The 144179-nt window shown below is 43.9% G+C and overlaps 2 protein-coding genes and 2 pseudogenes across 2 annotated transcripts; all 4 read left to right on the top strand.

The window, feature by feature from the left end:
• Positions 1-20968: 20968 nt before the first annotated feature.
• LOC132223023 (zinc finger protein 135-like) lies at positions 20969-67369 on the top strand (the record flags this gene model as incomplete). Its single annotated transcript, XM_059678416.1, has 4 exons — positions 20969-20973; positions 21810-21899; positions 65869-66373; positions 66707-67369. Coding segments are annotated over exons 1-4 (1263 nt in total), but the record flags the coding sequence as incomplete, so codon positions are not given.
• Positions 67370-72125: 4756 nt separating this feature from the next.
• Positions 72126-74447, top strand: LOC132223024 (ADP/ATP translocase 3-like; annotated as a pseudogene).
• A 6751-nt stretch (positions 74448-81198) lies between these two features.
• On the top strand, positions 81199-106041 carry LOC132223025 (zinc finger protein 420-like; the record flags this gene model as incomplete). The annotated part of the gene is made up of 4 exons (XM_059678417.1): positions 81199-81218; positions 83852-84241; positions 104664-105061; positions 105296-106041. Coding segments are annotated over exons 1-4 (1554 nt in total), but the record flags the coding sequence as incomplete, so codon positions are not given.
• Positions 106042-111761: 5720 nt separating this feature from the next.
• LOC132223026 (ADP/ATP translocase 3-like) lies at positions 111762-113152 on the top strand (annotated as a pseudogene).
• Positions 113153-144179: the final 31027 nt, after the last annotated feature.

Genomic DNA, 144179 nt, shown 5'->3' on the forward strand with positions numbered 1-144179 from the left:
ACCCAACGTGGGATTTCTTCTGCAAGATGCCTGGGTGAATATCGGGGAGGCTGACCAAATGACCCCATACATTGAACCAGCCTGCACTGACATCGACCCCCAGGTCACTGAAATCATGCGGACACTTGGGTATGAGCAGGAAGAGATAGAGTCATCCCTCACGGAGAAGAAGTTTAATAGTGTGATGGGCACGTACAGGATATTAAACATGCAACTTAACACCAGCATCCAAACAGTAAAAGTAAGCCCCAGGTCCTCCTGTGACTCCAACATAACAGTTTGTACATCCGAGGGGACGTGGAGATCAGAGACGGAAGGCAGCGACCCTCGGAATACACCAACGAGCCCAGAGTTCAGTGTGCCCACCACCACACCACCGGGGGGCCTGGACTGGGGTATTGCCACCCCTCCAATTAGAGTGGAGGTGAAGAGGGTCATCCGGTCATGCAGTGCGCACTTGCAGAACATCAGCCAGCCTGGCAGTGCGCACCTGCAGAACATCAGCCAGGCTGGCAGTGCGCACCTGCAGAACATCAGCCAGGCTGGCAGTGGGCACCTGCAGAACATCAGCCAGGCTGGCAGTGCGCACCTGCAGAACATCAGCCAGGCTGGCAGTGCGCACCTGCAGAACATCAGCCAGGCTGGCAGTGCGCACCTGCAGAACATCAGCCAGGCTGGCAGTGCGCACCTGCAGAACATCAGCCAGGCTGGCAGTGCGCACCTGCAGAACATCAGCCAGGCTGGCAGAGAACACATGCAGAACACCAGCCAGCATGCCAGCGAACAATTGAAGAGTACTTCCCAGCCAGACACCAGGGGGGAATTAAGGAAACAGAAACTGAAGCCAGAACTCCAAGGTGACAGTAACGTGTTGCCTGTCACCCAGAACAGTAGCAGCCCCAGAAGCTGCAGTGGAGGCACAGAGAGAACCACCAACAAAGGCGAAGCTAGGCCATTGTGTCAGGAGACCCGAGCCTCCTCACCTGACCATAGCCAGCGCAGAAAAGGGATGGTGAGGAGGCTTTTAGGGTTTTTAAAAAGATGCTGCTGCTGCACAGGAGAAAATAAAAAACCACGCGTAAAAATTACGCGGGTGGTACCGATTTAACATTCAAACATGGAGTGTCGGTGGCCACGCTTCACACACCAAGACCAAGAGGAAAAGAGGGTTAAATTGGCCACAGACTAAAGAGAAGACAATGAACTGAGTGAGACCATGACCGGACAGTACACCACAGCACACTAGACCAAAAGCGAGGGGAGGTCAGTTCACCACCGCTCACATGCCAGAACCTGAGGGGAGGACGGCTAACGACAGCTCACTCGGCCAAGACGTGGGTAGGTCTGTTCACCTGCTACAATACAAAGAAACCTTGAGAAAATTATCCTAAGTGAAATATGTCAGACACAAAAACACAGATACTGTATGATTCCACTTATATGAGGTACCTAGTCAACCTCAGAAAATAGATTTGGTGGTTGTCATGGGTTGGTGGTAGGAGGAATGGGCAGTTCAAGGTATAGTTTCAGTTTTGCAAGGAAAAAATTCTGGGGCTTGGTTACACAAAAGTGTGAATATAGTTAATAATACTGAACTGCAACCTTTTAAAAATAGTTAAGGTAATAAATTGTATGTCATGTGTACTTGACCACAATTAAAAGTTTAAAAAAAATTTTTTTAGAAGCAGAAGCAATAGAATCTCAATTTCCTGTTTTGGCAATATATGATATATAGGTAGGGTATTACCATTGGGGGCACTGGGTGATGGGTACAGAAACTTCCTGTGCTATTTTGCAATTTCTTGTGAGTTTATAATTATTTCTAGATAAAAATGCTTTTTAAACAATACTCAAAAATCATCATTTCCTAATTATTTTACTACGATTTGCAATGAACTGTATTCTTGAGATTTTTTTAAGTCTCTTGTACTTCTCTAGTGTTGCACATCACCCCTCAAAAATCTACATTCAGTTGGAAGCTGGAAATCAGTGGGAGTATTTATACCACGAAAATTAGTGAATGCTACAAGCAAGGGCGCCACACTAACAACCCCCAGCCGGTTGTTAAGCTTTTGCCAGGAGCCTGTGGTCCAGGTGTCCTCAGGATTAAAATTAGGTTAGCTCTGAATCCTATGCTTGTGAGAGGATGAGACAAATAAGTGGCGACTAGCTGACCATAGCAGTAACTTAGAAACTTCAAAGCTGGGGATTACACCCCTAGGGGTGTTTCTCCCTAGAGAGCTGTGATAGTTAATGTTTGTGTTCACTTGGCTGAGCTGAGGGAGGCCCAGATAGCTGGTAAAACATTATTTCTGGGTGAATTCTGGAGGCTGTTGCCAGAAGAGAGTAGCATTTAAATTGTGTATTAGACTGAGTAAAGAGGATCTACCCTCACCAATGTGGACAGGTATCACCCAATGCATTTTGAGGGCCCGAATAGAACAGAAGGTGGAGGGGAAAATTCTGTTTCTCTTCTGGAGCTGGGATGTCCACTTTCTCTTGTCTTTCTCTGAGTATCAGACATCGGAGCTCCTGGTTCTCCAGCCTTCAGACTCTGGGACTTATACTAGCAGCCCTGGTTCTCAGGCCTTCACATTGGGCTGAATTATACAACCGCTTTCCTGGTTCTCTAAGCTTGCAGACGGCAGATCATGGGACTTCTCGGCCTCCATACCACGGTGAGTCAATTCCTATAATAAATGTCCTCTTACATATGTGTATCTATTTATCTATAGTTTCTCCACTGGCTCTGTTCCCCTGGAGAACTCTGACTCATACAGAGGTAAAGGGGACAGACCTGACCTGCAGGGTTGTTTTGAGAGGCGAGGGTCGACTGAGTGTGTGTTTTCTTGACAGCGGGTTTTCTCATGCTTGGAGCTCTCTCTCCCCCAGGGCTCACCTGCTCTCCATCTCCTGAATTCATTGGAAGTGAAGCAGAGTGGGGGGCGGCGGGGAGGGGGTCTGGCTTTCCTCCATTTCCTGCTCTTGTGGTGGAGACATCTCTTTTCTTTTCATTCCCATTGAAGATTTTATTACACCTGTGTGGCTCTTAGATAAAGTGAGGTAAGAGTCCACGAGGGTTGAGGATCTCAGGGCAAGGCGTTCCACCAGCTAAAGCAGTGGTTCTCAACCTTCCTAATGCCGCGACCCTTTAATACAGTTCCTCATGTTGTGGTGACCCCCAACCATAAAATCATTTTCGTTGCTACTTCATCACTGTAATTTTGCTACTGTAAACAATATGTAATTATAGATGTGTTTTCCGATGGTCTTAGGCGACCCCTGTGAAAGGGTCATTCGACCCCCAAAGGGGTCGCGACCCACAGGTTGAGAACCGCTGGTCTAGAGGCAGTTCTCCCTGCAGTTCACTCCAGTGATGGGAAGGAGTCAGTTGCCCTAGGCTGAGCCCTTTTCTCCTTGATTGTGTCTCACGGAAGTTGGGAAACATTCCTTCCTGGGTGGTGCTCTTGGATGGCTGAATGTGGGAAAGAAACTCAGAATAACTGTTGGATAAGCCAGGTCAGATGCTTGAGTGAGTTTGTATCCGCATTGCTCAAAAGTTCCTATCGCTGCTCTTTTGAAGTTGCAGTTTTGACTGACAACTTGGGCCTTGGGTCTGCAGGCCTTGTCCATCCTGCTGGTAGAAAATCCTTATCCTCTTGCTTTGCGATGTGACTGCTCATAGTTGGGATGAGTTGGTTGAGCGGCTGGTCCGGTTCCTTCTCTTTCCCGCGGCGCCGCCTACCCTTCTCTTCCCCCCCGGGGAAACCAACGTGCCCACGAGCAATGCGGCGCCCGGTGCCTACCTGGTCGTCCTCAAAAATGATTTTGGCGGGGATTTCCTTGCGAATGATCTTCCCGAAGATCGTGTCGCCACCAGGCCGAGCGGCCTCAGCCTTGGCGATCTCATCTGCCTTAGTGGCCTCGATTCCGCCAGGCTACCAGGGGCGCAGCGCGGGCGGAGGGAGGAGCTGGGAGCCGGCCCAAGACCCAGCCTGGGGGAGGTCCTCCATCCCGGGCTTCAGGAGCCGGGGGAGACCGTTTTCTTTATTCTTTTTTTAAATTTATTTATTTATTTTTTAATATGTTTTTATTGACGTCTTACAGAGAGGAAGGGAGAGGGAGAGGGATAGAGAGAAACATCGATGAGAGAGAAACATCCATCAGTTGCCTCCTGCACACCCCCTCCTGGGGATGTGCCCGCAACCAAGGTGCATGCCCTTGGCCGGAATCGAACCTGGGACCCTTGAGTCCAAAGGCCGAGGCTCTATCCACTGAGCCAAACCGGTCAGGGCTTCTTTATTCTTTTCCTGTCTCTCAGAGTGGAGTTGCTAGTGTAAGCCGGCTCTCGCTGGCTTTAAGGACCCTTGCGGGGAACACTGGAGGCTGTGCCTGGGAAGATCCGCTAATCCAGGCAGGGTTTGCGGGGTGAGGCGCCCTGGCCCTTTCATTTCTCACCTACGGGAGGTCTTGGCTCCAGGACGTAAGCCCTCCTTGCATCATTTTTATTTTTCTCCCTCCAACAGTGATTCTCAACCTGAACTGTGCGTTAAAATCACTTGGAGAGTTTTTAACAAAAACCTGGCTGCAACCCAGGTCAACTCAAACAGACTCTGGGGTAAGACCCAGGCATCGGCGGTAAGGTAAGCCTCCCCACCCTGATGTACAAAGACTCTTTCCCAGCAGTCACCCACTTGATGTCAAATGCCCGACCTTAAAGTACCTAAACCTGCCCTAACCCCACATCCTCCTCCGCATTTTTGCTCCTTTTTAAGATATATATATATATTTCTCATCTTTTTGGAGCCCATTTCCCTCTTGTTGAAACCATTGAGGACCGCTGCTTACAAAATCCTATAGGTAATTGCAGTTATCATACTGGACCTCTTGGCGTCATTGGCCACTGTTGGCCATTACCTCTCCCCACCCTCTCTGGGTGCTGTTTCTCCTTCACAGGGAGCCTCCTGTTCCAGCCTCTCGTGCACTCTGTTCTTGGCCCTCTTCTCTAGCTAGCAGTCTCCAAGTGTCCTTATTAAGAAGAATTAACCACACCTCCCGGACGACCCTCAATTATTGTATTTTACCACTCTGTCTTGGCAGAATGACTGATAGCGGCCCCCTTTCATATCAGCAGTTCCCCATTGGTTATTTTTGCTGTCAAAATTAATAGGGCAATTGGTAAAATCTAAATAATGCCTGTAAATTATATAATAGTTTTGAAAATCATCCTAATTTCTTCACATATCCACAGCAAAATTATCAAAATCAGTTGATATATGCTGGGGCTCTATAACTTAAGTTTCTAAAATGTTTCCCAGTGATGCAGTTGCTGTTGGGCCTGAAACCATACTTTGAGAACCACTGATGTAAGAGAGTGGCCTTTTTTATAGGAAACAACCCACTAAAATATTTAGGAGTATAGGGGTTTCATGTTTGCATGAAAGAGATTTTTTAAAAACCCACATCCGTATATAGATTAAAAAACTAAAGCAATTGTGGTAAAATATTAACATTTGGGGAACATGAGTGAAAGGTATATGCAAATTCTATTGCAATTTCCTGTAAGTCTGAAATTGTCAAAAAGTAAAAAGAAAACTATGTACTGGTTGAGATAATAAATGATATGGTCACCTTTCATTAAGTCTGAGGGCTGAGACTTACTGACTCTCCAGTATTTATCATCTAACCTATTCTTCACTTAATTCCAATTTGGTCTATGGTATATATTACTGCCCACTCACCACCTCCATTTGGGTGTCTATTAGGCACTTCAAATTTATTTTTGCTTTCAATTGTTTGTGTCACAATAAACAATCCAACAAAAAGCCCCTCCTGCAGAATTCCATATCTATTGTAATGCCATTCATGGAATTGCTCAAGCCAAAAGCCTTGAAATCAGCCTTAACTCTTCTGTCTGTACTTTCAGCACATTTCATGCGTGTAATCATTTCTCACCTCTACTCCACCACCTTAACCCAAGCTACTATCATATAGATGGCCATGTCCTAATCTCAGGAGCCTATGAGTATGTTACTTTATATGGTAATGGGGTTTTGCTTGTGTAATTAAGTTAAGGATCTTGAAGTAAGGAGATTCCTGGATTTTTTTTTTCAAAACTTGAATATAATATACTATTGTCTTCTCACACTGACCTGAGAAGTCAGGTGCCATTCTGATCACATGCCAGTGTATGTGAACTGTTTTTTTCTCTCCGATTTTTCCTTTTATCAGCATTGTGCTGACCTTACATCATGAGCCATAGTATGGGTTTTGTGTTGGGCACTTGGTGGAGCCCTTTCAATCTAGTAACTCAAGTACCTCACTTGGTGAAATTTCCTTAATTTATTCTCCCTTTTAATTTCTGTTTTCTCTGTTCTCTCTTGTTGGAGCCATCTAGATCACTCCCTTAATTATCTTTTCTCTCCTCAATTTTTATTTGTCAACTTAATCTCTGCTTTTACTAATTTGACATCCGTAAGCTTTTGGGAGTTACTGAACATTCCTTTTTAAAAAATCCTCATCTGAGGATATGTTTACTGATTTTTTAGAGAGGGAGGAGAGAAAGAGAGAAACGTCAACGTGAAAGATAGACGTCAATCGGGCTGCCTCCCACACTCTCCCTGACCGGGGATCAAATCCAAAACCAAGCATCTGCTCCAACGGGAAATAGAACCTGAAGCTTTCTGGTGTGCAGGATGATGCTTCAACCAACTGAGCCGCCCGGCCAGGGCCTAAAGGCTCCTTTTTAAATTTTTCTTTTTGTTTTTAGTGCATGTTTGCAATAACTTGGGAGTTAAGTGTAGTTGTCTCTATGTTTTCTGCTCCTTGTTTCCTGTTTCTGTTTTGCTGTATGCCTTTGAAGTTAGAGGAGTTCAAAAATATATAAAATATTTAAAACAGTACCTAGCACACATGATATACTCAGTAAATGTTAGATATTGTCTGGTGAATGGACTGGAGAAAAGGAGGAATGGTGACAGAGTAACAAACCTTTTTAAGTAGTCTAAGAAACGGATGGGGCCCTAACCGGTTTGGCTCAGTGGATAGAGCGTCAGCCTGCGGACTGGAAGGTCCCAGGTTCTATTCTGGTCAAGGGCATGTACCTGGGTTGCGGGCACATCCCCAGTAGGGGGCGTGCAGGAGGCAGCTGATCTATGTTTCTCTCTCATCCATGTTTCTAACTCTCTATCCCTCTCCCTTCCTCTCTGTAAAAGTTCAATGAAATATATTTTTAAAAAAGAAAGAAAGAAACAGATGGGGAGCATCTGAACTTAAATTGTTTGGGGCTATGGTGGATATACAAAAATTAGACATCCTAAAGTTCCCACATGAAGTGTAAGGTAGATTTAGAGATGATTTTAAAATTTCTGGCTTGAGAAAGACTGTGTCTTCCATTACTGAAATTGAGAAGACAGGAGAAAAAGCAGTATTGGGGGAATAACATTGAGTATTCTTTTGGACTTGAGAAGTATGAGGTGGCTTTTGTCTAGGCTCCGCCCTTCAGTCCTGACTGGCTATGCGGGACTAGGTTGGGTCTTAGAGTCTAGGCTGGGCACTTCGGAACTAGTGTCAGCCCTTAGGCCTTAGCTGGGCTAGTCCGGGCTAGGGCCATGACAATCATATTGATCTGGGCCTTGGGGAACCCCGGTCTCCACCAGAGTGCCTTACAGGGAAGGACCCATCAGGGAGCATCCTGGCCTAGGAGCCAGAGGTTGAAAGGGCTGCTGACTCTCAAGGAGAGGTGCCTGTGGAAATCACTGACACAGGCTGGGTTCCTTGGGCCTGCGGGAAGAACAGGTATTGCTTAGGGGCTGGGTCTTTGGGGCGAGGTTCCGCCCCCAGACAGGGTTTGGCTGTTCCTGGCTGGGCTCTTTAGGGCTGGGCTCCCCAGTCAGGACTGGCTACAGCTGTTGGGGTTAGGGATCAGCTGGGCTCTGCCAGGCTCCGCTCCGCCTTTCGGGACTAGTTTGTGTGTTTTTTAAAGAAGTGCGAGGTGGCCTCAGTCTATCGCTAAATCTGACTCCTACCAAAGTGCCAGGCTCTTTTCTCTCCATTTTTTTAACATAATCTTGTAAAAATCGGGTGTCAGCATTCTACTTATTTTTTGAGAAATCACAATTGAACTTGCCTGAATTACCCAAAACATCTTCCTTCTGAGCTCTCTTAAGATTTAATAAGCTCATGAAGTTGGGTATACTAGTATGTGCCTCACTTTAAGAACAGAAGAAGGCCTCCATATCTTAAGAAAAATGATAAAACATACCAGACAGGTAAAGTTGTTTACCTTGGCAGACTGGTTTTGCAGGGGAATTACTAACTTTTTAACTATCTTTATATTGTTTTGTTTCAAAGACCTGGGTATTATTTTTGTAAATAAAGGTTTTTAATTTAAAGATAAATAATCAATGTAAAGGTATTTCCAGAAACCCTGGTTTTCATCAGCTACTTTGAAAAATAGTCAATGAAACGATCAGAACAGAATTACTACTTATGTAATTATGTAATTACATACTTGTAATTATGTAAAATGTGATTTTTTTTTTCTTTTGCTGTCTGACTTCTTATTTTCTTGATAGGTTTTACAGCTCTTTAAAAGATTGCACAGGACCAGACAACCAGTTTTTGAAAATGATACCAGAGCATTAGAAGGTAAGCTTACTTATTTTCCTTTGGAACAAGTCTATTCTTCAGATGGCTGCTCATATATCCAAGAGACCCTGTATAGTCAAGCCTCATCTTATGGAATGGCCTTCACTACCTCTTCCCTGATGTTGTTATGTGTTATAAAGTTTAGTTTACAATTACACTTTTTTGAGGAGTATACACTTAAAGAAAATTAAAGTCCTTTCTCTATTTTATTATCACAATTTCACACACTCTAGACTAGATACTACCATATTGTTAATGCCTTGTGTCATTCTAGAAGTGACAGCACCTAAGAAAGAGAATCTATTCCAAGCAATTCCACATTTAGCATTTCACTGTTTTAAGTGATTTCTATCTTACCTGGTTCTGTGTTGGTCATGTTCACTTCCAATCCTCATACATTTCTAAACCTCTTTACCTAGGTTAAGTGTCGCCACTGTCCCAGGAAATTCTAGTTTTTGTAATTCACCAAAAAGAATTTCTTGAATATTAAAATATATGCCTTATATTGTACTTTACACAAATTCCTCATTTAATTATTATAACAACCCTGTGATATAGTTGCTATTTACAGTAAACCCTTGATTTTGTGGAGATTGATTTAACAGAATTAGGATTTAATGGAAAAATTTCTAGCCTGGCCAAAACCGGTTTGGCTCAGTGAATGGAACGTTGGCCTGCGGACTGAAGGGTCCCAGGTTCGGTTCCGGTCAAGGGCATGTATCTGGGTTGCGGGCACATCCCCAGTAGGAGATGTGCAGGGGGCAGCTGATAGATGTTTCTCTCTCATCGATGTTTCTGACTCTCTATCTCTCTCCCTTCCTCTCTGTAAAAAATCAGTAAAATATATTTAAAAAAAAAATTTCTAGCCTGTATCTCATGTGAAATTAATTTAACACCCTATTAATTTTAAAATGCTTTAAACCAAGATTTGTTTATAATTAAATTGATAAATTTATTGTTTTGTTTATTTGTTATTAAAAAATTTATTTTTAACAAATTTTAGTGAATAAGCCATATGTTTGAAAAATACTAGTAATTTCACCAACATAAATAAATGTTACATATCTACAACCATAGTCTGCATATTTAAGTCCAAGAGTGATTGCTCGTGAACAATGTTCATCAAATGATTAGCATTTGATCACAGATACCAAAGCATTAGAAGTTAAGTTTTTGTTTGTTTTTCCTTTGTAACATCCTACGGGGTAATTGGTTCTATTGTTGCATGGCGTGACTTTCTGCAGCAGTTTTAACGCATGCCACCCATCTTCCGACATGAGCTAAGCCATGCCTGCCCCAGACGTGTGCATTTGTTTATTCACAGTGACTGGTGAATGCACACATTTACTAGACCTATTTAGTATAAATTTAAAATTACAGTCATACATGTAGAAAAGTTTTCTGTGAAATTAAACTTTCATACATAATTTTAATTACACAAATGCATCTACATTGGTCAATTTTTTAACATAGACATTTGGAAAACCTGTCTACTACATATCCTATCTAATAAAAGAGAAAAATGGTAATTGGCGTACGACAATACCCTTTTCATTGGCTAATCAGGGCTATATCCAAATTAACTGCCAACTATGATTGGCAGTTAACTGCCAACTAAGATTGGCAGTTAACTGCCAAGAAGATGGTGGTTAATTTGCATATGTAGGCACAATGCAGGGAGGCGAAAGGGAAAGCAGGAAGAAGCCCCCTGGCCAGTGATAGCAGGAAGTAGGTGTAGAGCCAGCGATGGGAGCTGGGCACGGTCGAAGCTGGCAGTCCCAGGAGCTAGGGGTCCCTTGCCTGGGCCTAAAGCGGAGCCCACGATCGCGGGGCCACTGCAGCTGCGGGTCCCCGGTGCCCGGGCCGGACGCCTCAGCCAGAGGCCTCAGGCCTGGTCAAGGGGCCGATCCGGTGATTGGTGATCGGAGGGTGATGAGGGTCAACTCCTCTGGCCGAGGCATCAGGCCTGGGTGGGGGGTGGAGCCGGGGGTTGGGGGGATATGCTGGTCCCCTTGCCCAGGCCTGAAGCCTGGGTCAGAGGCTTCAGGCTTGGGCGGGGGGTGGAGCAAGCGATCAGAGGGAGATGGGGGTCCCCTGCTCAGGCATGATTCCTGGGCCAGAGGCCTCAGGCCTGGGCGGGAGCCAGAGCCATTGATCAGGGGGAGATGGGGTCCCCTGTCCAAGCCTGACACCTCTGGCAGAGGCGTCAGGCCTGGGCAAGGGGCCGATCAGGCGATCGGAGGGTGATGGGGGTCTATGCCTCTGGCCGAGGCATCAGGCCTGGGCAAGGGGCCGATCCTGCGATTGGAGCGTGATGGGGGTCAACGCCTGAGGGCTCCCAGTATGTGAGAGGGGGAAGGCTGGGCTGAGGGACACTCCCCTCCCCACACACACCCAGTGCAGGAATTTCGTGCACCAGGCCCCTAGTATATAATATATATATATATATATATATGCATAGTGTCCCCTCGGGAGTTCGATCACTCACTATGTTGTGCACTGACCACCAGGAGGCAGCACAGAACAAAGGAAGGCCCCGGCCAGCAGCCAGAAGGCCCCAATCGGCTCTGATCACCAGCCAGATCTAGGGTCCCTACCTGTGCACCAATTTCGTGCACCAGACCTCTAGTTTTATTATAAAATGGACTGTCAGCTTTAACAGACACCCTGCCTCACCTGAATTAGTCCATTATATCGAGGTTTTACTGTATGATTTCTGTTAAGATAAGAAACTAAAAAATGTGAAAGAATTTGCCCCACATTTACTTAGCAAGAGGTAGAGCTAGGATTCAGCCTAAGCAGTCTGGTTCCAATGCCCAAACTCTGAACCACCTTGCATATTGAAATTCTGAAGCATAAAAGGAAGGTTTTATGACTATTCTCCCATCAAAATAGCATATTTTTGTTGCTTTAAATGTTTTTAAGTGAAGTAATTATAAGAACAGGTAACACTGTATGTTTACTACGCACTTTATATGGATCATTCCATTAAATGCTTACAGCAATACAGTAAGGCAGTTTGCTGTAATGATGCTGACGTCTCTGTGGTGTACATAAACAAAAGTTTTATTTATCATTTACTTTACATGTCAGCCACGGTGCTCAGAGCTGCTATATATTTATCTTAATTTGTGTATGTATGTCTGGGTTAATGTGCTTGTAAGTATTGAGTTTTGCCATCTTAAAAACATTTTAAGTTAAATTCTTAGATTTATAGAAACAAAGAATTACATTGGATTTATTGAATCTAATATCTTGAAGTACACCAATGAAATTGGAAGTGAAAATCAGGAAACAAAAGTATTAGAGTGCTGAAGGTTTATATTAGATTTAATTACAAACTTGCCCGCCTGTCATAAGTTCTCCAAGAGACTGCTTTAATAAATTTCTGATTTTTATACTTTGTTTTACATGGAGCAAATATATTTCCTCTACTAGAGAAGTAGTCATTCATAATGAATAACATGTAAATTATTGGGGAAGGAATTATAAATTAGAAAAGCAAATAACTTTATGTATTTTTCTTTCTGTAGCAGCCAGAATAAAAATAAATGCAGAATTCAAAAATAATAAAAATGAAGCTTCTTCTAAGAAAATAGAAGAGGTACAGTAATTGAATTTTTCAATTTTACAATAAAATGCTTGTAAATTGTATTAGCAACTAGAGCAGTGGTTCTCAACCTTCTGGCCCTTTCAATACAGTTCCTCATGTTGTGACCCAACCATAACATTATTTTTGTTGCTACTTCATAACTGTAATGTTGCTACTGTTATGAATCGTCATGTAAATATCTGATATGCAGGATGGTCTTAGGCCACCCCTGTGAAAGGGTCGTTCAACGCCAAAGGGGTCGCGACCCACAGGTTGAGAACCGCTGAACTAGAGGAAATGATGAAAATAGAGGGGTTATGTGAAATAAAAACCCGATAGTTAAAGCAACTGTAGATAACCTTCACTTGTTTGGTATGGCTCACCTCCTCTGGGTCATCTGCCTACAGCCATAAAAAAACAAGTTGCCTGGTAAAAAGAACAAGAATGGTAGCCCTGTTCAAAACAAGAGCAGCTGAATCAACTCAGACACCCACAGAAGTGCTATCTTCACTTAAGGCAACTGACTGAAACTGAAAAGAATGAGTGCTGTGGTACCTCAGAACTATAGAGGAAACACCTACTCATTTAGCTCAACTAGACAGATTTTATTTTTTTTTTAATTCCTGTCTTGGCAATAGAAGTTAACCAGTCACAGTTCATGAACACTCTTGAAACCAATGACTAATATTGGCATTTTAGTCAATTGTTTCAGACAGTCTACTGAAATTAGCCCGTGAGCTCCCTGGTACTCCCAATGCATATTCATTGAAAAAATTCACAATGATTTGTTTCCTGTATAAAATCATGCTGCGTATATACACTATCTCAGTTTTGAGCTTCCTAAATATTCCTGTTTCTAACCTTGGATAAATATAGGGAAAGGACCCGTAGGAAGCAAAAGAAAAATGGAAAACTATTTGCAGGGGTAGTTATGATTCCAAGAATTGGTTTGATAAAAAGGAAAGTATAAATTAGACAAATTCTTCTGTGTTTAAATAAAATTTCCGAATGATAAGTTTTTTTTATGAAAATCATTTATATTTTGAAAAATGTATTTTTGAAATAGATATTTACTATAATAAGCCAACGAGACAAAATGAAATAGCTTAAGAATTTCTATTCCTGTAATATAAACAAAAAAGGGAAAGATTTCCCTTAAGCATATGATAGGGCAAACAGGGACTATGAAATTTTTACTCATGTAGAAGTTAAGATGACATTAGAGTAAAGTTATGAATTGCACAATGTTAAAAGGTATATATGGAGGTTTGTCCTATTTGTTATTTAGTAAACTGATAACAATTTGGCCATTTCTAAATTTTTAAATCATGATTTAAACTTCTAAAATTTTTTACGTTTTAAATTGTTTATATCAACTAAACTGAGAAAATGAACTACAACCTCCCAAGTTCATTTTACTTTTAGAGTACTAATTTAACATTAAGCAATCTAGAAATTAGATATTTGTTATATATAAATACATATGGTACTTTCTACAACTCTTCATATGTTAAATATTTAGTAGCTTTTGGATAATTACATTGTCATAGATTAGAGGGTTTGTTAGACTTGGCACCAAAAGGAAACTTAAGCATCCTCTATACCAGCAGTTTTCCAACTTTTTGGTCTCAAGACCCCTTCACCTTCTTAAAAATTGAGTACCCTAAAAAGTGCTGTTTATGTGTTATACTTATCAGTATTTACTATATTAGAATTTAAAGCTGAAAAATTTAAAATAGATATTGATTGAATCATTTGAAAACAATAGACCCATTACATGTTAAAAAAAATACATTATTTATGAAAAATACTACATTTTCAAAATAATTTATTTAGAAGAATGGCATGCTTTACATTTTTAAAATCTCTTTCATGTCTGGCTTAATAGAAGTCAGCTATATCCTATCTGCTTCCTCATTCAACATGTTTTTTAGGTTGAAGTATATGAAGAAAATTCAGTCTCACACAAGTAGTTGGAAAGGTAAAGGAGTATATAATAGCCTTTTCCAAAAATTGTGAATATTCTTTGAAACTATACATCACCAAGTGATAAATTGCCTTAAAGGTTAGTTTCAATGTAGAACTCTATTCCTATTAGTCCAATGGAAGTTACATATTTAAAAAATATATATTCTTTTGGCTCTAGAATTCATACACACCACCTCTTGGTCTCCTCTAATCCCTTGCTCCTCCTTTATCCTTGTTCCCAGCCTTAGACCTAGGACTCCACTCAGCTTCTGCACCTCCAAGGAGGAGGCCCTTTTTCCCCTTTCTCTGCCTTGCCAAGAAGCTTCTCAAGTCTGTCAGCGTGTGAGGTTTTGGTCACCCACAGGCTTTCATGTCAATTAATGGCAGCTCCCTCCTCTTGATGTTCAGACCAATATCCTTTGTGCTGTCTTGACTGCTTTCCTTCTCTCACACTTTAATCTGGCAGCAGATCCTATTGGCTTAACCTTCAAAATATACGTAGAATTCAACCACTTCTCCCCCTCCTCATCATTATCTCCAGGTTCAAGTTACCATCATTTCTCACTGAGTTGTTACAACAGCCTCCTCCTGGGTCTTTCTTCTTTTGCCCTAAATTCCTACAGCCTGGTCTCAATACTTTTAAAGGCAGAGTGAACTTTTTTTTTTTTTTTAAGGCATATTCTATCCTTCCTCTGCTCACAACCTCCATGACTCCTCATCCCATGACCTATAAGAGCATATCATCTGACCTCTGTTACCTTCCCTCCTCACTTCACTCATTTTCAAGAAAAAAATCTAGCAAATACCCAAGTCTGAATAATCATAGTTTGTCTGCCTATCAGTGGTTCATTCAAGGACAAATGGTATTTCATAGAGAAAACTCTACTTCTCACAAGTCAAACAGTGTAGAAGGGTCTAGGCCAGTGGTCAGCAAACTGCGGCTCGCGAGCCACATGCGGCTCTTTGGCCCCTTGAGTGTGGCGCTTCCACCAAATACCACATGTGGGTGCACACGTACAGTGCGATTGAAACTTTGTGGCCCATGCGCAGAAGTCGGTATTTTGTGGAAGAGCCACACTCAAGGGGCCAAAGAGCTGCATGTGGCTTGCAAGCCGCAGTTTGCCAACCATTGGTCTAGGCTCTAGTATCATGAAAATAAATTTGACATCATGGATCCTCTGAAAGGGTGTTAAGGTGCCTCAAGGGGTCCACAGTGTTGAGAATTGCTGTTCTAGTCCATTTCTTCATTTTGCAAATAATGAGGTCTGAAAATCAGAGTAGGTTATTAAACCAAGGCCATACACTTAATGACAGAACCAGAATTGGAATCCAAGTATTCTGACTCCTAATCCAACACTCTTTCTAGTGTTCAGAACATCCACGTCTATAAAAGAAAGATTCACTACCACCACCCCAAAAAAACTATGTGTTTTAAACACATTGTAAAATATATATGTACAACAGGAAAATACTCTAAACCTGTTTTGGATCAAAATATAAACGGGTGGATAAAAGTTAAAAGTATATGCCTGTCTGAGCTTTCTGCACACTTAGAATGGTTATAAAATTTAAAGGCAGATTATTACATAAAAACTTTGTAGTAAACCTATACTTTTCAAAAACAGTACATTCATATGAACCATTGAAAAACACCTGAAGGATTTATTCTGTGTTTGGTTTACTTAACAGCTAATAAAAATAGGTTCTGATGTGGAATTGTTGCTCAGAACATCTGTTGTACAAGGTATTCACACAGACCACAATACACTGAGTAAGTAAAGTAAAAGAAAAATGTTTTCTGATTGCAATGTGTTTTAAAATATTGAGCAATTACAGTGCTTTTAATGCTGATTGGTAAAAGAGCTTGATTTTGCCAATGTGGCATATATTATACATATTTGTAAGGCTACCATTTAAAAATACTCAAGTATGAAACTTTGTTTAACCAAATTTTTTCTTTTTAAATTTTTTTTAAAAAACTTTACTGATTATATTACAAAACTACAGTTACAAAGACAGTATGACTATTTTTATCATATTTATTTGGGGTTCTTAATATTTCTAGTACCATTTACCACTTACCTAGACTAAGTCTGTTTCTCTATCTTTTATCCTATGACTAGAGGCCTGGTGCACAAAAATTTGTGCACTGGCGGGGTGGGGGATGGAGGATAGAGGGGTGTCCCTCAGCCCCACTTGTGCCCTCTCACAGTCTGGGACCCCTTGGGAGATAACCACCTGCTGGCTTAAGCCCGCTCCCCAGGTGGCAGATGGCAGGCCGATACCTAGGTACCTGCCCTGCCTCCCCAGGTCGCGCTCAGGGCCGGGCTGATCGGGGGTTGGGGCACCGCCCTGGGTGGCACACTCGGCAGGGCCGATCCAGGGTTTGGGGCCCTGCTCCCAGTCACACACAGGGCAGGGCGGATCCGGGGGTTGGGGTGCGGCCCCTGTCGGGCATAGGGCAGGGCGGATCCGGGGGTTGGGGCTCCTCCCTGGGTCGCACATGGGACCCCCCCCCACCCCCCGCCCAGGATCGCAGATAGCAGGCCCGGATGCAGGCAGGGCAGGCGGGATGGCGCTGTCCCGCCCTGCCTGCAGTATGCAAATTAGCCGCCATCTTTGTTGGTGGTTAATTTGCATATCACGCTGATTAGCCCATGGGAGGTGTAGCGAAGGTACAGTCAATGACTGTTTTTGACTATTATTAGATAGGATTAGAGTTATTTTAATTCAGAACAATTGGGATTATAAGAAATAAAAATAGAGTATAGGATCCATCATTAGACCTCAAGACGCCTGGTGGGGCTCCGGCAGAATCTCATTTTATATTTTACTAGAGGCCCGGTGCATGAAAATCCGTGAAATCAAAGGGGTCCCTCAGCCTGGCTTGCGCCCTCTCACAGTCCGGGAGCCCTCAGGGGATTCCAACATGCAGGAAGTGGGCTTAAGCCGCAGTCTGGCCTCCCTCTGCAGGAGGTGACCAGCAGGCCGATCTGTGGACAGCAAGTGGCCGGCCCCGCCCCGGATCACCCCGCCCCCATCACCGATGGCCTCCCTCTGTGGGAGGCAACCCTGGCAGGCCAATCTGGGGATGTTGAGTGGCCGGCCCCTCCCTGAATCACCCTGCCACTATGCTGCCACCCACCACCTCCCTCTGAGGGAGGTGACTGGTCGGGCGATCAGGGGATGGGATTTGTTTTTATTCCCTAAAGTTTCTGTGGGGACAACAATAACAATAAAGAAGATGACATTAGCATTGTTTGAAAGGCTTTTTTCTTTAAAGTATAACATGCAAACAGAAAAGTGCCCAATGTATAACTGTATAGCCCACTGAATTTTCACAAAGTGAAATACTCATGTAACCAACATCCATATCAAGCTATACAGTACTACCATACCTCAAAATCCCCCACATGACCTTATGCCCCTCCCGATCATTCCCACCCCACAAGCATGACCACTGTCCTGACTTTTAACACTATCAATTTTTAACTTAATAAATATTTTAACTTTATATAAATTACATCATACAGCATTACTGTTTGTTTGTTTTTTAATTAAGTCTTTATTGTTCAGATTATTACATTTGTTCCTCTTTTTTTCCCCATTACTCCCCTCCTCCCAGTTCCTGCCCCACCCTCCGCCCTCACTCCCCACCCACTGTCCTCTTCCATAGGTGCACGATTTTTGTCCAGTCTTTTTCTGCATCTCCCACACCCCTTTCCCCCCGCAAGAATAGTCAGTCCATTCCCTTTCTATGTCCCTGATTCTATTATGATCACCAGATTATTTATTCACTTGATTCTTAGATTCACTTGTTGATAGATGCATATTTGGTCATAATTTGTATCTTTACCTTTTTCTTCCTCTTCCTCTTCCTTTCAGCATTTCATATAATACTGGTTTGGTGGTGATGAACTCCTTTAGCTTTTCCTTATCTGTGAAGCTCTTTATCTGACCTTCAATTCTGAATGATAGCTTTGCTGGATAAAGTAATCTTGGTTGTAGGTTCTTGGTATTCATCACTTTGAATATTTCTTGCCATTCCCTTCTGGCCTGCAAAGTTTCTGTTGAGAAATCAGCTGACAGTCGTATGGGTATTCCCTTGTAGGTAACTGAGTTTCTTTCTCTTGCTGCTTTTAAGATTCTCTCTTTGTCTTTTTCTCTTGGCATTTTAATTATGATGTGTCTTGGTGTGGTCCTCTTTGGATTCCTTTTGTTTGGGTTTCTCTGCACTTCCTGGACCTGTAAGTCTATTTCTTTCACCAGGTGGGGGAAGTTTTCTGTCATTATTTCTTCAAATAGGTTTTCAATATCTTGCTCTCTCTCATCTTCTGGCACCCCTATAATTCTGATGTTGGTACGCTTGAAGCTGTCCCAGAGGCTCCTTACACTATCTTCGTATTTACGGATTCTTTTTTCATTTTGCTTTTCCAGTTGGGTGTTTTTTGCTTCTTCGCGTTTTGAATCTTTGACTTGATTCTTGCGCTCCCCTGGTCTGCTGTTGGGTGTCTGTATAATATTCTTTATTTCAGTCAGTGTATGCTTAATTTCTAGTTGGTTCTTTATCACAACATCAAGGGTCTCATTAGATTTCTTGAGGATCTCACTACATTTATCGGCAGTCTCACCAGTCTTTTCGAGGGCCTTACTAAGTTTATCGGCAGCTTCTAGACAGTTCTTGAGAGACCTTAAAAGTGTGGTTTTTAGCTCTATATCTTCCATTTCTGACATTTGCGTCCTGTTTCTTTGTCTCCGCATTTTTTTATCTTTTCTTGGTGCACCCCCTAGTGGTCTTTGTGCACAGTCTTGTAGTTAAGCCTTGATTGTTGTCGGGAATACCAGGGGTGATTTGACCTCCAGGCTAACTGGCTATGAGAGTCAGCTGTGTCTGCAGTGGGAGAGCTTCTGTGCTGGATCTCTAGGGTGGGCTAATCTAGCCTTTGCCTGAGGCTATCCAGCAAATGGTTCTGCGCAGGGCTTGGGCATGGCGGGTCCCCGGGGATCTACAGGGCTGCTCTCAGTTCTGTCCCTAGGGGCTCTGCCTCTCAGAGTCCCAGCAACTGCTGCAAACCTCAGAGAGAAAGCTGCCTTCGAGTTCCGACTGAAGCCAGACAGTCCCGCTTCTCCCGTTTGAGTCTGTGTCCCCAGAGACTCACCGGGATCTGGAGCTCAGAGTCTGAAACTCCCTCCCGATTGAAAACAACAACCTCGCCCTCTGCCGCCAGCCCGCTCCGCGCGCGCACTCCGCACCTGAGTATTTCACTTCAGCACTGTGCCTCCTCTGAGTCTGGGTATGATATTCTCTTTCCTCCTAGTTGTAGAATTTCCACTCAGCCAGCCTTCCTGTGGTTCTGGATGATGTCTGTTTTGTCCTTTAGTTATATCTCTGAAGTGGTTGTTCGAGGCAACAATCTCCGGCATTAACCTATGCCGCCATCTTCGTTTCTCCAGCATTACTGTTTTATCTGGCTTCTTTCAATATGATATTTGTGAGAATCATCTATATTGTTGTGTATAGCAACATTTCTATAAACATTGCTTGAATATACTATAGTTTATTCATTCTACTATTGTTTGGGTTGTTTCTGATTATGGACTATAATAAATAATGATTCTGTGAATATTTTATATGTGCCTTCTGGTTTAAAAAATATGTATGTGCATGGATATATATATATATATATATATATATATATATATATATATATACACACACACACACACACACAGACACACACACACACAAATACAAATATAATGCATTTCTTGGAGATATCAGTGAATTGTCCAGGTCAAAGGGATTATGTGTTTACTACACGCACAGTGCACGACAATGTGCACTGGCGGAGTGGGGGGGGGCGTTTAGAGAAGGGAGGGTGGTGGCCCCTCAGCGGGACTGCGCCATCTCAAAGTCTGCGACCCCTCAGGGGATGTTCACCTGCTGGCTAGGGCTCCAGTTGCTTTATATCCTAATACAAGAGTCTGGAACCAGGGACAGGCATTCTCTCTGTTCATTGAAACTAACACCTAGCAGGTACCTACATGGTGCCTGCACCTTTATCCTGGTCCCTGGAGAACCAGGGAGGACATGTGGCATAAACATGAAAGAGACCTTCTTTAGTATAAGCTACTGAAGCTTTGGGCCTGTTTGATACTCACCATAACATCTAGCCCAGTGGTTCTCAACCTGTGGGTCGAGACCCCTTTTGGAGGTCGAACGACACGACCCTTTCACAGGGGTTGCCTAAGACCATCGGGAAACACATATGTAATTACATATTGTTTTTGTGATGAATCACTATGCTTTCATTATGTTCAATTTATAACAATGAAAATACATCCTGCATATCAGATATTTACATTACGATTCATAAAAGGAGTAAAACTACAAAAATGAGGTAGCATCAAAAATAATTTTATGATTGGGGGTCACCACAACATGAAGAACTCTATTAAAGGGTCGCAGCATTAGGAAGGTTGAGAACCACTGATCTAGCTGGTCCTAATGGGTGTGTATTAACAATTCTGCCCTCCAGGAGACAGCAGAGCCTAATGATATAAGTCAGAGCTCTCTTGTCAAAAAACTTGGGTTTGCCTTCCAGCCCTGCCTTTATGTAACTCTACTATCAGGCAATTTACATAAAGCCTCAGCCTCAATTTGCTGTACATAAAATCTCAGGTTGCAGAGAGGAATAAATGACGTAATACTGCATGTAAAGCACTGAATTAATTCCAGGCCTGGCACATGTAGTAAACATGCGGTAGCTATTAGCTCCATAGTTCCACAATGTGTACTGAATACAAACATTCTAACAATTTACGAAGTGTTAACTTTTTGTTCTTTGTAGCATTTCAAATGTTGTTTATAAACAAATGAAATTGGATTGTATATATTCTCTCATAGCCTGATTTGTCTCTTAATAATGTGATATGTTTATATGAAATATAAAAAATCTGACAGCTGGAATAGCTCAGATGTTTGAGCATCTTCCTGTGCTGGGAAGGTGTCTGGTTAAGTTGTTTATGAGGCAGAAGCCTGGTGTTCTGGCTGGATTCCCGGTGGGAAGGTGAGGGGTTGACATGAGGCAGCTGATGCATGTTTCTCTCTTTCCTGTCCTATCCTACCTCCCAAAAATCAACCTAACCAAAATATCAGTTGGAGAATAAACCCCAGAATCTACCACCAGCCACATGATCCTAATGTTGTCATTTCCCAGCAACATTCTGGCTTCCAAACACCAATATTCACAATGTTCAGTGAGTGATTGGGATCCTGTTTACATCTGGGAGGCCTATAAAGGTATATTGCCTAAAGGGCTATGCCCATAATGATGGCTGGATTTAGCCAATGAAAAACCAGGAGAGGCATATTATCCAGGTGTACATGGGTTAGGGTGGGACTTCCTGCATCTACCTGGTGCTCATGTTGACCTCTTTGGTCTGTTCACAGAGACTGAGGCTTCCCAGCGCCATGTCTCCAGTAGGACAAGGCATCAGAGGCAGTATCTCCCTATGCAGTGGTGTGTCTGAGGTTTGCTGAGCCCCAACACGCCAGAATTTGGGCTCTTGTGACTCCGGGATTTCTCCCTGCTTACAGATGTCGAAGCAGCCTCACTAAATTTAACCCTTCAGCCTGGGGTGTGGACACCTCTGGGATCCTGCAGTCCAGGTTGCTCTGCCAGGAACAGTGAGTAGCTCATGTGTGACAAAAGGTGTGATGGGGGAAAGAGGGTAATAGGCGGCAATACCTCCATGTGAGGACGTGATGGTGTTACCAAACCAGGAGAATTCGGGAAACCCAGGACTTGTTTTGTGTCTAAAGGAACAAAGAAGATGCGGCAAAGTTTTGCATGAGGAGTTTCACTTTCATTCTCAGGAAACTGGGGACATGAATGGTCCTGAACAAAAGAGGGACATTGTGTGAGGTAGTTCTTTAAAGTTTTCCCAAAGCAGCTCAGAAGAGGAAGAGACTATAAGATAGATGATAGCAGTTGAAGACAGGAGGCAAAAGTCGTATAAGAGATAAGCTAACTGGCAAGAGTGTGCACTGAGGACTGAGTCTTGAAGTAATGTTATCATCTACAGGACACATGGGCCTATTGACTGGGAGACGGTTCTGAGCAGTCTGAGCCCATGGGTCCTGGGGTTGTTGGCCAGAGTCTCAACAGATCTTTCTCTGAACACAGATTGCTGCCCATGCAGAGTGGTTTAAGGGTGCCGTTTTGTGGAACTGATATCAGGGCCTCACAGTCTTACAACTTCTGAGACAGTGGTATCTTGGGATTGTCTTGCCTTTCTTCTAGCCCCTATATCTGGGGACCTCAATAAGACACCAAGCCCAGAATTCTAAGTACATGTCTAAGGTTGTATGAAATGGTCCCTGTTTTTGGCCAACAGTGGAATCAGATGTGAGAAGACCTTCCAGTCAGAGGTTCCTATATGTGCAATGGCTTAGAGTGAAGACTGAGCTCATTCAGGAACCAACTGGTGTCCTTTTTAAAAAATATATGTTTTTATTGATTCCAGAGAGGAAGGGAGAAGGAGAGAGAAATAGAAACATCAATTATCAGAGAGAGCCCTAACCAGTTTGGCTCAGTGGAGAGTGTCAGCCTGCAGACTCAAAGGTCCCAGGTTCAATTCAGGTCAAGAGCATGTACCTTGGCTGTGGGCACATACCCAGTAGGGAGTGTGCTGGAGGCAGCTGATTTATGTTTCTCTCTCAGCGATGTTTCTAACTCTATCCCTCGCCCTCCCTCTTTGTAAAAAAATTTATAAAATGTATTTTAAGAAAATGATCAGAGAGAATCATTGGTGGGCTGACTGCTGCAAACCCCCCACTAGGGATCAAGCCCAAAACACTGGCATGTGCCCTGATCGGAATAAAAACTCGGGACCCTTCAGTTCATGGGCTGGCTCTCTATCCACTGAGCCAAACAAGCTGGGACTTGTGTCCATTTTTTTAAATAGGAACTGGTAACAATGGAACAGGCGTGAGGTCTAGAGGAGCTTGTGATACCTTTGGAGTCTGGTCTGCAGGTGATGGGAGTAATGGGAGATTTGGAGCAGCAGAGGCAGGTGATCTGAGAAGAGATGGCAGCTCTTGCATCTTTACTTGTGAATCGCACTCCAGGATAGTGTTGAGAGCCTCGGTGGGGTCAGTAGTCTGACTGATATACAAACGGGAATGAGTGGTCATATGTGAGACACACTGGACATGGGAGAGAGGGCCATAGGTGATGGGACTTGACTGGTGAAGGCTGTGACTGGTGAAGGGATATCAAGTGCAGCACCAGAGAGGTGGGCTCTGGATATCTGAGATTTAATGTTTTTCTCAATAGGTGAGGTTAAAGGAGAAAAACAATCAGGGAGGGAGGTTATCATTGATGGACTGAAGGCGCCTCATTGAGTGTGGACAGTGAGAGTGGGTGTAGAATTTAATTCCTTTTGAATTTTGCAGGCATTAAGAAAACAACACTTACTGAGCAATGATTAGGAAGTCAGGGAGATGACTATGGGTGCTGGGATTGTGGGAATGTAGGTTTGAGAGAGTTATGGTAGAAAGAGTGATGTGTACTTGGAGAGAGCATGTGCATTCATTTATGCAGGGCCACTGAAATCAACATAAGAGGTAATGAAGGTGAAGTTCATTTCTGGTGATATCTAGATAATGTGATATGGTGAAATTCAGATTAATTCCTGTAAAGAGGGTCTATTCCAGTGTTACTTTCTTGGTCAAGAGATTAGGTGAAATATATGTGCAACCTGCCTTTTGTTATGGAGGGCAGTTACAGTGATCAATAGGAATGAGAGAGCATATATCAGAGTCTTTTTGGCTGGCGTTGGGTAGGGTGAAGGGTAAGAGAGAAATACACTACTGTAGGGGTGAATTGAAGTATTGAAAAAAAAGATGATTAAGATAAACTGGGCAAGTCACGATGTATTTGTCATACCTTTGGCATTATGCCTCTGCGAATGAAGATGTGCGGTGCGATGATTTATGTGCGGCAGGAAGTGCAAAATGATGGCTCAGCACCCTAGGCTTGGTGTCAAAAGGGTAAAGTCTGATGCCAAAATGTTCATGGCCTTGGAATGAGAACCTAGGGAACAACAAGGTTATTCCCTGACAAGAACAGTGTCTGATCACTCACACTGGCATTATTGACAACATCTACCCATATCCTATGTTCATGACACCCACTGTATTAAAAAGGCCCAGTGTGGAAATCATGATTGTACTACGGAGCAAATATGATCTATATGCTCATTGCCCTTATTGTCGTGGGAAGACACTGCATCAGTAGGAATATAAGGAGTGAGTGTCTTTGATGAAACAAAGGCCTGATATCTTCTTTGTAGTCAGAAGTGTAGGGAGCAGATGGATATGAAAGTGGGGGTGTATGATGAATGTAAAATCCTAGGAGACAATGTGATAATGGACTAAACTGTCCCCATTATGACAGGATATGAACATTGAGGATGTGGCCATTGCCTTCTCTCCAGAGGAGTGGGAAATCCTTGATGAGGCTCAGAGACTTCTGTACTGCAAAGTGATGCTGGAAGTATTTGCTCTTGTATCATTTGTAGGTAAGACCCTCACATCTCTCCTTATGGACTGAGATGATCGCATCTCTTCCTTTATATTCCACCTGTAGCTTTCTCTCTCCTACATCCAGACCATGGACTCAGAAAACTTTCTTCACTCTCATGGGAAATGTGCTATGGATACCAGTGCTGAGCTATGTGGAGAGCCCTGAGAAATAAACTCCACAAAATTATTTAACACTGTTTTCCTCAGAAAGTGCAGGATGTGTCTGGGAGCCAGGCATATTACAGACAGCTTAATGGGTCCTACTTGCTGTTTCTCTCCCTGGGAGGGTGACTTGTCTAGATACATGGATTCCACTTCTGCACCTTTCCTCTGTATTAAGGTTCTGGGTGACTGCCTGTGCCAGGTTATGTTTTTTACTTACATGAACTATGGGCTGTTCTTGTAAGACCCTCCTTTAATTTGGTGTTTGTCATATTACCTTCCGTGAATACTATTCCAAGTAGATTTCCTCTGGACCAGGACTGGATGGTCACCTCTGTCATCTTTCATTAATACTTGGCATATTTCCGTTTTATGTATTTGTAAAGAAGGTGGTACAAGGAGAACCTAGTTTTTTTTTTTTTCCACAGGGTGAACCTGCAGGATGGTTTTAGAGGAGGCCTGGCCCAGCTGAGTGGAAACTAGGAGAATGTATGTCACAAGGGCTTTTTTCAAATGATACCAGGAACGAGATCGATTCCATCACTGCTCAGATGCAGGTGCCACTGCCCACACCTCATTCTTACCTTTCCCTTTAACTACTTTACACTTTATGACATGTCATTTCACTTGTGATTTCCTAGCACTCCACCATGTTTACCTTTGTGGTATTTTTACATTACCTGCTCCTCTGCACTGCTGCCTCCACAGTCATCTTCAACATTGACCTGCACCTATGTTATGAGGTGCACATCCATACTAAAGTAGTCCTGAAAAACAGCTACTCGTTTATTGAATTTTTCTTCGAATAAGACATAAACAAAATTCTGCAGAGCTTGCCTATGTCACCAGCAGACAAGTCCTACTGAACACTGTTAGCCTGAGGAAGGGCTGGAAGTCTTACCTCGCTTCCATGTGGTGCTTGCCATTTCTGTGTGATATTCCTGGTGTGGTCTTCCTTCCTTTATGATTTTCAGAGGCCCAGAACTTCACAGAAGCCTCTTATTAATCCTTCCTGCATATGTCTTCTTTTCAGATAATTTCATGGAGCCACGGTGTCATGGGCAACACAATTTTGTAATGCAAAATCCCTCTGTCACGACAATCAATATTCATTTCCTGACCTTTTTTCTGTTTTCAGGTTGTTGGCATAAAAAGGATGATGATGAGCCCTGTTTTAATCAGAGCGTATCTATAGAAGGAGAGTCACAAGTCAGAGCTTCTAAGACAGCTCCAGCACCCCAGAAGAACCATCCTTGTAAGCAGAGTTTCTCGGTGTTAAAAGATATTTTGCACCTGAATGACTTACAAGCAGCACACTTGGAGCACAAAGATTTCTTCAGTAAGGCATGTGTGAGAGACTTCTGTTTCAGTGCAAATCCTCACCAGCAACAGAGGGATGCCAGGGGAAAGACGATCTGTAATGAAGCTATGGACAAGGCCTCATTTGTGACCAGGTGCAGCTTCAACTTATCAAAGGTGCCTTCAAACAGTAGGGTGGTTGGGGAAGATTCCCAAACTCCCTCAGAGCTTCTCCAGCAACAGGCAACTCATAACAATAAGGTGCAACACTGTGGCAGTGAGAATTCACAGGAATTTCTCAGTGGAAAAAGTCCTCACCTGTGGGGAGATGTGAAAACGCTGCCAGCCACAGCCTCAACGTTGTTGAATGTCAGGGTGTGTGCTCTGGAGAGTGTGGAAAATGTAGTAAAAATTATAGACGAATCTTTAACCTCGTTCGACATAAAAGAGTTCACACTGGAGAAAAGCGGTATGAGTGTACAGATTGTGGGAAGTCCTTCAGTGAGAGTTCCACCCTCATTCGACATCAGAGAGTTCACCATGGAGAAAAGCCATATGAATGTACAGTTTGTGGGAAGTCCTTCAGTCGGCGTTCCACACTCATTCAACACCACAGAGTTCACAGCAGAGAAAAGCCTTATGAGTGTAGTGAATGTAGGAAATCTTTTACCTGCAATAGTCAGCTCTTTATCCACAAGAGAGTTCACAGCGGAGAAAAGCCTTATGAATGTGGTGAATGTGGGAAATCTTTTACCGGCAATAGTCAGCTCCGTATCCACAAGAGAGTTCACACTGGAGAAAAACTTTATGGATGTGGTGAATGTGGGAAGTACTTTAGGGATAATAGTCAGCTCTGTATCCACAATAGAGTTCACACTGGAGAAAAGCCATATGTGTGTAGTGAATGTGGAAAGTCTTTTAGGCAAAATAGACATCTCATTATCCACAAGCTTGTTCACACTGGGGAAAAGCCTTATGAGTATACGAATTGTGGGAAATATTTTAGTCACAGATATGGCCTTATGAGACACCTGCGAGTTCACACAGCAGAAAAGCCTTAAATGTGAAGGGAATGTTTCCTTAATCTTACTCAGAATAACAACCATGAAGGAGACTCTATGATTCACAGTTGCGGAAATATGATCCCTTTTTATCAGCACAGACACTCTACTAGATTCCTCATAAGTTTCAGGTACAAGTGAGGCTTTAAGGAGCTACTTGAACTTTCCATTCTGTCCAGGCCTCCTATTCGATTGATGTCACTATGAGTGATTGTGGCTGAAGTGATTTCACCGCTACCACCTGTTCACCTGAAGAGTGTGGATCAGTCACAATCCCTGTGTGCTCTCTTGTGCTTTAATAAATTCTAAATACTCTTAACTCTTGGCAGGATCTTCATTCCTTTCTGTCTGACTAAGGTGTGGGCCTGGTCCAGAGTTTGTCCAGAACAGCCATCCTCAGAAAAGTAGTGGTATCTCTCTCAGGGAGGTCGTGGTTCTCACATGATGATGGGATGATTGGCTTATGTTCCATTTCACCAATTTGAACACTGCTGACTATGGTTTATGTTATTTTGGTAAAGACGTTTTTCCTGTTGTACCTTTAATTGTGATGGTTCTATTCACTGCCTGCAATGTTTTGAAAACACTGTTGAGATTTGTCAGCATGTAGATATGAACCAATATTGTGGGGATGTCAAACCTTCAGTGCTTTGGAAAGGAGAACATGATGGCAGAAAATCATTCTTCATCCAAAACTGGCTTATTTTGCATTGCTGCCCAAGGTGATGAATGAATGATTGCATACATTTGTGGTCTTAATTTATAACCTGGTACCTTGGTTATGTGTGAGGTCAATGATCACCCAGAAGAATAGGCCTTTGCTGTCTTTCTGTGAAGAATATGAATTATTTTCTTTGTTCACAATATGTATTATTAATTCTTATCAATGTTTAGGGGAACTCCTCCCCACATACTGCAAAGAAGCCAATTGCCATGAAGTACGAAATTTCATAGTCTTGTGACATTTGTTGTAAGACACTGAGGTTAACCTACCATTGAGACAGAAACACTGTATTCATAGTGATGAGAGAGACTGCAGTAAATTATATGGAAAGTGTCTCTTTTGAACATAAATCCACAAATGTTCCTGGCCTGTGGCTTGTGTGACCTTTATGTACAGACTTTCTCATTACCTTCAAAAATGCTTCCTGTAGCTGCAGTCATTGGCAGAGAAAATAATTTAATGGGTTTGTGGATTCCCCTGGTCTCTGTAAGGTGTTCACCACAAAGTCATTTCTCAATATGTAAGAACTCAAAGCTAAAAGAAGGATAATCCTGTAATCATTCCCAGGATGTGTCTTTTGTAACCAGTCAGCATTCCTGTTGATTCCATGGCAGTAGTCTTCACTGCTTGCCAACATTTGCTGCCACTGAGGCAAATATGTTCCTCCCGGGAAATGAGCCCTGACATGCAAGAAAGAGCACTTTTCTAATGTGTGTTATTTTGTGAGCCTTGATCTATAGATAAAGCTTTGAAACATCACAGGTGAAATAAATTGATCTGTCACTATATTCAAGGTGTGGCATAAGTGGACTTTGAGTTATGAGAACATAAACCACAGCACTTGTTCTTTAAAAAATACCTTTATGTTATTTTTTTAGGAAAAGAGGAGGGAAGGGGGAGAGAGATAGATAAATATACATGAGCTGCCTCTTGCACCCTCCCTACTGGGGCCACAGGTGGGTCTGTGCACCGACCTGGAATTGAACCAGGACGTTTCAGTGCACTGGGTGATACCCACCCAGCTGAGGTACACGGTGAAAGCAGAGTTTATTCCGCTTTTTTTATGTATTATTTTCCATACCAACAACTCTAAACCTACATTTCCCACTCTCTACATTTTATAATTCCTCTTTCCCTTTTATAATTCCTCTTTCTGATTTTTCCCAGTCTTCCATGCAATCATTCATTTTCCATTCTTTACATTAGATTAGTTCATATTTTTCATAATTTTATAGGCACTATAAGGAGTGTACTTTTAAACAAATAATGGTTCCTTAATGCTACAGATATTTTGAGATTCAATACAAATGCTTATGTGAATATTGAATTTTTTATTGCTGACTAGTATTGTATTCTACGGATAAGAACTTCACAAACCTACTACTCGGATGGTGTCACAGCGAGTATTTCTGGCTGAAGAGATTTCACCTCTAACACCTGGCTCACCTGAAGAGTGTGCATCAGTCACAACCCCTGTGTGATCAGGGGAAATGTATTCTGTATTCTCACTTGTGCTTCAGAAAATTGTGATAACTCTGAGCTCTTGGCAGTATCTTCATTTCTTTATCTCTGACGAGGTAATACACCTGATACAGGCTTCATCCAGGGCACTCATCCTCAGCTAAAAAGTGCTACCTCTGTCAGGGACATTGTGGTTTGCACATTATGCTGTGATGAATTGTTTCAGGTTCTAATTCACCAACCTGCAAACTGCTTGCTGTCCTCTGTTCTGGGTTATGATCATTCAGTAAAGGTGTTTTTTTTGCTTTGCACCTTTAATTTTGGGGATTATATTCACTGCCTGGGATGACTAGAAAGGAAAGTTGGAGAGGTGAACAGATATGAGGGGGTCCCAAATATTCTGTGGTTTGGAAGGCACATAGTAATGGCAGAAAATCAGTTTGTCCAATTTTGGCTTTTTTTTTTAAACTTCTGCCCAAGGCCTTGTAAAATTATCTGCATGACTCTGTGGTTCTAATTTGCAGCCTGGTGCCTCTATTATTGGTGAGGTCAATGTTCACACTGGAAAGGAGGCCTTTGTTGTGTTTCTGTGCACAGTATTAATTATAGTCTCTGGTCACAATAAGTATTACATAATTCTCAACAATGTTTAGGGGAATTGTTCCCCACATACACTAAAGGAGCCATGTCCTGTGATGTATGAAATTTCATACACTGGTGTCATTCTTTATATCTATATTTTAATTGATTTCAGAGAGGAAGGGACAGGGAAAGAGAGATAGAAACATTAATGATGAGAGAGAATCATTGTTTGGCTGCCTCCTGCATGCCCCCTACTGGGGATCAAGCCTGCAATCTGAGAGTATGCCCCTGACCAGAATTGAACCTGGGACCCTTCAGTCTGCAGGTTGATGCTCTATCAGCTGGGACCTGGTGTCATTTTTGTATGACTCTGAGGTTTAAGTATAACCACCAGTATGACAGAAACACTGCACTCATAGTGAGTGTGAAAGATTGTAGTGAATTAGATGAAAAGTGCCTCTTCTCTTTGGTGTTATTGAATCAAATCAATCTTAACACTATTCTTTTTAAAATGTTTTATTGCTTTTTTAGAGAGAGAGGGAAATGGAGAAATATCAATGATGAGAGAGAATCATTGATCAGTTGCCTCCTGCACGCCCCCTGCGGGGATGAGCTCTCCAACCTGGGCATGTGCCTGATCTGGAATCAAACCAGTGATCTCATGGTTCATGGGTCCACGTCCAAGCACTGAACCATGTCATGTGGCAACCTATTCTTTTTATTATTGATTATTGACTCTATTACAGATGTTCCCAATTTCCCCCGTCTCCATCCCCCTTTGCCTCCCTCTACCCTGCCCCCACTGCTTCTAGGCCCTCACCACATTATTGTCTCTGTCCTTGGGCTGTGCATATGTGATTACACTTTAAAAATATAGTTTTATTGAAGTACACCCGGCGAGGGGCGGGCGCAGGCGGTGTGGAGCAGAGCCCCACCCAGACAAGGGAGGAGGGCAGTGGTGCCATTGGTGGGGAGGAGTCCGGGACAGAGTTTAGGACGGGTCTGAGGCCTTCTGGGTGGAGGCGCTCCTGCTTTTTGGCAGCAGCACCCGGGCCTTGCGTGCCTCTGCCACCCTTGCTGGGCCAGGCATCCCGGGCAGGGAATGGGAGCAGGACAGCAACAGGGAGGATGGGGAAGGGGCGGGGGTGGGGGTGTTGGTGAACACCTGGCTGGGGCTGAGCCCTGGGCTGGGGGTTAACGCCCCTTCCCTTTATAAAGGAGTCAGTAGAGAGCAGAGTTAAAGAAGGAAAGGGGATGTGTGAGTGAACTGTAGGACCTATAATGAAAATCAGTTATAATTGTGTACTGGGGGCAGATTTTAAAAGGAGTCAGAAAAGAAAAAAGATAAATGATATTGAATAATTAGGCAGGTAGATAGATATTACAACAGTGGAAGTAAGTAGAGAAGGATGTGGAAGAGGGAGGGAAGAAAAGTTTTAAAGGGGAGCCAGTAGAACTTAAAAGGAGAATGGGAAGAAGGAAGAAATGGGGGAGGGACCAAAGCAGGTCTGAGGAAGTGAAGAAAAAATTAAGGTGGGAAGGAAGGAAAAGGACAGGGAGGGTAAAGATAAAGGAAAGAAGGAATGTGGGGAGGGAGGGTAGGAGCAAGATGGGAAGGATGATGGGACAGAAGTAGGAAATGAGGAAAGAAACGTTTATAAATGATGAGTCAGTAGGAAAAAGTGTTACACAGAGAGAAAAATTGTGACAGGGAGAAGCCAATAAGGAAGTCAAATACAATTGTGTGTGAAGGGGTTAAGAATAAAAAAAAAGTTAATAGGGGCGACCAGGCCGGCAGGGGAGGGCACTTAGGGGGATCAAGCAGACAGGCAGAGTGGTTAGGACAGGCAGGCAGGTGAGCGGTTAGGAGCCAGAGGTCCCAGATTCCAAGGGCTCCCATATTGGAAAGGGTGCAAGTCGGGCTGAGGGCCCCTCCCCACCCCCCGTGCACCGGGCCTCTAGTGTTACTATAATGTTTAGGATTCGTTTCACCCATCCCATTCATATTAAAATTACTAGAGGCTTGATGCATGAAATTCGTTTAACAGTAGGCCGGCCTTCCCCTGGCTGCCGGGCACTGGCTTCCCTCTGGCACCCAGGACCTGGGCTTCCCTCACAGCCCTGGTTTCATCTGGAAGGTAGTCTGGAAGGACATCTGGTCTAATTAGCATATTATGCTTTTATTATTATAGACTTTACTTGAAATAACCAATCCATGCCAATGTAATCTTCATAAAATACTTAAATCGTTGGCAATTTTAGGAGTTGGAGATATTGAAATAAAAATTAGCATAAAAGCTGATCAAGGAGGCCTGCTCCACAGAAGATGTTTCTTTGAAGTAACAAATTAGTGTTAGATCCAACCACAAAGAGCAAAAGGAATGTACAATGCACATAGAAAAACAAGGTATTTACTGTGACAACTATATATTTCTAAAATAATACCTCTAAAATCACTCAATTATTGAAATCTATATGAAAACAGAAGGATGTTAATCGCGACAAAGTGCATAAAACCAAACATCAAATTTTGAGCAAATTAACATACTAGGCAATTTTGCTAACAAAGCATGATTTTGTTTTTGTTTGTACACAATCTGCTCAAAACATCTTTATACCAACAGGGTGGGCAGAACATTTAGGTTTAATATCAATTACACAATATTAGCATAAATTTCCACAACTACAGATAGGGTATTACTGTTTTTTTTTATTGAGCTGGCAAAGTGACTATACAAACATCAAATTCATTTCTCTGAATTGAGAATTTTATCCAAATAAATGCCACCTACCTTCCAGATATATGTATCTTTCTATATCATGTAAATGGCTTTACCCATTTAATAATAAACCATACAAGCATTTAAGAATCATTATATGATTAACAATGTCATGTTCCAGGTTTAACAATTTCATAGGCCAAAAACAAGTTCTTCTTAAAAACTAGTTTTATAAATGCAGTATATATTGCATGAGTAACTGCTGGTATTTTTAAGAAAATATATTGTGCAATTGAGGCTACCATGTACTGCTGGCAAATCACTATTGTTTATGTAAATGTGAAAAACTGAGTAAAAATTTTTCAAGCTGATCATGAAGAAAGGTTACCGCCTTCTTAAAAGATTAAATTGGCATCTTATTGTAAATAATTTGATAAGGGCCAAACTAGGTCCCTAGCCCAAAATAAATAAATAAAAAGGTGCATTTTAAAAATGATGCTACTGCAATGCAATGGACTGTGAAAATGTGCTGTAAAAAAAAAATTATACATATATATATATATATATATATATATATATATATATATATATATATAATTTTATTGATTTTAGAGAAAGGGAGGGAGGAGAGATAAAACATCAATGATGAGAGAGAATCACTGATTAGCTGCTGCCTGCACTTACCTCTCCCCTATCTGAGAATTGAACCTACAGCCCATGTATGTTCCCTGACCAGGAATAGAACCATGACATCCTGGTTCATAGGGTGCCGCTCAACCATTGAGTCACAGCAGCTGCGCTATATTATTTAAAAATTGAAAAAACAATGTATTTATTGTTGCTAGTATTACAGATGTCTCCCATTCTCCCCTGTGCATATATTCTTTGGGGGATCTCTCCCAGTCCTCCCCACGCCCCGCTCCTGGGAGATCTGCCCATCTGTTCCAGTTAACCAGGCCTCTGGCCCCATCTTGTCCTTCCCCAGGACCACTTGCTGAACCACATCACCTTTATTCACTACTGTCATTGGTCTGGATGCTAGCCCTCCCCTTGGCCTTTTGAGAAAACTACATTACCCAGAAAGGAATGGGCGCACGTGGGCGGAGCTAACGGGTGTTTTTGGTGTCAGTGCATCCTGTTAGGGCGGGACTTCCACCTTCCTCCTCCTGGCGGGCATTTTGACCTCTTCAGTTCAAGGACTCACAGGCCTCAGCCCACTGGTCCTGAGTAGGAGGAGGCCTGGGAGGCAGCGTCCTTGCTGTGCGGGTGTGTGTGAGGCTGGTTGAGCACCAACAGGCAGGGAGTGGGGCCTCCGTCCCCCCGGGACTCCTCTCTGCCCACAGCGTTCCCGCAGCCTGACCCCGTTTAACCCCCCAGCCTTGGGGACCGGCGCCTCTCAGGTCCCGCCGCCCAGGAAGCCGCATCCAGAACAGTGAGTCTCTCCTGGGTGACACAGGGTGTGATGGGGGATGAGGGCTACAGGCTGCAGTGCCACCTTCTAAGGACACGGTGGTGGGGCTGAGGCAGGAGGATTAGGAAAACCCGGGCCTGTTTTGTGTCTAAAGGCAACAAAGAGATGAGGTGTGGGTTTTGCACGAGGAGTTTTACTTTCGCTCTCAGAACGCTGGGAGCATAGATGGTTGTGAAAAAAGGAGGGACATTTTGTGGGGTAAGATTCTAACTTTTCCTGACATTGCTCAGAGGAAGGACAGACTAGAAGACAGAGGACAGGAAGGTGAAGTCCTGTAAATGGTCAGGTGAGCACTGAGGACTGAGCTCTGAGATAACACCGGCATCTGGAGGGCACCTGGCCTGTGGACTGGACAAGGGCACTGAGCAGCCTGAGCTCATAGATCCTGGCGGTGTTTGCCAGGCTCTCAACAGACCATTTTCTTTACATGAATTCCTACGAATGCAGAACAAGTTGGTGTACCGGACGGTGAAAATAATTTCAGGGCTTCACACTCTTGTGGCCTCTGAGATAGTTGTGTCCTGGGGCTGTCCCGCTGCTCTTGTATCCCTTGGACCTGGGGACTTTGAACAGACACTAAGCCCAGACTCCTAAGGTCATGACTAGGGCTTCCTGTAGTGGACCTTGTATTTAGCAACCAGTGTACTGAGTGGTAGGTCCTGCAGGGCATTGGGTACAGATTGTGCAAAGGCTTATAGTGAAGGGTGAGCTGATTTAGGAACCTGAAGTTACTTAAATAAACATATATATATATATATATATATATATATATATATATATATATATATGTAAATTTTAGATATAGAAAGGAAGGGAGAGGGAGAGGGACAGAGAAACACGGATAAGCAAGAAACAAGGATTGGTTACAGCCTGCACAATCCCTATTGTGGATCTAGCCTACAACCAAGGCATGTGACTTCACCATTGCATGGGTCTATACCAGTGATGGCGAACCTTTTGAGCTCAGCGTGTCAGCATTTTGAAAACCCTAATTTATCTCTGCTGCCGTGTCACATATAGAAATATGTCACATATAGAAATATTTTGGTCTTTGCAACCATAGTAAAACAAAGATTTATATTTTTGATATTTATTTTATATATTTAAGTGCCATTTAACAAAGAAAAATCAACCAAAAAAATGAGTTCGCCTGTCACCTCTGACACGCTTGTCATAGGTTCGCCATCACTGGTCTATACTCAACCGAGACCCATCAGCCAGGACTGTAGATCACTTTAATATAGGAGCCCTGGCCAGTCTAGCTCAGTGGATGGAGCATCGGCCTGTGGACTGAAGGCTCCCAGGTTCGATTCTGGTCAAGGGCACATGGCCAGGTTGCAGGCTTGATCCCAAGTAGAGAGCATGCAGGAGGCAGCCAATCAGTGATTCTCTCTCATCATTGATGTTTCTATCTCTCGCTCCCTCTCCCTCTCTGAAATCAATAAAAATATATTTAAAAATATATATAGGAAATCATGGTCAGGTTGGTACCAGTAGTAGTAGCTCAGAAGGGCCAGTGTGAGTCTGAGATCTAGCTTTCCAGCTGGGGCCACTGTGGAAGGTGGGTATCACGACACAGCAGAGAGATAGAAGTTGTCATGTAGAGTGTTGGGGAGAGGTAATCATTTTGCAGTGGCCAAGGCCTTTAAGAGAGAATGGACCGGATATTATTTAGAGGCTGAAGAGTTATTCAAACAAAGTGAGACTGGGACTGGTACATATTAACTTCTCTAAACACTCACCAGGATTTTGTTGTGACCCTTGGTGTGGCCTGGTTTTGGAGAGTTGCAGACAGTCTTGTGGATTAGCTTAGAGGCTTGAGTGGTCATCTGTGAAACTCACTGGGCATGGTCAGAACGCCATCGGGTGTGGGACTTGAGTGTCGGTTAAGTGAGAGATGTTGGCAAGCATTCTCTGGACAACAAATGCTGAGTTAACTCAGATGCCAAGGAGAGAACAGTGGGGGCTGGGGCTGAGGGAGGGCAGGTGTAAGCCACTAGTGGAAAAGAGTGATGTGCACTTGAAGAGGGAATGTTAATTGATGGCCACAGCTCCCTTAGATTGACATAAGAGTGAATGACGAGAGAGTCCATTTCTGCTGGTGACTGGATGATTCAATACAGCGAATTTTAGGGTGATTGCCTGTACTGAGCGGTGTTTTGGTGCTACATTCTAGGTACAGAGCTTCGTTGCCATTTAAGTAACCACCTGCCTTTTGTTGTTGGGGGTGACACACAGGTTGATAGGAATGAGATAGCCTACACCAGTATTTCCCAGGCTTCAAAATCTCCACTGGAATGGGTAAGGGAGAAGGGTAAGGGGTAAGAGATTATGGATGTGGTGAACTATAATTTTGGAAAAAAGTGATTAGGAAGTAATTTGTCTTCACCACAGTAAATCTGCATTACCTTTGAAGTTGTGCTTCTGAGAATGAAGCTGTGTGAGGGAAGTGTTGTTGAAAGAATTCTGTGCAACAGGAAGTGTAAAGCTATGGCCGCAGTACCTTGGGATGGAGGTTAAGAGGGTGCAGTGTGATGCCATGTATTTGGTGTCTTTGAGAAACAATATGAGGGTATTGCCTGAAAGACCAGTAGTATCAAATCACTCACACTGTCTTTATGGCCAGCATCTCTCTTTAACCTGTGGTTTTGACACCCACTCTGCTGATAAAAGTCAGTGTGGTGTACACAGGAGTCCATAGCTCAGGTGTCTTATCTGCCTTTATTACAGTGGGAAGACAAAATGTCAGTAGGAATATAAGAAGACAATGGCTTTCATGGGATGAAGGCCTGGTATTTTCTCTGATGTGTGGAGTGGACAGAGCAGATGGATGTGGAGGGTGGGGAGTATGACAGACTAAGAATCTTAGGAGTGAAGCTGATCTTGGGCTGTACTGTCCCCATTATGACGGGATACGAACTTTGAGGACGTGGCCATTGTCTTCTCTCAGGAGGAATGGGGGCTCCTTGATGAGGCTCAGAGACTTGTGTACTATGATGTGATGCTGGAAGTGTTTGCACTTGTGTCATCTGTAGGTAAGACCTGGATGTTCTCCCAGTGTCCTGAGGTGATGACCTCTCTTCCTTTATTCCTCAGGCAGAGCTTTCTCTCTCCCACAGTGGGAACATGGCCTGTGCTAATTTTAATTTTCCCCACTGCCTTGTCAAATGTGCTGTGGCTGCCAGGTATGAGCTGGATGTAGAGCCCTGAACAAAGGACTCCATGAACATCCCTAACATCTATTTCCTCAAAAGTAGAGGAAACAGAGAGTCAGGAGTCTTGCAGTGAACTTAATAAGTCCCCGCTTGCACTTTCTCTTCATGGGAGGCTGACAGTGTCCATATGCATGGCTTCAACTTCTGTACTCTTTCTCTGGGTAACGGTTCTTTGTGGCAACCTGGGTCATGTTATGGTCTTCACTTACATGAACTATGACTGTTCTTTTAAGGCTTTCATTCAATTGTTTGTAATATTCTCTTCCCTGAATACTATAGCAAGTTGTGTAGCTCTGGCCCAGTGATGACTGCTCACCTGTTCATCACATGTTTTTCTTCACTGGTGCCTCTGCAATCATCTGCAACATTGACGTGCACATGTGTTATGTGGTGCACATATGTGGTAATTAGTCCTCGAAACCAGCTACTCCTTTATTGAATGTTACTTGGAGTGAGCGGGAACCAACCTCTTGCTCAGCTTGCCCCCTTCCCCAGTCAACAAGCCCTTTTGAATGCTGCTCGTTGAAGGATTAGCCCGAGCTTCATATTCTAATCCATGTGGTGCTTGCCATATTTTGTGTCGTATATCTGGCGAGTCCTTTCTGTTTTGTGATCTTCATTAGCCCAGAAAGTTTCAAGAGCCTCTTATTAATCCTTCCTGCACATCTCTGATTTTCAGAGAACTGCATGTACCAACTGTGATGTGTAACACACCTTTGCAATGGGAATTCCCCCTGTCACCACATTCAACATTCATTCCCTCACCCTTTCTCACTTTTCAGGTTGTTGGCACAACATGGGTGCTAAGGAGGCCTGTTCTGGTCAAAGTGTATCTATACAAGGAGAGTCACAGGTCAGGGCTTCTAAGACAGCTCCAGCCACCCATAAGACCCTTCTGTGTAAGCGGAGTTTCTCTGTGTTACAACATATTTTGCACCTGACTGAGTCAGATGTAGCATATTTTCAGCAGAAAGCATTCTGTAGTGATGCACGTGTTGTAGACATCTGTTTCAGTGCAAACCCTCACTGTACTGGGCTGCATATCTGGCACTTTGGCCAGAAGGGGCGCGCTGTGCTTCCTGATCCTGAAACACATTGATAGGAAGGTACTGACAATCAGGCCAGGCCTTGAGATGTGGTCTCTTGGCCCCTTCCCCGCACTCTGTACTCTCTGTTCCTAGAACACATAGATAGGAAGGTAGTCACTGTATGATGCTATACTGTGTCGAGAAGTAATTATGTAAACAAGGCTTTGTAACTTTGTGGTTTTTGCAAATAAAAATGCTGTACTTCTTGTAGTCTGGGCTGCAGTTCGGCCTCTGCTCCAGCAGGGTGTAACTGTAGTCGCTCGCCATTGAATTCGGGGCTGCAGTTCAGCCATTGCTTCGACAGGGTGCTGTAACTGTAGCCAGCTGGCCAGCTTAATAAAGGCTCTTAAATTTAAATTCTGAGTCGGTGGTCTGTCTCGCTGAGTGAACCCATAACTTTTAGAGGTCCCACCGAGATACCCCACCCACATCCCTGTGGGGAAGGACTACCAAGGAGGCCTCCAGTCTTTGTTCCGGGTTCCAGGGAGGCGGAGGAGACTCCACCCAAAACTTTCAATTCGGAAACCGAGCCACCTGGACTCTCGAGAGAGGTAAGGAAGACCAGTCGTTAAACAGGAATTGGGACGGCCCATAGAAGGACCCTTATAGAGGGCTGAATGCAGCAGTACTCATGGTCCAGACCCGCGGCCACCATGGTGGCCGGGGTCTCTGGTTTGTGCTGCTTTAGACTGCACCAGGTTTGTCTGTCTGGTGTTTGTTATCTTGGTGTTTGTTGTCAAAAAGTCATCTGCTTCTGTGTGCACACCGCTGCAATGTTTTTTGAAAAATTTTCATGACTTCAAGGAGCGAGCTGCAGGTTCTGGGCAACCTTCGGTTGCATTTGTCTAGTTTGTTTTGTCTTTGTTCTTTGTTGCCTTTGTCTTTGTCAAAATGGGTTAGGGTCAGTCGTCTTCTTCGACCCCCTATCAATTAGGCCCACTCCAAGCGAGTGGAAGGGGAGCTTGATCACCTCCCGGGAAACCATAGAGCTCCCTTAGGCAATTAGTCAGGAATTGGTGGAAGTCAAAAACTCACACTGTCTGGTGTATGAATATAAGATGAGAGTCTGTGTGAAGCGAAAGCTACTTTGTGCTGTCTGGCTGTACACATGAGAGTATTTGTTATCTCTTTCTATTTCTCTATCCATTGAGCCAAACCAGCCAGGGCTACACAGATATTTTGAGATTCAACACAAAAGCTTATGTGAATATTGAATTTGTTTTGTTCTTGATTAGTATTGTATTCTATGAATAACTACCTCATCTATTGATCTGTCTATAAAATTGGTTATTTCCAGGTTTGGGGTATTATAAATCAATCTGTTTGCAATATTTGCATTCAGTTATCTTTATAGATATGCATTCAACTAATCAGACTATTGTAGTGTAGGTGGATATTTCACATTTTAACATATGCAGAACTGTGATTTAAAATTGTCATGCACCTTGCCTTCCCACCCATACCTAGCATATTAAAATTCCAGTTTTGTTCAACCCTGCAAGGACAGGCAGTGGTTAATCTTTTTAAATAGTAGGTCTCGAATTATCTATATATGAACTTGCTTTTGCTTTCATTTCATTTCCGAAGAGTTTTTGGTGGTGAACATTTTTTCATACATTTACTTTCATTTTCTTTATCTCCTCTCTTGAGATGTTGGCTTATAAATTTGCCTAATTTTAAAATTACTTATTATTTTAACCAATATCCGGAAAGTTCACAATCTAAGACATATGTTTGAATTTCACTCATTCCTCCATAACTGAATGACTTCTTGCTTTATGGAACTATGGGTTTTGAATACTGTAAGGAAAATGTTTTTCTCAATTTTTAACCTATGTACAGTTTAAATCCACATGTATCATATACTTACAGGTTTTATATGCATTGTTCACATTCTCCACCACACTTTTCTAAGTATAAGCATTCAGTAACACATTAAGTGAAGTCTAGGTTTGTGATCTTTGTTGACTTCCCTCATGTAAATACCCTCTTTGTGATTAGTTTCAAAATGCCGAAATGATGGCCATGAACAAGGATATGATAAGATATTTCAGTAGGCAAATCATCGTATTTTATTTCCCACATATGATAAAGTAGCAGTCGGTATCCGCAAAAACATCTATATATCTAAAAGCCTAATATCCAAATTGTCCCCACAAGAGTTTGACTGGGAGACTGGTCACTCATATGACATGTGCTGACCACCAGAGGCCAGCATGGAATGAAGGAAGTCCCCCGGCTGGCAGCCTGAAGGCCCCGATCAGCACTGACTGCTGCCCAGGTTTGGGACGCTACTCATGCATGCATTTTGTGCACCAGGCCTCCAGTTTATAATAAAATAGTAAACTAATTGGGAAATGCAGGTGGTAAATATTTCTTTATAGTTTTGTTTACATATTATTGATTTTAAAAATACATTTCAAAATGTTTTTATTGATTTCAGAGAGGTTAGGGAAAGAGAGAGACATAGAAATATCAATGATGAGAGAGAATCATTGATAGGCTGCCTCCCACAGGCCACTGACTGGGGTGGAACCCACCGTTCAGCATGTGCTTTGACCAGGAAGCTGACGAGAGTCCCCGTGGTTGGTTTTGACAACCCGGATGAGAAAGTGGGGTCATGGCTGAACTGTGGGCACTGTGGACGGTCTTGTCCTTCACTGCAGGAGGCCTCACAGTTTGCCTTGAGGCCCAGACTGCCTTCTGATGGGTACCTCTGTACCAGAGGGAACTTTTCAGAACTGAATACAAATAAAAAGTCCAGTTGCTGTCACTTTTGCTTCAAGGTGTATCTGTAAGGTTCTTTAGTATACACACCACAATGCTAGTACCCCAGAAGAAAATGACTTACACAGAGGCATCCACAGAAGTTCAGAGGATCTACCCAAAATTCACAACAATGGGACAGGACATGGAATAAAAGAGACAAAATTTGAGATAATGAACAGCCTCAGACATTCACAATAAATCAGGCTCAATAAATCATATTTAGAAAGCCAAAATCAGCCTCCAAGATGCCGCTATTGCATTCCTGTTTTTTAAGTAAGACTGCAAGACCTGGCCAGTTAACTCATTGGTTAGAGCTTTGGCTTACGAGAGAATGGTCTCTGGTTCCATTACGGTCAAGGGCAAAGACCTCAGTTTCAGGTTGAATAACAGGGCCATGTCAGGGCACATAAGGGAGGCAAGCCATTGATGTGTCTCTCTCTTGAGGATGTTTCTCTCCCTCTCTCTCTTTCTGTCTCTCCACCTCCTTCTACCATTCAACTCTCTCTAGAACTAAATGGAAAAAGAATTGTAGGGTCTGGGGGTGGGGGAAGAAAACAGAAAGCCTGCTAGTTGGCCGATTCATGCTTCCAACTTAGTGTTTTTAGACAATAGAAACAGGGTTTCTCTAGGGAAAGCAGTTTCTACTACAGCATGGGCTCTACACTCTCCAGTTTCCAAAGTTATGTTGCAATCCCTCAGAATCACCTTCTCTCACAGGTAAGTTAATTTTTATCACTCAAAGACTAACCTAAGTTAAAAAATGAACAGATTATTTTATTCAAAAAGCATTGGGGATTTTTGTCCTTAAATGAAAGCAATGAGGGGATCATGACGATAGCACAAATTGTGTGGGTTTATTCTGAGATTCCTGGTCTTCATTCTAGTAGCCTCTTATGTGAAAGAAGACAGACTTCCATTGAGATCAGATGATTCTGGTAAATGTTCTTTATATAGTTGTATGTTTTACTTATCAAACTGTTGAAGTATAGGTGAATGTTTTACCTTTTCATATATGCAGAACTGTGCTCAGAGAACATATGCCCCGTATGCACTTATCCTGGCCCTACCACCTCTTCCAGGCTTTTTCTGGGAGACTATAGTGACCCCCCTCACTTCACGTTTCTGTCTTATCACCTGTTGTACCAACCAGGCCCCATTGCTTTTGGGATGTCCTCCACTAGAACTCTAGCTCCCAAAGAAAGAGAACTAGATACTTTCCGAATCATCAGTGGCCACACACTCAGTCCTTACAGGTCGCAGCTGTGCCTTCCTGAGAAAGCAGCCTTCCATGAAGCCTAATTCATTTTCTGATGAATATGGATGAATATGAGGCAACGCTGAGGGGAAGAACTCTTAGGACCATAATTATCCCTTTTAGGAATAGGGAACTGGACATCCCTGGAGAGGACAGGGACAGTCCTGTGAACTCCTGGTCCCTGGAGAACAGGTCACATCCTTGCCCATGTGACAAAAGGTGTGATGGGGAAAAGAGGTTCATAGGCTGCAATACCTCCATGCGAGGACGTGACAGTGTGACCGAACCGGGAGAATTTGGGAAACCCAGTGCTTGTTTTGTGTCTAAAGGAACAAAGAAGATGAGGCAGAGTTTGGCACGAGTTCTTTACTTTCATTCTCAGGAAAATGGGGATATGATTGGTCCTGACCAAAAGAGGGACATTGTGTAAGGTAGTTCTTTAAACTTTTCCGAAAGCAGCTCAAAAGAGGAACAGACTAGAAGAGAGATGATAGCAGTTGGGGACAGGAGGCAGAAGTCCTATCAAAGATAAGGTAACTGGCAAGAGTGTGCACTGAAGACTGAGTCTTGAAGTAATGTGGTCATCTCCAGGACACATGGGCCTATTGACTGGGAAACAGTACTGAGCAGTCTGAGCCCATGGGTCCTGGGGTTGGTGGCCAGAGTCTCAACAGATCTTTCTCCGAACACAGATTCCTGCAAATGCAGGGTGGTTTAAGGATGCTGTTTTGTGGAACTGATATCCGGGCCTCACAGTCTTACAACTTCTGAGATAGTGTTATCCTGGGATTGTCTGGCCTCTCTTCTGGCCCTTATATCTGGGGACCTTGATGAGACACCAAGCCCAGAATTCTAAGTACATGTCTAAGTTTGTCTGAAATGATCCCTGTTTTTGGCAAACAGTGTAATCAGTTGTGAGTAGACCTTCCAGTCATAGGTTCCTTTATGTGCAAAGGCTTAGAGTGAAGACTGAGCTCATTCAGGAACCAACCGGCGTCCTTTTAAAAAAAAGTTTTTATTGATTCCTGAAAGAAAGAGAAAAGCAGAAATAGAAACCAGAATGATCACAGAGAATCACTGGTGGGCTGACTCCTGCAAGCCCCCCACTGGGGATCAAGGCCACAAGCCTGGCATGTGCCCCTGACGAGAATCAAACCCGAGACCCTTCAGTTCACAGGCTGGTGCTCTAGCCACTGAGCAAACCAGCTGGGGCTTGTGTCCATTTTTTAAAAAATAGGAACTGGTAACAATGGGACAGGAGTGAGGTCTAGAGGAGCTTGTGATACCTTTGGCGTCTGTTCTGCAGGTGATGGGAGTAATGGAAGATTTCGAGCAGTAGAGTCAGGTGATCTGACCCAGGTTTCATTAGACTTCCGGTGGCTGAAGAATAACAAAACAAATGGCTGTGAGGGAGGTGGTAGAAAGTGTAGGATGGAGGTTGCTGTGGTGAGCATGATGCTTAGTGGCCCATGCTGGTGACTGTGGCGGTGAAATAAGCTGTTGGATTCTGGGTTTGTGTTTTATGTGCAGCGAAGTGCATTTTCTAATTTTCAGGCTGAGAGAGAGGTAAGAGCCAGGGATGACTTGAAGGTTTGCATTTGGAGCTGCAGGCATGGAAGCACCATCAACTGAGATGCAGATATTCAGAGTAGAAGTGTAATGTTCATTGAGGATACCAAACTTATTTTTTATCTGTTTTGGTGTGTGATATTTCAGAGATTACTTCATGAGCATCTGGTACTCTGAGGAGAAGTTCAGGTTGAAAACTTCTTTAAAGTCGAGGTATAGTGAGCAGGTAGTGTTGTAGATCATCTTTTTAAAAACTTTTTTTTCCCTGTTTAATTGGAGACAAAGAGCAGTTAAAACAAGATGAGAATGCAGCTGTTGCATCTTTACTTGTGAATCACACACCAGGATTGTGTTGAGAGCTTTGGTGTGGTCAGTAGTCTAACTAATTTACATATGGGAATGAGTGGTCATATGTGAGACACACTGGACCTGGGAGAGAGGGCCATAGGTGATGGGACTTGAGTGCTGATGGCTGTGACTGGTGATTGGACATCGAATGCAGCACCAGAAGAGGTGGGCTCTGGATATCTGAGATTTGATGTGGTTCTCAATAGGTGAGGTTGAGGGGAAAAAAACAGTCAGGGAGGTAGGTTATCATAGAAGGACTGAAGGCTCCTCATTGATTGTGGGCGAAAAGACAGAAGGCGCCTCATTGAGTGTGGACTATGATGTTGGTGTAGAACTTAATTGAGTTTGAATTTTCCAGGCGTTAACCAAACCACACTTACTGAGTAATGAGTAGGAAGTCAGGGAGATGACTATGGGGTCTGCGACTGAGGGAGTGTAGGATTGAGAGAGTTACGGTAGGAAGAGTAATGTGTACTTGGATAGGGCATGAGCATTCATGGCTGCAGGGCCACTGAAATCAACATAAGAGGGAATGAGAGTGGAGTTCATTTCTGGTGATATCTGGATAATGTGATATGGTTAATTTCAGATTAATTCCTGAAAAGAGGGTCTACTGCAGTAGTACTTTCTTGGTCCAGAGATTAGGTGAAACATATGTGCAACCTGCCTTTTGTTGTGAGGGCAGTTGCAGTGATCTATAGGAATGAGAGAGCATACATCAGTGTCATCTTGGCTGCCGTTGGGAATAGTGAAGGTTAAGAGAGAAATACATTACTGAGGGGGTGAATTGGAGTATTGCAAAACAAGATGATTAAGAAAAACGGTCCAAGTCACGACGTATTTGTGTTACCTTTGGCATTATGCCTCTGGTAATGAAGCTGTGTGAGAGAAGTGTGGTGCAAAGATTTATCTGCGGCAGGAAGTGCAAAGTGATGTCTCAGCACCCTAGGATTGGTATTAAACGGGAAAAATGTGAGGCCAAAATGTTCAGGGTCTTGGAATGAGAATCTAAGGAACAACAAGGTTATTGCCTTACAAGAAAAGTGCCAAATCACTCACAATGTCATTATGGACATCATCTCTCCGTACCCTATGTTCCTGACTCCCACTGTTTTGAAAGGCGCAGTGTGCACAACATGTTTGTAGTAGAGAGCGGGTAGGATCTATATGCTCATTGCCCTTATTGTCGTGGGAAGACACTGTATCAGTAGGAATGTAAGGAGTGAGTGTCTTTGTTGAAACAAAGGCCTGATATCTTCTTTGTAGTCAGAAGTCTAGGGAGCAGATGGATATGGAAGTTGTGGTGTATGATCAATGCTAAATCTTAGGAGAAAAGCTGATAATGGACTAAACTATCTGCATTATGACAGGATATGAACTTTGAGGATGTGGCCATTGCCTTCTCTCCAGAGGAGTGGGGAATCCTTGATGAGGCTCAGAGACTTCTGTACTGCAAAGTGATGCTGGAAGTATTTGCACTTGTATCATCTGTAGGTAAGACCCTCACATCTCTCCTAATGGACTGAGATGATGGCCTGTCTTCCTTTATATTCCACCTGTGTCTTTCTCTCTCCTGCAGCGAGACCTTGGGCTCTGCAAATTTTCCTCAACCTCATGTGAAATGTGCTGCAGATGTCAGTTCTGAGCTGTGTGGAGAGCCCCGAGAAATAAACTCCACAAACGTCTTTAAGATTATTTCCCACAGAAACTTCAGGATGCCTCTCGGAGCCAGTCGTCTTACAGACAGCTTAACGGGTCGCACTTGCTGTTTCTCTCCATGGGAGAATGACTATGTCTAGATACATGGCTTCCACTTCTGCACCTTTCCTACAGATAAAGGTTCTGGGTGACTGCCTGTGCCTGATTATGTTCTTTACTTACATGAACCATGGGCTGTTCTTGTAAGACCCTTCTTCAATTGGTGTTTGTAATATTACCTTCCCTCAAAACTATTCCTAGTGGATTTGCTCTAAACCTAGGCTGGATGGTCACCTCTGTCATTTTCATTAATACTTGGAATATTTCGGTTTTATGTATTTGAAGAGAAGGTGGTACAGGGAGAACCCTAGTTTTTTTTTCACAGGGTGAACATGCAGAATGGTTTTAGTGGAGGCCTGGCCCAGCTGAGTGGAAACTAGCAGAACGTATGACACAGGAGCTCTTTTCAAATTATACCAGGGATCAGCTAGATTTCATCACTGCTCAGAAGGAGGTGCTACTGCCTACACCTCATTTTTACCTTTCCTTTTAACTACATTTCACTTTCTGACATGTCATTTCACATATGACTTCCTAGCATTCAGTCATGTTCACCTCTGTGGCATTTTTCCATCGCCTGCTTCTCTGCACTGTTTCCCCTGCAGTATTCATCAACTTTTACCTGCACATGTGTTATGAGGTTTACATACATACTTACGTAGTCCTCAAAAAACAGCTACTCGTTTATTGAATTTTTTTTGGAATGAGATATAAACAAAATTCTGCAGAGCTTGTCTGTGTCACCTGCAGACATGCCCTACTAAACACTGTTAGCGTAAGGAAGGGCTGGAAGTCTTACCTCTCTTCCATGTGGTGTTTGCCATCTTTTGTCATATTCCTGGTGTGGTCTTCCTTTCTTTATGATCTTCAGAGGCCCAGAACTTCGCATCAGCCTGTTCTAAACCTTCCTGCACACCTCTTCTTTTCAGAAAATTGCAGGAAGCCGAGGTGTCATGGGCAACACACTTTTGTAATGCAACTTCCCTCTGTCACCAAAATCCACATTCATTTCCTCACCCTTTTTCTGTTTTCAGATTGTTGGCATAAAAAGGATGATGAGGAGTCCTGTGCTTCTCAGAGTGTATATATAGAAGGAGAGTCACAGGTCAGTGATTCTAAGACACTTCCAGCAACCCAGAAGAACCATCCATGTAAGCAGTGTTTATCGGTGTTAAAAGATATTTTGCACCTGAATGAGTTACAAGCAGCACACTTGGAGCACAAAGGCTTCATAAGTGAGGCATTTGTGAGAGACTTCTGTTCCATTAAAAACTTTCACCAGCAACAGAGGGATGCCAGGGGAAAGATATCCTGGAAAGAAGCTACGGACAAGGCCTCATTTGTGACCAGCTGCAGCTTTTACTCATCAGGGTTGACTTCAACCAACAGGGCAGTTGAGGAACATTCCCAAACTTCCTCAGAGCTTCTCCAGCACCAGGCAACTCATAACACTGAGGAGCTACACCGTGGCAGTGAGACTTCACAGGAATTTCTCAGTGGAAAAAGTCATCACCAGTGGGATGAATGTGAAAACGCTGCTAGACACAACTTGAAAGTTGTTGGATGTCAGGATGTGTGTTTTGGAGAGTGTGGCAAATGTAGGAAAAATTATGGAGGAATCTTTAACCTCATTCGACATAAAAGAGTTCATTCTGGAGGAAAGCGGTATGAGTGCACAGATTGTGGGAAGTCCTTCAGTCAAAGATCCAACCTCATTCGACATCAGAGAATTCACACTGGAGAAAAGCCTTATGAGTGTTGTGAATGTGGGAAAGCTTTTTCCCGCAAATATTCCCTTCTTATACACAAGAGAGTTCACACTGGAGAAAAACCTTATGAATGTGGTGAATGTGGGAAGTCTTTTAGGGATAATAGTCAGCTCCTTATCCATAAGAGAATTCACACTGGAGAAAAGCCCTATGTGTGTAGTGAATGTGGGAAAGCATTTAACCGTAATTATTCTCTTCTTATCCACAAGAGAGTTCACACTGGAGAAAAACCTTATGAATGTGGTGAATGTGGGAAGTCGTTTAGGAAAAATAGTCACCTCCTTATCCACAAGAGAGTTCACACTGGAGAAAAACCTTGTGAATGTGGTGAATGTGGCAAGTCTTTTAGGGATATTACTCAGCTCCTTATCCACAAGAGAGTTCACACTGGAGAAAAACCTTATGAATGTGGTGAATGTGGGAAGTGTTTTAGGGATAATAGTCAGCTCCTTATCCACAAGAGAGTTCACACTGGGGAAAAACCTTATGAATGTAGTGAATGTGGGAAGTCTTTTAGGCAAAATAGTCACCTCCTTATCCACAAGAGAGTTCACACTGGAGAAAAACCTTATGAATGTGGTAATAGTGGGAAGACTTCTACCCACTGTAATTCCCTTCTTAGCCACAAGTGATTTCACAGTGGATAAAAACCTTATGGATGTGGTGAATGTGGGAGGTGCTTTAGTGAAAATTGTCAGCTTCTTATCCATAAGAGAGTTCACACTGGAGAAAAGCCTTATGTGTGTAGTGAATGTGTGAAGTCTTTTAGGCAAAATGGTCACCTCCTTATCCACAACCAAGTTCACTCTGGGGAAAAGCTTATGAGTGTACGGACTGTGGGAAATCTTTTAGTCGAAAATATAGCCTTATGAGACACCTGAGACTTCATACTGGAGAAAAGCCATAAATATGAAGGAAATGTTTCATTTTTCTTACTCAGAATAACAACACTGAAAGAGACTCTATGATACACAGTTCCCTTAATATGATCCCTTTTGATCAGGACAGACACTCTGCTAGAGTCCTCATAAGTTTCAGGTACAAATGAGGCTTTAAAGAGTTACTTGAACTTGCCATTCTTTCCACGCCTCCTATTCGATTGATGTCACTATGAGTGATTGTGGCTGAAGTGATTTCTCCTCTACCACCTTGCTCAACTGAAAAGTGTGAATCAGTCACAATCCCTGTGTGCTCCCTTGAGCTTGAATAAATACTGAATACTCTGAACTCTTCGTAGGATCTTCATTCCTTTCTGTCTGACTAGGGAATGGGCCTGGTCCATGGTTTGTTCAGAACACCCATCCTCAGAAAAGAAGTGGTACCTCTTTCAGGGAGTTCATGGTTCTCACAGTATACTCTGATGATTGGCTTAGCTTCTATTTCACCGATCTGAAAATCTCTGTCTCATGTTTATGATATTTTGTTAAAGGTGTTTTTCCTGTTGAACCTTTAATTGTGATGGTTCTATTCACTGCCTGCAATGTTTTGAAAGCACTGTTGTGATTTTTCAGCATGTAGATGTGAATCAATATTGTGGGGACATTAAAGCTTCAGTGCTTTGGAAAGGACAATATGACAGCAGAAAATCATTCTTCATCCAAAAACTGGCTTATTTTGCATTGCTGCCCAAGGTGTTGAAAGAAAGATTGCATACCTTTATGGTATTAATTTATATCCTGGTACCTTGGTTATGAGTGGGGTCAATGGTCACCCATAAGAGGAGGCCTTTGCTCTCCTTCCGTGAACAATATGAATTATGTTCTTTGTTCACAGTATGTATTACTTAAATCTTATAAATGTTTAGGGGAACTCCTCCCCACGTACTGCAAAGAAACCAAGTGCCATGAAGTACGAAATTTCATAGTCTCGTGGCATTTGTTGTAAGACTCTTGAGGTTAACCTACCATTGAGACAGAAACACCGTATTCATAGTGATGAGAGAGACTGCAGTAAGTTATATGGAAAGTGTCTCTTCTGAACATAAATCCACACTCTCTCTTGTGGCATTCCTATGAATTCCATGGCAGTAGTCTTCACTGCTTGCCAACATTTTCTGCCACTGAGGCAAAGCTGTTCCTCCCAGGAAATGAGCACTGATATGCAAAAAGCACACTTTTCTAACGTGTGTTATTTCTGAGCCTTTACCTACAGATAAAGCTGTGAAACATCACAGGTGAAATAATTTTATCTGTCACTATATTCAAGTTGTGGCATAAGGTGTCTTTGAGTTATGAGTACACAAACCGCAGCACTTGTGCTTTTAAAAAATACCTTTATTTTATTTTTTTAGGAAAAGAGGTGTGAAAGGGGAGATATATAGTTAAAAATACATGAGCTGCCTCCTGCACACTCCCTACTGGGGCCACAGGTGTGGCTTTGCACCGACCTGGAATTGAACCAGGACGTTTCAATGCACTGGATTATACCCACCCACCCAGCTGAGGTGTTTCTGTGCACAATATTAATTATAGTGTTTGGTCACAATAAGTATTACATAATTCTCAACAATGTTTAGGGGAATTGTTCCCCACATACATTAAAGGAGCCATGTCCTGTGATGTATGAAATTTCATACACTGGTGTCATTCTTTATATCTATTTTTTAATTGATTTCAGAGAGGTAGGGAGAGGGAGAAAGAGATAGAAACATTAATGATGGGAGAGAATCATTGATTGGCTGCCTCCTGCATGCCCCCTACTGCATGCAGGGGGGATCAAACCTGCAATCCGGTCATGTGCCCGTGACCAGAATTGAACCTGGGACCCTTCAGTCTGCAGTTTGATGCTCTATCAACTGGGCTCTGGTGTCATTTTTTGTATGACTCTGAGGTTTAAATATAACCACCAGCATGACAGAAACATTGCATTCATAGTGAGTGTGAAAGATTGCAGTGAATTAGATGAAAAGTGCCTCTTCACTTTGGTGTTGTTGAATCAAATCAATCTTAACACTATCATTTTTTAAATGTTCTTATTGATTTTTTAGAGAGTGAGCGAGAAGGAGAAACATCAATGATGAGAGAGAATCATTGATCAGTTGCCTCATGCATGCCCCCTGCCGGGATGAGGTCTCCAACCTGGCCATGTGCCAGAGCTGGAATCAAACCAGTGATCTCATGGTTCATGGGTCCACGTCCAAGCACTGAACCACGCCATGTGGCAAACTATTCTTTTTATTATTGATTATTGACTCTATTACAAATGTTCCCAATTTCCCCCATCTCCATCCCCTTTGCCTCCCTCTACCCTGCCCCCACTGCTTCTAGGCCCTCACCACATTATTGTCTCTGTCCTTGGGCTATGCATATATGATTATACTTTAAAAATATAATTTTATTGATTTTAGAGAGAGGGAGGGAGAAGGAGAGATAAAAACATCAATGATGAGAATCACTGATTAGCTGCCTCCTGCACGTACCTCTCCCCTAACTGAGAATTGAACCTACATCCCGCGTATGTTCCCTGACCAGGAATAGAACCATGACCTCCTGGTTCATAGGTTGCCGCTCAACCATTGAGTCACACCAGCTGAGCTATAGTATTTAAAAATTGAAAAAACAATGTATTTATTGTTGCTAGTATTACAGATGTCTCCCATTTTCCCCTGTGCATATATTCTTTGGGGGATCACTCCCAGTCCTCCCCACGCCCCGCTCCTGGGAGATCTGCCAGTCTGTTCCAGTTAACCAGGCCTCTGGCCCCATCTTGTCCTTCCCCAGGGCCACTTGCTGAACCACATCACCTTTATTCACTAGTGTCATAGGCCTGGATGCTAGCCCTCCCCTTGGCGTTTGAGAAAACTACATTACCCAGAAAGGAATGGGCGCACGTGGGCGGAGCTAACGGGCGTTTTTGGTGTCAGTGCATCTGGTTAGGGCGGGACTTCCACCTTCCTCTTCCTGGCGGGCATTTTGACCTCTTCAGTTCAAGGACTCAGGCTTCAGCCCACTGGATGTGAGTAGGAGGAGGCCTAGGAGGCAGCTTCCTTGCTGTGCGGGGTTTCTCTGAGGCTGGTTGAGCACCAACAGGCCGGAAGTGGAGCCTCCGTGCCTCCGGGCCTCCTCTCTGCCCACAGCGTTCCCGCAGCCTGACCCCGTTTAACCCCCAAGCCTTGGGGACAGGCGCCTCTCAGGTCCCGCTGCCCAGGAAGCCGCATCCAGAACACTGAGTCTCTCCTGGGTGGCACAGGGTGTGATGGGGGATGAGGGCTACAGGCTGCAGTGCCACCTTCCAAGAACACGGTGGCGGGGCTGAGGCAGGAGGATTAGGAAAACCCAGGCCTGTTTTGGGTGTAAATGCAACAAAGAGATGAGGTGTGGTTTTGCAGGAGGAGGTTTACTTTCACTCTCAGAACGCTGGGAGCATAGATGGTTGTGAAAAAAGGAGGGACATTTTGTGGGGTAAGATTCTAACTTTTCCTGACATTGCTCAGAGGAAGGACAGACTACAAGACAGAGGACAGGAAGGTGAAGTCCTGTCACTGGTCAGGTAACTGGCAACAGTGAGCGCTGAGGACTGAGCTCTGAGATAACACAGGCATCTGGAGGGCACCTGGCCTCTGGGCTGGACAAGGGCACTGAGTAGCCTGAGCCCATAGATCCAGGCGGTGTTTCCCAGGCTCTCAACAGACCATTTTCCTTACAGGAATTCCTACAAATGCAGAATGAGTTGGGTGTACTGGACGGTGAAGATAATTTCAGGGCTTCACACTCTTGTGGCCTCTGAGATGTTGTGTCCAGGGGCTGTCCCGCTGCTCTTGTATCCCTTGGACCTGGGGACTTTGAACAGACACTAAGCCCAGACTCCTAAGGTCATGACTAGGGAGGGCTTCATGTAGTGGACCTGGAATTTAGCAACCAGTGTAATGAGTGGTAGGTCCTGCAGGGCATTGGGTACAGATTGTGCAAGGCTTGTAGGGAAGGAAGAGTGAGCTGATTTAGGAACCGGCAGTTACTTAAATATATATATATGTGTGTGTAAATTTTCGATACAGAAAGGAAGCGAGACGGAGAGGGACAGAGAAATGCTGATAAGCAAGAAACAAGGATTGGTTACAGCCTGCACAACCCCTATTGTGGATCTAGCCTACTACCAAGGCATGTGACTTCACCAGTGCATGGCTCTATACCAGTGATGGCGAACCTTTTGAGCTCAGCGTGTCAGCATTTTGAAAACCCTAATTTATCTCTGCTGCCGTGTCACATATAGAAATATGTCACATATAGAAATATTTTGGTCTTTGCAACCATAGTAAAACAAAGATTTATATTTTTGATATTTATTTTATATATTTTAGTGCCATTTAACAAAGAAAAATCAACCAAAAAAAATGAGTTCGCGTGTCACCTCAGACACGCGTGTCATAGGTTCGCCATCACTGGTCTATACTCAACCAACTGAAACACATTAGCAGGACTGTAGATCACTTTAATATAGGAGCCCTGGCTGGTTTAGCTCAGTGGATGGAGTGTCGGCCTGTGGACTGAAGGGTCCCAGGTTCAGTTCTGGTCAAGGGCACATGCACATGTTGCAGGCTTGATCCCCAGTAGAGAGCATGCAGGAGGCTGTCAATCAGTGATTCTCTCTCATCATTGATGTTTCTATCTCTCGCTCCCTCTCCCTCTCTGAAATCAATAAAAATATATTTTAAAAAATATATAGGAAATCATGGTCAGGTTGGTAACAGTAGTAGTAGCTCAGAAGGGACAGTGTGAGCCTGAGGTCTAGCTTTCCTGCTGGGGCCACTGTGGAAGTTGAGTATCACAACACAGCAGAGAGGTAAAAGTTGTCATGTAGAGTGTGGGGGAGAGGTAATCAGTTTGCAGTGGACAGGGCCTTTAAAAGATGAGAGGACCTGATATTATTTAGAGGGTGAAGAGTTATTCCAACAAAGTGAGACTAGGGCTGGTACATATTAACTTCTCTAAACACTCACGAGGATTTTGTTGTGACCCTTGGTGTGGCCTGGTTTTGGCGAGTTGCAGACAGTCTTGTGGATTAGCTTAGACACTTGAGTGGTCATCTGTGAAACTCACTGGGCATGGTCTGAACGCCATCGGGTGTGGGACTTGAGTCGCGGTTAAGTGAGAGATGTTGGCAAGCATTCTCTGGACAACAAATGCTGAGTTAAGTCAGAGGCCAAGGAGAGCACTGTGGGGGCTTGGGCTGAGGGAGTGCAGGTGTAAACCACGTATGGAAAAGAGTGATGTGCACTTGAAGAGGGAATGTGAATTGATGGCCAAGCACCCTGTCATTGACATAAGAGTGAATGACGAGTGAGTCCATTTCTGGTGGTGTCTGGATGATTCAGTACAGTGACTTTTAGGGTGATTGCCTGTAAAGAGGGGTGTTTTGGTGCTACATTCTAAGTACAGAGCTTCGTTGCAATTTAACTAACCATCTGCCTTTTGTTGTTGGGGGTGACACACAGATTGATAGGAATGAGATAGCCTACACCAGTATTACCCAGGCTTCAAAATCTCCACTGAAATGGGTAAGGGAGAAGGGTAAGGGGTAAAAGATTATGGAGTTGTTAACTATAATTTTGGAAAAAAGTGATTAGGAAACTATTTGTCCTCACCACAGCAAATTTGCATTACCTTTGAAGTTGTGCTTCTGAGAATGAAGCTGTGTGAGAGAAGTGTTTTTCAAAGAACTCTGTGCAGCAGGTAGTGCAAAGCCATGGCCTCAGTACCTTGGGATTGTAGTCAAGAGGGTGCAGTGTGATGCCATGTATTTGGTGTCTTTGAGAAACAATATGAGGGTATTCCTGACAAAACCAGTATCAAATCACTCACACTATCTTTATGGCCAGCATCTCTCTTTAACCTATGGTTTTGACACCCACTCTGTTGATAAAAGTCAGTGTGGTGCACACAGGAGTCCATAGCTCAGGTGTCTTATCTGCCTTTATTATAGTGGGAAGACAAAATGTCAGTAGGAATATAAGAAGACAATGGCTTTCATGGGATGAAGGCCTGGTATTTTCTCTGATGTGTGGAGTGGACAGAGCAGATGGATGTGGAGGGTGGGGAGTATGACAGACTAAGAATCTTAGGAGTGAAGCTGATCGTGGGCTGTACTGTCCCCATTATGACAGGATATGAGCTTTGAGGACGTGGCCATTGTCTTTTCTCAGGAGGAATGGGGGCTCCTTGATGAGGCTCAGAGACTTCTGTACTATGATGTGATGCTGGAAGTGTTTGCACTTGTGTCATCTGTAGGTAAGACCTTGATGCTCTCCCAGTGTCCTGAGGTGATGACCTCTCTTCCTTTATTCCTCAGGCAGAGCTTTCTCTCTCCCACAGTGGGAACATGGCCTCTGCTAATTTTCCCCACTGCCTTGTCAAATGTGCTGTGGCTGCCAGGGATGAGCTGGATGTAGAGCCCTGAACAAAGGACTCCATGAACATCCCTAACATCTATTTCCTCAAAAAGTAGAGGAAACAGAGAGTCAGGAGTCTTGCAGTGAACTTCATAGGACCCAGCTTGCACTTTCTCTTCATGGGAGTCTGACAGTGTCCATATGCATGGGTTCAACTTCTGTACTCTTTCTCTGGGTAACGGTTCTTTGTGGCAACCTGGGTCATGTTATGGTCTTCACTTACATGAACTATGGCTGTTGTTTTAAGGCTTTCATTCAATTGTTTGTAATATTCTCTTCCCTGAATACTATAGCAAGTTGTGTAGCTTTGGCCCAGTGATGACTGCTCACCTCTTCATCACCTGTTTCTCTGCACTGGTGCCTCTGCAGTCCTCTGCAACATTGACATGCACGTGTGTTACGTGGTGCACATATGTGGTAATTAGTCCTCAAAACCAGCTACTCCTTTCTTGAATTTCACTTGGAGTAAGAGGGAGCCAATCTCTTGCTCAGCTTGCCCCCTTCCCCAGTCAAGAAGCCCTGCTGAATGCTGTTAGTTGAAGGATTAGCCGGAGCTCCATATTCTAATCCATGTGTTGTTTGCCATTTTTCAGTCATATTTCTGGCGAGGCCTTTCTGTTTTGTGATCTTCATTAGCCCAGAAAGTTACAAGAGCCTCTTATTAATCCTTCCTGCACATCTCTGATTTTCAGAGAATTGCATGTACCAACTGTGATGTGTAACACACCTTTGCAATGGGAATTCGCCCTGTCTCCACATTGAACATTCATTTCCTCACCCTTTCTCACTTTTCAGTTTGTCGGCACAACATGGGTGATAAGGAGGCCTGTTCTGGTCAAAGTGTATCTATAGAAGGAGAGTCACAGGTCAGGGCTTCTAAGACAGCTCCAGCCACCCAGAAGACCCTTCTGTGTAAGGGGTGTTTCCCTGTGTTACAACATATTTTGCACCTGACTGAGTCAGATGTAGCATATTTTCAGCAGAAAGCATTCTGTAGTGATGCACGAGTTGGAGACATCTTTTTCAGTGCAAACCCTCACTCTACTGGGCTGCATAACTGGCACTTCGCCCAGAAGGGGCGCTCTGTGCTGCCTCTTCCTGAAACACATAGATAGGAAGGTACTGACAGCAGGCCAGGCCTTGAGATACGGTGTCATGGCCCCTTCCCGGCACTCTGTACTCTGAACACATAGATAGGAAGGTAGTCACTGTATGATGCTATACTGTGTCAAGAAGTAATTATGTAAACAAGGTTTTGTAACTTTGTGGTTTTTGCAAATAAAAATGCTGTAATTCTTGTAGTCTGGGCTGCAGTTCGGCCTCTGCTCCAGCAGGGTGTAACTGTAGTCGCTGGCCATTGAATTCGGGGCTGCAGTTCAGCCTCTGCTTCGGCAGGGTGCTGTAACTGTAGCCAGCTGGCCAGCTTAATAAAGGCTCTTAAATTTAAATTCTGAGTCGGTGGTCTGTCTCGCTGAGTGAACCCATAACTTTTAGAGGTCAAAGCGAGATACCCCACCCACATCCCTGTGGGGAAGGACTACCAAGGAGGCCTCCAGTCTCCGTTCCGGGTTCCAGGGAGACGGAGGAGATTCCACCCAAAACTTTCAATTCGGAAACCGAGCCACCTGGACTCTCGAGAGAGGTAAGGAAGACCAGTTGTTAAACAGGAATTGGGACGGCCCATAGAAGGACCCTTATAGAGGGCTGAATGCAGCGGTACTCATGGTCCTGACCCGCGGCCACCATGGTGACCGGGGTCTCTGGTTTGTGCTGCTTTAGACTGCACCAGGTTTGTCTGTCTGGTGTTTGTTATCTTGGTGTTTGTTGTCAAAAAGTCATCTGCTTCTGTGTGCACACCGCTGCAATGTTTTTTGAAAAATTTTCATGACTTCAAGGAGCGAGCTGCAGGTTCTGGGCAACTTTCGGTTGCATTTGTCTAGTTTGTTTTGTCTTTGTTCTTTGTTGTCTTTGTCTTTGTCAAAATGGGTTTGGGTCAGTCATCTTCTTCGACCCCCTATCAATTAGGCCCACTCCAAGCAAGTGGAAGGGGAGCTTGATCACCTCCCGGGAAACCATAGAGCTCCCTTATGCAATTAGTCAGGAATTGGTGGAAGTCAAAAACTCACACTGTCTGGTGTATGAATATGAGATGAGAGTCTGTGTGAAGCGAAAGCTACTTTGTGCTGTCTGGCTGTACACATGAGAGGATTTGTTATCTCTTTCTATTTCTCTATCCATTGAGCCAAACCAGCCAGGGCTACACAGATATTTTGAGATTCAACACAAAAGCTTATGTGAATATTGAATTTGTTTTGTTCTTGATTAGTATTGTATTCTATGAATAACTATCTCACCTATTGATCTGTCTAAAAATTGGTTATTTCCAGGTTTGGGGTATTATAAATCAATCTGTTTGCAATATTTGCATTCAGTTATCTTTATAGATATGCATTCGACTAATCAGACTATTGTAGTATAGGTGGATATTTCACATTTTAACATATGCAGAACTGTGATTTAAAATTGTCATGCACCTTGCCTTCCCACCCATACCTAGCATATAAAAATTCCAGTTTTGTTCAACCCTGCAAGGACAGGCAGTGGTTAATCTTTTTAAATAGTAGGTCTCGAATTATCTATATATGAACTTGCTTTTGCTTTCATTTCATTTCCGAAGAGATTTTGGTGGTGAACATTTTTTCATACATTTACTTTCATTTTCTTTATCTCCTCTCTTGAGATGTTGGCTGATAAATTTGCCTAATTATAAAATTACTTATTATTTTAACCAATATCCGGACAGTTCACAATCTAAGACATATGTTTGAATTTCACTCATTCCTCCATAACTGAATGACTTCTTGCTTTATGGAACTATGGGTTTTGAATACTGTAAGGAAAATGTTTTTCTCCATTTTTAACCTATGTACAGTTTAAATCCACATGTATCATATACTTACAGGTTTTATATGCATTGTTCACATTCTCCACCACACTTTTCTAAGTATAAGCATTCAGTAACACATTAAGTGAAGTCTAGGTTTGTGATCTTTGTTGACTTCCCTCATGTAAATACCCTCTTTGTGATTAGTTTCAAAATGCCGAAATGATGGCCATGAACAAGGATATGATAAGATATTTCAGTAGGCAAATCATCGTATTTTATTTCCCACATATGATAAAGTAGCAGTCGGTATCCGCAAAAACATCTATATATCTAAAAGCCTAATATGCAAATTGTCCCCACAAGAGTTTGACTGGGAGACTGGTCACTCATATGACATGTGCTGACCACCAGAGGCCAGCATGGAATGAAGGAAGTCCCCCGGCTGGCAGCCTGAAGGCCCCGATCAGCACTGACTGCTGCCCAGGTTTGGGACGCTACTCATGCATGCATTTTGTGCACCAGGCCTCCAGTTTATAATAAAATAGTAAAATAATTGGGAAATGCAGGTGGTAAATATTTCTTTATAGTTTTGTTTACATATTATTGATTTTAAAAATACATTTCAAAATGTTTTTATTGATTTCAGAGAGGTTAGGGAAAGAGAGAGACATAGAAATATCAATGATGAGAGAGAATCATTGATAGGCTGCCTCCCACAGACCACTGACTGGGGTGGAACCCACCATTCAGCATGTGCTTTGACCAGGAAGCTGACGATAGTCACCGTGGTTGGTTTTGACAACCCGGATGAGAAAGTGGGGTCATGGCTGAACTGTGGGCACTGTGGACGGTCTTGTCCTTCACTGCAGGAGGCCTCACAGTTTGCCTTGAGGCCCAGACTGCCTTCTGATGGGTACCTCTATACCAGAGGGAACTTTTCAGAACTGAATACAAATAAAAAGTCCAGTTGCTGTCACTTTTGCTTCAAGGTGTATCTGTAAGGTTCTTTAGTATACACACCACAATGATAGTACCCCAGAAGAAAATGACTTACACAGAGGCATCCACAGAAGTTCAGAGGATCTACCCAAAATTCACAACAATGGGACAGGACATGGGATAAAAGAGACAAAATTTGAGATAATGAACAGCCTCAGACATTCACAATAAATCAGGCTCAATAAATCATATTTAGAAAGCCAAAATCAGCCTCCAAGATGCCGCTATTGCATTCCTGTTTTTTAAGTAAGACTGCAAGACCTGGCCAGTTTACTCATTGGTTAGAGCTTTGGCTTACGAGAGAATGGTCTCTGGTTCCATTACGGTCAAGGGCAAAGGCCTCAGTTTCAGTTTGAATAACAGGGCCATGTCAGGGCACATTAGGGAGGCAAGCCATTGATGTGTCTCTCTCTTGCGGATGTTTCTCTCCCTCTCTCTCTTTCTCTCTCTCCACCTACTTCTACCATTCAACTCTCTCTAGAAGTACATGTAAAAAGAATTGTAGGATCTGGGGGTGGGGGCAGAAAACAGAAAGCCTGCTAGTTGGCCGATTCATGCTTCCAACTTAGTGTTTTTAGACAATAGAAACAGGGTTTCTCTAGGGAAAGCAGTTTCTACTACAGCATGGGCTCTACACTCTCCAGTTTCCAAAGTTATGTTGCAATCCCTCAGAATCACCTTCTCTCACAGGTAAGTTAATTTTTATCACTCAAAGACTAACCTAAGTTAAAAAATGAACAGATTATTTTATTCAAAAAGCATTGGGGATTTTTGTACTTAAATGAAAGCAATGAGGGGATCATGACGATAGCACAAATTGTGTGTTTATTCTGAGATTCCTGGTCTTCATTCTAGTAGCCTCTTATGTGAAAGAAGACAGACTTCCACTGAGATCAGATGATTCTGGTAAGTGTTCTTTATATAGTTGTATGTTTTACTTATCAAACTGTTGAAGTATAGGTGAATGTTTCACCTTTTCATATATGCAGAACTGTGCTCAGAGAACATATGCCCCGTATGCACTTCTCCTGGCCCTACCACCTCTTCCCAGGCTTTTTCTGGGAGACTATAGTGACACCCCTCACTTCACGTTTCTATCTTATCACCTGTTGTACCAACCCTGCCCCATTGCTTTTGGGATGTCCTCCACTAGAACTCTAGCTCCCAAAGAAAGAGAACTAGATACTTCCCGAATCATCAGTGTCCACACACTCAGTCCTTACAGGTCGCAGCTGTGCCTTCCTGAGAAAGCTGCCTTCCATGAAGCCTAATACATTTTCTGATGAATATGGATGAATATGAGGCAACGCTGAGGGGAAGAACTCTTAGGACCATAATTATCCCTTTTAGGAATAGGGAACTGGACATCCCTGGAGAGGACAGGGTCAGTCCTGTGAACTCCTGGTCCCTGGAGAACAGGTCACATCCTTGCCCATGTGACAAAAGGTGTGATGGGGAAAAGAGGTTCATAGGCTGCAATACCTCCATGCGAGGACATGACGGTGTGACCGAACCGGGAGAATTTGGGAAACCCAGTGCTTGTTTTGTGTTTAAAGGAACAAAGAAGATGAGGCAGAGTTTGGCACGAGTTGTTTACTTTCATTCTCAGGAAAATGGGGATATGAATGGTCCTGACCAAAAGAGGGACATTGTGTAAGGTAGTTCTTTAAACTTTTCCGAAAGCAGCTCAAAGGAGGAATAGACTAGAAGAGAGATGATTGCAGTTGGGGACAGGAGGCAGAAGTCCTATCAAAGATAATGTAACTGGCAAGAGTGTGCACTGAAGACTGAGTCTTGAAGTAATGTGGTCATCTCCAGGACACATGGGCCTATTGACTGGGAAACAGTACTGAGCAGTCTGAGCCCATGGATCCTGGGGTTGGTGGCCAGAGTCTCAACAGATCTTTCTCCGAACACAGATTCCTGCAAATGCAGGGTGGTTTAAGGATACAGTTTTGTGGAACTGATATCAGGGCCTCACAGTCTTACAACTTCTGAGGTAGTGTTATCCTGGGATTGTCTGGCCTCTCTTCTGGCCCTTATATCTGGGGACCTTGATGAGACACCAAGCCCAGAATTCTAAGTACATGTCTAAGTTTGTCTGAAATGGTCCCTGTTTTTGGCAAACAGTGGAATCAGTTGTGAGTAGACCTTCCAGTCATAGGTTCCTTCATGTGCAAAGGCTTAGAGTGAAGACTGAGCTCATTCAGGAACCAACCGGCGTCCTTTAAAAAAAAAGTTTTTATTGATTCCTGAAAGAAAGAGAAAAGCAGAAATAGAAACCAGAATGATCACAGAGAATCACTGGTGGGCTGACTCCTGCAAGCCCCCCACTGGGGATCAAGCCCACAAGCCTGGCATGTGCCCCTGATGAGAATCAAACCCGAGACCCTTCAGTTCACAGGCTGGTGCTCTATCCACTGAGCAAATCAGCTGGGGCTTGTGTCCATTTTTTAAAAAATAGGAACTGGTAACAATGGGACAGGAGTGAGGTCTAGAGGAGCTTGTGATACCTTTGGCGTCTGTTCTGCAGGTGATGGGAGTAATGGAAGATTTCGAGCAGCAGAGGCAGGTGATCTGACCCAGGTTTCATTAGACTTCTGGTGGCTGAAGAATAACAAAACAAATGGCTGTGAGGGAGGTGGTAGAAAGTCTAGGAAGGAGGTTGCTGTGGTGAGCATGATGCTTAGTGGCCCATGCTGGTGACTGTGGCGGTGAAATAAGCTGTTTGATTCTGGGTTTGTGTTTTATGTGCAGCGAAGTGGATTTTCTAATTTTCAGGATGAGAGAGAGGTAAGAGCCAGGGATGACTTGAAGGTTTGCATTTGGAGCTGCAGGTATGGAAGCACCATCAACTGAGATGCAGATATTCAGAGTACAAGTGTAATGTTCATTGAGGATACCAAACTTATTTTTTATCTGTTTTGGTGTGTGATATTTCAGAGATTACTTCATGAGCATCTGGTACTCTGAGGAGAAGTTCAGGTTGAAAACTTCTTTAAAGTCGAGGTATAGTGAGCAGGGTAGTGTTGTAGATCATTTTTTTAAAAACTTTTTTTTCCTGTTTAATTGGAGACAAAGAGCAATTAAAACAAAGTGAGAATGCAGCTATTGCAACTTTACTTGTGAATCACACACCGCGATTGTGTTGAGAGCTTTGGTGTGGTCAGTAGTCTGACTAATTTACATACGGGAATGAGTGGTCATATGTGAGACACACTGGACCTGGGAGAGAGGGCCACAGGTGATAGGACCTGAGTGCTGATGGCTGTGACCTGTGAAGGGACATTAACTTCAGCACCAGAAGAGGTGGGCTCTGGATATCTGAGATTTGATGTGGTTCTCAATAGGTGAGGTTGAAGGAGAAAAACAATCAGGGAGGGAGGTTTACATAGAAGCACTGAAGGCTCCTCATTGATTGTGGACGGAAAGAGTGAAGGCGCCTCATTGAGTGTGGACTATGATGTTGGTGTAGAACTTAATTGAGTTTGAATTTTCCAGGCGTTAACCAAACCACACTTACTGAGTAATGAGTAGGAAGTCAGGGAGATGACTATTGGTGCTGGGATTGTGGGAGTGTAGGATTGAGAGAGTTATGGTAGAAAGAGTAATGTGTACTTGGATACGGCATGTGCATTCATGGCTGCAGGGCCACTGAAATCAACATAAAAGGGAATGAAAGTGGAGTTCATTTCTGGTAATATCTGGATAATGTGATATGGTTAATTTCAGATTAATTCCTGAAAAGAGGGTCTATTGCAGTGGTACTTTCTTGTTCCAGAGATTAGGTGAAATATATGTGCAAACTGCCTTTTGTTGTGGAGGGCAGTCACAGTTAGCAATAGGAATGAGAGAGCATACATCAGTGTCATCTTGGCTGGCGTTGGGAAGAGTGAAGGGTAAGAGAGAAATACATTACTGAAGGGGTGAATTGGAGTATTGCAAAAGAAGATGATTAAGAAAAATGGTCCAAGTTACGATGTATTCGTGTTACCATTGGCATTATGCCTCTCGGAATGAAGCTGTGTGAGAGAAGTGTGGTGCAAAGATTTATGTGCAGCAGGAAGTGCAAAGTGATGGCTCAGCACCCTAAGATTGTTGTCACACGGGTAAAGTGTGAGGCCAAAATGTTCAGGGTCTTGGAATGAGAATCTAAGGAACAACAAGGTTATTGCCTTACAAGAACAGTGTCAAATCACCCACAATCTCATTATGGACATCATCTCTCCGTACTCTATGTTCATGACTCCCACTGTATTGAAAGGCGCAGTGTGGACAACATGTTTGTAGTGGAGAGCGGGTAGGATCTATATGCTCATTGTCCTTATTGTCGTGGGAAGACACTGTATCAGTAGGAATATAAGGAGTGAGTGTCTTTGATGAAACAAAGGCCTTATATCTTCTTTGTAGTCAGAAGTGTAGGGAGCAGATGGATATGGAAGTTGTGGTGTATGATCAATGCAAAATTCTTGGAGAGAAGCTGATAATGGACTAAACTGTCCCCATTATGACAGGATATGAACTTTGAGGATGTGGCCATTGCCTTCTCTCCAGAGGAGTGGGGAATCCTTGATGAGGCACAGAGACTTCTGTACTGCAAAGTGATGCTGGAAGTATTTGCACTTGTATCATCTGGAGGTAAGACCCTCACATCTCTCCTAATAGACTGAGGTGATGGCATCTCGTCCTTTATATTCCACCTGTATCTTTCTCTCTGCTGCAGCCAGACCTTGGGCTCTGCAAATTTTCCTCAACCTCATGTGAAATGTGCTATAGATGCCAGTTCTGAGCTGTGTGGAGAGCCCTGAGAAATAAACTCCACAATCTTCTTTAACATTATTTTCCACAGAAACTTCAGGATGCCTCTGGGAGCCAGTCGTCTTACAGACAGCTTAATGGGTCCCACCTGCTTTTTATCTAACTGGGAGAGTGACTATGTCTAGATCCATGGCTTCTACTTCTGCACCTTTCCTCCAGATAAAGGTTCTGGGTGACTGCCTGTGCCTGATTATGTTCTTTACTTACATGAACCATGGGCTGTTCTTGTAAGACCCTCCTTCAATTGGTGTTTGTCATATTACCTTCCCTCAAAACTATTCCTAGTGGATTTGCTCTAAACCTGGGTTGCATGGTACCCTCTGTCATCTTTCATTAACACTTGGAATATTTCGGTTTTATGTATTTTGTTGAGAAAGTGGTACAGGGAGAATCCTAGTTTTTTTTTTCACAGGGTAAACATGTAGGATGGTTTTAGTGGAGGCCTGGCCCAGCTGAGTGGAAACCAGGAGAACGTGTGACACAAGGGCTCTTTTCAAATTATACCAGGAATCAGCTAGATTTCATCACTGCTCAGATGGAGGTGCTACTGCTTACACCTCATTTTTACCTTTCCTTTTAACTACATTACACTTTCTGACATGTCCTTTCACATATGACTTCCTAGCATTCAGTCATGTTCACTTCTGTGGCATTTTTCTATCACCTGCTCGTCTGCACGGTTGCCTCTGCAGTATTGATCAACTTTGACCTGCACATGTGTTAGGAGGTGCACATACCTACTTAAGTAGTCCTCAAAAAACAGCTACTCGTTTATTGAATTTTTTTTGGAATAAGATATAAACAAAATTCTGCAGAGCTTGTCTGTGTCACCTGCAGACAAGCCCTACTAAGCACTGTTAGCGTAAGGAAGGGCTGGAAGTCTTACCTCTCTTCAATGTGGTGTTTGCCATTTTTGTGTCATATTCCTGGTGTGGTCTTCCTTCCTTTATGATCTTCCCAGGCCCAGAACTTCGCTGAAGCCTATTATAAACCTTCATGAACATCTCTTTTCAGAAAATTGCATGAAGCCGAAGTGTCCTGTCCAAAACACTTTTGTAATACAACTTCCCTTTGTCACCAAAATCAACATTCATTTCCTCACCCTTTTTCTGTTTTCAGATTGTTGGCATAAAAAGGATGATGAGGAGACCTGGGCTTCTCAGCATGTATATATAGAAGGAGAGTCACAGGTCAGGGATTCTAAGACAGCTCCATCAACCCAGAAGAACCATCCATGTAAGCAGTGTTTCTCGGTGTTAAAAGATATTTTGCACCTGAATGAGTTACAAGCAGCACACTTGGAGCACAAAGGCTTCATATGTGAGCCATTTGTGAGAGAGGTATGTTCCAGTGAAAACACTCACCAGCAACAGAGGCATTCCAGGGAAAAGATATCCTGGAAAGAAGCCACGGATAAGGCCTCATTTGCGACCAGCTGCAGCTTTTACTTATCAGAGCTGACTTCAACCAACAGGGCGGTTGAGGAACATTTTCAAACTTCCTCAGAGCTTCTCCAGCACCAGGCAACTCATAACACTGAGGAGCTACACTGTGGCAGAGAGATTTCACAGGAATTTTTCAGTGGAAAAAGTCTTCACCAGTGGAGTGAATGTGAAAACGCTGCTAGCCACAACTTGAAAGTTGTTGGATGTCAGGAGGTGTGTTCTGGAGAGTGTGGCAAATGTAGGAAATATTATGGAGGAATCTTTAACCTCATTCGACATAAAAGAGTTCACTCTGGAGGAAAGCGGTATGAGTACACAGATTCTGGGAAGTCCTTCAGTGAGAGTTCCAAGATCATTCGACATCAGAGAATTCACACTGGAGAAAAGCCTTATGAGTGTTGTGAATGTGGGAAAGCTTTTACCCGCAATAGTTCCCTTCTTATACACAAGAGAGTTCATACAGGAGAAAAACCTTATGAATGTAGTGAATGTGGGAAGACTTTTAGGGAAAATAGTCACCTCCTTATCCACAGGAGAGTTCACACTGGAGAAAAACCTTATGAATATGGTGAATGTGGGAAGTCTTTTAGGGATAATAGTCATCTCCTTATCCACAAGAGAGTTCACACTGGAGAAAAACCTTATGAATGTAGTGAATGTGGGAAGACTTTTAGGCAAAATAGTCACCTCCTTATCCACAGGAGAGTTCACACTGGAGAAAAACCTTATGAATGTGGTGAATGTGGGAAGTCTTTTAGGGATAACAGTCAGCTCCTTATCCACAAGAGTGTTCACACTGGAGGAAAGCCTCATGTGTGTAGTGAATGTGGGAAAGCTTTTAACTGCAATTATTATCTTGTTATCCACAAGAGAGTTCACACTGGAGAAAAACCTTATAAATGTGGTGAATGTGGAAAGTCTTTTAGGGTTTGTCGCCTGCTGCTTATCCACAAAAGAGTTCACTCTGAAGAAAAACCTTATGAATGTAATAAATGCGGAAAGTCTTTTAGGCAAAATAGTCACCTCCTTATCCACAAGATAGTTCACGCTGGAGAAAAACCTTATGAATGTGGTGAATGTGGGAAGTCTTTTAGGGATAATACGCAGCTCTTTATCCACAAGAGAGTTCACACTGGAGAAAAACCTTATGTGTGTCGTGAATGTGGGAAGCCTTTTAGGCTAAATACTCAGCTCCTTATCCACAAGAGAGTTCACACTGGAGAAAAACCTTATGAATGTAGTGAATGTGGTAAGTCTTTTAGGCAAAACAGTCACCTCCTTATCCACAGGAGAGTTCACACTGGAGAAAAACCTTATGAATGTGGTGAATGTGGGAAGTCTTTTCGGGATAATAGTCATCTCCTTAATCACAAGAGAGTTCACACTGGAGAAAAGCCTCATGTGTGTAGTGAATGTGGGAAAGCTTTTAACTGCAATTATTCTCTTATCCACAAGCGAGTTCACACTGGAGAAAAACCTTATGAATGTGGTGAATGTGGAAAGTCTTTTAGGGTTAGTAGCCTGCTCCTTATCCACAAGAGAGTTCACACTGGAGAAAAACCTTATAAATGTAGTGAATGCGGAAAGTCTTTTAGGCAAAATAGTCACCTCTTTATCCACAAGAGAGTTCACACTGGAGAAAAACGTTATGAATGTGGTGAATGTGGGAAATCCTTTAGCCAAAATAGTCAGCTCCTTATCCACAAGAGAGTTCACACTGGAGAAAAACCTTATGTGTGTCGTGAATGTGGGAAATCCTTTAGCCAAAATAGTCAGCTCCTTATCCACAAGCATGTTCACACTGGGGAAAGCCTAATGAGTGTACAGATTGTGGGAGATCTTTTAGCCGAAAATACGGCCTCATGAGAGACCTGACCGTTCACACAAGAGAAAAGCCTTAAATGTAAGGGGAATGTTTCCTTAATCTTACTCAGAATAACAACCGTGAAGGAGACTCTATGGTACACAGTTGCTGTAATATTATCCCTTTTTATCAGGACAGACACTCTGCTAGATTCCTCCTCAGTTTCAGGTACATGTGAGGCTTTAAGGAGCTACTTGAAGTTGCCATTCTGCCCAGGCCTCCTATCCGATTGATGTCACTATGTGTGATTGTGGCTGAAGTGATTTCACCTCTACTACCTGGCTCACCTGAACAGTGTGAATCAGTCACAATCACACTGTACTTTTTTTGCTTGAATCAATTCTAAATACTCTGACCTCTTGGCAGGATCTTCATTCCTTTCTGTCTGACTAGGGAATGGGCCTTGTCCAGTGTTTTTCCAGAATAGCCATCCTCAGAAAAGAAGTGATACCTCTTGCAGGTAGTTGTGGTTCTCACATTATGCTGTGATGATTGTCTTAGGTTCTATTTCACCTATCTGAACATCGCTGGTTATGAAATATGATATTTGGGTAACATTCTTTTTTCTGTTGTACCTTTAATTGTGATGATTCTATTCACTGCCTGCAATGTTTTGGAAGCACTGTTGTGATCTGTCACCAGGTAGATGTGAAGCAATATTGTGTGGACGTCAAACCTTCAGTGCTTTGGGAAGGAGAACATGATGGCAGAAAATCATTTTTCATCCAAAACTGGCTTATTTTGCATTGCTTCCTAAGGTGTTGAAAGAAAGACTGCATACCTTTGTGGTCTTAATTTATATCCTGGTACCTTGGTTATGCGTGCAGTCAGTGGTCACCCAGAAGATGAGACCTTTGCCGTCATTCTGTGAACAATATGAATTATGTTCTTTGTTCACAGTTTGTATTACTTCATTCTTGTCAATGTTTAGGGGACCTCCTCCCCACATACTACAAAGAAGCCAAGTGCCATGAAGTTCAAAAATTCATCGTCTTGTGACTTTTATTGTAAGTCTCTGAGGTTAACCTACCATTGAGACAGAAACACTGTATTCATAGTGATGAGAGAGACTGCAGTAAATTATATGCAAATTGTCTCTTCTGAACATGAATCCACAAATGTTCCTGGGCCTGTCCCCTGTGTGACCTTTTTGTACACACATTCTCAGCACATCCAAAAGTGTTTCCTGTAGCTGAAGTCATTGGCAGGTAAAATAATTGAATGGATTTGTGGATTCCCCTGGTCCCTGTAAGGTGTTCACCACAAAGTCATTTCTCAATATGTAAGAACTCAAAGCTAAAGGAAGGATAATCCTGTAATCAGTCCCAGGATGTCTTTTTTCACCAGTCAGCATTGTTGTTGATTCCATGGCAGCAGTCTTCACTGCCTGCCAATATTTGCTGCCACTGAGGCAATGATGTTTCTCCCAGGATATAGAAACTGACGTGCAAGAAAGTGCACTAACTCTGTGAAGCCATCACACGTGAAATAATCTCTGTAACTATATTCAAGGTGTGCCAAAAGTAGGCTTTCAGTTGTGAGTACACAAAACACAGCTCTTGTTCTTTTTAAAACATATTTTTAAAATAGCTTTGTTTTATTTTGCTTAGAAAGAGAGGAAGGCATGGGGGGAGAGAGATAAACATCCATGAGCTTTCTCCCACACACCCCTTAATGAGGACCCAGTTGTGTCTGCGGACTGACCTAGAGTTCAACCAGGAACCTTTTAGTTCACTGGATGACACCCATCCAACTGTGGCACAAGGTGAAAGCAGAGTTTATTCCTGTATTTTTTATTTGTTAGTTATTATTTTCCATACAACAACTCTAAATCTACATTTCCCACACTCTTCATTTTCCTCCTGCCCTTTTATAATCCCTCTTTCCGGCTTTCCCAGTCTTTCATGCAATCATTACTTTTCCATCATTTACATTAGATTAGTTTATATTCTTCATAGTTTAGTATGTGCGATATAGTGTGTACTTTTTAACAAGCACCGTTGTTCATAATGCTACACAGATATATTTTAAAAATATAGTTTATTTCTTATCAGAGAGGAAGGTGGGGAGGGGGGAGGGAAAGAGAGGGAAAGAGATAGACATCAATGATGAGAGAGAATCATTGATCAGGTGCCTCCTGCTTGCTCCATACTGGGGATCAAGGCTTCAACCCAGGCATGTGCCCTTGACTGGAATTGGACTTTGGATCCTTCAGTTCACAGGCCGATGCTCATCTATCCACTGAGCCAAACCAGCCTGGGCTACACAGATATTTTGAGATTCAACAAAAATGCTATGTGAATATTGAATTTGTTTTGTTTCTGATTAGTATTGCATTCTCTGAATAACTACTTCAGCTATTGATCTGCTTATAAAATTGGTTATTTCCAGGTTTGGGGTGTCCTATCTAATAATAGACAACCATGGTAATTGACTGTACCTTTTCTAGACCTCCCATTGGCTAATCAGAGCAATATTCAAATTAACCACCAACATAATGGCGGCTAATTTGCATACTGTAGGCAGGGAGGGACAGTGGGTGCCACCATCCCCGCCCCCAAGTGAGGCCACACGTGGTGTGTTGCTCAGGTGGGGCACGGCGATCGTGGGGTAACCACCCTGCGTGTGGTCCCAGCCGGCCCAGGGCTCCGGAGGTGCAAGGCAGACCTCCTGATCCTTTCCCTCAGCAGGCAGGTTCCAATCAATCTTCAGTTTCTACTGAAAGGAATGTGGTGCCTCCATGGGTAGCCTCCCAGGATTCGGACTCGCAGGCTCTGGAGTGGAGACTTCAACAAGGACTTCAGCAACTGCTCAGGGGAAAAACCACCACCTCCCTACTCCACAGCTGCTTCTGTGTCTGCAACAAACTGTGCATGCTCCTCCCTGTGACATGGGCGGGGCCAGAGCTTGAGTTGAGTGGATCCACACTAATGATAGCAGCTGGACCAGTGCAGGGTTGGAGGGCGGGAGGGTGGGGAAGGAGCAAGGAAGAAGCCCTGATTCCCTGCTCCTCCTCCCAAAGACATGGCCCTTGCTGCTGTCATGATAACAGGAGTTGTGTTCTTCTAACTCTGTTTGGGTAAAGGAAACAAGTGTCTGTTGACTTCTGATCTTACTCTCAGAGCTTCCAGTTAATCCCTCTGGATGCATCATATCCAACCTCCAAAGGATGCAAGGGGCAGGATCTACCTTTGGTCCATAGTTGAGGAAACTGACCAATAAACACATGTGTCTCATTCCTCAGTGTCAACTCCCACAGAAATCTCTGGGTAATGACTCAGATTCTATATCTAAGGGTATATTTTCTTCTCCTTTCATGTTTAATTCAGCCCCAGGAATCAAATAATACAATAAAGAATAAAATGTGTTCAGAGGGCTCAACATTGTACTCCCAGGGCCTTTGGTCCTGCACAAACCACAGAGCTCAGTTATCCTTAGATGAAAGGAAAGGAAAGAGAAACGTGAAAGGTTTCCAAGCTCAGTTAGAGAGACATCTGATAACCACATATTAAGGACACGACATTAACTTAGGGGTGGAAAGGACACAAATGAAATAGGAGATGGAGCCATTTGGAGTGAGCAGGCCAGCAGGGAGGCAGTTGGGGGTGAGCAGGCTGGTGGGGGGGGGGGTAGTAGGGGTGAGGACACTGGTACAGGGGGCAGTTGGAGGTGATCAGGCTGGCAGGGAGTCATTTGGGGGCAAGTAGGCTGTCAGTGGTGGGGGGGGAGTTGGGGACAAGCAGGCTGGCAGGCAGAGTGGTTAGGGGCAATCAGGCAGGCAAGCAGGTGAGTGGTTAGAAGCCAGCAGTCCCAGATTGTCAGGGGGATGTCCGACCACCAGTTTAGGCCTGATCCCTGTAAACCGGCAGGAGGACATCCTTCCATGGGTCCCAGATTGGAGAGTGTGCAGGCCAGGCTGAGGGACAACCCGCCCACCAAGAGCACAAAGTTTTGTGCACCAGGCCTCTAGTTATAAATAAATCTGTTTGGAATATTTTCATTCAGTTATCTTTATAGATATCCATTCAACTAAAACTGTTGCAGTATAGGTGAATGTTTCACATTTTAACATATGCAGAACTGTGATTTCAAATTGTCATGCACTTTGCCTTCCCACCCATGCCCAGCATATAAAAATTCCAGTTTTTGTTCAACCCTGCAAGGACATGCAATGGTTAATCTTTTTAAAGAGTAGGTCTGGAATTGTCTATATATGAACTTGCTTTTGCTTTCATTACATTTCCTAAGAATTTTTGATGGTGAAAAGTTTTTCATACATTTATTTTCGTTGTCTTTATCTCCTTTGTTAAGATGATGGCTCAGAAATTTGCCTATTTTAAAAATAAATTATTATTTTAACCAATATGAGGACAATTGACAATCTAAGATATATATTTGACTTTCACTGATTCCTCAATAACTGAATGACTTCTTCCTGTATGGAACTATGGGTTTTGAATATTGTAAGCAAGATGTTATTCTCAATTTTTAACTTATGTACAATTTGAATCCACATGTACCATATACTTACAGGTTTTATATGCATTGTTAACATTCTCCTCCACTCTTTTCTAAGAATAAGCATTCAATAATACATTAAGTGAAGTCTAGGTTTATAATCTTTATTAACTTCCCTCATGTAAATCCTTTCATTGTGGTTAGTTTCAAACTGCCAAAATGATGGTACTGAACAAGGATATGATAAGATATTTCAGTAGCAAATCATCATATTTTATTTCCAACATATTGATAAGGTAGCCATCAGTATCCTCAAGAACATCTACACTAATAAAAGACAAAGATGTTAATTGACTGTACATTTGCTACACCCACCAGCCAATCAGAATGACGACATGGAAATTAACCCTACCAAGATAGCGGTTAATTTGCATATACCAGCTGGGAGCGAAGACTGAAGACAATGTAGAAGGAAGTGAAGCACTGCAGAAGAGAGCAAAGTAGAGGCGGTGGAGACAGTAACAGAGCCAAGCGGCGGAGGCCCCAGGGAAACAAGGCGGGAGTGAAGCCTGCCTCAGTGGGTTTCGGTCCCTTCTCTGCTTCGCTCCAGCTGCAGGAAGCCCTATTCTTGCAGGAATCTTCCTGCAATGGGCCTCTAGTCTATATATATATATATATATATATATATATATATATATATATATAAGCCTAGTATGCAAGTTGTCCCCACAGGAGTTTGACTTGGTGATTGATCACTCAATATGACATGCGCTGACCACCAAGAGGCGGCGTGGAATGAAGGAAGGCCCTGCTCACAGCCAAAAGGAAGGGCCCGGCTGGCAGCCGGAAGGCCCTGATCAGCCCTAATTACTGGCCCGGTCTGGGGATGCTACTCGTGCATGCATTTTGTGCACCAGATTTACAGTTTATAATAAAATAGTAAAAGAATTGGGAAATGGCAAGTTTTAAATATTTCTTTAAGGTTTTGTTTACATCTTATTGATTTTAAAAATACATTTCAAAATGTTTTTATTGATTTCAGAGAGGTTAGAGAGAGGGAGAGAGAGATAGAAACATCAATGATGAAAGAGAATCATCGATATGCTGCCTCCCACAGGCCACCTACTGGGGTGGAACCCACAGTTTAGCATGTGCTTTGACCAGGAAGCTGACGATAGTCACTGTGGTTGGTTTCGACAACCACGATCAGAAAGTGGGGTCATGGCTGAACTGTAGGCCCTGTGGACGGACTTGACCTTCTCTGGAGGAAGGCTCACAGATTAACTTGATCCTCAGGCTACCTTCCATTGGGTACCTCTGTACCAGAGGAATTTTCCATAACTGAATGCAAATAAAAAGTCCAGTGGCTGACACTTTTGCTTAAAGGTGTATCTGTAAGGTACTTTAGTATACTCACCACAAGGATAGTACCCCAGAAGAAAATGACATACACAGAGGCAGAATTGATCATAAGCACCCACAGAATTTCAGAGGATCTGGCCAAAACTCACAACAATGAGACAGGATATGGAACAAATGCAATAATATTTGAGATAATGAAGAGCCTCGGACCTTTACAATAAATCAAGCTCAATAAATCATCTTTAGCCTTTTGATCGGGGCGGTGGCTACAGCTGCTGAGCCAGAGGCACCCACACTCCCAGCTCCTCTCTGCACCTCCACTCAGATTCCTGCCCTCAGGCCATCTCCTTCACCAAGGACTTCCTCCACCGCCATCTCCACCAAGACAGCCGTGGCTCCTATCGAGCAGGTCAAGCCACTGTTGCAGGTGCAACATGCCAGACAGCAGATCACGGCCGACAAGCAGTATGTGGACTGCATCGTGTCCATCCCCGAGGAGCAGGGCGCACTGTCTTTCTGGAGGGGCGACATGGCCAACACCATCTGCCATCCGCTACCTCCCCACCCAAGCACACAACTTCGCCTTCAAGGATAAGGATAAGCAGGTCACCCTGGGGGGCGCGGACAAGCACACCCAGTCCTGGAGGTACTTGGCTGGCCACCTCCCTCTGCTTCCTCTGCCCCTGGATTTCACCCGGACCCGGCTGGTGGCGGACGTGGGGATATCGGGCACTGAGCAGAAGTTCAAGGGTCTGGGAGCCTGCCTGGTGCAGATCAGCAAGTCGGACGGCATCCGGGGCTGGTACCAGGGTTTCAGCTTCTCCACGCAAGGCATCATCATCAGCTACCAGGCAGCCTACTTTGGGGTGTACACCATGGCCAAAGCCAGGCCCCCCTACCCCAAGAACACCCACATCCTCACCAGCTGGACGATCCCCCGGTCTGTGATGCCTTGGCGGGCCTGGATTCCTACCCCTTTGGCCCCGGGCAGTGTAGGAGGACGCTGAAGTCGGGCGCCAAGGAGCCGGCATCCTGCACATGCGCACTATTGAGCGCCGGTGGCAGGTCCTCAGGGCTGAGAGCGCCAAGGCCTTCAAGGGCGCCTGGTCCAACGTCCTCAGGGGCAGGGGCATCGCCTTCGTGCTGGTCCTGTCCCTCGAGCTGCAGAAGGGCCTCTAGGGGTCCCACAGCCCAGACACGGGGCCGCAGGGCCGCGGAGGCCCCTCATGGTTACCGATCATTGACCTTCCAGAAAATTCCAACGTCCCCCCCGCCCCCCGCCCCCCCGTCCCCCTCGCCAGATGATGGGAGCACCGGGTTTGTCTCTAGGATGAAACCCTTCTGATCATGACCACTGACACTGCATTCAACGCCTCGATGGGGGGGGGCACTCCCACGTCCTGCGGGTTCCCATCCGCCCCCCGCCCCACAGGACCGCCCCTCCCGGCCTTGCGGGCCTCTGTGGGTAGCTTTTATTTAAAGGAAATCATGTCTCCATCCGTGCTTGCGCACTCTCCTCTGCACAGGGAAGTATCCGCAAAACCCTTCTCTGTGGGGCATTCTGCAAACAAACCCAGACATGGAGGGGGAAAAAAGAAAAAAAAATCATCTTTAGAAAACCACCATCAGCCTCCGAGGTCTCCAGAGGATCCTGTGTTTGAGGAAAGACTGGAAGACCTGGCCAGTTCCTCAGTGGTCAGTGCTTTGGCTCCAGGAGTGAATGGTCTCTGGTTCCATTATGGTCAAGGGCAAAGACCTCAATTGGGGGTTTAATCCTAGGGCCATGTCAGGGCACATAAGGAAGGAAACCAATGGATGTGTGTCTTCCTTGTGGATTTCTCTCTCTCTCTCTCTCTCTCTCTCTCTCTCTCTCTCTCTCTCTCTCTCTCTCTCTCCCTCTCCCCCCCTCCCCCCACATCCGCCCACCCTTCCATCCTCTCTAGAGTAAATTGAACAAGAATCGTAGGGTGAGGGGGAAAAAAGAAAAAGAAAGTCTGCTAGTTGCCCAATTCATGCTTCCTACTTAGTGTTTTTAGACATTAGAAACCTGGGTTTCTCTAGGGAAGCACAATTTCTACTTCACCATGGGCTCTACACTCCTTAGTTTCCAAATCTATGTTGCAATCCCTCAGAATCACCTTCTCTCACAGGTAGGTTAATTTTTATCACTCAAAGACTAACCTAAGTTAAAAAAAATAAACAGATTACTTTATTCAAAAAGCATTGGGGATTTTTGTGCTTGAATAAAAGCAATGAGGGGATCATGAGGATGGCACAAATTGTGTGGGTTTATTCTCATTTGTGGTCATGATTCTAGTAGCCTCTTTTGTGAAAGAAGACAGACTTCCACTGAGATCAGATGATTCTGGTAAACGTTCTTTATATAGATGTATGTTTTACTTACCAAACTGTTGCAGTATACGTGAATGTTTTACATTTCCATATATGCAGAGCTGTGCTCAGAGGATATATGCCCCGTATGGACTTATCCTGGCCCTCACACCTCTTCCCACACTGTCTGAGGGAGACTGCAGTGATCACCCTGGCTTCACGTTTCTGTCTTATCACCTGTTGTAGCAACCTTACCCCATTTGTTTTGGGATGTCCTCCACTAGAATGCCAGCTCCCAAGGACAGACAACTTGATACTTCCTGAGTCTGGAATAGTCAACAGTGTCCACACCCTCGGTCCTCACACATCACAGATGTGCCTGCCTGAGACAGTTGTCCTCCGTGCAGCCTGATTTCTGATGCATATGGATGAATATGGGGCAACGCTGAGGGGAAGAACTCTAAGGCCCATAATTATCCATTTTAGGAATAAGGAATTGGACATTCCTGGAGAGGAGAGGGACAGTCCTGTGAGACTCCTGGTCCCTGGAGAACAGGTCACACCCCTGCCCATGTCAAAGATATGCTGACACCTAATAGAGGAAGGTACCTAGGTATGCTCAGTGCATGACTCCAGAACTTCTGTATCCTGGTAATCTAGTGGGAGTGCATGGCCATCAGGGAGCACTGTGACCAGCAGGAGGAAGGAGCCCCAGTGGGGATGGGGAGAACAATAAAGGAAACACATTTAGCACATGTTCATGCACAGAATGAGTGGAAAGCACAGGGTCACCATTGATGTAAATGTCAGCATATTTTACTATGATCCCCAATGGGAGTGCCCACCAGGGCAATTGAAATGATAAAGAGACTTGGAGGCTGGGTAGTGAGTGATGTTGATGTAAAAGAACATGGATGCTGGAATGCTTGCAGTCCTGTGTGCTTCCTGATCAACTCTCTTATCATATGTGTCTTCTCCCTCACCACAGTGTAGGAACTGAGATAAGCCAGGGATTTAAACAACTTCTCACTCAGTAGTAGTTCTGAGTTTACTGCCAGTGAACAATGACCAAACGCCTTTTTTTGAAGTTCATGCATTTGAATCTTGCCCGTGATGGCTTAGGGAAGCTCAGGGACTAAGTGCACCTGGATGAAGAGAAAGCAATCCATGCAGACTAACTCCTGCGGTTATTTCCTACCAAAGTCCCCCAGATTGATTGGCACCTTATGGTTTCCTTCATAGGGCCCACCAAGTATATCAGGTTACCCTTTTAAAGCCCTGAATGTCGCTACAGCCCCGTGATGAGCTTTGACCCAATAATGTGGTGGGAGTGAAGACTGTCACTACTAACACAAGAGTCTGGAATCAGAGACTGACATTCTCTCTGTTCATTACTACTAACACCAGAAGTTACCTACATGGTGAGTGCACCTTGTTCATTGCTACTAACACCTAGCAGGTACCTACATAGTGGCTGCATCTTTACCTGGTCCCTGGAGAACCAGGGAGGACATGTGGCATCAACAAGAAAGAGACCTTCTTTAGTATAAGCCACTGAAGCTTTGGGGCTGTTTGTTACTACAACATCTATGGGTTCTAATGGCTGTGCGTTAACAATTCTACTCTCCGGAGGCAGCAGAGCCTAACATTAGAAGTCAGAGCTCTGTTATTAGAAACACATAGTTTGCCTTCCAGTCCTGCCTTTAATTAACTCTACAATCAGGCAATTTATGTCAAGCATCTGAGCCTCAATTCCCTCTTCATAAAATCTCAGGTTGCAAAGAGGGCTAAATGACGTAATAATGCATGAAAAGCATTGAATTCCAGGCCTGGCACCTGTAGTAAACATTCGGTAGCTATTATCTCCATAGCTTCAAAATGTGTACTGAATACAAACATTCTAACAATGTATGGAATCTCAACTTTTTGTTCTTTGTAGCATTTCAAATTTTGTTTTTAAACAAATAAAATTGGTTTATATATATTCTCTCATAGCCTCATTTGACTCTTAAATAATGTGATATCTTTATATTAAAAATAAAAAAATCTGATAGCTGGAATAACTCAGATATTTGAGTATCTTCCCATGATTGGAAAGGTTTCTGGTTATATTCTTCATGGGGCAAAAGCCTGGTGTTCTGGCTGGATTCCCAGTGGTTGGGTGAGGAGTCAACAGGAGGCAGCTGATCCATGTTTCTCTCTTTCCTGTCCTATCCTCTCTCTCAAAAATCAAATTAACCAAAAAATCTGTTGGAGACAAAAAACCCCAGAAACTACCACCAGCCACACGATCCTAATGTTGTCATTTCCCAGCACCACTCTGGCTCCAGAACACCAATATTCACAATGGTCAGTGAGTGATTGGGTTCCTATTTACAGCTGGGAGGCCTGGAAAGGTATATTACCTAACGGGCTATGCTCCTAATGATGGCTGGAGTTAGCCAATGAAAGACCAGGAGAGGCATATTAACCAGGTGTACATGGGTAAGGGTGGGACTTCCTGAATCTACCTCGTTGGGACTTCTTGAATCTACCTGGTGGTCATGTTGATCTCTTTGTTCTGTTCACAGAGACTGAGGCTTCCCAGCACCAGGTCTCCAGTAGGACAAGGCATCAGAGGCAGTATCTCCCTATGCACTGGTGTGTCTGCGGTTTTCTGAGCCCCAACACGCGAGAATTTGGGCTTTTGTGACTCGTGGACTCCTTTCTGCTTACAGAGTTCGACAAAGACTCATCCAGTTAACCCTCCAGCCTGGTGTGTGGCACCTCTGGGGTCCTGCAGTCCAGTTTGCACTGCCAGGAACAGTGAGTAGCTCATGTGTGACAAAATGGGGAAGAGTTTAACAAGTTACAATACCTCCATGTGAGGATGTGATGGTGTGACTGAACTAGGAGGATTTGGGAAACCCAAGACTTGTTTTGTGTCTGTAGGCAACGAACAAGATGAGGCAGAGTTTTGTATGAGGATTTTTACTTTTATTCTCAGGAAACTGGGGACATGAAAGGTCCTGACCAAAAGAGGGACATTGTGTGAGGTAGTTCTTTAAAGTTTTCCCAAAGCAGCTCAGAAGAGGAATAGACTGGAAGAGAGATGAAAGCAGTTGGGGACAGGAGGCAGAAGTCCTATAAAAGATAAGGTAACTGGCAAGAGTGTGCACTGAGGACTGAGTCTTGAAGAATTGTGGTCATTTTCAGGACACATGACCCCATTGGCTGGGAAACGGTACTGAGCAGTCTGACCCCATGGATGCTGGGGTTGGTGGCCAGAGTCTCAGCAGATCTTTCTCTGAACACAGATTCCTGCAAATGTTCTGATTTGTATAACTGATATCAGGGCCTCACACTCTTACAACTTCTGTGATAGTGGTATCCTGGGATTGTCTTGCCTCTGTTCTAGCCCTTATATCTGGGGACCTTGATGAGACACCAAGCCCAGAATTCTAAGTACATGTCTAAGGTTGTCTGAAATGATCCCTGTTTTTGGCAAACAGTGGAATCAGTTGTGAGTAGACCTTCTAGTCTTAGGTTCCTATATGTGTAAAGGCTTAGAGTGAAGACTGAGTTCATTCAGGAACCAACTGGTGTCCTTTTTAAGAAAAAATATGTTTTTATTGATTCTAGAGAGGAAGGGAGGAGGAGTGGAAATAGAAAATCAATGATCAGAGAGAATCATTGGTGGGCTGACTCCTGCACGCCCCCCACTGGGGATTAAGTCCAAACCCTGGCATGTGCCCCTGACTGGAATCAAACCCTGGACCCTTCAGTTTACAGGCTGGTGCTCTATCCACTGAGAAATACCAGCTGGGACTCGTGTCTATTTTCTAAAATAGAAACTGGTAACATTGGGACAGGAGTGAGGTCTAGAGGAGCTTGTGCTACCTTTGGAGTCTGGTCTGAAGGTGATGGGAGTAATGGAAGATTTGGAGCAGCAGAGGCAGGTGATCTGACCCAGGTCTCATTAGACTTCGGGTGGCTGAAGCATAACAAAGCATATGGCTGTGAGGGAGGTGGTAGAAAGTCTAGGATGGAGGTTGCTATGGTGAGCATGATGGTTAGGGGCCCATGATGGTGACTGTGGGAGTGATATAAGCTGTTGGATTGTGGATTGGTGCTTTATCTGCCGCCAACTGGATTTTCTAATTTTCAGGCTGAGAGAGAGGTATGAGCCAGGGATGATTGAAGGTTTACATTTGGCAGCTGCAGGTATGGAAGCACCATCAACTGAGATGCAGATATTCAGAGTAGAAGTGTAATGTTCATTGGGGATACCAAACTTTTATTTTTTGTCTGTATTGGTGTGCGATATTTCAGAGAGCATTTTTTGAGCATCTGGTACTCAGGACAAGTTCAGGTTGAAATGTACTTTAAAGTCGGGAGTGTAGTGACCAGGGTAGAGTTGTAGATCACTTTTTTAAAAACTTTTTTTCTGTTAAATTGGAGAGCAAAGAGCAATTAAAACAAGATGAGATGGCAGCTGTTGCATCTTTACTTGTGAATCACACACCAGGATTGTGTTGAGAGCCTTGGTATTGTCAGTAGTTTGACTGATTTACATATGGGAATGAATGTTCATACGAGAGACACACTGGACCTGTGAGAGAGAGCCTTAGGTAATGGGATTTGAGTGCTGAAGCCTGTGACTGGTGAAGGGACCTCAAGTGCAGCACCAGAAGAGGTGGGCTCTGCATATCTGAGATTTGATGTGGTTCTCAATAGGTGAGGTTGAAGAAAAAAAAGCAATCAGGGAGGTAGGTCATCATAGAAGGACTGAAGGCATCTCATTGAGTGTGGACTATGAGAGTTGGTGTAGAACTTAATTCAGTTTGAATTTTGCAGGCATTAACAAAACCACACTTACTGAGTAATGAGTAGGAAGTCAGGGAGATGACTATGGGAGTTTAGGTTTGAGAGAGTTATGGTAGAAAGAGTGACGTGTACTTGTGGAAGTCATGTGCATTCATGGCTTCATGGCCCCTGACATTGACATAAGATGGAATGATAGTGGATTTCATTTCTGGTGATGTTTGGATAATCTGATATAGTGAATTTCATATTAATTCCTAAAAAGAGGGTCTATAGTAGTGGTACATTCTTGGTCCAGAGATTAGGTGAAATATATGAGCAACCTGCATTTTATTGTGGAGGGCCGTTACAGTGATCAATAGGAATGAGAGAGCATACATCAGTGTCATCTAGGCTTGTATTGCAAAAGGTGAAGGGTAAGAGAGAAATACATTACTGAAAGGGTGAATTGGAGTACTAGAAAACAAGGTGAAGAAGAAAACTGGTTCAAGTCATGATGTATTTGTCTTACTTTTGTTTTTTTCCCCTGGGAATGAAGCTGTGTGAGAGATGTGTGTTTCACAGACATGTGCGCCAGGAAGTGCAAAGTGATGGACTCAGCACCCTAGGCTTGGTGTCAAAAGGGTGAAGTGTAATGTCAAAATTTTCAGGGACTTGGAATGAGAATGTAGGGAACAACAAGGTTATTGCCTGACAATAACAGTGTCAAATCACTCATACTCTCATTATGGACAACATCTATCCATATCCTATATTCCTGAGACCCACTGTATTCAAAAGGCACAGTGTGGCCAACATGTTTGTACTAGAAAGCAGGTATGACCTATACGCTCATTGTCCTTATTTTCGTGGGAAGACACTGCATCAGTAGGAATATAAGGAGTGAGTGTCTTTGATGAAACAAAGGCCTGATATCTTCTCTGTAGTCAGAAGTGTAGGGAGCAGATGGATATAGAAGTTGTGGTGTATGATAAATGCAAAATCCTAGGAGAGAAGCTGATAATGGACTAAACTGTCCCCATTATGACAGGATATGAACTTTGAGGATGTGGCCATTGCCTTCTCTCCAGAGGAGTGGGGAATCCTTGATGAGGCTCAGAGACTTCTGTACTGTAAAGTGATGCTGGAAGTATTTGCTCTTGTATCATCTGTAGGTAAGACCCTCACATCTCTCCTAATGGACTGAGGTGATGGCTTCTCTTCCTTTATATTCCAACTGTATCTTTCTCTCTCCAACAGCCAGACCGTGGGCTCTGCAAATTTTCCTCAACCTGATGTGAAATGTGCTATGGATGCCAGTGCTGAGCTGTGTGGAGAGCCCTGAGTAATAGACTCCACAAAATTTTTTAAAACTATTTTCCTCAGAGAGTGAAGGATGTGTCTGGGAGCCAGGCATCGTACAGACAGCTTAATGAGTCCCCATTGCTGTTTCTCTACCTGGGTGGGTGACTATGTCTAGATCCATGGCTTCCACTTCTGCACCTTTTTTCTGGAGAAAGGTTCTGGGTGACTGCCTGTGCCAGGTTATGTTCTTTACTTACATGAACCATGGGCTGTTCTTGTAAGACCCTCCTTCAATTGGTGTTTGTAATATTACCTTCCCTGAATACTATTCCAAGTCGATTTGCTCTGGACCAAGCTGGATGGTCACCTCTGTCATCTTTCATTAATACTTGGAATATTTCGGTTTTATGTATTTGTGGAGAAGTTGGTACCGGGAGAACATGCAGGATGGTCTCAGAGGAGGCCTGGCCCAGCTGAGTGGAAATTAGCAGAATGTATGACACAAGGGCTGTTTTCAAGTTATACCAGGAACCAGATCAATTCCATCACTGATCAGATGCATTTGCCACTGCCCACACCTAATTTTTACCTTTCCTTTTAACTACTTTACACTTTCTGACATGTCATTTCACCTGTGATTTCCTAGCATTCTGCCATGTTCACCTTTGTGGCATATTTACATCACCTGCTCCTCTGCACTGCTGCCACCGCAGTATTCTTCAACATTGACCTGCACATGTGTTATGAGGTGCACACACATACTTAAGTAGTCCTTGAAAACAGCTACTCATTTATTGAATTTTTCTTGAGATAAGAAATAAACAAAACTCTGAAGAGGTTGCCTATGTCACCCGCAGACAAGCCCTAGTGAACATGGTTAGCCTAAAGAAGGGCTGGAAGTCTTACCTCTCTTCCATGTGGTGTTTGCCATCTCTGTGTCATATTCCTGGTGTGATCTTCCTTCCGTTATGATCTTCAGAGGCCCAGAACTTCACAGAAGCCTCTTGTTAATCCTTCCTGCATACTTGTTCTTTTCAGAAATTTTCATGGAACCACGGTGTGCCTGCCCACACCACTCCATCGCAGGCCGGCCCCGCCCCCTCCTCCAAGGCCCCGCCCTCCACCTCAGGCCTCGCCCTGCCCTCCACCTACAGTCCCTCTACAAGCCCCGCCTCCGCAACAGGCCCCGCCCTCCATAGAAGGCCCCGCCCTGCCACAGGCCACCCAGGGTGATGCAGTTTCACCGGTGGGACAGGGCCGGTAGGGTAGGGGGATAAGAGATCAACCAAAGGACTTGTATGCATGCATATAAGCATAACCAATGGACATAAGACACTGAGGGATAGGGGAGGCTAGGGGACTGTCTAGGGGCGGGGGGGGGAAATGGACACATATGTAATACCCTTTGTATTACTTTAAGCAATTAAAAAAAAAAGAAAGAAAAGATATTTTCATGGAACCACGGTGTCATGGGCATCACATTTTAGTAATAGAACTTCCCTCTGTCACCACGATCAACATTCAGTTCCTCACCTTTTTTCTCTTTTCAGGTTGTTTGCATAAAAAGGATGATGAGGAGACCTGTTCTAATAGGAGTGAATTTACACAAGGAGAGTCACAGGTCAGGGATTCTAAGACAGCTCTAGTAACCCAGAAGAACGATCCATGTAAGCAGTGTTTCGCGGTGTTAAAAGACATTTTGCACCTGAATGAGTTACAAGCAGCACACTTGGAGCACAAAGGCTTCTTCAGTGAGGAATGTGATGTGTGAGAGACTTCTGTTCCAGTGTAAACCCTCACCAGCAACAGAGGGATGCCAGGGGAAAGACGTCCTGGAAAGAAGCTACGGACAAGGCCTCATTTGTGAACAGGTGCAGCTTCGACTTATCAGAGGTGCCTTCAAACAACAGGGTGGTTGGGGAAGATTCCCAAACTCCCTCAGACCTTCTCCAGCACCAGGCAACTCATAACACTGAGGAGCCACACTGGGACAGTGAGATTTCACAGGAATTTCTCAGTGGAAAAAGTCCTCACCCGTGGGGTGAATGTGAAAACGCTGCCAGCCACAACCTCAATGTTGTTGAATGTCAGGGTGTGTGTTCTGGAGAGTGTGGAAAATGTAGGAAGAATTATAGACGAATCTTTAACCTCATTCGACATAAAAGAGTTCACACTGGAGAAAAGCAGTATGAGTGTAATGATTGTGGGAAGTCCTTCAGTCAGAGTTCCACCCTCATTCAACATCACAGAGTTCACACTGCAGAAAAGCCTTATGAGTGTAGTGAATGTGGGAAATCTTTTACCCACAATAGTCAGCTCCTTATCCAGAAGAGAGTTCACACTGGAGAAAAACCTTATGAATGTGGTGAATGTGGGAAATCCTTTAGACAAAATAGTCGGGTCCTTATCCACAAGAGAGTTCACACTGGAGAAAAACCTTATGATTGTGGTGAATGTGGGAAATCCTTTAGGCAAAATAGTAGGCTCCTTATCCACAAGAGAGTTCACACTGGAGAAAAACCTTATGAATGTGGTGAATGTGGGAAGTTCTTTAGGCAAAATAGTCAGCTCTTTATCCAGAAGAGAGTTCACACTGGAGAAATACCTTATGGGTGTAGTGAATGTGGGAAGTCCTTTAGGAATAATAGTCAGCTCTTTATCCACAAGAGAGTTCACACTGGAGAAAAGCCTCATGAGTGTAATGAATGTGGAAAGTCTTTTAGGCAAAATAGTCATCTCCTTATCCACAATAGAGTTCACACTGGGGAAAAGCCTTATGAGTGTACGTGTTGTGGGAAATATTTTCATCGAAAATATGGCCATATGAGACACCTGAGAGTTCACACTGGAGAAAAGTCATAAATGTGAAGGGAATGTTTCATTTTTCTTATCCAGAATAACAACACTGGAGGAGACTCTATGATACACAGTTGCCTTAATATGATCCCTTTTGATCAGGACATACACTCTGCTAGATTCCTCATAAGTTTCAGTTACAAGTGAGGCTTTAAGGAGCTACTTGAACTTGCGATTGTGCCCAGGCCTCCTATCCTGTTGATGTCCCTCAGGGTGATTGTGGCTGAAGTGATTTCACTTCTACCACTTGGCTCACCTGAACAGTGTGCATCAGTCACAATCCCTGTGTGCTCTCTTGTGCTTGAATGAATTCTAAATACTCTGAACTCTTGGCAGGATCTTCACTCCTTTCTCTCTGCCTAGGGAATGGGCCTGACCCAGGGTTTGTCCAGAACACCCATCCTCAGAAAAGATGTGGTCCCTCATTCAGGGAGTTCGTGGTTCTCACATTATGCTGTGATGATTGTCTTAGGTTTTGTTTCAGCAATCTGAACACCGCTGGGTATGGTTTATGATATTTTGTTAAAGGTGTTTTTCCAGTTGTACCGTTCATTGTGATGGTTCTATTCACTGCGTGCAATGTTTTGAAAGCACTGTGGTGATTTGTCAGCATGTAAATGTGAACCAATATTTTGGGGACGTCAAATCTTCTTTGCTTTGGAAAGGAGAACATGCTGGCAGAAAATCATTCTTCATCCCAAACTGGTTTATTTGGTATTTCTGCCCAAGGAGTTGAAAGAAAGATTGCATAACTTCTTGGTCTTAATTTATATCCTGGTATCTTTGTTATGAGTGAGGCCATTAGTCACCCGAAACAAGAGGCCTTTGTGTCCTTTTGTGAACAATATGAATTATGTTATTTGTTCACAGTATGTATTACTTCATTCTTATCAATGTTTAGGGGAACTCCTTCCCACATACTGCAAAGAAGCCAAGTGCCATGAAGTTCAAAATTTCATAGTCTTCTGACATTTGTTGTAAGACTCTGAGGTGAACCTACCATTAGACAGAAAGACTATTCATAGTGATGAGAGAGACTGCAGTAAATTCTATGGAAAGTGTCTCTTCTGAACATACATCAACAAATGTCCCTGGGCCTATCTCTTGTGTGACCTTTGTGTACAGACATTCTCAGCACCCCCAAAAATGTTTCCTGTAGCTGAACTCATTGGCAGAGAAAATAATTTAATGGGTTTGTGGATTCCCCTGGTCTCTGTAAGGTGTTCACCACAAAGTCATTTCTCAATATGTAAGAACTCAAAGCTACAGGAAGGATAATCCCATAATCACAGTCCCAGGATGTGTCTTTTGTAACCAGTCAACATTCCTGTGTTTTCCATGGCAGTAGTCTTCACTGCTTCCCAATATTAGCTGCCGCTGTAGCAATGATGTTCCTCTCAGGTTTAGAAACTGACGTACGAGAAAGTGCACTAAAGCTGTGAAGCCATCACACGTGAAATAATCTTATCTGTCACTATATACAAGGTGTGGTAAAAGTAGACTTTCAGTTCTGAGTACACAAAAAACCACTCTTGTTCTTTTTAAAAAATATTTTTAAAAATACCTTTGTTTCATTTTAGTTAGGATGAGAGGAAGGCGGGTGTGGGGGTGGGGAGAGATAAGCTTCCATGAGCTCAGTCCCACACACACCTTACTGGGGACCCAGGCGGGTCTGTGCACTGATCTGGAATTCAACCAGGAACCTTTTAGTTCATGGATGACACCCACCCAAATGAGGCACAAGGTGAAAGCAGAGTTTATTCCTGTATTTTTTATTTGTTATAATTTTCCATACCAACACCTCTAACACTCTTCATTTTCCTCTTGCCCTTTTATAATCCCTCTTTCTGACTTTCCCAATCATTCATGCAAGGATTCATTTTCCGTACTTTACATTAGATTAGTTCATATTCTTCATAGTTTAGTATGTTCTATATTGTGTGTGCTTTTTTTACAAACACTGGTATTCATAATGCTACACAGATATATTTTTTAAATATATTTCATTTGTATTCAGACAGGAAGGGAGTGAGAGAGGGAGGGGAGAGAGAGGGAGAGAGAGAGACATCAATGATGAGAAGAATCATTGATCCGCTGCCTCCTGCATGCTCGCTACTGGGCATCAAGCCTTCAACCCAGGCAAGTGCCCTTGATGGGAATTGGACCGGGGATCCTAATGTCTGCAGGCCAACACTCCTTTATCCACTGAGCCAAACCAGCCAGGGCTACACAGATATTTTGAGATTTAACACAAATGCTTATGTGAATATTGAATTTGTTCTGTTCCTGATTAGTATTGCATTCTATGAATAACTACTTCAGCTATTGATCTGTCTATAGAATTGGTTATTTCCAAGTTTGGGGAATTATAAATAAATCTGTTTGCAATATTTGCATTCAGTTATCTTTATAGATATGCATTCTACTAATCAAATTGTTGCAGTGTATGTGAATGTTTCACAATTTAACATATTCAGAACTGTGATTTAAAATTGTCATGCACTTTGCCTTCCCAACAATGCCCAGCATATAAAAATTCCAGTTTTTGTTCAACCCTGCAAGGACATGCAATGGTTAATCTTTTAAATTAGTAAGCCTGGAATTATCTATATATGAACATGCTTTTGCTTTCATTTCATTTCCTAAGAATTTATTGGTGGTGAACATTTTTTCATACATTTACTTCCATTGTCTTTATCTCCTTTGTTAAGATGTAGGCTCAGAAATTTGCCTATTTTTAAAATTACTTATTATTTTAACCAATATGAGGACAGCTCACAATCTAACATATATATTTGAATGTCAATCATTCCTCAATAACTGAATGAATTGTTGCTGTATGGAACTATGGGTTTTAAATACTGTAAGGAAAATGTTTTTCTCAATTTTTAACCTATGTACACTTTAAATCCACGTGTACCATATCCTAACAGGTTTTATATGCATTGTTAACATTCTCCACCACTCTTTTCTAAGTATAAGCATTCACTAATACATTAAGTGAAGTCTATGTTTGTAATCTTTATTAACTTCCCTCATGTAAATACCCTCGCTGTGGTTATTTTCAAAATGCCAAAATGATGGCAGTGAACAAGGATATGATAAGATATTTCAGTAGCAAATCATCATATTTTATTTCCAACATATTGATAAGATAGCAATCGGTATCCCCATGAACATCTATATATTTAAAAGCCTAATATGCAAATTGTCCACAGGAGAGTTTGTCTGGGAGACTGATCACTCACTATGGCATGTGCTGACCACCAGGGGGCAGCATGGAATGAAGGAAGACCCCAGCTGGCAACCAGAAGGCCCAGATCAGTCCTGATTGCTGGCCAGTTCAAGGGACGCTACCCATGCATGCATTTTGTCCACCAGGCCTCCAGTTTATAATAAAATAGTAAAATAATTGGGAAATGCAAGTCTTACATATTTCTGTAAAGTTTTGTTTATATATTATTGATTTTAAAAATACATTTCAAAATGTTTTTATTGATTTCAGAGCGATTAGGGAGAGGGAGAGAGAGATAGAAACATCAATGATGAGAGAGAATCATCGATAGGCTGCCTCCCACAGGCCACTGACTGCATGGAACCCACAGTTCAGCATGTTCTTTGACCAGGAAGCTGACGATAGTCACTGTGATTGGTTTCGACAAACCGGATGAGAAAGCGGGTTCATGGCTGAACTGTGGGCACTGTGGCCGGACTTGACCTTCTCTGCAGGAGGCCGCACAGTTTGCCTTGAGCCCCAGACTACCTTCTGATGGGTACCTCTGTACCAGAGGGAACTTTCCAGAACTGAATGCAAATAAAAAGTCCAGTGGCTGACACTGTTGCTTAGAGATGTATCTGTAAGGTACTTTAGTAAACACACCACAATGATAGTACCCCAGAAGAAAATGACATACACAGAGGCAGTATGGATGATAAGCATCCATAGAATTTCAGAGGATCTGGCCAAAATTCACAACAATGGGACAGGATATGGAATACAAGAAATAGAATTTGAAATAATTAGGAGCCTCAGACGTTCACAATAAATCAAGCTTAATAAATCATTTTTAGAAAGCCAAAATCAACCTCCAAGATGCCACTATTGGGTTCCTGTGTTTTAAGCAAGACTGCAAGTCCTGGCCAGATAATGCAGTGGTTAGAGCTTTGGCTCCTGGAGCGAATGGTCTCTGCTTTGATTATGGTCAAGGGCAAAGAACTCAGCTGCAGGTTTAATACTAGGGCCATGTCAGGGCAAATAAGGGAGGCAAGCCATTGATGTATCTCTCTCTTGCAGCATTCCTATGAATTGCATGGCAGTAGTATTCACTGATTGCCAACATTTTCTGCCACTGAGGCAAAGCTGTTCCTCCCAGGAAATGAGCACTGATATGCAAGAAAGCGCACTTTTCTAACGTGTGTTATTTTCTGAGCCTTTACCTAGAGATAAAGCTGTGAAATATCACAGGTGAAATAATTTTATCTGTCACTATATTCAAGTTGTGGCATAAGTGAATTTTCAGTTATGAGTACACAAACCGCAGCACTTGTGCTTTTAAAAAATACCTTTATTTTATATTTTTAGGAAAAGAGGTGGGAATGGGGAGATAGATAGATAAAAAAATATGAGCTGCCTCCTGCACAGTCCCTACTGGGGCCACAGGTGTGGCTTTGCACCGACCTTGAATTGAACCAGGACCTGTCAGTGCACTGGATGATACCCACCCAGCTGAGGTGTTTCTGTGCACAATATTAATTATAGTCTCTGGTCACAATAAGTATGACATAATTCTCAACAATGTTTAGGGGAATTCTTCCCCACAAACACTAAAGGAGCCATGTCCTGTGATGTATGAAATTTCATACACTGGTGTCATTCTTTATAACTATTTTTTTTAATTGATTTCAGAGAGGAAAGGACAGGAGAGAGAGATAGAAACATTAATGATGAGAGAGAATCATTGATTGGCTGCCTCCTGCATGCCCCCTACTGGAGATCAAACCTGCAATCCCAGAGTGTGCCCCTGACCAGAATTGAACCTGAGACCCTTCAGTCTGCAGGTTGATGCTCTATCAACTGGGCTCTGGTGTCATTTTTTATATGACTCTGAGGTTTAAATATAACCACCCGTATGACAGAAACACTGCCTTCATAGTGAGTGTGAAAGATTGCAGTGAATTAGATGAAAAGTGCTTCTTCACTTTGGTGTTGTTGAATCAAATCAATCTTAACACTATTCTTTTTAAATATTTTTATTGTTTTTTTAGAGAGTGAGGGAGATGGAGAAACATCAATGATGAGAGAGAATCATTGATCATTTGCCTCCTGCATGCCCCTGCAGGGATGGAGCTCTCCAACCTGGGCATGTGCCTGACCTGGAATCAAATCAGTGATCTCATGGTTCATGGGTCCATGTCCAAGCACTGAATCATGCCATGTGGGCAAACTATTCTTTTTTATTATTGATTATTGACTCAATTACTGATGTTCCCAATTTCCACCATCACCATCCCCCTTTGCCTCCCTCTACCCTGCCCCCTCTGCTTCTAGGCCCTCACCACATTATTGTCTATGTCCTTGGGCTATGCATATATGATTATACTTTAAAAATATAGTTTTATTGATTTTAGAGAGAGGGAGGGAGAAGGAGAGATAAAAACATCAATGATGAGAGAGAATCACTGATTAGCTGCCTCCTGCACACACCTCGCCCCTATCTGAGAATTGAACCTACAGCCCATGCACGTACCCTGACCAGGAATAGAACCATGACCTCCTGGTTCATAGGTTGCCGCTCAACCATTGAGTCACAGCAGCTGCGCTATAGTATTTAAAAATTGAAAAAACAATGTATTTATTGTTGCTAGTTTACAGATGTCTCCCATTTTCCCCTTTGCATATATACTTTGGGGGATCTCTCCCAGTCCTCCCCACGCCCCGCTCCTGGGAGATCTGCCAGTCTGTTCCAGTTAACCAGGCCTCTGGCCCCATCTTGTCCTTCCCCAGGGCCACTTGCTGAACCACATCACCTTTATTCACTAGTGTCATTGGCCTGGATGCTAGCCCTCCTGTAGGCGTTTGAGAAAACTACATTACCCAGAAAGGAATGGGCGCACGTGGGCGGAGCTAACGGGTGTTTCTGGTGTCAGTGCATCCAGTTAGGGCAGGACTTCCACCTTCCTCCTCCTGGCGGGCATTTTGACCTCTTCAGTTCAAGGACTCACAGGCTTCAGGCCAATGGACATGAGTAGGAGGAGGCCTAGGAGGCAGCGTCCTTGCTGTGCGGGTGTGTCTGAGGCTGGTTGGGCACCAACAGGCTGGGACTGGGGCCTCCGTGCCTCCGGGACTCCTCTCGGCCCACAGCGTCCCCGCAGCCTGACCCCGTTTAACCCCCCAGCCTTGCGGACCGGCGCCTCTCAGGTCCCGCCGCCCAGGAAGCCGCATCCAGAAGTGAGTCTCTCCTGGGTGACACAGGGTGTGATGGGGGATGAGGGACGCAGGCTGCAGTGCCACCTTTTAAGGACACGGTGGTGGGGCTGAGCCAGGAGGAATTTGAAAACCCAGGCCTGTTTTGGGTCTAAAGGCAACAAAGAGATGAGGTGTGGTTTTGCAGGAGGAGGTTTACTTTCACTCTCAGAACGCTGGGAGCATAGATGGTTGTGAAAAAGGAGGGACATTTTGTGGGGTAAGATTCTAACTTTTCCTGACATTGCTCAGAAAAGGACAGACTAGAAGACAGAGGACAGGAAGGTGAAGTCCTGTAAATGGTCAGGTAACTGGCAAGAGTGAGCACTGAGGACTGAGCTCTGAGATAACACAGGCATCTGGAGGGCACCTGGCCTCTGGGCTGGACAAGGGCACTGAGCAGCCTGAGCCCATAGATCCTGGCGGTGTTTGCCAGGCTCTCAACAGACCATTTTCTTTACAGGAATTCCTACTAATGCAGAATGAGTTGGGTGTACTGGACGGTGAAGATAATTTCAGGGCTTCACACTCTTGTGGCCTCTGAGATAGTTGTGTCCTGGGGCTGTCCCGCTGCTCTTGTATCCCTTGGACCTGGGGACTTTGAACAGACACTAAGCCCAGACTCCTAAGGTCATGACGCGGGCTTCCTGTAGTGGACCTTGTATTTAGCAACCAGTGTACTGAGTGGTAGGTCCTGCAGGGCATTGGTTACAGATTGTGCAAAGGCTTGTAGGGAAGAGTGAGCTGATATAGGAACCGGCAGATACTTAAATATATATATGTGTGTGTAAATTTTAGATATAGAAAGGAAGGGATAGGGAGAGGGACAGAGAAACACTGATAAGCAACAGACAAGGATTGGTTACAGCCTGCACAACCCCTATTGTGGATCTAGCCTACTACCAAGGCATGTGACTTCACCACCGCCTGGGTCTATAGCAGTGCTGGCGAACCTTTTGAGCTCAGCGTGTGAGCATTTTGAAAAACCCTAACTTAACTCTGGTGCCGTGTCACATATAGAAATTTTTTGGTATTTGCAACCATAGTAAAACAAAGATTTATATTTTTGATATTTATTTTATATATTTAAGTGCCATTTAACAAAGAAAAATCAACCAAAAAAATGAGTTCGCCAGTCACCTCTGACACGCTTGTCATAGGTTTGCCATCACTGGTCTATACTCAACGGAGACACATCAGCCAGGACTGTAGATCACTTTAATATAGGAGCCCTGGCCGGTTGAGCTCAGTGGATGGAGTGTCGGCCTGTGGACTGAAGGGTCCCAGGTTCAGTTCTGGTCAAAGGCACATGCCCAGGTTGCAGGCTTGATCCCCAGTAGAGAGCATGCAGGAGCCAGCCAATCAGTGATTCTCTCTCATCATTGATGTTTCTATCTCTCGCTCCCTCTCCCTCTCTGATATCAATAAAAATACATTTTAAAAAATATATAGGAAATCATGATCAGGTTGGTAACAGTTGTAGTAGCTCAGAAGTGCAGTGTGAGCCTGAGGTCTAGCTTTCCTGCTGGGGCCACTGTGGAAGGTGGGTATCACGACACAGCAGAGAGATAGAAGTTGTCATGTAGAGTGTGGGGGAGAGGTAATCATTTTGCAGTGGCCAAGGCCTTTAAAAGAGAATGGACCTGATACTATTTAGAGGCTGAAGAGTTATTCAAACAAAGTGAGACTAGGGCTGGTACATATTAACTTCTCTAAACACTCACCAGGATTTTGTTGTGACCCTTGGTGTGGCCTGGTTTTGGCAAGTTTCAAACAGTCTTGTGGATTAGCTTAGAGGCCTGAGTGGTCATCTGAAACTCACTGGGCATGGTCAGAACGCCATCGGGTGTGGGACTTGAGTGTCGGTTAAGTGAGAGATGTTGGCAAGCATTCTCTGGACAACAAATGCTGAGTTAACTCAGACGCAAAGGAGAGCACTGTGGGGGCTGGGGCTGAGGGAGTGCAGGTGTAAACCACGTGTGGAAAAGAGTGATGTGCACTTGAAGAGGGAATGTGAATTAATGGCCATAGCACCCTGACATTGACATAAGAGTGAATGAGGAGAGAGTCCATTTCTGGTGGTGTCTGGATGATCCAGTACAGTGACTTTTAGGGTGATTGCCTGTAAAGAGGGGTGTTTTGGTGCTACATTCTAGGTACAGAGCTTCGTTGCCATTTAACTAACCATCTGCCTTTTGTTTTTGAGGGTGACACACAGATTGATAGGAATGAGCTAGCCTACATCAGTATTACCCAGGCTTCAAAAGCTCCACGGAATGGGTAAGGGAGAAGGGTAAGGGGTAAGAGATTGTGGATGTGGTGAAATATAATTTTGGAAAAAAGTGATTAGGAAACTATTTGTCCTCACCACGACAAATTTGCATTACCTTTGAAGTTGTGCTTCTGAAAATGAAGCTGTGTGACACAAGTCTTGTTCAAAGAACTCTGTGCAACAGGTAGTGCAAAGCCATGGCCTCCGTACACCGGTATTGGGGTCAAGAGGGTGCAGTGTGATGCCATGTATTTGGTGTCTTTGAGAAATAATATGAGGGTATTGCCTGACAAAACCAGTATCAAATCGCTCACGCTGTCTCTATGGCCAGCATCTGTCTTTAACCTATGGTTTTGACACCCATTCTGCTGATAAAAGTCCGGGTGGTGTACACAGGAGTCCATAGCTCAGGTGTCTTATCTGCCTTTATTATAGTGGGAAGACAAAATGTCAGTAGGAATATAAGAAGACAATGGCTTTCATGGGATGAAGGCTTGGTATTTTCTCTGATGTGTGGAGTGGACAGAGCAAATGGATGTGGAGGGTGGGGAGTATGACAGACTAAGAATCTTAGGAGTGAAGCTGATCTTGGACTGTACTGTCCCCATTATGACGGGATATGAACTTTGAGTACGTGGCCATTGTCTTCTCTCAGGAGGAATGGGGGCTCTTTGATGAGGCTCAGAGACTTCTGTACTATGATATGATGCTGGAAGTGTTTGCACTTGTGTCATCTGTAGGTAAGACCTTGATGTTCTCCCAGTGTCCTGAGGTGATGACCTCTCTTCCTTTATTCCTCAGGCAAAGCTTTCTCTCTCCCACAGTGGGAACATGGCCTGTGCTAATTTTAATTTTCCCCTCTGCCTTGTCAAATGTGCTGTGGCTGCCAGGGATGAGCTGGATGTAGAGCCTGAAAAAAGGACTCCATGAACATCCCTAACATCTATTTCCTCAAAAGTAGAGGAAACAGAGAGTCAGGAGTCTTGCAGTGAACTTAATAGGTCCCAGCTTGCACTTTCTCTTCATGGGAGGCTGACAGTGTCCATACGCATTCCTTCAACTTCTGTACTCTTTCTCTGGGTAACGGTTCTTTGTGGCTACCTGGGTCATGTTATGGTCTTCACTTACATGAACTATGACTGTTCTTTTAAGGCTTTCATTCAATTGTTTGTAATATTCTCTTCCCTGAATACTATAGCAAGTTGTGTAGCTCTGGCCCAGTGATGACTGCTCACCTCTTCATCACCTGTTTTTCTTCACTGGTGCCTCTGCAATCATCTGCAACATTGACGTGCACATGTGTTATGTGGTGCACATATGTGGTAATTAGTCCTCGAAACCAGCTACTCCTTTATTGAATGTTACTTGGAGTAAGAGGGAGCCAACCTCTTGCTCAGCTTGCCCGCTTCTCCAGTCAACATGCCCTGCTGAATGCTGTTCGTTGAAGGATTAGCCGGAGCTCCATTTCTAATCCATGTGGTGCTTGCCATATTTTGTGTCGTATATCTGGCGAGTCCTTTCTGTTTTGTGATCTTCATTAGCCGAGAAAGTTTCAAGAGCCTCTTATTAATCCTTCCTGCACATCTCTGATTTTCAGAGAATTGCATGTACCAACTGTGATGTGTAACACACCTTTGCAATGGGAATTCGCCCTGTCTCCACATTGAACATTCATTTCCTCACCCTTTCTCACTTTTCAGGTTGTTGGCACAACATGGGTGCTAAGGAGGCCTGTTCTGGTCAAAGTGTATCTATACAAGGAGAGTCACAGGTCAGGGCTTCTAAGACAGCTCCAGTCACCCATAAGACCCTTCTGTGTAAGCGGAGTTTCTCTGTGTTACAACATATTTTGCACCTGACTGAGTCAGATGTAGCATATTTTAAGCAGAAAGCATTCTGTAGTGATGCACGTGTTGGAGACATCTGTTTCAGTGCAAACCCTCACTGTACTGGGCTGCATATCTGGCCCTTTGGCCAGAAGGGGTGCGCTGTGCTGCCTGTTCCTGAAACACATTGATAGGAAGGTACTGACATCAGGCCAGGCCTTGAGATATGGTCTCTTGGCCCCTTCCCCGCACTCTGTACTCTCTGTTCCTAGAACACATAGATAGGAAGGTAGTCACTGTATGATGCTATACTGTGTCGAGAAGTAATTATGTAAACAAGGTTTTGTAACTTTGTGGTTTTTGCAAATAAAAATGCTGTAATTCTTGTAGTCTGGGCTGCAGTTCGGCCTCTGCTCCAGCACGGTGTAACTGTAGTCGCTGGCCATTGAATTCGGGGCTGCAGTTCAGCCATTGCTTCGACAGGGTGCTGTAACTGTAGCCAGCTGGCCAGCTTAATAAAGGCTCTTAAATTTAAATTCTGAGTCGGTGGTCTGTCTCGCTGAGTGAACCCATAACTTTTAGAGGTCCCACCGAGATACCCCACCCACATCCCTGTGGGGAACGACTACCAAGGAGGCCTCCAGTCTTTGTTCCGGGTTCCAGGGAGGCGGAGGAGACTCCACCCAAAACTTTCAATTCGGAAACCGAGCCACCTGGACTCTCGAGAGAGGTAAGGAAGACCAGTCGTTAAACAGGAATTGGGACGGCCCATAGAAGGACCCTTATAGAGGGCTGAATGCAGCGGTACTCATGGTCCAGACTCCCGGCCACCATGGTGGCCGGGGTCTCTGGTTTGTGCTGCTTTAGACTGCACCAGGTTTGTCTGTCTGGTGTTTGTTATCTTGGTGTTTGTTGTCAAAAAGTCATCTGCTTCTGTGTGCACACCGCTGCAATGTTTTTTGAAAAATTTTCATGACTTCAAGGAGCGAGCTGCAGGTTCTGGGCAACCTTCGGTTGCATTTGTCTAGTTTGTTTTGTCTTTGTTCTTTGTTGCCTTTGTCTTTGTCAAAATGGGTTAGGGTCAGTCGTCTTCTTCGACCCCCTATCAATTAGGCCCACTCCAAGCGAGTGGAAGGGGAGCTTGATCACCTCCCGGGAAACCATAGAGCTCCCTTAGGCAATTAGTCAGGAATTGGTGGAAGTCAAAAACTCACACTGTCTGGTGTATGAATATAAGATGAGAGTCTGTGTGAAGCGAAAGCTACTTTGTGCTGTCTGGCTGTACACATGAGAGTATTTGTTATCTCTTTCTATTTCTCTATCCATTGAGCCAAACCAGCCAGGGCTACACAGATATTTTGAGATTCAACACAAAAGCTTATGTGAATATTGAATTTGTTTTGTTCTTGATTAGTATTGTATTCTATGAATAACTACCTCATCTATTGATCTGTCTATAAAATTGGTTATTTCCAGGTTTGGGGTATTATAAATCAATCTGTTTGCAATATTTGCATTCAGTTATCTTTATAGATATGCATTCAACTAATCAGACTATTGTAGTGTAGGTGGATATTTCACATTTTAACATATGCAGAACTGTGATTTAAAATTGTCATGCACCTTGCCTTCCCACCCATACCTAGCATATAAAAATTCCAGTTTTGTTCAACCCTGCAAGGACAGGCAGTGGTTAATCTTTTTAAATAGTAGGTCTCGAATTATCTATATATGAACTTGCTTTTGCTTTCATTTCATTTCCGAAGAGTTTTTGGTGGTGAACATTTTTTCATACATTTACTTTCATTTTCCTTATCTCCTCTCTTGAGATGTTGGCTTATAAATTTGCCTAATTTTAAAATTACTTATTATTTTAACCAATATCCGGAGAGTTCACAATCTAAGACATATGTTTGAATTTCACTCATTCCTCCATAACTGAATGACTTCTTGCTTTATGGAACTATGGGTTTTGAATACTGTAAGGAAAATGTTTTTCTCCATTTTTAACCTATGTACAGTTTAAATGCACATGTATCATATACTTACAGGTTTTATATGCATTGTTCACATTCTCCACCACACTTTTCTAAGTATAAGCATTCAGTAACACGTTAAGTGAAGTCTAGGTTTGTGATCTTTGTTGACTTCCCTCATGTAAATACCCTCTTTGTGATTAGTTTCAAAATGCCGAAATGATGGCCATGAACAAGGATATGATAAGATATTTCAGTAGGCAAATCATCGTATTTTATTTCCCACATATGATAAAGTAGCAGTCGGTATCCGCAAAAACATCTATATATCTAAAAGCCTAATATGCAAATTGTCCCCACAAGAGTTTGACTGGGAGACTGGTCACTCATATGACATGTGCTGACCACCAGAGGCCAGCATGGAATGAAGGAAGTCCCCCGGCTGGCAGCCTGCAGGCCCCGATCAGCACTGACTGCTGCCCAGGTTTGGGACGCTACTCATGCATGCATTTTTTGCACCAGGCCTCCAGTTTATAATAAAATAGTAAAATAATTGGGAAATGCAGGTGGTAAATATTTCTTTATAGTTTTGTTTACATATTATTGATTTTAAAAATACATTTCAAAATGTTTTTATTGATTTCAGAGAGGTTAGGGAAAGAGAGAGACATAGAAATATCAATGATGAGAGAGAATCATTGATAGGCTGCCTCCCACAGACCACTGACTGGGGTGGAACCCACCGTTCAGCATGTGCTTTGACCAGGAAGCTGACGATAGTCACTGTGGTGGGTTTTGACAACCCGGATGAGAAAGTGGGGTCATGGCTGAACTGTGGACACTGTGGACGGTCTTGTCCTTCACTGCAGGAGGCCTCACAGTTTGCCTTGAGGCCCAGACTGCCTTCTGATGGGTACCTCTGTACCAGAGGGAACTTTTCAGAACTGAATACAAATAAAAAGTCCAGTTGCTGTCACTTTTGCTTCAAGGTGTATCTGTAAGGTTCTTTAGTATACACACCACAATGATAGTACCCCAGAAGAAAATGACTTACACAGAGGCATCCACAGAAGTTCAGAGGATCTACCCAAAATTCACAACAATGGGACAGGACATGGAATAAAAGAGACAAAATTTGAGATAATGAACAGCCTCAGACATTCACAATAAATCAGGCTCAATAAATCATATTTAGAAAGCCAAAATCAGCCTCCAAGATGCCGCTATTGCATTCCTGTTTTTTAAGTAAGACTGCAAGACCTGGCCAGTTTACTCATTGGTTAGAGCTTTGGCTTACGAGAGAATGGTCTCTGGTTCCATTACGGTCAAGGGCAAAGACCTCAGTTTCAGGTTGAATAACAGGGCCATGTCAGGGCACATTAGGGAGGCAAGCCATTGATGTGTCTCTCTCTTGAGGATGTTTCTCTCCCTCTCTCTCTTTCTCTCTCTCCACCTCCTCCTACCATTCAACTCTCTCTAGAAGTAAATGGAAAAAGAATTATAGGGTTTGGGGGGGAAAAGAAAACAGAAAGACTGCTAGTTGGCCGATTCATGCTTCCTACTTAGTGTTTTTAGACAATAGAAACAGGGTATCTCTAGGGAAAGCAGTTTCTACTACACCATGGGCTCTACACTCTCCAGTTTCCAAAGTTATGTTGCAATCCCTCAGAATCACCTTCTCTCACAGGTAAGTTAATATTTATCACTCAAACACTAACCTAACTTAAGAAAAGAACAGATTATTTTATTCAAAAAGCATTGGGGATTTTTGTACTTAAATGAAAGCAATGAGGGGATCATGATGATAACACAAATTGTGTGGGTTTATTCTGAGATTCCTGGTCTTCATTCTAGTAGCCTCTTATGTGAATGAAGACAGACTTCCACTGAGATCAGATGATTCTGGTAAATGTTCTTTATATAGATGTATGTTTTACTTATCAAACTGTTGAAGTGTAGGTGAATGTTTTATATATGCAGAACTGTGCTCAGAGAATATATGCCCCGTATGCACTTATCCTGGCCCTACCACCTCTTCCAGGCTTTTTCTGGGAGACTATAGTGACCCCCCTGGCTTCACGTTTCTGTCTTATCACCTGTTGTACCAACCCTGCCCCATTGTTTTTGGGATGTCCTCCACTAGAACTCTAGCTCCCAAAGAAAGAGAACTAGATACTTCCCGAATCATCAGTGTCCACACACTCAGTCCTTACAGGTCGCAGCTGTGCCTTCCTGAGAAAGCAGCCTTCCATGAAGCCTAATTCATTTTCTGATGAATATGGATGAATATGAGGCAACGCTGAGGGGAAGAACTCTTAGGACCATAATTATCCCTTTTAGGAATAGGGAACTGGACATCCCTGGAGAGGACAGGGACAGTCCTATGAACTCCTGGTCCCTGGAGAACAGGTCACATCCTTGCCCATGTGACAAAAGGTGTGATGGGGAGAAGAGGTTCATAGGCTGCAATACCTCCATGAGAGGACGTGATGGTGTGACGGAACCGGGAGAATTTGGGAAACCCAGTGCTTGTTTTGTGTTTAAAGGAACAAAGAAGATGAGGCAGAGTTTGGCACGAGTTGTTTACTTTCATTCTCAGGAAACTGGGGAAATGAATGGTCCTGACCAAAAGAGGGACATTGTGTAAGGTAGTTCTTTAAACTTTTCCGAAAGCAGCTCAAAGGAGGAACAGACTAGAAGAGAGATGATAGCAGTTGGGGACAGGAGGCAGAAGTCCTATAAAAGATAAGGTAACTGGCAAGAGTGTGCACTGAAGACTGAGTCTTGAAGTAATGTTGTCATCTCCAGGACGCATGGGCCTATTGACTGGGAAACAGTACTGAGCAGTCTGAGCCCATAGATCCTGGGGTTGGTGGCCAGAGTCTCAACAGATCTTTCTCCGAACACAGATTCCTGCAAATGCAGGGTGGTTTAAGGATGCTGTTTTGTGGAACTGATATAAGGGCCTCACAGTCTTACAACTTCTGAGATAGTGTTATCCTGGGATTGTCTGGCCTCTCTTCTGGCCCTTATATCTGGGGACCTTGACGAGACACCAAGCCCAGAATTCTAAGTACATGTCTAAGTTTGTCTGAAATGGTCCCTGTTTTTGGCAAAAAGTGGAATCAGTTGTGAGTAGACCTTCCAGTCATAGGTTCCTTTGTGTGCAAAGGCTTAGAGTGAAGACTGAGCTCATTCAAGAACCAACCGGCGTCCTTTAAAAAAAAAGTTTTTATTGATTCCTGAAAGAAAGAGAAAAGCAGAAATAGAAACCAGAATGATCACAGAGAATCACTGGTGGGCTGACTCCTGCAAGCCCCCCACTGGGGATCAAGCCCACAAGCCTGGCATGTGCCCCTGACGAGAATCAAACCCGAGACCCTTCAGTTCACAGGCTTGTGCTCTATCCACTGAGCAAATCTGCTGGGGCTTGTGTCCATTTTTTTAAAATAGGAACTGGTAACAATGGTACAGGAGTGAGGTCTAGAGGAGCTTGTGATACCTTTGGCGTCTGTTCTGCAGGTGATGGGAGTAATGGAAGATTTCGAGAAGCGGAGGCAGGTGATCTGACCCAGGTTTCATTAGACTTCGGGTGGCTGAAGAATAACAAAACAAATGGCTGTGAGGGAGGTGGTAGATAGTCTAGGAAGGAGGTTGCTGTGGTGAGCATGATGCTTAGTGGCCCATGCTGGTGACTGTGGCGGTGAAATAAGCTGTTGGATTCTGGGTTTGTGTTTTATGTGCAGCGAAGTGGATTTTCTAATTTTCAGGATGAGAGAGAGGTAAGAGCCAGGGATGACTTGAAGGTTTGCATTTGGAGCTGCAGGTATGGAAGCACCATCAACTGAGATGCAGATATTCAGAGTAGAAGAGTAATGTTCATTGAGGATACCAAACTTATTTTTTATCTGTTTTGGTGTGTGATATTTCAGAGATTACTTCATGAGCATCTGGTACTCTGAGGAGAAGTTCAGGTTGAAAACTTCTTTAAAGTCGAGGTATAGTGAGCAGGGTAGTGTTGTAGATCATCTTTTTAAAAACTTTTTTTTTCCTGTTTAATTGGAGACAAAGAGCAATTAAAACAAAGTGAGAATGCAGCTATTGCAACTTGTGAATCACACACCGCGATTGTGTTGAGAGCTTTGGTGTGGTCAGTAGTCTGACTAATTTACATACGGGAATGAGTGGTCATATGTGAGACACACTGGACCTGGAGAGAGGGCCACAGGTGATAGGACCTGAGTGCTGATGGCTGTGACCTGTGAAGGGACATCAACTTCAGCACCAGAAGAGGTGGGCTCTGGATATCTGAGATTTGATGTGGTTCTCAATAGGTGAGGTTGAAGGAGAAAAACAATCAGGGAGGGAGGTTTTCATAGAAGCACTGAAGGCTCCTCATTGATTGTGGACGGAAAGACTGAAGGCGCCTCATTGAGTGTGGACTATGATGTTGGTGTAGAACTTAATTGAGTTTGAATTTTTCAGGCGTTAACCAAACCACACTTACTGAGTAATGAGTAGGAAGTCAGGGAGATGACTATTGGTGCTGGGATTGTGGGAGTGTAGGATTGAGAGAGTTATGGTAGAAAGAGTAATGTGTACGTGGATAGGGCATGTGCATTCATGGCTGCAGGGCCACTGAAATCAACATAAGAGGGAATGAAAGTGGAGTTCATTTTTGGTGATATCTGGATAATGTGATATGGTGAATTTCAGATTAATTCCTGAAAAGAGGGTCTATTGCAGTGGTACTTTCTTGGTCCAGAGATTAGGTGAAATCTATGTGCAACCTGCCTTTTGGTGTGGAGGGCAGTCACAGTTAGCAATAGGAATGAGAGAGCATACATCAGTGTCATCTTGGCTGGCATTGGGAAGAGTGAAGGGTAAGAGAGACATACATTACTGAAGGGGTGAATTGGAGTATTGCAAAAAAAGATGATTAAGAAAAATGGTCCAAGTTACGATGTATTCGTGTTACCATTGGCATTATGCCTCTAGGAATGAAGCTGTGTGAGAGAAGTGTGGTGCAAAGATTTATGTGCAGCAGGAAGTGCAAAGTGATGGCTCAGCACCCTTGGATTGGTCTCACACGGGTAAAGTGTGAGGCCAAAATGTTCAGGGTCTTGGAATGAGAATCTAAGGAACAACAAGGTTATTGCATTACAAGAACAGTGTCAAATCACCCACATTCTCATTATGGACATCATCTCTCCGTACTCTATGTTCATGACTCCCACTGTATAGAAAGGCGCAGTGTGAACAACATCTTTGTAGTGGAGAGCGGGTAGGATCTATATGCTCATTGCCCTTATTGTCGTGGGAAGACACTGTATCAGTAGGAATATAAGGAGTGAGTGTCTTTGATGAAACAAAGGCCTTATATCTTCTTTGTAGTCAGAAGTCTAGGGAGCAGATGGATATGGAAGTTGTGGTGTATGATCAATGCAAAATTCTTGGAGAGAAGCTGATAATGGACTAAACTGTCCCCATTATGACAGGATATGAACTTTGACGATGTGGCCATTGCCTTCTCTCCAGAGGAGTGGGGAATCCTTGATGAGGCACAGAGACTTCTGTACTGCAAAGTGATGCTGGAAGTATTTGCACTTGTATCATCTGTAGGTAAGACCCTCACATCTCTCCTAATGGACTGAGGTGATGGCATCTCGTCCTTTATATTCCACCTGTATCTTTCTCTCTGCTGCAGCCAGACCTTGGGCTCTGCAAATTTTCCTCAACCTCATGTGAAATGTGCTATAGATGCCAGTTCTGAGCTGTGTGGAGAGCCCTGAGAAATAAATTCCACAATCTTCTTTAACATTATTTTCCATAGAAACTTCAGGATGCCTCTGGGAGCCAGTCGTCTTACAGACAGCTTAATGGGTCCCACCTGCTGTTTATCTAACTGGGAGAGTGACTATGTCTAGATCCATGGCTTCTACTTCTGCACCTTTCCTCCAGATAAAGGTTCTGGGTGACTGCCTGTGCCTGATTATGTTCTTTACTTACATGAACCATGGGCTGTTCTTGTAAGACCCTCCTTCAATTAGTGTTTGTCATATTACCTTCCCTCAAAACTATTCCTAGTGGATTTGCTCTAAACCTGGGTTGGATGGTACCCTCTGTCATCTTTCATTAACACTTGGAATATTTCGGTTTTATGTATTTGTTGAGAAAGTGGTACAGGGAGAATCCTAGTTTTTTTTTTCACAGGGTAAACATGTAGGATGGTTTTAGTGGAGGCCTGGCCCAGCAGAGTGGAAACCAGGAGAACGTGTGACACAAGGGCTCTTTTCAAATTATACCAGGAATCAGCTAGATTTCATCACTGCTCAGATGGAGGTGCTACTGCCTACACCTCATTTTTACCTTTCCTTTTAACTACATTACACTTTCTGACATGTCCTTTCACATATGACTTCCTAGCATTCAGTCATGTTCACTTCTGTGGCATTTTTCTATCACCTGCTCGTCTGCACTGTTGCCTCTGCAGTATTCATCAACTTTGACCTGCACATGTGTTATGAGGTTTACATACATACTTAAGTAGTCCTCAAAAAACGGCTATTCGTTTATTGAATTTTTTTTGGAATAAGATATAAACAAAATTCTGCAGAGCTTGTCTGTGTCACCTGCAGACAAGCCCTACTAAGCACTGTTAGCGTAAGGAAGGGCTGGAAGTCTTACCTCTCTTCAATGTGGTGTTTGCCATTTTTGTGTCATATTCCTGGTGTGGTCTTCCTTCCTTTATGATCTTCCCAGGCCCAGAACTTCGCTGAAGCCTATTATAACCCTTCATGAACATCTCTTTTCAGAAAATTGCATGAAGCCGAGGTGTCCTGTCCAAAACACTTTTGTAATACAACTTCCCTTTGTCACCAAAATCAACATTCATTTCCTCACCCTTTTTCTGTTTTCAGATTGTTGGCATAAAAAGGATGATGAGGAGACCTGGGCTTCTCAGAATGTATATATAGAAGGAGAGTCACAGGTCAGGGATTCTAAGACAGCTCCAGCAACCCAGAATAACCATCCATGTAAGCAGTGTTTCTCGGTGTTAAAAGATATTTTGCACCTGAATGAGTTACAAGCAGCACACTTGGAGCACAAAGGCTTCATAAGTGAGGCATTTGTGAGAGAGGTCTGTTCCAGTGAAAACACTCACCAGCAACAGAGGCATGCCAGGGAAAAGATATCCTGGAAAGAAGCCACGAATAAGGCCTCATTTGCGACCAGCTGCAGCTTTTACTTATCAGAGCTGACTTCAACCAACAGGGCGGTTGAGGAACATTTTCAAACTTCCTCAGAGCTTCTCCAGCACCAGGCAACTCATAACACTGAGGAGCTACACTGTGGCAGAGAGATTTCACAGGAATTTTTCAGTGGAAAAAGTCTTCACCAGTGGAGTGAATGTGAAAACGCTGCTAACCACAACTTGAAAGTTGTTGGATGTCAGGATGTGTGTTCTGGAGAGTGTGGCAAATGTAGGAAAAATTATGGAGGAATCTTTAACCTCATTCGACATAAAAGAGTTCACTCTGGAGGAAAGCGGTATGAGTACACAGATTCTGGGAAGTCCTTCAGTGAGAGTTCCAAGATCATTCGACATCAGAGAATTCACACTGGAGAAAAGCCTTATGAGTGTTGTGAATGTGGGAAAGCTTTTACCCGCAATAGTTCCCTTCTTACACACAAGAGAGTTCATACAGGAGAAAAACCTTATGAATGTAGTGAATGTGGGAAGACTTTTAGGCAAAATAGTCACCTCCTTATCCACAGGAGAGTTCACACTGGAGAAAAACCTTATGAATGTGGTGAATGTGGGAAGTCTTTTAGGGATAATAGTCATCTCCTTATCCACAAGAGAGTTCACACTGGAGAAAAACCTCATGAATGTAGTGAATGTGGGAAGACTTTTAGGCAAAATAGTCACCTCCTTATCCACAGGAGAGTTCACACTGGAGAAAAACCTTATGAATCTGGTGAATGTGGGAAGTCTTTTAGGGATAACAGTCAGCTCCTTATCCACAAGAGTGTTCACACTGGAGGAAAGCCTCATGTGTGTAGTGAATGTGGGAAAGCTTTTAACTGCAATTATTATCTTGTTATCCACAAGAGAGTTCACACTGGAGAAAAACCTTATGAATGTGGTGAATGTGGAAAGTCTTTTAGGGTTAGTAGCCTGCTGCTTATCCACAAAAGAGTTCACTCTGGAGAAAAACCTTATGAATGTAATGAATGCGGAAAGTCTTTTAGGCAAAATAGTCACCTTCTTATCCACAAGATAGTTCACGCTGGAGAAAAACCTTATTTATGTGGTGAATGTGGGAAGTCTTTTAGGGATAATACGCAGCTCTTTATCCACAAGAGAGTTCACACTGGAGAAAAACCTTATGTGTGTCGTGAATGTGGGAAGTCTTTTAGGCTAAATACTCAGCTCCTTATCCAAAAGAGAGTTCACACTGGAGAAAAACCTTATGAATGTAGTGAATGTGGGAAGTCTTTTAGGCAAAACAGTCACCTCCTTATCCACAGGAGAGTTCACACTGGAGAAAAACCTTATGAATGTGGTGAATGTGGGAAGTCTTTTCGGGATAATAGTCATCTGCTTATCCACAAGAGAGTTCACACTGGAGAAAAGCCTCATGTGTGTAGTGAATGTGGGAAAGCTTTTAACTGCAATTATTCTCTTCTTATCCACAAGCGAGTTCACACTGGAGAAAAACCTTATGAATGTGGTGAATGTGGAAAGTCTTTTAGGGTTAGTAGCCTGCTCCTTATCCACAAGAGAGTTCACACTGGAGAAAAACCTTATGAATGTAGTGAATGCGGAAAGTCTTTTAGGCAAAATAGTCACCTCTTTATCCACAAGAGAGTTCACACTGGAGAAAAACGTTATGAATGTGGTGAATGTGGGAAATCCTTTAGCCAAAATAGTCAGCTCCTTATCCACAAGAGAGTTCACACTGGAGAAAAACCTTATGTGTGTCGTGAATGTGGGAAATCCTTTAGCCAAAATAGCTCCTTATCCACAAGCATGTTCACACTGGGGAAAGCCTAATGAGTGTACAGATTGTGGGAGATCTTTTAGCCGAAAATACGGCCTCATGAGACACCTGACCGTTCACACAAGAGAAAAGCCTTAAATGTAAGGGGAATGTTTCCTTAATCTTACTCAGAATAACAACCGTGAAGGAGACTCTATGGTACACAGTTGCCGTAATATGATCCCTTTTTATCAGGACAGACACTCTGCTAGATTCCTCCTCAGTTTCAGGTACAAGTGAGGCTTTAAGGAGCTACTTGAAGTTGCCGTTCTGCCCAGGCCTCCTATCTGATTGATGTCACTATGTGTGATTGTGGCTGAAGTGATTTCACCTCTACTACCTGGCTCACCTGAACAGTGTGAATCAGTCACAATCACACTGTGCTTTTTTTGCTTGAATCAATTCTAAATACTCTGACCTCTTGGCAGGATCTTCATTCCTTTCTGTCTGACTAGGGAATGGGCCTTGTCCAGTGTTTTTCCAGAATAGCCATCCTCAGAAAAGAAGTGATACCTCTTGCAGGTAGTTGTGGTTCTCACATTATGCTGTGATGGTTGTCTTAGGTTCTATTTCACCTATCTGAACATCGCTGGTTATGAAATATGACATTTCGGTAACATTCTTTTTCCTGTTGTACCTTTAATTGTGATGATTCTATTCACTGCCTGTAATGTTTTGGAAGCACTGTTGTGATCTGTCACCAGGTAGATGTGAAGCAATATTGTGTGGACGTCAAACCTTCAGTGCTTTGGGAAGGAGAACACGATGGCAGAAAATCATTTTTCATCCAAAACTGGCTTATTTTGCATTGCTTCCTAAGGTGTTGAAAGAAAGACTGCATACCTTTGTGGTCTTAATTTATATCCTGGTACCTTGGTTATGCGTGCAGTCAGTGGTCACCCAGAAGATGAGACCTTTGCCGTCATTCTGTGAACAATATGAATTATGTTCTTTGTTCACAGTTTGTATTACTTCATTCTTGTCAATGTTTAGGGGACCTCCTCCCCACATACTACAAAGAAGCCAAGTGCCATGAAGTTCAAAATTTCATCGTCTTGTGACTTTTATTGTAAGTCTCTGAGGTTAACCTACCATTGAGACAGAAACACTGTATTCATAGTGATGAGAGAGACTGCAGTAAATTATATGCAAATTGTCTCTTCTGAGCATGAATCCACAAATGTTCCTGGGCCTGTCTCCTGTGTGACCTTTTTGTACACACATTCTCAGCACATCCAAAAGTGTTTCCTGTAGCTGAAGTCATAGGCAGGTAAAATAATTGAATGGATTTGTGGATTCCCCTGGTCCCTGTAAGGTGTTCACCACAAAGTCATTTCTCAATATGTAAGAACTCAAAGCTAAAGGAAGGATAATCCTGTAATCAGTCCCAGGATGTCTTTTTTCACCAGTCAGCATTGTTGTTGATTCCATGGCAGCAGTCTTCACTGCCTGCCAATATTTGCTGCCACTGAGGCAATGATGTTTCTCCCAGGATATAGAAACTGACGTGCAAGAAAGTGCACTAACTCTGTGAAGCCATCACACGTGAAATAATCTCTGTAACTATATTCAAGGTGTGCCAAAAGTAGGCTTTCAGTTGTGAGTACACAAAACACAGCTCTTGTTCTTTTTAAAACATATTATTAAAATAACTTTGTTTTTTTTTGCTTAGAAAGAGAGGAAGGCATGGGGGGAGAGAGATAAACATCCATGAGCTTTCTCCCACACACCCCTTAATGAGGACCCAGTTGTGTCTGCGGACTGACCTAGAGTTCAACCAGGAACCATTTAGTTCACTGGATGACACCCATCCAACTGTGGCAAAAGGTGAAAGCAGAGTTTATTCCTGTATTTTTTATTTGTTAGTTATTATTTTCCATACAACAACTCTAAATCTACATTTCCCACACTCTTCATTTTCCTCCTGCCCTTTTATAATCCCTCTTTCCGGCTTTCCCAGTCTTTCATGCAATCATTACTTTTCCATCATTTACATTAGATTAGTTTATATTCTTCATAGTTTAGTATGTGCGATATAGTGTGTACTTTTTAACAAGCACCGTTGTTCATAATGCTACACAGATATATTTTAAAAATATAGTTTATTTATTATCAGAGAGGAAGGTGGGGAGGGGGGAGGGAAAGAGAGGGAAAGAGATAGACATCAATGATGAGAGAGAATCATTGATCAGGTGCCTCCTGCTTGCTCCATACTGGAGATCAAGGCTTCAACCCAGGCATGTGCCCTTGACTGGAATTGGACTTTGGATCCTTCAGTTCACAGGCCGATGCTCATCTATCCACTGAGCCAAACCAGCCTGGGCTACACAGATATTTTGAGATTCAACAAAAATGCTATGTGAATATTGAATTTGTTTTGTTTCTGATTAGTATTGCATTCTCTGAATAACTACTTCAGCTATTGATCTGCTTATAAAATTGGTTATTTCCAGGTTTGGGGTGTCCTATCTAATAATAGACAACCATGGTAATTGACTGTACCTTTTCTACACCTCCCATTGGCTAATCAGAGCAATATTCAAATTAACCACCAACATAATGGCAGCTAATTTGCATACTGTAGGCAGGGAGGGACAGTGGGTGCCACCATCCCCGCCCCCAAGTGAGGCCACAGGTGGTGTGTGGCTCAGGTGGGGCACGGCGATCGTGGGGTAACCACCCTGCGTGCGGTCCCAGCTGGCCCAGGGCTCCGGAGGTGCAAGGCAGACCTCCTGATCCTTTCCCTCAGCAGGCAGGTTCCAATCAATCTTCAGTTTCTACTGAAAGGAATGTGGTGCCTCCATGGGTAGCCTCCCAGGATTCGGACTCGCAGGCTCTGGAGTGGAGACTTCAACAAGGACTTCAGCAACTGCTCAGGGGAAAAACCACCACCTCCCTACTCCACAGCTGCTTCTGTGTCTGCAAGAAACTGTGCATGCTCCTCCCTGTGACATGGGCGGGGCCAGAGCTTGAGTTGAGTGGATCCACACTAATGATAGCAGCTGGACCAGTGCAGGGTGGGAGGGCGGGAGAGTGGGGAAGGAGCAAGGAAGAAGCCCTGATTCCCTGCTCCTCCTCCCAAAGACATGGCCCTTGCTGCTGTCATGATAACAGGAGTTGTGTTCTTCTAACTCTGTTTGGGTAAAGGAAACAAGTGTCTGTTGACTTCTGATCTTACTCTCAGAGCTTCCAGTTAATCCCTCTGGATGCATCATATCCAACCTCCAAAGGATGCAAGGGGCAGGATCTACCTTTGGTCCATAGTTGAGGAAACTGACCAATAAACACATGTGTCTCATTTCTTAGTGTCAACTCCCACAGAAATCTCTGGGTAATGACTCAGATTCTATATCTAAGGGTATATTTTCTTCTCCTTTCATGTTTAATTCAGCCCCAGGAATCAAATAATACAATAAAGAATAAAATGTGTTCAGAGGGCTCAACATTGTACTCCCAGGGCCTTTGGTCCTGCACAAACCACAGAGCTCAGTTATCCTTAGATGAAAGGAAAGGAAAGAGAAACGTGAAAGGTTTCCAAGCTCAGTTAGAGAGACATCTGATAACCACATATTAAGGACATGACATTAACTTAGGGGTGGAAAGGACACAAATGAAATAGGAGATGGAGCCATTTGGAGTGAGCAGGCCAGCAGGGAGGCAGTTGGGGGTGAGCAGGCTGGTGGGGGGGGTAGTAGGGGTGAGGACACTGGTACAGGGGGCAGTTGGAGGTGATCAGGCTGGCAGGGAGTCATTTGGGGGCAAGTAGGCTGTCAGTGGTGGGAGGGGAGTTGGGGACAAGCAGGCTGGCAGGCAGAGTGGTTAGGGGCAATCAGGCAGGCAAGCAGGTGAGTGGTTAGAAGCCAGCAGTCCCAGATTGTCAGGGGGATGTCCGACCACCAGTTTAGGCCTGATCCCTGTAAACCTCAGTAGGACATCCTTCCATGGGTCCCAGATTGGAGAGTGTGCAGGCCAGGCTGAGGGACAACCCGCCCACCAAGAGCACAAAGTTTTGTGCACCAGGCCTCTAGTTATAAATAAATCTGTTTGGAATATTTTCATTCAGTTATCTTTATAGATATCCATTCAACTAAAACTGTTGCAGTATAGGTGAATGTTTCACATTTTAACATATGCAGAACTGTGATTTAAAATTGTCATGCACTTTGCCTTCCCACCCATGCCCAGCATATAAAAATTCCAGTTTTTGTTCAACCCTGCAAGGACATGCAATGGTTAATCTTTTTAAAGAGTAGGTCTGGAATTGTCTATATATGAACTTGCTTTTGCTTTCATTACATTTCCTAAGAATTTTTGATGGTGAAAAGTTTTTCATACATTTATTTTCGTTGTCTTTATCTCCTTTGTTAAGATGATGGCTCAGAAATTTGCCTATTTTAAAAATAAATTATTATTTTAACCAATATGAGGACAATTGACAATCTAAGATATATATTTGACTTTCACTGATTCCTCAATAACTGAATGACTTCTTCCTGTATGGAACTATGGGTTTTGAATATTGTAAGCAAGATGTTATTCTCAATTTTTAACTTATGTACAATTTGAATCCACATGTACCATATACTTACAGGTTTTATATGCATTGTTAACATTCTCCTCCACTCTTTTCTAAGAATAAGCATTCAATAATACATTAAGTGAAGTCTAGGTTTATAATCTTTGTTAACTTCCCTCATGTAAATCCTTTCATTGTGGTTAGTTTCAAACTGCCAAAATGATGGTACTGAACAAGGATATGATAAGATATTTCAGTAGCAAATCATCATATTTTATTTCCAACATATTGATAAGGTAGCCATCAGTATCCTCAAGAACATCTACACTAATAAAAGACAAAGATGTTAATTGACTGTACATTTGCTACACCCACCAGCCAATCAGAATGACGACATGGAAATTAACCCTACCAAGATAGCGGTTAATTTGCATATACCGGCTGGGAGCGAAGACTGAAGACAATGTAGAAGGAAGTGAAGCACTGCAGAAGAGAGCAAAGTAGAGGCGGTGGAGACAGTAACAGAGCCAAGCGGCGGAGGCCCCAGGGAAACAAGGCGGGAGTGAAGCCTGCCTCAGTGGGTTTCGGTCCCTTCTCTGCTTTGCTCCAGCTGCAGGAAGCCCTATTCTTGCAGGAATCTTCCTGCAATGGGCCTCTAGTCTCTCTCTATATATAAGCCTAGTATGCAAGTTGTCCCCACAGGAGTTTGACTTGGTGATTGATCACTCAATATGACATGCGCTGACCACCAAGGGGCGGCGTGGAATGAAGGAAGGCCCTGCTCACAGCCAAAAGGAAGGGCCCGGCTGGCAGCCGGAAGGCCCTGATCAGCCCTAATTACTGGCCAGGTCTGGGGACGCTACTCGTGCATGCATTTTGTGCACCAGATTTACAGTTTATAATAAAATAGTAAAAGAATTGGGAAATGGCAAGTTTTAAATATTTCTTTAAGGTTTTGTTTACATCTTACTGATTTTAAAAATACATTTCAAAATGTTTTTATTGATTTCAGAGAGGTTTGAGAAAGGGAGAGAGAGATAGAAACATCAATGATGAAAGAGAATCATCGATATGCTGCCTCCCACAGGCCACCTACTGGGGTGGAACCCACAGTTTAGCATGTGCTTGACCAGGAAGCTGACGATAGTCACTGTGGTTGGTTTCGACAACCACAATCAGAAAGTGGGGTCATGGCTGAACTGTGGGCCCTGTGGACGGACTTGACCTTCTCTGAAGGAAGGCTCACAGATTACCTTGATCCTCAGGCTACCTTCCGTTGGGTACCTCTGTACCAGAGGAATTTTCCATAACTGAATGCAAATAAAATGTCCAGTGGCTGACACTTTTGCTTAAAGGTGTATCTGTAAGGTACTTTAGTATACTCACCACAACGATAGTACCCCAGAAGAAAAGGACATACACAGAGGCAGAATTGATGATAAGCACCCACAGAATTTCAGAGGATCTGGCCAAAACTCACAACAATGGGACAGGATATGGAACAAATGCAATAATATTTGAGATAATGAAGAGCCTCGGACCTTTACAATAAATGAAGCTCAATAAATCATCTTTAGCCTTTTGGTCGGGGTGGTGGCTACAGCTGCTGAGCCAGAGGCACCCACACTCCCAGCTCCTCTCTGCGCCTCCACTCAGATTCCTGCCCTCAGGCCATCTCCTTCACCAAGGACTTCCTCCACCGCCATCTCCACCAAGACAGCCGTGGCTCCTATCGAGCAGGTCAAGCCACTGTTGCAGGTGCAACATGCCAGACAGCAGATCACGGCCGACAAGCAGTATGTGGACTGCATCGTGTCCATCCCCGAGGAGCAGGGCGCACTGTCTTTCTGGAGGGGCGACATGGCCAACACCATCTGCCATCTGCTACCTCCCCACCCAAGCACACAACTTCGCCTTCAAGGATAAGGATAAACAGGTCACCCTGGGGGGCGCGGACAAGCACACCCAGTCCTGGAGGTACTTGGCTGGCCACCTCCCTCTGCTTCCTCTGCCCCTGGATTTCACCCGGACCCGGTTGGTGGCCGACGTGGGGCCATCGGGCGCTGAGCGGAAGTTCAAGGGCCTGAGAGCCTGCCTGGTGCAGATCAGCAAGTCGGACGGCACCCGGGGCTGGTACCAGGGTTTCAGCTTCTCCACGCAAGGCATCATCATCAGCTACCAGGCAGCCTACTTTGGGGTGTACACCATGGCCAAAGCCAGGCCCCCCTACCCCAAGAACACCCACATCCTCACCAGCTGGACGATCCCCCGGTCCGTGACGCCCTGGCGGGCCTGGATTCCTACCCCTTTGGCCCCGGGCGATGAAGGAGGACGCTGCAGTCGGGCGCCAAGGAGCCGGCATCCTGCACATGCACACTATTGAGGGCCGGTGGCAGGTCCTCAGGGCTGAGAGCGCCAAGGCCTTCAAGGGCGCCTGGTCCAACGTCCTCAGGGGCAGGGGCAGCGCCTTCATGCTGGTCCTGTCCCTCGAGCTGCAGGAGGGCCTCTAGGGGTCCCGCAGCCCGGACACGGGGCCCCAGGGCCGCGGAGACCCCTCATGGTTACCGACCATTGACCTTCCAGAAAATTCCAACGTCCCCGCCCCCCGCACCCAGCCCCCCACTGCCAGATGATGGTAGCACCGGGTTTGTCTCTAGGATGAAACCCTTCTGATCATGACCACTGACACTGCATTCAATGCCTCGATGGGGGGGGGGGCACTCCCACGTCCTGCGGGTTCCCATCCGCCCCCCGCCCCACAGGACCGCCCCTCCCGGCCTTGCGGGCCTCTGTGGGTAGCTTTTATTTAAAGGAAATCATGTCCCCATCCGTGCTTGCGCACTGTCCTCTGCACAGGGAAGTATCCGCAAAACCCTTCTCTGTGGGGCATTCTGCAAACAATTAAACCCAGACATGGAGGGGAAAAAAGAAAAAAAAATCATGTTTAGAAAGCCAACATCAGCCTCCGAGGTCTCCAGGGGATTCCTGTGTTTGAGGAAAGACTGGAAGACCTGGCCAGTTCCTCAGTGGTCAGTGCTTTGGCTCCAGGAGTGAATGGTCTCTGGTTCCATTATGGTCAAGGGCAAAGACCTCAATTGGGGGTTTAATCCTAGGGCCATGTCGGGGCACATAAGGAAGGAAACCAATGGATGTGTGTCTTCCTTGTGGATTCTCTCTCTCTCTCTCTCTCTCTCTCTCTCTCTCTCTCTCTCTCTCTCTTTCTCTCTCTCTCTCTCTCTCCCTCCCTCTCCCCCCCCCCACATCCGCCCACCCTTCCATCCTCTCTAGAGTAAATTGAACAAGAATCGTAGGGTGAGGGGGAAAAAAGAAAAAGAAAGTCTGCTAGTTGCCCAATTCATGCTTCCTACTTAGTGTTTTTAGACATTAGAAACCTGGGTTTCTCTAGGGAAGCACAATTTCTACTTCACCATGGGCTCTACACTCCTTAGTTTCCAAATCTATGTTGCAATCCCTCAGAATCACCTTCTCTCACAGGTAAGTTAATTTTTATCACTCAAAGACTAACCTAAGTTAAAAAAAATAAACAGATTACTTTATTCAAAAAGCATTGGGGATTTTTGTGCTTGAATAAAAGCAATGAGGGGATCATGAGGATGGCACAAATTGTGTGGGTTTATTCTCATTTGTGGTCATGATTCTAGTAGCCTCTTTTGTGAAAGAAGACAGACTTCCACTGAGATCAGATGATTCTGGTAAACGTTCTTTATATAGATGTATGTTTTACTTATCAAACTGTTGCAGTATACGTGAATGTTTTACATTTCCATATATGCAGAGCTGTGCTCAGAGGATATATGCCCCATATGCACTTATCCTGGCCCTCACACCTCTTCCCACACTGTCTGAGGGAGACTGCAGTGATCACCCTGGCTTCACGTTTCTGTCTTATCACCTGTTGTAGCAACCTTACCCCATTTGTTTTGGGATGTCCTCCACTAGAATGCCAGCTCCCAAGGACAGACAACTTGAGACTTCCTGAGTCTGGAATAGTCAACAGTGTCCACACCCTCGGTCCTCACACATCACAGATGTGCCTGCCTGAGACAGCTGCCCTCCGTGCAGCCTGATTTCTGATGCATATGGATGACTATGGGGCAACGCTGAGGGGAAGAACTCTAAGGCCCATAATTATCCATTTTAGGAATAAGGAATTGGACATTCCTGGAGAGGAGAGGGACAGTCCTGTGAGACTCCTGGTCCCTGGAGAACAGGTCACACCCCTGCCCATGTCAAAGATATGCTGACACCTAATAGAGGAAGGTACCTAGGTATGCTCAGTGCATGACTCCAGAACTTCTGTATCCTGGTAATCTAGTGGGAGTGCATGGCCATCAGGGAGCACTGTGACCAGCAGGAGGAAGAAGCCCCAGTGGGGATGGGGAGAACAATAAAGGAAACACATTTAGCACATGTTCATGCACAGAATGAGTGGAAAGCACAGGGTCACCATTGATGTAAATGTCAGCATATTTTACTGTGACCCCCAATGGGAGTGCCCACCAGGGCAATTGAAATGATAAAGAGACTTGGAGGCTGGGTAGTGAGTGATGTTGATGTAAAAGAACATGGATGCTGGAATGCTTGCAGTCCTGTGTGCTTCCTGATCAACTCTCTTATATGTGTCTTCTCCCTCACCACAGTGTAGGAACTGAGATAAGCCAGGGATTTAAACAACTTCTCACTCAGTAGTAGTTCTGAGTTTACTGCCAGTGAACAATGACCAAACGCCTTTTTTTGAAGTTCATGCATTTGAATCTTGCCCGTGATGGCTTAGGGAAGCTCAGGGACTAAGTGCACCTGGATGAAGAGAAAGCAATCCATGCAGACTAACTCCTGCGGTTATTTCCTACCAAAGTCCCCCAGATTGATTGGCACCTTATGGTTTCCTTCATAGGGCCCACCAAGTATATCAGGTTACCCTCTTAAAGCCCTGAATGTCGCTACAGCCCCGTGATGAGCTTTGACCCAATAATGTGGTGGGAGTGAAGACTGTCACTACTAACACAAGAGTCTGGAATCAGAGACTGACATTCTCTCTGTTCATTACTACTAACACCAGAAGTTACCTACATGGTGAGTGCACCTTGTTCATTGCTACTAACACCTAGCAGGTACCTACATAGTGGCTGCATCTTTACCTGGTCCCTGGAGAACCAGGGAGGACATGTGGCATCAACAAGAAAGAGACCTTCTTCAGTATAAGCCACTGAAGCTTTGGGGCTGTTTGTTACTACAACATCTACGGGTTCTAATGGCTGTGCGTTAACAATTCTACTCTCCGGAGGCAGCAGAGCCTAACATTAGAAGTCAGAGCTCTGTTATTAGAAACACATAGTTTGCCTTCCAGTCCTGCCTTTAATTAACTCTACAATCAGGCAATTTATGTCAAGCATCTGAGCCTCAATTCCCTCTTCATAAAATCTCAGGTTGCAAAGAGGGCTAAATGACGTAATAATGCGTGAAAAGCATTGAATTCCAGGCCTGGCACCTGTAGTAAACATTCGGTAGCTATTATCTCCATAGCTTCAAAATGTGTACTGAATACAAACATTCTAACAATGTATGGAATCTCAACTTTTTGTTCTTTGTAGCATTTCAAATTTTGTTTTTAAACAAATAAAATTGGTTTATATATATTCTCTCATAGCCTCATTTGACTCTTAAATAATGTGATATCTTTGTATTAAAAATAAAAAAATCTGATAGCTGGAATAACTCAGATATTTGAGTATCTTCCCATGATTGGAAAGGTTTCTGGTTATATTCTTCATGGGGCACAAGCCTGGTGTTCTGGCTGGATTCCCAGTGGTTGGGTGAGGAGTCGACAGGAAGCAGCTGATCCATGTTTCTCTCTTTTCTCTCCCGTCCTATCTCCCAAAAATCAAATTAACCAAAAAATCAGTTGGAGACAACTAACCCCAGAAACTACCACCAGCCACACGATCCTAATGTTGTCATTTCCCAGCACCACTCTGGCTCCAGAACACCAATATTCACAATGGTCAGTGAGGGATTGGGATCCTATTTACACCTGGGAGGCCTGGAAAGGTATATTACCTAAAGGGCTATGCTCCTAATGATGGCTGGAGTTAGCTAATGAAAGACCAGGAGAGGCATATTAACCAGGTGTACATGGGTAAGTGTGGGACTTCCTGAATCTACCTTGTTGGGACTTCTTGAATCTACCTGGTGGTCATGTTGATCTCTTTGTTCTGTTCACAGAGACTGAGGCTTCCCAGCACCAGATGTCCAGTAGGACAAGGCATCAGAGGCAGTATCTCCCTATGCAGTGGTGTGTCTGCGGTTTTCTGAGCCCCAACACGCGAGAATTTGGGCTTTTGTGACTCGTGGACTCGTTTCTGCTTACAGAGTTCGACAAAGACTCATCGAGTTAACCCTCCAGCCTGGAGTGTGGGCACCTCTGGGGTCCTGCAGTCCAGGTCGCACTGCCAGGAACAGTGAGTAGCTCATGTGTGACAAAATGGGAAAGAGGTTAACAGGTTACAATACCTCCATGTGAGGATGTGATGGTGTGACTGAACTAGGAGGATTTGGGAAACCCAGGACTTGTTTTGAGTCTATAGGCAACAAACAAGGTGAGGCAGAGTTTTGCACAAGGAGTTTTACTTTCATTCTCAGGAAACTGGGGACATGAAAGTTCCTGACCCAAAGAGGGACATTGTGTGAGGCAGTTCTTTAAACTTTTCCCAAAGCAGCTCAGAAGAGGAACAGACTGGAAGAGAGATGATAGCAGTTGGGGACAGGAGGCAGAAGTCCTATAAAAGATAAGGTAACTGGCAAGAGTGTGCACTGAGGACTGAGTCTTGAAGTATTGTGGTCATTTTCAGGACACATGGCCCCATTGGCTGGGAAACGGTACTGAGCAGTCTGACCCCATGGATGCTGGGGTTGCTGGCCAGAGTCTCAGCAGATCTTTCTCTGAACACAGATTCCTGAAAATGCAGAGTGGTTTAAGAGTTCTGATTTGTATAACTGATATCAGGGCCTCACACTCTTACAGCTTCTGTGATAGTGGTATCCTGGGATTGTCTTGCCTCTCTTCTAGCCCTTATATCTGGGGACCTTGATGAGACACCAAGCCCAGAATTCTAAGTACATGTCTAAGATTGTCTGAAATGATCCCTGTTTTTGGCAAACAGTGGAATCATATGTGAGAAGACCTTCCAGTCATAGGTTCCTATATGTGTAAAGTCTTAGAGTGAAGACTGAGTTCATTCAGGAACCAACTGGTGTCCTTTTTTAAAAAAAAATATGTTTTTTTTGATTCTAGAGAGGAAGGGAGGAGGAGTTGGAAATAGAAAATCAATGATCAGAGAGAATCATTGGTGGGCTGACTCCTGCACGCCCCCCACTGGGGATTAAGTCCAGAACCCTGGCATGTGCCCCTGACTGGAATCAAACCCCGGACCCTTCAGTTCACAGGCTGGTGCTCTGTCCACTGAGAAAAACCAGCTGGGGCTTGTGTCCATTTTTTAAAAATAGGAACTGGTAACAGTGGAACAGGAGTGAGGTCTAGAGGAGCTTGTGATACCTTTGGAGTCTGTTCTGCAGGTGATGGGAGTAATGGAAGATTTGGAGCAGCAGAGGCAGGTGATCTGACCCAGGTCTCATTAGACTTCGGGTGGCTGAAGCATAACAAAGCAAATGGCTGTGAGGGAGGTGGTAGAAAGTCTACGATGGAGGTTGCTGTGGTGAGCATGATGGTAAGTGGCCCATGACGGTGACTGTGGGAGTGATATAAGCTGTTGGATTGTGGATTGGTGCTTTATCTGCCGCCAACTGGATTTTCTAATTTTGAGACTGAGAGAGAGGGATAATTGAAGGTTTGCATTTGGCAGCTGCAGGTATGGAAGCACCATCAACTGAGATGCAGATATTCAGAGTAGAAGTGTAATGTTCATTGGGGATACCAAACTTTTATTTTTTGTCTGTATTGGTGTGCGATATTTCAGAGAGCATTTTATGAGCATCTGGTACTCAGGACAAGTTCAGGTTGAAACCTTTAAAGTCGGGAGTGTAGTGACCAGGGTAGAGTTGTCGATCACCTTTTTAAAAACTTTTTTTCTGTTTAATTGGAGAGCAAAGAGCAATTCAAACAAGATGAGAATGCAGCTGTTGCAGCTTTACTTGTGAATCACACACCAGGATTGTGTTGAGAGCCTTGGTATGGTCAGTAGTCTGACTGATTTACATACGGGAATGAGTGGTCATAGGAGAGACACACTGGACCTGTGAGAGAGGGTCTTAGGTGATGGGATTTGAGTGCTGAAGGCTATGACTGTTGAAGGGACCTCAAGTGCCGCACCAGAAGAGGTGGGCTCTGGATATCTAAGATTTGATGTGGTTCTCAATAGGTGAGGTTGAAGGAAAAAAACAATCAGGGAGGTAGGTCATCATAGATGGACTGAAGGCGTCTCATTGAGTGTGGACTATGAGAGTTGGTGTAGAACTTAATTCAGTTTGAATTTTCCAGGCATTAACCAAACCACATTTACTGAGTAATTAGTAGGAAGTCAGGGAGATGACTATGGGGGCTGGGACTGTGGGAGTGTATGTTTGTGAGAGTTATGGTAGAGAGAGTGACGTGTACTTTGAGAAGGCATGTGCATTCATGGCTTCAGGGCCCCTGACATTGACATAAGATGGAATGATAGTGGATTTCATTTCTGGTGATGTTTGGATAATCTGATATAGTGAATTTCATATTAATTCCTAAAAAGAGGGTCTATAGTAGTGGTACATTCTTGGTCCAGAGATTAGGTGAAATATATGAGCAACCTGCATTTTATTGTGGAGGGCAGTTACAGTGATCAACAGGAATGAGAGAGCATACATCAGTGTCATCTAGTCTGGCATTGGAAAGGGTGAAGGGTAAGAGAGAAATACATTACTGAAAGGGTGAATTGGAGTATTGGAAAAGAAGGTGAAGAAGAAAACTGGTTCAAGTCATGATGTATTTGTCTTACTTTTGTTTTTTTCCCCTGGGAATGAAGATGTGTGAGAGATGTGTGTTTCAAGGACATGTGTGGCAGGAAGTGCAAAGTGATGGCCTCAGCACCCTAGGCTTGGTGTCAAAAGGGTGAAGTGCGATGCCAAAATTTTCAGGGACTTGGAATGAGAATGTAGGGAACAACAAGGTTATTGCTGACAATAACAGTGTCAAATCACTCACACTCTCATATGGACAGCATCTATCCATATCCTATATTCATGACACCCACTGTATTCAAAAGGCACAATGTGGCCAACATGTTTGTAGTAGAGAGCAGGTATGACCTATATGCTCATTGTCCTTATTGTCGTGGGAAGACACTGCATCAGTAGGAAAATAAGGAGTGAGTGTCTTTGATGAAACAAAGGCCTGATATCTTCTCTGTAGTCAGAAGTCTAGGGAGCAGATGGATATGGAAGTTGTGGTGTATGATAAATGCAAAATCCTAGGAGAGAAGCTGATAATGGACTAAAGTGTCCCCATTATGACAGGATATGAACTTTGAGGATGTGGCCATTGCCTTCTCTCCAGAGGAGTGGGGAATCCTTGATGAGGCTCAGAGACTTCTGTACTGCAAAGTGATGCTGGAAGTATTTGCACTTGTATCATCTGTAGGTAAGACCCTCACATCTCTCTTAATAGACTGAGATGATGGCCTGTCTTCCTTTATATTCCACCTGTATCTTTCTCTCTCCTGCAGCCAGACCATGGGCTCTGCAAATTGTCCTCACTCTCATGTGAAATGTGCTATGGATGCCAGTGCTGAGCTGTGTGGAGAGCCCTGAGTAATAGACTCCACAAAATTTTTTAAAACTACTTTCCTCAGAGAGTGAAGGATGTGTCTGGGAGCCAGGCATCGTACAGACAGCTTAATGAGTCCCCATTGCTGTTTCTCTACCTGGGCGGGTGACTATGTCTAGATCCATGGCTTCCACTTCTGCACCTTTTTTCTGGAGAAAGGTTCTGGGTGACTGCCTGTGCCAGGTTATGTTCTTTACTTACATGAACCATGGGCTGTTCTTGTAAGACCCTCCTTCAATTGGTGTTTGTAATATTACCTTCCCTGAATACTATTCCAAGTCGATTTGCTCTGGACCAAGCTGGATGGTCACCTCTGTCATCTTTCATTAATACTTGGAATATTTCGGTTTTATGTATTTGTAGAGAAGTTGGTACCGGGAGAACATGCAGGATGGTCACAGAGGAGGCCTGGCCCAGCTGAGTGGAAATTATCAGAATGTATGACACAAGGGCTGTTTTCAAGTTATACCAGGAACCAGATCAATTCCATCACTGATCAGATGCATTTGCCACTGCCCACACCTAATTTTTACCTTTCCTTTTAACTACTTTACACTTTCTGACATGTCATTTCACCTGTGATTTCCTAGCATTCTGCCATGTTCACCTTTGTGGCATATTTACATCAACTGCTCCTCCGCACTGCTGCCACCGCATTATTCTTCAACATTGACCTGCACATGTGTTATGAGGTGCACACACATACTTAAGTAGTCCTTGAAAAACCGCTACTCATTTATTGAATTTTTCTTGAGATAAGAAATAAACAAAATTCTGAAGAGGTTGCCTATGTCACCTGCAGACAAGCCCTAGTGAACCTGGTTAGCCTAAGGAAGGGCTGGAAGTCTTACCTCTCTTCCATGTGGTGTTTGCCATCTCTGTGTCATATTCCTGGTGTGGTCTTCCTTCCTTTATGATCTTCAGAGGCCCAGAACTTCACAGAAGCCTCTTGTTAATCCTTCCTGCATACTTGTTCTTTTCAGAAATTTTCATGGAACCACGGTGTGCCTGCCCACACCACTCCACCTCAGGCCCGGCCCCGCTCCCTCCTCCAAGGCCCCGCCCTCCACCTCAGGCCTCTCCCTCCCCTCCACCTACGGTCCCTCTACAGGCCCCGCCCCCGCCACAGGCCCCGCCCTCCATAGAAGGCCCCGCCCTGCCACAGGCCACCCAGGGTGATGCAGTTTCACCGGTGGGACAGGGCCGGTAGGGTAGGGGGATAAGAGATCAACCAAAGGACTTGTATGCATGCATATAAGCATAACCAATAGACATAAGACACTGGGGGATAGGGGAGGCGAGGGGATTGTCTAGGGCGGGGGGGTGAATGGACACATATGTAATACCCTTTGTATTACTTTAAGCAATTAAAAGAAAAGAAAAAAAAAGAAATTTTCATGGAACCACGGTGTCATGGGCATCACACTTTAGTAATAGAACTTCCCTCTGTCACCACGATCAACATTCAGTTCCTCACCTTTTTTCTGTTTTCAGGTTGTTTGCATAAAAAGGATGATGAGGAGGCCTGTTCTAATAGGAGTGAATTTATAGAAGGAGAGTCACAGGTCAGGAATTCTAAGACAGCTCTAGTAACCAAGAAGAACCATCCATGTAAGCAGTGTTTCGCGGTGTTAAAAGACATTTTGCACCTGAATGAGTTACAAGCAGCACACATGGAGCACAAAGGCTTCTTCAGTGAGGAATGTGATGTGTGAGAGACTTCTGTTCCAGTGTAAACCCTCACCAGCAACAGAGGGATGCCAGGGGAAAGACGTCCTGGAAAGAAGCTACGGACAAGGCCTCATTTGTGAACAGGTGCAGCTTCGACTTATCAGAGGTGCCTTCAAACAACAGGGTGGTTGGGGAAGATTCCCAAACTCCCTCAGACCTTCTCCAGCACCAGGCAACTCATAACACTGAGGAGCCACACTGGGACAGTGAGATTTCACAGGAATTTCTCAGTGGAAAAAGTCCTCACCCGTGGGGTGAATGTGAAAACACTGCCAGCCACAACCTCAATGTTGTTGAATGTCAGGGTGTGTGTTCTGGAGAGTGTGGAAAATGTAGGAAGAATTATAGACGAATCTTTAACCTCATTCAACATAAGACAGTTCACTCTGGAGAAAAGCGGTATGAGTGTACAGATTGTGGGAAGTCCTTCAGTCAGAATTCCACCCTCATTTGACTTCAGAGAATTCACACTGCAGAAAAGCCATATGAATGTACAGATTGTGGGAAGTCCTTCAGTCAGAGTTCCATCCTCATTCAACACCACAGAGTTCACACTGCAGAAAAGCCTTATGAGTGTAGTGAATGTGGGAAATCTTTTACCCACAATAGTCAGCTCCTTATCCACAAGAGAGTTCACACTGGAGAAAAACCTTATGAATGTGGTGAATGTGGGAAATCCTTTAGACAAAATAGTCGGGTCCTTATCCACAAGAGAGTTCACACTGGAGAAAAACCTTATGATTGTGGTGAATGTGGGAAGTTCTTTAGGCAAAATTGTCAGCTCTTTATCCACAAGAGAGTTCACACTGGAGAAATACCTTATGGGTGTAGTGAATGTGGGAAGTCCTTTAAGAATAATAGTCAGCTCTTTATCCACAAGAGAGTTCACACTGGAGAAAAGCCTCATGTGTGTAATGAATGTGGAAAGTCTTTTAGGCAAAATAGTCATCTCCTTATCCACAATATAGTTCACACTGGGGAAATCCTTATGAGTGTACGGGTTGTGGGAAATATTTTCGTCGAAAATATGGCCATATGAGACACCTGAGAGTTCACACTGGAGAAAAGTCATAAATGTGAAGGGAATGTTTCATTTTTCTTATCCAGAATAAGAACACTGAAGGAGACTCTATGATACACAGTTGCCTTAATATGATCCCTTTTGATCAGGACATACACTCTGCTAGATTCCTCATAAGTTTCAGTTACAAGTGAGGCTTTAAGGAGCTACTTGAACTTGCCATTCTGCCCAGGCCTCCTATCTGATTGATGTCCCTCAGAATGATTGTGACTGAAGTGATTTCACTTCTACCACTTGGCTCACCTGAACAGTGTGAATCAGTCAAAATCCCTGTGTGTTCTCTTGTGCTTGAATAAATTCTAAATACTCTGAACTCTTGACAGGATCTTCATTCCTTTCTCTCTGCCTAGGGAATGGGCCTGACCCAGAGTTTGTCCAGAACATCCATCCTCAGAAAAGAAGTGGTACCTCTTTCAGGGAGTTCGTGGTTCTCACATTATACTGGGATGATTCGCTTAGGTTCTATTTCACCAATCTGAACACCGTTGGCTATGATTTATGATATTTTCGTGAAGGAGTTTTTCCTATTGTACCTTTAATTGTGATGGTTCTATTCACTGCCTGCAATGTTTTGAAAGCACTGTTGTGATTCGTCAGCATGTAAATGTGAACCAATATTTTGGGGACATCAAACCTTCAGTGCTTTGGAAAGGAGAACATGATGGCACAAAATCATTCTTCATCCCAAACTGGCTTATTTTGCATTGCTGCCCAAGGAGTTGAAAGATTGCATAACTTTGTGGTCTTAATTTATATCCTGGTATCTTCGTTATGAGTGAGGTTAATGGTCACCCCGAAGAAGAGGCCTTTGCCGTCCTTTCTTGAACAATATGTATTATGTTCTTTGTTCACAGTATTTATTACTTCATTCTTATCAATGTTTAGGGGAACTCCCACACACACACACACATACTACAAAGAAGCCAAGTGCCATGAAGTATGAAATTTCATAGTCTTGTGACATTTGTTCTAAGACTCCGAGGTGAACCTCCCATTGAGACAGAAACACTGTATTCATAGTGATGAGAGAGACTGCAGTAAATTCTATGGAAAGTGTCTCTTCTGAACAAGAATCCACAAATGTTCCTGGGCCTGTCTCTTGTGTGACCTTTGTGTACAGACATTCTGAGCACATACAAAAATGTTTCCTGTAGCTGCAGTCATTGGCAGAGAAACTAATTTAATGGGTTTTGAGGATTCCCCTGGTCTCTGTAAGGTGTTCACCACAAAGTCATTTCTCAATCTGTAAGAACTCTAAGCTAATGGAAGGATAATCCTGTAATCAGTCCCAGGATGTGTATTTTATAACCAGTCAACATTCCTGTGTATTCCATGGCAGTAGTCTTCACTACTTGCCAATATTTGCTGCCACTGTAGCAATGATGTTCCTCCCAGGATATAGAAACTGACGTGCAAGAAAGTGCACTAAAGCTGTGAAGCCATCACATGTGAAATAATCTGATCTGTCACTATATACAAGGTGTTTCAAAAGTAGACTTTCAGTTGTGAGTACACAAAAAACCACTCTTGTTCTTTTTAAAAAAATATATTTTAAAATACCTTTGTTTCATTTTACTTAGGATGAGAGGAAGGTGGGAGTGGGGGTGGGGAGAGATAAGCATCCATGAGTTCAGTCCAACACACACCTTATTGGGGACCCAGGTGGGTCTGTGCACTGACCTGGAATTCAACCAGGAACCTTGTAGTTCACTGGATGACACCACACAACTGAGGCACAAGGTGAAAGCAGAGTTTATTCCTGTAATTTTTATTTGTTAGTTATAATTTTCCATACCAACACCTCTAAATCTACATTTCCCAAACTCTTCATTTTCCTCTTGCCCTTTTATATCCCTCTTTCTGACTTTCCCAATCATTTATGCAAGCATTCATTTTCCATACTTTACATTAGATTAGTTCATATTCTTCATAGTTTAGTATGTTCTATATTGTGTGTGCTTTTTTTACAAACACTGGTATTCATAATGCTACACAGATATATTTTTTAAATATATTCGATTTGTATTCAGACAGGAAGGGAGGGAGAGAGGTAGGGGAGAGAGAGGGAGAGAGAGAGACATCAATGATGAGAAGAATCATTGATCCGCTGCCTCCTGCATGCTCCCTACTGGGGATCAAGCCTTCAACCCAGGCATGTGCCCCTGACTGGAATTGGACCGGGGACCCTAAAGTCTGCAGGCCGATGCTCCTCTATCCACTGAGCCAAACCAGCCAGGGCTACACAGGTATTTAGAGATTCAACACAAATGCTTATGTGACTATTGAATTTGTTTTGTTCCTGATTAGTATTGCATTCTATGAATAACTACTTCATCTATTGATCTGTCTATAGAATTGGTTATTTCCAAGTTTGGGGTATTATAAATAAGTCTGTTTACAATATTTGCATTCCGTTATCTTTATAGATATGTATTCTACTAATCAAATTGTTGCAGTGTATGTGAATGTTTCACAATTTAACATATTCAGAACTGTGATTTAAAATTGTCATGCACTTTGCCTTCCCAACAATGCCCAGCATATAAAAATTCCAGTTTTTGTTCAACCCTGCAAGGACATGCAATGGTTAATCTTTTAAATTAGTAGGCCTGGAATTATCTATATATGAACTTGCTTTTGCTTTCATTTCATTTCCTAAGAATTTATTGGTGGTGAACACTTTTTCATACATTTACTTCCATTGTCTTTATCTCCTTTGTTAAGATGTAGGCTCAGGGAGAAACTAAGATGGTGGCATAGATAAACACCGGGAAATTGCCGCCTCCCACAACAATTGAAAAACACCTCAAAGGACAGAGCAGACATCATCTAGAACAACAGGAACGCTGGCTGAGTGTAAATTCTACAACTAGAAAGAAAGAAAAGCACAGGGAGAGCCAGAGGAGCTGCGGAGGTGAAGTGCAGAGGTACGGCGGCTCGCGCGCGGAAAGCGGGTGGCACCTGAGGACGCGGCTGTCTTTTTGAATCACAAGCTCCCGACTGCTCTGAACTCCGGTTCCGGGAAGTCTCTGGGGACCCAGGACTCATACCGGGAGAAGCTGCACTGTCGGGCAGCGGGCGAACTTGAGGGCGGCTTTCCCTCAGAGGTGCTTGCAGTAATTATCGGGTCACTGAGACTCAGGACTCCTTAGGGCTGGGCGGAGAATCAGCCATAGCTCTTTGCTCCGCCCTTTGATTCCCTGAGACCCCGCCCCACCCAGGCTGCGGCAGAGGCTTTTGCATGTGACTGTACCTAACTGCAGCTGAGCCAGGCAGACCCGGAACTTCCAAGAGAAGGCCCAAGGCCCCGCAGCGGCTTGCATTGCTTCACAGCTGAGCCTCTTCGTGGCTCCTGCTGTGTGGCCTCAGGCAGAGGCTGAATTAGCACCTCCTTAGATCCAGGAGCCACTGTACCCAGTGGTCAGATTGCAACCCCTCAGATCCATAAGGGACACACTCAGGAGCAGACTCAGTGAGCACCAAAGCCCCACTGAAGCAAGTCTTGCCCCAGAAGGGTGTCTTCAGCACAGAAGTTCTCCCACTCCAGACACAGCTGATTCTCACAGCCAATTGGCCTGGAGGTCAATTCCTCCCAGTGATCCTACAACAACCAAGGCACCAAGAGTGTCCACCTCAGGTAACTGGGGAGGCTGAGCCACTGGGCCCTACAGGACACCTGGCGCGCAGGGCCACTCTATCAACACAGGGAAGCAGCCAAAATGCGGAGACAAAGAAACAGGTCACAAATGGCAGAAATGGAGGAAAGCAAACGACTGGATATAGAGTTCAAGGCCACGTTTATAAGGTTTTTCAAGAATTTTATGGAAACCGCCGATAAATTTAATGAATCCCTCAATAAGTATAGTGAGACCATGGAGGACATGAAAAAGGACCAACTAGAAATTAAGCATACACTGACTGAAATAAAGAATAATTTACAGAGATCCAACAGCAGACAAGAGGATCCCAAGAATCAAGTCAAAGATTTGAAATACAAAGAAACAAAAAATACCCAACTGAAAAAGAAAAAAGAAAAGAGATTCCAAAAATATGAAGATAGTGTAAGGAACCTCTGGGACAACTTCAAGCGTACCAACATCAGAATTATAGGGGTACCAGAAGGAGAGAGAGGGCAAGATATTGAAAACCTTTTTGAAGAAATAATGGCAGAAAACTTCCCCTACCTGGTGAAAGAAATGGACTTACAAGTCCAGGAAGTGCAGAGAACCCCAATCAAAAGGAATCCAAAGAGGACCACAACAAGACACATCATAATTAAAATGCCAAGGGCAAAAGACAAAGAGAGAATCTTAAAAGCAGCAAGAGAAAGACAGTCAGTTACCTACAAGGGAGTACCCATACGACTGTCAGCTGATTTCTCAACAGAAACCATACAGGCCAGAAGAGAGTGGCAAGAAATATTCAAAGTGATGAATAGCAAGAACCTGCAACCAAGATTACTTTATCCAGCAAAGCTATCATTCAGAATAGAAGGTCAGATAAAGAGCTTCACGGATAAGAAAAAGCTAAAGGAGTTCATCACCACCAAACCAGCATTATATGAAATGCTGAAAGGTATTCTTTAAGAAGAGGAAGAAGAAAAAGGAACTCTTACCATTTGCCACAGCATGGATGGAACTGGAGAGCGGATAAATACCCAGGATCTCACTCATTTGTGGAATATAATGAACAACATAAACTGATGAACAAGGACTGATCCAGAGACGGAGAGGCATTGATTGGACTGTCGGGCCTTGGAGGGAAGGTAGGGGAGGGGAGGGGTAAGGGGGAAAGATCAACCAAAGAACTTTTATGCAAGCATATAGGCCTAACCAATGGACACGGACAACGGGGGGGTTAGGGCATGAGCGGGGGGGGGGGGGGTAGAGGGTAACATGGGGACAAGGACACATATGTAATATCTTAATCAATAAAAAATATATTAAAAAAAAAGATGTAGGCTCAGAAATTTGCCTATTTTTAAAATTACTTATTATTTTAACCAATATGAGGACAGCTCACAATCTAACATATATATTTGAATGTCAATCATTCCTCAATAACTGAATGAATTGTTGCTGTATGGAACTATGGGTTTTAAATACTGTAAGGAAAATGTTTTTCTCAATTTTTAACCTATGTACACTTTAAATCCACGTGTACCATATTCTAACAGGTTTTATATGCATTGTTAACATTCTCCACCACTCTTTTCTAAGTATAAGCATTCACTAATACATTAAGTGAAGTCTATGTTTGTAATCTTTATTAACTTCCCTCATGTAAATACCCTCGCTGTGGTTATTTTCAAAATGCCAAAATGATGGCAGTGAACAAGGATATAATAAGATATTTCAGTAGCAAATCATCATATTTTATTTCCAAAATATTGATAAGATAGCAATCGGTATCCCCATGAACATCTATATATTTAAAAGCCTAATATGCAAATTGTCCACAGGAGAGTTTGTCTGGGAGACTAATCGCTCACTATAGCATGTGCTGACCACCAGGGGGCGGCATGGAATGAAGGAAGACCCCAGCTGGCAACCGGAGGGCCCCAATCAGCCCTGATTGGTGGCCAGGTCAAGGGTCGCTACCCATGCATGCATTCTGTCCACCAGGCCTCCAGTTTATAATAAAATAGTAAAATAATTGGGAAATGCAAGTCTTAAATATTTCTGTAAGGTTTTGTTTATATATTATTGATTTTAAAAATACATTTCAAAATGTTTTTATTGATTTCAGAGCGGTTAGGGAGAGGGAGAGAGAGATAGAAACTTCAATGATATGAGAGAATCATGGATCGGCTGCCTGCCACAGGCCAATTACTGTCCTGGAACCCACAGTTCAGCATGTGCTTTGACCAGGAAGCTGACGATAGTCACTGTGGTTGGTTTCGAAAAGCGGAATCAGAAAGTGAGGTCATGGGTGAACTGTGGGCACTGTGGACGGACTTGACCTTCTCTGCAGGACGCCTCAAAGTTTGCCTTCAGCCCAAGACTACCTTCTGATGGGTACCTCTGTACCAGAGGGAACTTTTCAGAACTGAATGCAAATAAAAAGTGCAGTGGCTGACACTGTTGCTTAGAGATGTATCTGTAAGGTACTTTAGTAAACACACCACAATGATAGTACCCCAGAAGAAAATGACATACAAAGAGGCCGTATTGATGATAAGCATCCATAGAATTTCAGAGGATCTGGCCAAAATTCACAACAATGGGACAGGATATGGAATAAAAGAAATAGAATTTGAGATAATGAGGAGCCTCAGACGTTCACAATAAATCAAGCTTAATAAATCATTTTTAGAAAGCCAAAATAAGCCTCCAAGATACCCCTATTGGATTCCCGTGTTTTAAGCAAGACTGCAAGACCTGGCCAGATAATGCAGTGGTTAGAGCTTTGCCTCCAGGAGCCAATGGTCTCTGGTTCCATTACGGTCAAGGGCAAAGACCTCAGTTTCAGGTTTAATACCAGGGCCATGTCAGGGAACATAAGGTAGGCAAGCCATTGATGTATCTCTCTCTTGCGGCGTTCCTATGAATTCCATGGCAGTAGTCTTCACTGCTTGCCAACATTTTCTGCCACTGAGGCAAAGCTGTTTCTCCCAGGAAATGAGCACTGATATGCAAGAAAGAGCACTTTTCTAACGTGTGTTATTTTCTGAGCCTTTACCTAGAGATAAAGCTGTGAAACATCACAGGTGAAATAATTATATCTGTCACTATATTCAAGGTGTGGCATAAGTGGACTTTCAGTTATGAGTACACAAACCGCAGCACTTGTGCTTTTAAAAAATATCTTTATTTTATATTTTTTAGGAAAAGAGGAGGGAAGGGGGAGATATATAGATAAAAATACATGAGCTGCCTCCTGCACACTCCCTACTGGGGCCACAGGTGTGGCTTTGCACCGACCTGGAATTGAACCAGGACGTTTCAGTCCACTGGATGATACACACCCACCCGAGGTGTTTCTGTGCACAATACTAATTATAGTCTCTGGTCACAATAAGTATTACATAATTCTCAACAATGTTTAGGGGAATTCTTCCCCACATACACTAAAGGAGCCATGTCCTGTGATGTATGAAATTTCATACACTGGTGTCATTCTTTATATCTATTTTTTAAATTGATTTCAGAGAGGAAGGGAGAGGGAGAGAGAGATAGAAACATTAATGATGAGAGAGAATCATTGATTGGCTGCCTCCTGCATGCCCCCTACTGGGGATCAAGCCTGCAATCCAGGCATGTGCCCCTGACCAGAATTGAACCTGGGACCCTTCAGTCTGCAGTTTGATGCTCTATCAACTGGGCCCTGGTGTCATTTTGTGTATGACTCCGAGGTTTAAATATAACCACCCGTATGACAGAAACACTGCATTCATAGTGAGTGTGAAAGATTGCAGTGAATTAGATGAAAAGTGCTTCTTCACTTTGGTGTTGTTGAATCAAATCAATCTTAACACTATTCTTTTTAAAATGTTTTCATTGCATTTTTAGAGAGTGAGGGAGATGGAGAAACATCAATGATGAGAAAGAATCATTGATCAGTTGCCTCCTGCATGCCCCCTGCAGGGATGGAGCTCTCCAATATGGGCATGTGCCTGACCTGGAATCAAACCAGTGATATCATGGTTCATGGGTCCACGTCCAAGCACTGAACCATGCCATGTAGGCAAACTATTCTTTTTATTATTGATTATTGACTCTATTACAGATGTTCCCAATTTCCCCCATCTCCATCCCCTTTGCCTCCCTCTACCCTGCCCCCACTGCTTCTAGGCCCTCACCACATTATTGTCTCTGTCCTTGGGCTATGCATATATGATTACACTTTAAAAATATAATTTCATTGATTTGAGAGAGAGGGAGGGAGGAGAGATAAAAACATCAATGATGAGAGGGAATCACTTATAAGGTGCCTCCTGCACGTACCTCTCCCCTATCTGAGAATTGAACCTACAGCCCATGTATGTCCCCTGACCAGGAATAGAAGAACCATGACCTCCTGGTTCATAGGTTGCCGCTCAACCATTGAGTCACACCAGCTGCGCTATAATGTATAAAAAATTGAAAAAACAATGTATTTATTGTTGCTAGTTTACAGATGTCTCCCATTCTCCCCTGTGCATATATTCTTTGGGGGATCTCTCCCAGTCCTCCCCACGCCCCGCTCCTGGGAGATCTGCCAGTCTGTTCCAGTTAACCAGGCCTCTGGCCCCATCTTGTCCTTCCCCAGGGCCACTTGCTTAACCACATCACCTTTATTCACTAGTGTCATTGGCCTGGATGCTAGCCCTCCTGTAGGCGTTTGAGAAAACTACATTACCCAGAAAGGAATGGGCCCACGTGGGCGGAGCTAACGGGTGTTTTTGGTGTCTGTGCATCCGGTTAGGGCGGGACTTCCACCTTCCTCCTCCTGGGGGGCATTTTGACCTCTTCAGTTCAAGGACTCACAGGCTGCAGCTCCCTGGACATGAGTAGGAGGAGGTCTAGGAGGCAGCATCCGTGCTGTGCGGGGTGTGTCTGAGGCTGGTTGGGCACCAACAGGCTGGGAGTGGGGCCTCCGTCCCCCCGGGACTCCTCTCTGCCCAGAGCGTTCCCGCAGCCTGACCTGGCTTAACCCCCCAGCCTTGGGGACAGGCGACTCTCAGATCCCGCCGCCCAGGAAGCCGCATCCAGAACAGTGAGTCTCTCCTGGGTGGCACAGGGTGTGATGGGGGATGAGGGCCACAGGCTGCAATGCCACCTTTAAGGACACGGGGGAGGGGCTGAGGCAGGAGGATTAGGAAAACCCAGGCCTGTTTTGGGTGTAAAGGCAACAAAGAGATGAGGTGTGGTTTTGCAGGAGGAGTTTTACTTTCACTCTCAGAACGCTGGGAGCATAGACGGTTGTGAAAAAAGGAGGGACATTTTGTGGGGTAAGATTCTAACTTTTCCTGACATTGCTCAGAGGAAGGACAGACTAGAAGACAGAGGACAGGAAGGTGAAGTCCTGTAAATGGTCAGGTAACTGGCAAGAGTGAGCACTGAGGACTGAGCCCTGAGATAACACCGGCATCTGGAGGGCACCTGGCCTCTGGGCTGGGCAAGGGTACTGAGCAGCCTGAGCTCATAGATCCTTGGCCAGTGGGGGACAGCTGCGGTCACGCCCCGCCAGCCCTGGGTTGGGTCGCCTGCCATCCAGGTCACAGATAGCAGGCCTGGATGGTGGAGGGTCAGGCAGGATGACGCTGTCCCATCCTGCCTGCAGTATGCAAATTAGCCACCATCTTAGTTGGCAGGTAATTTGCATATCGCCCTGATTAGCCTATGGGAAGGGTAGCGGTTGTACGCCAATTACCATGTTTCTCTTTTATTAGATAGGACTAGAGGCCCAGGGCACGAATTCGTGCACAGGTAGGGTCCCTCAGCCTGGCTGATGATAGGGGCCTATGGGTGCCTTCTCGCACAGTCCTGATCAGGCCAGCTGGCTGGGGGGAGGGCCCACAAGAGGTTGGCCAGCTGCGGGAGGTTGGCTGTGGGAGCGCACTGACCACCAGGGGCCAGTTCCTGAATTGAGCGTCTATCCCAGGGGTGGGCAAACTTTTTGACTCAAGGGCCACACTGGGTTCTTAAACTGGACTGGAGGGTCAGAACAAAAGCATGGATGGAGTGTTTGTGTGAACTAATATAAATTCAAAGTAAACATCATTACATAAAAGGGTACGGTCTTTTTTTAGTTTTATTCATTTCAACCATAGTTTGCCCACGGCTGGTCTAGGATATAGGGTGGAAATGATTGTAAAATACCCTACGGTGAGTGAGTAGGAAGGCCGCCAATGCTGTTCTGTGCCACGATTGACTGTCCCACAGCAGTTTCTCTCCATCACCTGCTCCTTTTGTCCACTCTTCTAAGATGATGCCCAACAGATATCAGGAAGATTTTATGCTCCAGAAATAGGACTCTGATAGTCCTTTACATGAAAAACCAGTCACAGTTTTGTGGTGCAGGGTCTGGCTGGGACTTCTAAAGGGAGGAGGGATGTGACACCACTAAGGGGCAGGGGCAGAAGTGGGGCAGGGTTTTTTTGTCAGAAGGGAGGTGTCTAGCTCTAGTCTTGATGGGGAAGGAGGTTCAGCATAGATTATGGGGTCTGACATTCAGGACTGATGTGTTGAAACCACTTACTCAGTGGTGTCATTGCCCTTTTAGGGTCAAACTTTCCCACTCCTGATGCAGTGATGTATTAGGAAAGACTCAGAAGTCTGCTGAATAAGGAACTTGCCTCTGGGTCAGCCAAAAATCTTAATCAGAGAACCTCTCCCAACACACACACACTCAATGTCTCCAGGCTAAATGGGCTCCTGTATTAGAGAACCTATTCTAACAACCTTGGAATCACTCTAGACTATGCATTCTTTTCATGCTGCACATCAGATTTCTTCACTCCTTGAAATGTTCCCCTCCTATGTTTCCCTTCTTCTACTTTAAGTCATGCTACCTTTATTTCTTTGTAATGGCAAAGAACTTTCACTCCAATAAATTCTTTATAGACCTGTCAGTTTAATATTATTAAAACAATTCTTTCATCACCTCATGATGAAAAGCTCAGAAAGGCTATCATTTATCTATGTAATAATACCCAAATTCCTCAGCCTGGAACTCAAGGTCATTCACAATCCACCAATTTTTCATTCTCATTTCCCAACATTTCTCAGTGAATCCTCTTTTACATACTAGGGGGATTCATTGTCCCTGTAACAAACTCCACCCTTTGTCCATCCATGGCTCATCCTCTAACACCATTCACTTTCTTTCCCTCTTCTATCAAAGCCAGTATTGCCAAAGTGTGATGTGTGTATATCTCTAGTGTTTACATAATATAATTAGGTATTAGACAAAACTTTAAATAACTTTAAGATATAAAGTTGAAATAAGTATGTATTAAGGAATAAGCAAATGATCACATCACACCCACAACTTCATGGATATCATTGTCCAGGACTGGCAAGAGCTGGTAATGCCACAGGTAACCCACTTCTACAAACTCTGTAATTATGGGTATTTTTGCATTATAAGGTTTTAAATGGGGTAATTCATATCCTTGCCAAACTGAATGGTTCAGGAAGGGGCACGTGGTTCAATTAAATCCAATGACAAGAAGTCCAACAGGGACTTTGAGAAAGAAATTTCCTCTCAAGAACTAGCCAGCAGGCGTGACAGCTTCCCTTGCCCACTCCCCCCCCAACCTTTTTCTGGATGTAGAAGCTGTAGATATGAAGAGAAAAACTTCTGTACTTACTTTGGTACCATAAGGGAAGGCAGCCTGAGGACAAAGACAGCCCCCATGGTGAGGACAAAGTTGAGAGAACAGAGTATCAAATCTCAGGAAACTGGGGGTGGGTAGGTGGGAAGAGATCAACCAAAGAACTTGTATGCATTTATGCATAACCCATGGACATAGACTATAGGATGGTTAAGGCCTGGAGCAGTGGGCAGGATCAGGTTAGAAGTGGGCAATGGGGAAAAAAAGGGACATATGTAATACTTTCAACAATACTTAAAAATAAAAGAAAAATAAAAGTCTGACTAGAACAGGTCATGACTCTTAAGGAAAAAAAAAGCTGTGCTATTAATAGTGAAAATATTTATGACTGATAACTCTAAACTCCCAGTGACTTTACACAGTACAGTTTATTTCTCTCTTATGTAATGATCTGATGCAGGTGGGAGAGGGACCCAGGAACCATGCTCCTTTGCATCCTGTAAGTTTTGTTCAGCACACAAGTCAATGGAGAAGAAGAGAGAGGAACACATGTTGGAAGTAAGGGCTGGATTGAAAGTGGCTCACTTCACTTCCACTCAGCTTCTACTGGCCAGAACTAATCATAGGACCAGATTAGTTTCATGCCAAACTTTATGCCAAGGAAGTAAGAATTTTGTTGAGGAACCAGCTTTCTCTACACAGTTATAACAAAAAGGCATCTATATAGTTAACTAAATTGGCAAACCATTATGGACTGTAACAAGGCATTGTGCTAGAGTCAGAACCTATAATGTCTGTCTACTATGAGAATGTTCTAGAGCCCAGCCAGTGTTGCTCAGTGGTTAAGAACTGACCCATGCACCAGGAGGACCCTGGTTTGATTCCTGATCAGGGCACATACCTGAGTTTCAGACTCAATCCCCAGCAGGGGGCATGCAGGAGGCAGCTAATCAATGTGGATGCATCTATGCTTTTCTCTCTCTCTCAAATCATTTTTAAAAAATCAAAAAAAGAATGCTCTAGAGCAGTAGTTCTCAACCTTCTGGTCCTTTAAGTACAGTTACTCATGTTGTGACCCAACCATACAATTATTTTCATTGCTACTTCATAACTGTAATGTTGCTACTGTTATGAATCATAATGTAAATATTTGATATGCAGGATGGTTTTAGGCGACCCCTGTGAAAGGGTCGTTCGACCGCCAAAGGGGTCGCGACCCACAGGTTGAGAACCGCTGCTCTAGAGACTCAGCATCCTGTTTGTGGCTCCCACCAGAGAGTGACAGGATCACAAGCAACTTCCACGATTCTTCAGAGAATCGTGGCCTCACATATGATACAGTCCTTATGTACTGGGCCTGGCTCACACCTTTCCAAAAAAAAGTTCTTAGGTGATAGGCATAGACATGAGGAATATGAGAACCCAATTTGTTTTCAGAGTATGAAACATTAGAAAAAGGTATAATGTCTTTGGAATTTTCCGAAGACTTGCCAAGATAATAGGCTCTGGACAGTCTGCATGTGCTCAGCTGGAAGCCTCCTGGAATAAACTGTGGTTCTTCTATTTTTCATTCAAAATATATCTTGTCTCAAAGATGTTTCCTCTTACTGGTTGAAAATAGAAGTCTAAGAAAGAAATGAAAATGGTTTTACAATGACAGGTCAAGGCAGGCAGCAATTATTGACAAGGCATGGAAGCTGTGATGGAATGAAACTGATTTTACCGTCCTCTTACTTTAAAGAGAATAATTAAGGGCCAGATACTACTCTTTGAAAATTGTTTTGGTTTTGCACTGAGGCCACACTTCTCATGAGCAATTCTCTGCTTCTGACAGCCACCTTTGGCTCAAGAACTCCCTGATGCATTTGCTGAACTTTCCTTGACTTTATGAAAAAATCAGACACTTCCCAACATTCTTTTTCTCTCTCACCTGAGATATCACTTGTGTCACAGTCTGATGTTCCTCAAAGCCTATCCTGGCTTCTTCCTTATTTCTTTTTATGTGGGCATTTTGTGTCAGACCCAGACTGACACAAAAGCTCATGCTTAATATTACTTTGTTGACTATGACTTGAAAAGGAAACACATATACAAACATATGCATGCCACAAATTTCCAGGAAGGTCAGTCCAAGAACCTGTGAAGAGGGATGTTGGAGAGCTCATGATCCTTGGGGGTACTGGAGAGTGGTATTTGGCTAGGGGAACCAGGGAGTCTGAATTCTATCTCTAGAGGTCCTCAAGAAAAGAACATGTACAGGAAACAATAGCAAGTGGGTAATAGTGTACCACTTTAATATTTATTATTGGCTGGCTCAAGCTCAATGAAGAACTCGCTAGTAGGCTGGGCTGGGTTGGGCTTGGGGACCCAACCTAACGTACTCTAAAGATCTAATAGACTCTTCAAAATCTTTAGCTCAAACCTAAATTTCAGAATCCACCTACCCTACATCCAGACACATAAGATAGGAGACAGCAAGATTACCTAAGCTCAGTTCAGCCAGTGTGGCTCAGTGGTTGAACATCAACCACTGAGGGCAAGATGGAAATATGGGAACCAGGAGGTCTCAGTTCATTCTGGGTCAGGGCACATGCCGGGTTGCAGGCTCCATACCCAGTAGGGGGCGTGCAGGAGACATTTGATCAATTATTCTCTCTCATTACTGATGTTACTTTATCTCCCTCTCCTTTTCTCTCTGAAATATATGTATATCTCCTTATCTAATAAAAGAGAAACATGGTAATGGGCGTACGACTGCTACACTTCCCATTGGCTAATCAGCGAGATATGCAAATTAACTGACAGCCAAGATGGCGGCCAGCAGCCAGGCAGCTTGAAACTAACATGAGGCTTGCTTGCTTCAGTGACGGAGGACTCCAACGTTCCCCGCCTCCCTTGCAGGCCTCTGAGCCTGCAGTTTGCACATTGTAACAAATATAGAAGCTAAAAAAAAACCCAGAAACCAGCTTTCAGTGAGCTGGGATATCAGAGCTGGAGTCAGAGCTGGAGTTATACATTGTTCTGATAATAGAACCGAAACAAACCAGATACCTACTTTCAACAGAGGAGGCCTAAGAGCTGGAGCCTCAGAGTTAAAGCTGGCCCAGAATTAAAAAAAAAAAAAAAAGATAAAAAGGAGCGGTTGGGAGCTTCCGTCACCCGCCAGCCTGAAAACAGCCCTCAGCCCCTCACCCAGGCTGGCCAGGCACCCCAGTGGGGAATCCTACCCTGAAGAGTGTGTGACCAGCTGCAAACAGCCATCATCCCCTCACCCAGGCTGGCCAGGCACCCCAGTGGGGACCCCCACCCTTATCCAGGACACCCTTCAGGGCAAACCAGCCAGCCCCACCCATGCACCAGGCCTCTACCCTATATAGTAAAAGGGTAATATGCATCCCAGCACCGGGATCAGTGTGACAGGGGGCAGCGCCCAAACCCCCTGATTGCCCTGTGGCTCTGTGTGTGACAGGGGGTGGGGCTCCAACATCCCTATCCGCCCTGCTCTGTTCGTGACAGGGGAAGGCACCCCAACCTCCTGATCTGCCCTGCTCTGTTCCTGATACGAGGGAGCTCCCCAACCTCTGATCGTCCTGCGGCTCTGTGTGTGACAGGGTGCGGCGCCCCAACGCCCCCTCTCCCGCCCTCCATGGGCCCTGCTCTGTGTGTGACAGGGTAGAGCCATAACCTCCCCATCGGCCCTGCCCTGAGTGTGACAATGGCGGCGTCCCAAACCCCTGATCAGCCCTGCTCTGTGGGTGATAGAGGGCAGCGCCCCAACCCCCGGATTGGCCCTGCTCTGTGCGTGACAGGGGGTGACGCTGTAACCTCCCCATTGACCCTGCCTTGAGTGTGACATGGGGTGGTGCCCCAACCCCCCAATCGGCCCTACCCTGAGCTTGACTGGGGGTGGCATCGCAACCTCCCAATCTGCCCTGCTCTGTGCATGACAGGGGGCGGCACCCCAACTCCCCACTCGGCCCTGCTCTGAGCCCGACCAGGGGCTGCACCTAGGGATTGGGCCTGCCCTCTGCCACCCGGGAGCAGGCCTAAGCCAGCAGGGCGTTATCTCCCGAGGAGTCCCAGACTGTGAGAGGGCACAGGCCAGGCTGAGGGACCCTCCCTTCCCCCCGAGTGCACAAATTTTTGTGCACTGGGGATCTAGTATATATATATATATATATATATACTAGACTCCCAGTGCACAAAAATATATATATTAAAAAAGAGTACCTCTCACCTGGGAGTTGATTTTGTCTTCCTTTGCCACATAAGCCACAAGGAGAAAAGAAGGAATAAAGTGGGGCATCCTGGAATTTCACACTGATCCCACTCACTAGTCTTGGAAACCAGTCCAATCAGATTACTGTTTCCTCTTCTCAGAGTAGGAGAATAGGGAGGGGTGAATGATCCCCCCTCAGGGAGCATACCTAGATCCTTAATAAAATATATACCAGTAACCTAAGTGCTCCACGTGTGTGTTTTGTGTCAGGAGTCTTATCAGTTAGTTCCCTTGAATTGAAAATTCAGTTGTGAGATGAAACAGATACAAACAGAGCAATCAGATAACAATTCAGTGTTCAGCTCTATGGTTCTGACCAATAGGATAAGTGGGAACAATGTGGGCCTGGCTGTCAGTCTGAGTTTCCAAAAAGCGTTAGGTCTCAGTGGGACCCCAGAAGTTATACCACAGAGATGGGAGGAAAAGCAGTTATTAAATGCTCAGATTCTGGCATGCAACAGACCTGGGTTCAAATCCTGGTTCCACATTTTGTGAGGTTTGTCAGGTTCCTGAGTCTGAGCCTTCATTTCCTTATCTATACAATAGGAATAATAATGCTATATGACAGATGATTGCATATATTGAGATACAGCATGGAAAATGTCCAGCCTTTGTGGTAGATGGCCACTTACCATGATGGGTGGTGGGGAGGAACCATTCTAGCTGAGAGGATCAGCAGTAGCAGAGATGAATATGAGGACAGGAGAAGACCAGCTGGACGGAGAGAAGAATGCACTTTGCAAGGTCATGGGGAGTGAGGCTGGCTGATATAACAGCCTAGGTCAGTGATGGCGAACCTGTGACACGCATGTCAGAGGTGACACGCAAACTCATTTTTTTGGTTGATTTTTCTTTGTTAAATGGCATTTAAATATACAAAATAAATATCAAAAATATGTCTTTGTTTTACTATGGTTGCAAATATCAAAAAATTTCTATATGTGACACGGCACCAGAGTTAAGTTAGGGTTTTTCAAAATGCTGACACGCCGAGCTCAAAAGGTTAACCATCACTGGCCTAGGTAAAACAGTCATGTAAGGCTGGATGAAATTCAAACTTGATGCAGAAAGACATAAGGAGACAGAAGTTTTTCTAGTAAAGAGTAGTGGTTGGGGATAGGTGTTTACTTAAAATGTTGGTTACAGTAGGGTATAAGAGTTCAAGGGGACTTTCTTTTTCTTTTGTCAGAAATGAGGCTGCATTCTTCTTTCTCTAAGGGTCCTACACACAGGATCCCAGACACAGGATCTATGGCATGGGAGGGAAGATTGCATTTCTTCATCTCAAACAATCAGGGATGCTATTAGAGAAACCTGCAGAAGGCTAAGCAGAGTTTGTCTGTTACAATACCAATTGCTTGCAGAATTGTTTTAGCATTCTCTAGCTATAGATGCACTTGCAATGAAGGTACATAAGGAAATAAATGTGACGTGACAGTGTGAAGTCTTATTGAAAAAGTTATTTCCCAAATGTTTACAATTTACATTTTTAAAATCACAACAAATCCAGATATCAGACACTTGGCCTCTAATTTGTATTCCAACCTATAATACTTGCCTGGCAAGTATTAAGCCACCCACTGTATTCACCAGACTTTGATCCTTAAGATTACCACTTGTTCCAATTGATGGCACATGCACTTTCTGAGCAGCACTTCAAAACGTATGAAGAAGTCGAAAATTGGGTCTCAAAACAAGAAAAGTTCTATTGAGACAGTATCCACAAATTACCTGAAAGATGGGGGAAATGTGTAGCTAGTGATGTACATTACTTTGAATAAAGCATTTTTGATGTTTCTCTTGAAATTATCATTTTTTGATTACAAAATCCACCTTATTAACCGGTACACCTGGTATATAGGTATCAGTTTCAAATGGGACAGAACACATCAGACATCGTCCTGATGCTTTAGGTGGGCCTGCATCTGTTCACTCTAAGGGATGAAGTATGGACACAGACATGTATGTGTCTGATTGAGTGCACAGGCAGAGGAAATGCTGTGAAGAAAAACCAAGCCAGAAGCATCCTTCCAAGTCAGGGCTCAGATAGACCTACCACAGTCTGTCTTTTGACAATGTAATTGGAAAGGACCCTTAAATTGGACTGGCATCCAAGAACCTCAAAAACCTGGAAGAGAACAGGATGACACTTGGCAAATAACAACTCTACTTTCAGAGAAATGCACAAAAAGTACTAGCATCAGAAATGCCCACCAGGATTTCTGGCCCTATGGGGGTTATGTCAAATACAAGTATTCAAAACATATTGAAGATTCACTATCAGCCGGGCACTCTACAAAAACTTTATAAGAATTATCTCATTTAAACCATCCAATGACTCTATGGTACAGTTTGCAGTTAATCCCATTTTATAGAAGGGAAAATTGAGGCACAAAGAGGCTAAGTAACTTGACCAGGGTCTAAAGCTAGTAAGTGGTAGAATCAAAGAAGTATGACCCCAGAGCCTGTCCTCTTATCAGATTTGCTTTGCTGCCTTGTGGGGATGAAATTACTGGGCAATGAACACTATTAAAACTCTCCAGGGACTGTAGGGCCCACACAGAAACACTTTCCCTGGGATATCCTCTAATACTGTTCTCTCTGCTTTGCTGGAATGTAAATGAGAAAATAACCTGGGTCAACCATGTCCTTGAATTATTTGTGGAAATGTGGTAAAAGGTATTGGTTTCCTGCTATTCACTAATCTAATGCAAGGAATGATTTAATTCATTTCTAACCAGCTTTACAAATGAATTTGGAGGCAGTGCCTCTGGAGCCAGCCTGCCAGGGACAACTACCAGCCTTGGCTCCTACAGCTAATCTGCCTGACCCTCAGACACTTGATCTGTAGAATATAGTTCCCACTTCAGACAACTGCTGTGAAAATTCAAATACTTGGAAGTGTACTGGGCATGGGAAAGCCCTCAATTAACTGTTACCTTGCTTTCTTTAGAAATTAAGTATTGTTTCATAATCTTACACCTAAAATTCTTGTAGCCAGATATACTTTGGAATTAGAATTTGGGGGATTTTTAGAAAGGAAACAGGGCATCTAGACTGGACACGTGTTATGAAAGTCACATAACACGTGGGATTTGGGACAGGGATATATATGACTTTTTAAAAAATATATATCTTATTGATTTTTTACAGAGAGGAAGGGAGAGGGATAGAGAGTTAGAAACATCGATGAGAGAGAATCATCGATCAGCCGCCTTCTGCACACCTCTTACTGAGAATGTGTCTGCAACCAAGGTACATGCCCTTGACCGGAATCGAACCTGGGACCTTTCAGTCGCAGGCCAACGCTCTATCCACTGAGCCAAACCAGTCAGGGCAGACTTTTTAATCTCAGTGGGATATCTAGAGATAATAAGCCTCATATCAGGTTTTGTGATGAAGTGAATTTGCTTGACACTACAAATATAGAAATAAATAAATAAATAAGCTCATTTTTACAGCTCTTTGCATTTCTGAATGGTGGACAAGAGACTGTAGATTTTAACTGCACTACAGGGGTTTTACTGGGCATCTGCTCCCAGCATTAGCCATGTCCTCATTGAAGTGGGTCTCTCATTTACTCTTCCAGGACTTGCTCACCTCTGCATGTCTCACTGCAGAAAGGACACTGCAGGCCTGACTCACTGTTTTCTTCCCCACCAAGACTTCTTCCTTCGCCCATATTTCTTCTCTTGAATAATGGCTTCCCAGCATCCAGTCCCTTTGGAATCCCACCTCTCTACCCAGCCAACTGCTCTGAGCTGTTGCTGGTGCTTTCTAACTGTCCCTATACCTCTCCCACATTGTCTGGCTGGGACGCCCATTACTGCTATCCTCATTGGTCATTTGTACCTTTTGAAATCCAAGGATGTGTGTATTAAGAAATACACTCCATTGTAGTAGAGCTCAGGAAGTATGTCTCAGCGCTGTGGCGGTTGCAATGGTGTGAGCACACTCCACCATGACATGCTTCCTCGGCACACCAGGAAGTAGCAACGCCCGCCTGAACTAACTCCTAGAGCCACGTGCACAGTACCCCAGCCTTTCAGCCATTGGTCGCCTATAGCAACGTGTCTCCCTTTGATTGGTCGCCTATAGCAACGTGTCTCCCTCTGATTGGTCCCCTCATGCTATATATACCCCTGTAGTTCCTCAATTAAACGGATCTGCGTCAATGACCCTGGTCCCCGGGGTCATGCATGCAGATGCCCTAGTGCGTTGGGGCCCCGTCGTCCTCACCCCCGAGGGATCCCCTGCTTCATCTGGCGCCCGAACGTGGGGCCCCCCCGGAATGGCTGGACGGGTGAGCGACCCTCTACAGTAAAATGGGAAACTTTCCCCCTTCGGCGAGAGCGCCACAAGCACGCGTGCTCCACGCCTTACTGCAGAGCAGGCAAGTTAAGGTCTCTGAAAAGGAACCCCCAACTCATTGGGAGTATCTATTAAAGTCCAATCTGTGGTTAATCAAGGCCCCCATTTGGGACCCCTCCACTTGGGAGAAGGTCTTGAAAAGGATTCGACCCGCTGAGGTCCACGAGGAAAAACCATTACCCCCTTCTCTGACATTCCGGCCTCGTCGCCCGGAAGCCATGTCTCCATCCCTCCCTCCACCCTGCGCTCAGCTCCCAAACCGTCATGGTTTTGTTACTGTTGGTGGGAATTGCAAAAGGCACCACCAACTCCTCCGTTCCACCGTCAACAGTCAACGGCTGCTGCAAAGGGCACCAACTCCCGCATTCCACCTCCAACTGTCAACGGCTCCCTCAAAGGGCACCCAGTGCCTTCACTGACGCTGGGGAGCATTACTGTGCAGCAATAATAAAGTCCCCTAAAACCTCCACCAACCCCACTTATCTTAGATATACTTAACAAGGCTCAGCATAAGTAGGAGAACTCAGAGCTATAATATACGCCCTTCTCTACTGTCAAAATAGTCCAGTCAACTTACTCTCAGATAGTGCTTACACGGTGCATACGGCAAAAAAAATATAGGGTATTCCACCTTAAGAGTTAAAGATACCCCGCTAGATCAGAGCCTCCAACTCCTAAAGGACATCCTAGAGAACCGTAAACAGCCCTGATATATCCAACACTTACGGTCTCATACTGGCCTACCAGGCCCACTTTCCCTAGGCAACGCAGAAGCGGACAAACTAGTTCTTACCCTACAACCCATAGAAGAGGCCAGACTCCTACACACCAAATTTCATATGTCAGCCTCCTCTCTCCATAAGCTCTTCCCCCATCTTCCCCTAGCTCAGTGCAAGCACCTCATACGTGCTTGCCGATCCTGTGGCCCTCTACTACCCCTCAGGCCTTTACAACCCAGAGGGGCCAATACCCGAGGACTA

The sequence above is a fragment of the Myotis daubentonii genome, chromosome 21 (genome assembly GCF_963259705.1).
Source record: "Myotis daubentonii chromosome 21, mMyoDau2.1, whole genome shotgun sequence".
Lineage (NCBI taxonomy): Eukaryota > Metazoa > Chordata > Mammalia > Chiroptera > Vespertilionidae > Myotis > Myotis daubentonii.